The 115,755-nt window shown below is 32.0% G+C and overlaps 9 protein-coding genes and 2 pseudogenes across 12 annotated transcripts; 5 read left to right on the plus strand and 6 right to left on the minus strand.

Annotated features, from left to right (window-relative positions):
* Positions 1-15,473: 15,473 nt before the first annotated feature.
* Positions 15,474-21,396, plus strand: LOC25493920 (uncharacterized). Its single transcript, XM_013602575.3, has 6 exons — positions 15,474-15,770; positions 16,986-17,086; positions 17,756-17,853; positions 18,536-18,744; positions 19,552-19,605; positions 21,059-21,396. The coding sequence occupies exons 1-5, from the start codon at positions 15,503-15,505 to the stop codon at positions 19,560-19,562; spliced, it is 687 nt and encodes a 228-aa protein (XP_013458029.1). The 5' UTR covers positions 15,474-15,502; the 3' UTR covers positions 19,563-19,605; positions 21,059-21,396.
* A 9,205-nt stretch (positions 21,397-30,601) lies between these two features.
* On the plus strand, positions 30,602-34,499 carry LOC25493921 (rhamnogalacturonan I rhamnosyltransferase 1). Its single transcript, XM_013602576.3, has 8 exons — positions 30,602-31,425; positions 31,644-31,711; positions 32,063-32,151; positions 32,273-32,438; positions 32,558-32,847; positions 32,973-33,177; positions 33,262-33,419; positions 33,744-34,499. The coding sequence occupies exons 1-8, from the start codon at positions 31,092-31,094 to the stop codon at positions 33,988-33,990; spliced, it is 1,557 nt and encodes a 518-aa protein (XP_013458030.1). The 5' UTR covers positions 30,602-31,091; the 3' UTR covers positions 33,991-34,499.
* A 2,780-nt stretch (positions 34,500-37,279) lies between these two features.
* Positions 37,280-45,842, minus strand: LOC25493922 (transcription factor BIM1). 3 transcript variants are annotated; one of them, XM_024781864.2, is made up of 12 exons: positions 45,555-45,842; positions 44,830-45,261; positions 44,625-44,708; positions 42,312-42,707; positions 41,286-41,385; positions 41,038-41,165; positions 40,401-40,509; positions 39,819-39,888; positions 39,640-39,735; positions 38,821-39,269; positions 37,971-38,106; positions 37,280-37,843 (listed from the first exon to the last, which is right to left on the minus strand). In XM_024781864.2, the coding sequence occupies exons 2-12, from the start codon at positions 44,864-44,866 to the stop codon at positions 37,733-37,735; spliced, it is 1,716 nt and encodes a 571-aa protein (XP_024637632.1). In that variant the 5' UTR covers positions 44,867-45,261; positions 45,555-45,842; the 3' UTR covers positions 37,280-37,732. The 3 variants fall into 3 exon arrangements, with proteins under 3 accessions (XP_024637632.1, XP_024637630.1, XP_013458032.1); XM_024781862.2 differs by having other exon boundaries at positions 44,830-45,279; XM_013602578.3 differs by having other exon boundaries at positions 38,821-39,266; positions 44,830-45,279; positions 45,555-45,841.
* A 23,211-nt stretch (positions 45,843-69,053) lies between these two features.
* LOC25493923 (uncharacterized) lies at positions 69,054-72,419 on the minus strand. The gene is made up of 3 exons (XM_013602579.3): positions 71,955-72,419; positions 69,780-71,085; positions 69,054-69,521 (listed from the first exon to the last, which is right to left on the minus strand). The coding sequence occupies exons 1-3, from the start codon at positions 72,261-72,263 to the stop codon at positions 69,292-69,294; spliced, it is 1,845 nt and encodes a 614-aa protein (XP_013458033.1). The 5' UTR covers positions 72,264-72,419; the 3' UTR covers positions 69,054-69,291.
* A 5,401-nt stretch (positions 72,420-77,820) lies between these two features.
* On the plus strand, positions 77,821-79,417 carry LOC25493924 (uncharacterized). Its single transcript, XM_013602580.3, has one exon. The coding sequence runs from the start codon at positions 77,914-77,916 to the stop codon at positions 79,183-79,185; it is 1,272 nt and encodes a 423-aa protein (XP_013458034.1). The 5' UTR covers positions 77,821-77,913; the 3' UTR covers positions 79,186-79,417.
* A 2,544-nt stretch (positions 79,418-81,961) lies between these two features.
* Positions 81,962-84,083, plus strand: LOC120580014 (uncharacterized; annotated as a pseudogene).
* Positions 84,084-84,245: 162 nt separating this feature from the next.
* On the minus strand, positions 84,246-89,914 carry LOC11444390 (serine protease SPPA, chloroplastic-like; annotated as a pseudogene).
* A 3,683-nt stretch (positions 89,915-93,597) lies between these two features.
* On the plus strand, positions 93,598-96,225 carry LOC11441588 (protein MIS12 homolog). 2 transcript variants are annotated; one of them, XM_024781432.2, is made up of 7 exons: positions 93,601-93,830; positions 93,920-93,977; positions 94,105-94,230; positions 94,634-94,726; positions 94,838-94,967; positions 95,604-95,741; positions 95,832-96,225. In XM_024781432.2, the coding sequence occupies exons 1-7, from the start codon at positions 93,688-93,690 to the stop codon at positions 95,891-95,893; spliced, it is 750 nt and encodes a 249-aa protein (XP_024637200.1). In that variant the 5' UTR covers positions 93,601-93,687; the 3' UTR covers positions 95,894-96,225. The 2 variants fall into 2 exon arrangements, with proteins under 2 accessions (XP_024637201.1, XP_024637200.1); XM_024781433.2 differs by lacking the exon at positions 94,634-94,726 and having other exon boundaries at positions 93,598-93,830.
* A 610-nt stretch (positions 96,226-96,835) lies between these two features.
* On the minus strand, positions 96,836-99,622 carry LOC11441158 (protein STRICTOSIDINE SYNTHASE-LIKE 12). The gene is given in 7 exon segments (XM_039832810.1): positions 96,836-97,047; positions 97,050-97,348; positions 97,443-97,505; positions 97,507-97,561; positions 97,564-97,684; positions 98,938-99,074; positions 99,526-99,622. Coding segments are annotated over 7 exon segments (984 nt in total).
* A 2,298-nt stretch (positions 99,623-101,920) lies between these two features.
* LOC11437695 (serine protease SPPA, chloroplastic) lies at positions 101,921-109,991 on the minus strand. Its single transcript, XM_003609133.4, has 13 exons — positions 109,426-109,991; positions 109,144-109,330; positions 108,331-108,468; positions 107,835-108,005; positions 107,655-107,758; positions 106,261-106,328; positions 105,690-105,856; positions 104,892-104,961; positions 104,413-104,567; positions 103,745-103,850; positions 102,733-102,820; positions 102,495-102,638; positions 101,921-102,408 (listed from the first exon to the last, which is right to left on the minus strand). Exons 1-13 carry the CDS (start codon positions 109,771-109,773, stop codon positions 102,175-102,177), a joined length of 1,980 nt encoding a protein of 659 aa, XP_003609181.2. The 5' UTR covers positions 109,774-109,991; the 3' UTR covers positions 101,921-102,174.
* Positions 109,992-113,669: 3,678 nt separating this feature from the next.
* Positions 113,670-114,750, minus strand: LOC11439181 (protein SOB FIVE-LIKE 4). The gene is made up of 2 exons (XM_039833782.1): positions 114,438-114,750; positions 113,670-114,331 (listed from the first exon to the last, which is right to left on the minus strand). Exon 2 carries the CDS (start codon positions 114,328-114,330, stop codon positions 113,893-113,895), a length of 438 nt encoding a protein of 145 aa, XP_039689716.1. The 5' UTR covers position 114,331; positions 114,438-114,750; the 3' UTR covers positions 113,670-113,892.
* Positions 114,751-115,755: the final 1,005 nt, after the last annotated feature.

The following is a 115,755-nucleotide window of genomic DNA, read 5'->3' on the forward strand; positions in this document are numbered from 1 at the left end:
GTTCTTTTAATGATGTTTCTCCTGATATCCCAACGTATAAAAATGTAATATGATTTATAAGAAAACTTTCAAAAAAATTATTTTGATCACATGTATTTTTTAAAAAAATTGTAACTTTTATAATAATACAATAATGAATAGTTATCGGTGTTAATTTTCTTGAAGTATTTTACATATAGATAAGTATTATTATAAGTTTTTGTTAATGTATCCTAACCGTACCGTATCCTAAATTTAAAGAAATTCATGTATCCGCGTAGCCGTATCGTTTGATACTCGCACCCGTATCTGTATCGGGGCTTCATAGCTATGAAGTGGATATATTGAGCGAGCAATGAATTCAAACTAAATCAAAATTGAAAATAATTTGCCATTATAAAGTTGTTTTGAGCAATTTACACTTTGTGGTAATTGAGGCTAACAATTGGAGGAGTTCTACTATGGTCACAAGTATAGTTGTTCCTAATAATTGATATTTATATAAATAATGTCTACACTTTTCAATTTAAAAAGGTATTTTTTTCAAATGATAAAATTGTGAAAGTTCATCCACGATCTAAATCGGACAATATTTTAAAAACACAATAGCATGCGTTTGAGGTCAGGATATTGACCCGCCACATTTCTTAAAAGTCGAGGTTAAAAAATATCACAAAAACACTCATTAGCGAGATCTCCATAAGGTTTTTAAAAAGTATTTTAAAATACTCGTTAGCATTTGACTTAAAGTAATTACTCCTTTTAACATATCCACATTATGGCTAGGTTAACTCCACAATCAAATTTGACTTGAATGAAATTATCTTCCATAGAAGATGAAGATATAGATACGTGACATTGGTCAAATAATTCATCCAATACTATATGAATGGGTAATAAAGTAGTAATGCAAGAGTGAGAGTGAGTGTGAGACATAGACTCCAACAAAATCAAGCGAAAACGTAGGGAAGTGACGGTGATTTGTTGAGTGAACAGGTAATATGATGGGAACATGTTCACATGCACATGGGACGGTCCATTTAGGTCTACCGGTACTTGTCATTGTCCACATCTATTATGAAATTTTCAAGGCTTTTGCTAGGTAGCTTGTGACTGTGTTTGCTTATTTCATTCATTTCCAATCTATTCTATGCAAACAGTTAGTTACACACAAGTGAAAGCGTGAAAGCAAAAATTAAGGTAATATTGGAAGTTATTTTAAAGGGGTGTTTGTAGTAAATATGGATTTATATGCAAATATGTGATGCATGCTTTCAAAATCTTTGAGATTGGAAAAAAGATATGATATTTGATGGTTCTCTTTGGTAGCACCTCTTCTCCACCGTTTTAATGGGTGTCACTATCATGAACCACCAACTATAGGCTAAGGGCCAGTCGGTTGGAGTGAAGGCACAAGCTCCCCATTTGGGCCCACAGTGACCCCACTTTCCCATCCCAAATTCTTTGCTGATTTTCTTAGTCTTCGTACCGTACGCACCACGCAGTCTGCACCCGCATAGTGTCTATGACTGTACTCACTCTGTACCAACTCTCTTATTCTCTCTCAAATATCCAATAGTAGTAACAGTACCACTACCAGTATAGTATGAATGTATGATTACAGACGGGAAAAACCACAGAGATTGGGGATCACACACATGGCATACCGACACCACTAAACAAGATTAATTAGATGCATTAGATTGTGATTTTATAAGACATATATAAATAAATTTTACACTTAGAAAATATATGGTTCTCATTGGATGTAAGGTTAAAAATATTCTACACTACCAATGAATGATCATACTAACACTTTTTAAGAAAATATTTTATTAATTTAAGTGTTAAATATGCTTTTGATCCATATAAATTTATCAACTTTTCGTTTTAGTTTCTCTAATTTTTTTCTTTCGATTTTTAATCTTTCAAAAGTTTTACATCTTCATTTTTAGTCTCTCATTTCAAATAAACTCATATGTATAATTCATATTTTTTGATAAAATTTTGCAGATTTTTTTTTAATATAATAACATGAATTAAATATGAATTTTTTAAGTCAAGTTTTGTATATTTAAGTCAAGTTTTGTTGAAAAATTCTACTTTTTTTTTTTAGAGATTCTTAAAATATTCTACATAATTTCGTTAAAAAATACAAATGCTATACATGAATTGACTTAAAATTAGATACTAAAAATGGTGATTGAAAATTTTATAGAGATTAAAATGAAAAGTTAGTATATTTATAGGATAAAAACATATTTATCCCATTAATTTATAATATTTTTCTTTTATAAATCCCATTAATTTTTAACATTTGAAATTAGTTTGCTGATTTATTATAATTTCTCGATTACATGAGTAATGGGAAAAGAAGAAACATAAGCGAAACAATAGAAAAACTAGAAACAAGGTCGAAAAAAAATAGAAAAACTAGAAACTAAATCCTTAACAAAACACCCCTACAGCATCAACCAACCACCGTCGAAGATATACTTTGTGTATGTTTGGTATACGGTTATAAAAATTAATTTTAAATAATTTATGTTTAGATGTATTTATGTAAAAGTGAATTTAAATAAATACAAGGTTAAAATCAATTATAGAAGTTAAAAATTGCAAACTATAACTTCAAGTAGAATTAATTTACATGCAAAACCAACTCTCATTAAAATCATTCAAATATTATAAATCAATTATACGACCTTTAAAATCACTTTTGACCCACCAAAATTGAAACCAAACATATGCAAGGTAAATGTTAGAACACCGCTATCAATTTGATCTCAATCTAGCAAGCATTATCCTCCCAAAGAGTATGATGGATAGTAAAATTCAATCCTTCTTCATATAATTATGAATGATCTCTAATAGGTTAACATAATGGTGCAAATTAAGGAGCGTTTCCAGTAGTAATCAATTGCATTTCTTGAAATGAGTCTCAATAGCAAACCACGCTTGTTAGCCCTGCTTGCCCGCAAGGTTTAATAACCAACACCACATCTTGAATTTCTGTATAAAGCAATTGTGAACAAGAAAATTAATTTTGGGTTTCTGTAAATGTGAACAAAATCTCATACACAAATTCAGTTTCACTTCATGAAGTGTTAAAATGTTGTTTACCACCTAATTAATTTGTAAAATCAATTTTTCAAATCTTTATAGTTTACTTTATAAACCACTAAGATTTACCTAGGTTAACAATTAACATATTGTATTAAGTGTGGGAAAAATACTGCCTTTTACTAATTTAAAGGTCTACAATTGACTGCACGTTCTTTAAAAGAAAAAGGACTGGATGATAAGATTGAACATCTCAAGTTACATATATATTCATTTGGATTTTTAACGTCGGCCAATGTTTTTTTTCCTTTCTATAGGTTCTCTTTGTTAAAGAATAGCATTTGAGGTATATTTGAGACGTGTTGGGTATTGAATATGTATATGATTCAAACCTTAATTCTCCATGTTACAAGAGTCTATTAATTGTCTAATGTCAGACCCAATTTATGTTGGCCAAATTTGTTATTTTTTTTTATTCTAAATAATTTAGTGACGAAATCCACACAAAATAAATGTTGTGAAAGATTACACATTTAAATATGTACCTTACGTATTAGACGGCATTGTAGTTATACTTATGGGACAATATTACTTTTATGGGGAATGAATTTTATTAAGAAATGTCCAACGTCAAATGAAAAATCAAGTATATCAAATGAAAATTGTTTAAGCTAATAATATAATATAAATACACTTCTCTGAAAAAATAACTCTTCTACATGTACCAGATTGAAATTAAAATCTTATAGTCAAAATTCTACCCCAGCAAAACCGTACTCTTACAGGTCTTTCTTCAATGAATCATCTTCCACCTTGGCCACCATGGAAAATATATTTTTGGCTACACCATCATTTGATTTGAAATCTAATGTCTTTGTTGATGTTTTTAATGTTTACTACTTATGCTTCTTTGAATGTGTTTTTTTTATTTCGTTTCAAGTTTTGACATGTGTGTTTGCTGAAATGTTTATGGGATCGTTTTAGGTGGAGTTTCACATGAGAAAGGTGATTCCTTTCTCACTATGGGAAAGTTTATTTTTTACCATTTGATTAAAGAAGAGCATGGATTTTACCATAGTCTGCTTTCAAAGTTCAATCTTCCCGATACCCAGTTGCATGTATGAGTTCTCAAGTCAGTAAATTTTAGACAGAAAGCTTGAAAATAAATCAAAGGGTCCTAAAAAAATTGGAACTTGAGATAATTAGAGAAAGTTGGTGTGATTCAGATGTAAATAAGAAAGAAAACATAAAGGGTTTTGCATTGTTGTTGATTGATCTTTTAATTACATGAAGATTGATTTTGGATTGTACTTTGATTTTAACTTTATGGGTTTTTTTAAGAACAACTTGATGAAGATGGGTTGTAGTCTCTTGGTTAGTGAACAGCAAATTTGCATTCTTACGAGGTTGAAGATGATGAGGGGAAGATATATAGTGTGGGCAGACCATCGTAAAATCTATGCTCCTCTTTTAATCTAATGGTAAAAAAAACTTTCTATGGTGGGAAAGGATTAACCTTTCCCATGTGAAACTCCACCATCGTTACCTATAATATATTTTGAGAAAGAGATTTATGTTGGCTATCATGAAATTCGATTTACTCAGACTCACAAATGATTTGTCGATATGCGGTTGAGTTTGTTTTCTTGGAGACCATCTATTATCGACTTGAGCGAACATCTGCAAATATCTTTTTTCCAAAGTTGAATGAAATTAAAGATCAAGGATCTCGACTTATTACTAACCTTTGGCCACATGTGAAAAATTAGTTTGGTGGTTATAATTAGGATTTTGGTTTGTTAACGTCATATTGACCTCTAAATTTTCAATATGTTTTGTTTAATAGAAATATGAAATTTATATCAATACGAAGAAATGGATACAAAGTCATACGTCAAACCTAGCCAAAAAATATGATCGAACACCTTACAAGACAACAAAGAAAATAAAGAAAAGAGCAATGATATTTGTACATCTATTTAATGACAATTTTGTTTCTCTCTCTTTTGATTGGTCAAAAACAATGGAGAGAGAAAAAGAAAGAGAGAGAATAATAACATCATATGAGTATGAGAAAGAAAGTTGTCAAAAAATTATAACAAAATAGTTGTATAAATATCATTTCTCTAAAGAAAAAGATCCAAAGACAAAAATATACAAACATAGCCCAAAAAAACACCAAGAGGCGCCGGACACCTCTGTAAACATCTGTTACAAATCTACTCAGCTACAAAAGAGAGAGATGATGTGACCATCCAAAGAGAGACACAAACGCCAATCTTAAATTTTTTATATGTATTCTTATTACTAGTATTGATCTTAAAATATGGATGGGGAATGCACCAACCAACTCATGATATTTTGACTTTAAAAAAAAATGATATTTTGATTGTATGACACTTATATTTTAATATTTAAACGTATAGAACTTATTTATTCTAGTGTCTCTCACAAAATAATTTGGTTGACAGGCATAGATGCAGTGTAACCGTAAGGAACTTCTGAGTTGGGTTCAGGTCAAATAGCTATTTTTCTTTCCTTCTTGAAATGGTGTCAAATAGCTACTTTTGCAACTCAGATTCGGTAATTTTTGGAATTCAATTAGACTGGACCCTGCTTATCTTGTTCTTAATTTTTTTTATTACAACTCAAAACGCGTATGACCTTGTCATTGACAAAGGAAAAAAAAAGTTGAAAACTATAAATGCTAAAACCGGTCTAAGATGACTCGGTATGTGTTTGGTTTGGCGGCGATGAGAATTGATTTCGATAGAATTGAGTTTGAGAAATTGATTTTGGTAAAAAGTGAGTTTGGTATGAATTAATTTTTGTTTAGATACATTCACTTAAAAGTGATTCTATGAGTTTAAGGCTCTGTTTGGTAAAAATAGCGGATAACTGATAAGCTAGCTGATAGCTTATAGCTGATAGCTTTTAGCTGATAAGCTAACTGAAGTGTTTGGTAAAAATAGCGGTTCAACTAACTGATAAATGTAAAATGACATAAAGGGTATTCTTAATTCATAATAAAAATTATATCATTAATTTAAGTATTTGTAATTTTGTAAACTAATTTTTCTTTAAAAAAATACTTTAAATTTATTAATTAAATATATCCTATGTATTATAAATTAAATTAAATTTTATTCACTAAAATTTTATCTTATATTTATTATCATTTAAGTGCTTCCACTTTATAAAAAAAAAAAAATAACATTTACCTCAAAAACAAAAAAAAAAAAGGTAGCACTAATAGAGTAATACTAATAACAGAGAATAAAGAAAATAACACTTACCTCAAAAAAAAAAAGTAACACTAATAGAATAATAGTATTTTGTTTCGTAAAAAAAAAACGAAGGTATATATTTTTTCAAAAAACAAAAAAAAAAGGTCAGCTGATATATATACAAAAATTGGAATAAAGGGATAGTAGTCTTTATTACGTAGCTTATTATAAAAATTATAATAGATAAAAATACAATTTAAATGAAATAATAAGGGTAAAATTGAAAGAAAAAGTGAGAAGCTATAAGCTCAAACGCTACTTGGAATAGCTTCTGAAAAATAGCTTATAAGCTCATGGTGAAAAAGTGTTACCAAATAGAGCTTTTTTTGTCAAACGAGCTTATAAGCTATAAGCTAAAAGCTAAAAGCTCTTTTTTAGGGTTAACCAAACAGACCCAGTAGTTTGGATGATTTGAATCAAAATTGATTTTAGATGTGCAATGACCAAATTATTCTTTAAATTATACTAAAAACTAAATATCTCATTCATATTTTAGATAATTATTTGAACTCACATGCCAACCGCCGAACTCTGAAATATCAGGATCCCTTTTCCATGATAAACGAGTGTTAACACAAAAAAAAAAATTTAAATTTGGATAATCATTTAAATTTATTTTATGATATTAATTTCAATTTTATTTAGATCATACGAACTTTTAAAATAAAATACATATTTTTTGAACCAAATAAAATTCTATTATAAGCATGATTTTGCGAGTAAAACAAAAATTACTAGAAGCATGGTTGTATATAAGAAATAGGTGGCCATGATAACAGAGAAACAAAATAAGTGTGGTTGCGTATGGGAAAGAAATAATCATGGTTTACATATAAAAAAAAAAGCAAGGACATAATAGACAAACTGGAATATTATATAATATACTAGAGTGTAGAATTGTTTAATAAAAATATAGAATTGATTTGGTTCACCGCAAAAGCTTCAAATGTTAGAGTCTGGTAAACGTGTGGTTGCTATTCAGAAACAATTTACCTTTTTTTAAGTCAAACATAAATATTTTGATAAAATTGTGTTTGATTGTTGTAAACGTGAGTTTGGAAGCACCTACCGTGCAATCAAACAGACACTCATTGAACCTTTGTTTGGTGTGAGAGAAATAGAGGAGAGAAATAGAGAAGAGAGAAAGAGAAGAGAAGTTGGAGATTTATCTTGTTTGGCAAGAAGAGAAATTGAGAAAAGAGAAGAATAAATGGCGGGCCTCATAACTTTTTTGTTTCTCTTCAAAAGTGAGAAGAAAGAAGACAAAAAAGTTTATTATGTCATTGGTTTTTTAATTAATCATAAATTGTAATGTTATCTTATCAAGGATATTTTTGACTTTTTAAAAATAATAACATTTCTTTCTCTTCTTTTTCTTATATCAAACAATACATCAAATCTTTTACATTTCTCATTATTTTCTCTCTTCAAAAACTCTCTCTTATCTATTTCTCTCTTTCCAACTTCTCTTCCAAACCAAACATAATGTGAGAGTGATGGAATTTTGTTATGTTCCTATAACTGTAAGTTTTTAACTTTTTTAATTTAATTTCAATCCAAATCCAAGTAACAGCTTTGCTGCAATGCAAATGGTGTTTAAGATCTTGTAGATTCACACGGACGTCAGAAGTAATATACTTGTATTTGTATATTAAAAATTATTGGAAACCTTTCATTCAAACTTTAAAGTCAATAATGGTCTTGGCTCCGTCAACGAGAATAACGTAGACAAGAGTACAAGATTATTGTGTTACCCAAAATAATAAGACAGAGACTATAATAATAGACTTTGAAAAATAAAATTGTTTGCATATAATTGTCAATTATTGACATTAAGTTTCTTAACTGTTTACTATTTCTTATGTGTAGGCTTTGAAATTTGAATATTTTCGTGCAACGGACTGTAGTCCATTGATTTTAAATTTTACATCAAACTAATAATATAAATTAGACTTTAGTAGACAAAAATAAATCTCAATATATATCAAAGAGAATGAAATATGTGGTCCTAAATATATGAAGATGTTGGAATTTGAACCTCAGACACCACACTTATTCACCTTAAAAATATTAATTTTTATCAATCGTGTGTTACTTCATTCTTTTGTTAAAATTATATGTCAATGTTATATTATTGGTATGTTACTTCATCTTTTTTTTTAGTTTTGACAAAATGTTACTTCATTCTTTTGTAAAAATTATATGTTAATGTAAATAGCTCATTTTTAACCTCAACATGTAAAATGTTTTATTTAAATAATTTTGCTTTTATCGAATATTTGGCCTTTACCGTAAATGATACTCTTTAACTGTTTGTTGAAATGTCTCTTCCACCTGTTTATATAGATTGCAAAATTCTGGTGCATTTTGTGGTAGATATTTAACAAAGAGAGTTCAGTTCTAATTTGGATGAAAAGTGTAATATTAAAAAAATGTTGCTATAATCTTTCAAAACTCTTTTATTCCAATAGGGCGATTTGTTTTGTTGAAGAAATAGGGCGATTTGTTTTGAAGAAATAGGGAAAATAAAGCGATGCCGATTTACTTTGTTCATGAAAATAGGAGATTAGGTGTGAGCATTAGGGTTGTTCATGAAAATAGGAGATTAGGTGTGAGCATTAGAGTTAAAACAGTAAAATTATGCAATAGAATTTACGTTAAAATTAGGGCTTACGTGTTAATTTTAATATATAAGAAGATTGTCTTGAATTGATCAATATGACCAAATAATGCCCTACTGACCAGATCTAGGAAGAGTTTTGAGCAATCATTTAGCATACTTAAACTACTTGTATGGCTTTGTACATCCGATTATCTTGCAATTGTGCAATTTAGGTGTCATATGTTTTTATTGTTATGATGGAGATTCCTAGAGAAAGAGATAAGCAAGGAAGGAGAAAGAAATTGAGGTTTCAATAAGGATGACAGAAGTAGGTGATTAGGGTTGGGAATAGGTCAGGCCGGCCTACAGGGGCCTACAGTCTGACCTGGACTGTTTAGTAGATAGGCCTAGGCTTAGGCTTTTTAGAAAGCCTGTTTAGTTAAATAGGTCAAGCTTAGGCTTCAAAAAAAGACTGTTAAGCCTAATAGGCCGGCCTATTAATACTTATTTATTAAAAAAAATAAAATTATATTAAAATAATTGCATATATTAAAAATATAAACATTTTTTTCTTTATCTATTAGTCCCTTAATAGGCTTTGTTGTTATAGGATTTTATGTAGGCTTTAATCTAGTTGAAATTTACTTGTAGTGAATTAGGCTTTTAAGTAGGCTTTAAGACATGTTTAACCTATTTAGTAGGCCAAATGAACTTTTGATGACCTTAATGTGAAGTAGGCATGTAAGTAGACTTTCAGGCCAGTCCAGGCTTTTAAACAGGCCAGGCTCAGGCTTGTGATTTATTTCATAGGCCAGACTCAGGCCTATCAAAGCCTGGTCTGGCCTATTCCCACCCCTATTGGTGATGCAAGAGTTATAGAAGAAATTCAGAGGGATTTAACTAAGAAATTGCAAAAAAATTGGGCCGGAGCCATGACAACTGTCTGGGCTCGCCGGACCTTAGAACCGCCACTGAATCAAAGGTCGCGGCTGAAAAGATTTAGAGAACCAAAATTTGTTGAAATTTTTTAGAAAGACTAAACACAAAATTTGAGATATTTATAGAGATCAAAACCTTATTTAACTCAACGATTATAATATCCATGATATAGTTATAAACTCTAAAAGCTCAAAGTACTAAACTACCACTTTGGATTATAAAATTGCAACGGTCTCACAATTTAGGACCTCAAATCTACGAAATTACAAATTGCTTCCTCAAATTGTCCATCATGAGTCTAAATGCTTAAGACATCAAGTAACTTTGTAAGAGATGTTGATGAATCATATTAAGTTACATTGTTGTTTGTCCACGGTGATACCACGTATGAAGCATTTTAATAGTAAAAAGACTAAAAAAATGTGAAACCTAACGACAATATCTTTTTCGTCAATTTATTTTCTTCTCGAGAGTCATAAATCCATAATTTCCTTCCTTTAATTCTCTTCTATATGGCACAATCCAAGTTTTGTATGACGGAGTATCTTGAGTACCAAATATATTGTTCTAGATGGGAACCGGTGGAGCATTGGTAGGAGCCATAGCTTTCATGTATGCATGACATAGACGATTGGTTAGTTTTAGATTTGATTGACACCAATTTTAAGCGTTGGAATGAACCACTTATTCGCCCCACCTTCACCGAGGAAGCTGCTGCTAAATATCAAAAGGCATTAGGTACTTGTAGTAATCCTTCGTAACTTCCAGAATATAAATCTAATCCTCATAATTAACCTATCACTTAGAAATGGTGGTTGGGCCTAACACAACCTCACAAAACCGGTTTGTCGGCTTGTGAGGTGATGATTGCCGCCACTTATAAACATACTGTCAAGTCATCACCTATCCGATGTGGGACTCTTAACACTATCAACCTGAAAGAACAAAAAAAGAACAAAACACTTCAAAAATTTATATGGTTTGAAAGAATTAACAAATAAAGCAACTAAATAACTCGAGAGTTCCAAAACTTCATTTTTGACTTAAAACATGTTTGAAACATAATAAAATTAAGTTAAAAATTAATTAAGACGACTTTAAAAATATTGATTGATGAAGAACTAACGATCTCTATCATACTTAACTTCATGTATGTTGTCCACATCAGCCATACAACTCTCATTTTTATGTTGTTGTGTTATGCCCTATTATTTTAAGAGAAATTATTTTCTCACTCGTATGATTCTTGCATGAGTAGGAATACGGTGGGAAAAGTGGGAAAAAACTCTCTCTTTTAAACGATAAAGCCCAACGTTGTTTTTCAACTCAATGAGTAGGAATACAGTGTTTCTCTTTAGACTCCTCAATATCTCTAAGACCCCTTAAATACGTATCTAATAGTTATCTATCAAATATACGTTTTTTTTTGTCAAACACACATCTAATATATAACTACGGAATATGTATTTATAAAGCCTTAAAGATATTGGAGGTCTAAAAGAAATTTCATAGGATTGAGCCTTTTACAATTTTGGTAGCCCAAAGTTTAAAAGAGTTGGAAGCCCAAAATGACCATTTTTTTGGTAATTTGCACTTTTTTTAATTTATCATTTTCAATAAAAAATTTAAAATAAAAACACTTCAAGTCTTTTTTTTTTTTTTAGAGAAAAAACACTTCAAGTCTAAAAAGCTAACATGCACATTAAAAAGTAAAAACAAATTCATCGACCCATTAAAATCACATCAAGATAACAATTCCAATCCGGATATCCATCAAAATAACAATAAAACTAATATACTACAATTTCTTTGTCATTTGGTCGATCTTGATAGTTGTTTTTTCTTTTGTGAGATCTTGATAGTTGCGTTGAGTAGTAAAATATTCTTTTTAATAGATCATTAACGTCTATGGTATGCCGTATGCAAATTTCAAAAATGCTTTAAAAATAAATGATTAATTTAACATGAAAAAAGATTAAAAGAAATCTATATTTATAAAATTAAAATACTCTATCTGGTTTCACATATAACATTTTTCATTCAAAATACAAAAAGTGAAACAAATTTTAAGCAACAAGAAAAAGTAATAACTGGGTTCAACAGTTGTCAACCTATTTAGGGTTTGAGTCAAATGACATTTCTTTTGGATCAGACCCTCCTTGCACCAAAATGGTGTAACATAGTTTTCAGGCTGGACTGTATAATTTTAGCAGCTGGCATTGCAACAAAACAGAATTTGGCACCATTACTTAGCTGTTGTTAGTTCATTTGGGTTAAATCTTTAAAGTTACAAAACCTTTTCTTATATAAACTGTCGTGCAAGAACTTCTTATGAGAAAAATGTGAAGGGTTGAGATGAGAGCAACACTTGGACCATTGGAAACCTTTACCTTGTTTCTTTGCTTTTTCTATTGTTCAATAAACACGCAGCCAAATGTTCATTTCTTCTTTTACTTTCCATTCTTATTATCTCTTTTTTTAATAAAGTTCCAATTTATTACCTTAGGTTTTTATGATGGTCTATGTTAGGAGTGTTCTACATCAAAGTATATAAAAATGTTCGAAATGATATTTAAATCATGAAGTTTTTTTTATCTAATAGATTAATCTTTTATGTTGGACTTTCTTCATAGACTTCTGTTCTAATAAACTAATTTAATTTTTGATATCTCAATTCAATCTAAAATAATAATAATGCTCAAAATAATTTTGACATTCTCATAGGAGAACAAATTAATCTATCTTTAACGTGGAGAAAAAAATAATCTTGTACGAAAATGTCATCAACTAATTTAAATATCTTTTTTTATACTCAGAAATAATAATCTTGTACAAAAATGTCATATACTAATTTCAGTATTTTTTTCTCTCTAAATGATTCAATTTAAAAAATAAAGAGCAAGGACCAAATTAAATCTTAAGTTGTTTTGCTTAAGTTAAATTAAACCAGAGGTCCTTTAAGTTTGAGCTTTGTAACATACTAGGCTTTTAAGTTATTTTGGTTACACAGAAGTCCCTTACGTTTGAGGTTTGTAACAGATTGATCATTTAACTTATTTTGGTTACACATAAGACATTTAAGTTTATAAACATTTTCGATTTAGTTCTTCTGTCACATCATTGTTTTTGTAATATTTGGTTAAAAGAATGACTAAATTGAAAACGTTTGCAAACTTAAAAAACTTATGTGTGATCAAAATAACTTAAAAAACTAATTTATTACAAACCTAACTTAAAGAACTATGTGTGACCAAAATAACTTAAAAAATCAATTTATTACAAACCTCAAACTTAAATAACTCGCGGTAAAATTTAGCCTTTTCTCTCTGTATATGAGATGCTTGAATGATTGGACTCAACCACTTTCAAGCTGGCCTAGTTTTTTTGTTGGTGAACAGTTTTTTTTATACAAGTTTTATTTCTTTTTAGCCTTGAGATAAATGGATCATAAGAATAACAATGAGATATATTTGCTATTTTTGTTAACGGTCTTGTAAGATAAAAAATATTTATGTATGGATGTTAGGGTTGAAGAAATGCAACCTTTGTCTAATTTGTATTTTGGTCAAGAAAACATGTGTATAATTGAAATGTTTATTTTTTATGATGTCACAAACTTAAACTTTTTTTTTTGAAAACTCGGTATCCGATCCAAGAATCGACTAATTCGAGGGGACCAATCCCACCGTCCACTTGCGGGGGCCCTGTTTAAAGCCAGAGCAAGCTCTGTATGGACTTAGCCCACTGAAATTGGCATCAGAGGGAATCGAACCTGAGATCTCTGGAGGAGCAAATCCAAGATTCCAAGCCAACCACTAGGCCAACCCCAAATGAGTTTAGTTATGCTCTCGACTTAATTTTTATTTTTATCTTTACATTTTATTTGTTGATAAATATGTGAAATGATGATAGTCACTTAAGAACTCAATACAATAGAATTTTATCTTACTTTTTTAATAATTCTTTTTTTTTTTTTTTTTGTAAGGACATGTTGGCATTTCGTTTTTTTTTTTTAAATAAAAAAAACCACTTTTGCTCTTTTTAAAATATTAAATGTGTGTTTAGTTATGTTGCAGTCATAATTAATTTTGGTTGAACTAATTTTATTAAAAGTGAGTTTAATTTACGTAAAAATTAGAGCTCAACTACATTGCACGACAATCCTAAACATCTAAGCTATGTTGCACCCCAAGACCACCAATTATAATGTTAAAAGTAAGTTCAAACCATATTGATTATGTTCGGATATATTAAGGTACATGTGATCCTTACCAGTTTACATTGTTTGTATAGTGTACATCAAAATTGATTTTAATTGCATAATTGTCAAAAAGGGTTCTTATATTATATTTAAGATTAGATGTCATTTTTATTTTATATAATTATTAAATTTAGTTATTTTTTAATTAAGTTTGGTATGGAGGGAAGATCAGGTGTGACTATTCATATCATAAAATTAAGAAATACCTAGAAAAACTTAAAAGAAAAAGTATTAAGAGATTAATGAGTTAAATCAAAATATAACTTATGATAAAACATTATGGCGTATATGTTTGATTTATGTAAATATTTTAATTTTCGGTTTTAGTTTTCTTAATTTTTTCGACTTTAATCCTTCAAAAGTTTTTTATCACCACTATTAAACACAACAACATAAACATTTATATTTCCTTAAAAAAAAAAAAAAATTTAATTTATGTTTTATTAAAAATTCTAATTCTTTTTTGGAGAAATAATTATAATAATTTAAACGTTCATGTAAAAACTAACTAAAAGAATTGAAGTGTATATAAGACTTGACTTAAAAAACAGAGATCAAATATGTAAAAGAAATTATTACAATAATTTAAACATTCATGTAAAAACTAACTAAAAGAATCGGAGAGTACATAAAACTTGACTTAAAAGACAAAGATCAAATACGCAGACACAAAAGTTTTGAAAACTAAAAGTCAAAGAAAATTTAAAGATTAAACGGAAAGTTGAAATATTATTAAAAACACAAAAATATATTTAACCTTTATAAAATATATATACCTTCATAAAAAAGGAACGGTCCTTTAAGATTTCTGAACAATCTTTAAAGAAATGATTAATTATATTAATTTCAATGATAAAATTAGCACTATTTTCGTCCCTAATTATAGAATCCTTTGTAAAAAACACGAAAATTAAGAAAGTTGATTGTTGAGTTAATTTAGCGACAATTGTTATTGTTTTACATGTTTACCCTTTATGAAAGAGAATTAGTTAATATTTTTATGGCGTATTTGTTATATATTGCAGAAAAATATGCAACATATATAAGGATATAATGATAAAAAAATAATTAATGTACATTAATATTTTTTGAAAGGGGTTTTATAAAAAAGAAAAAAAGAAAAAACACAAAAGGGTCTATTATTTACTAAAATATCTTTATGAAAATTTGAACTTTTTTTTTGTTTGAGCTGGAAAATTTGAAGTTTTTTTTTTTTTTTTTTTTTTTTTTTCCGCCTTCGCACCAGTTTTCAATCGACCAGAGACATGACACTTGCTAGTTATCGAATCTGGTATTTTTCTGATACTTCTTTGAAAGGAGCTCATTGCCACCGGAGCCCAAACAACTTGGTTTATAACAACTCGTGGAAGCATGGAGTTATGGAAGAAAGGTCGAAGCTTTGCGGAAGAAACAGCGAAACGATCACAAGACCTTTCATTCGGTGCTCACAAATTCACTAAAATCATAGCAGAGAATGCCAAGGGGATCGTGGCACAAGCTTCCATCCATTTGGTTGAACCTTCATTCAACAACGATGTCGATATCAATCCCAATTTTGAGAGTTTCGGCATTACAGACGAATTGAGAGATTTCGTCAAAGGAATCACTGTCACTACCTTCCGAGATTTCCCTCTTCAAGGTTTTTTTGTTTTGTGTTTTTATAATTGGGGAGGATTAAGGTTTGATACAAGTGTCTAAACCATACAATGTTTTTCATTTTATTTTTCTTTAAAAAAATTGTGTCTTTGTCTTTAAGTTGCTCCTAGACAACACAACTTGAATTGGTTTTTTCTTTTTTTATCAAGTAGCCTAGTGCCATACTCACACATTAAGTTTGGAGCAGTATATGGGATTATCAACGTTAGTGCAGCTACCAATTGAGTAGCATTTGCATGGACACGAGACATTCCACAAACATTGACATGTTGACATTAATAATAGCATGAGAAAATTGAAAAATTGAATGTAATCATATATGTGGGTGTCGTCGGTCGTCTAACAAGTAACAACTAGCAATTTGAAATGTTGGTATTGTAGGTTTACTATGTGGTGTGGGTCCCATTTTCTATTTGGTGGGACACATTAGTAAAGAAATAAGACTCACATGATTCTTCTTTTTAGCGAGGAACGTGTTAGAAAGAGTGTGTTAAAAGACTGTGTAAAAGAGTAGTTCTTAGTTTTTCTTGAGGGAAATTGGACGATGGGGTGAACACACTTGTGTTTGTGTTTGGATTAGAGTTTGTAAAATTGCCTTTAGCTGAAACTGGTTGTCAATTATAGATGTGAAATTGATTTTGATTTTTGACACAATAAATGTCATTTGCATAGTATTAATAAAAATGGCTTACTATTAGATGTGTGATTACTGATATGAGTGTGTAGATATTGTTGAAGTAATAATGAAGCATCAAATGATGAGAGTATTTTTGTCTGTACACATTTAATGGAATAGTAGTTCTTTGTTTTGATGCAAAAGTTAGTTTACTTTTCGGTCAAGAAATCAATTTTACTTTGAAATTAACATGCTGGTGAAAATTCCTAAAAAGTTGGAAACTTCAACTTGATTTCCAATGCATTATATTTAACACAATCAAACAAACTTGGTTTTGAATGCATTACATTGTAAGTTGTAACTGATATACTCTAGAAGTTACAGCCAATGCATTACATTTTCTACCTTTGTTTAAGTCCAAAATTTCCATTATCCTACTTTCCATTTACTCAATCAAGCAAATGCTTGTACTTTAGTATAAATGCTATATTGCTATGAAGTTTGAAGTTTGTATTATCAGTTGTTGCTTCCCTTTATTATTTTATACCTGAAGCTTATATCAATTTTGGTTACCATTTGCAGATGATACAGAACTGTTTGATGTTCCCGCAGTTTCTAATATTAGGCAGGATTTAACTGAGTGGCAGGAAAAACATGCCAATCTTGTTCTTTCTACTGTCAAGGTTGCATCTATTTTTAATTTATTTAAGATTCCAAAGGATTTATTTACACACATAATCAAAACACAGTGCGTCTTGAGGATTAAATTTCCCCCACTATTAATACCTGTATTTGTGAATCAGAATAATCTATCCCTGTATCTGGGGGTATAATAGCATCATGGATTGATGACTTCGAGTCTGAATATTTGCAAATATCAACAACAATTTACAGTATGGGTGTTAGATTCAGATAGCGGATCATTTGTCTCTTGATTACTGTTGACCTTTGCAGTGTAGGAAGATTTTATGTGTGTCTGTGGAAAGAGAGCTTGGGAGGGATATAGAACATGGTTGTTAGAGCCAACGAGTGGCAACCCCGAATTGCTTCCGTGACATTCTCACGGTGATATTTGGATCCAGTCATATTGATTTGTGATATGTTTCTATGGTAGAATTATGAGATGTGCGATATTCTTTTATCCAAGTTTATTGTTGGGGCAAATCAAAGGGTCAAAAAGCACTGCCTATTTTTGGGTTAACCTAGCATGAAGAAAGTAAAATCTGACACCTTGGTGTATAATTTGTTTTATGTATACATGTTATTCTTCCTTCTGTGTTTTACTTATTTTTTTTGTCAATAGGTATTTTTGAAAACTAGCCTTTCACAATTCAGTTTATTTTTTGTTGCAGGAAATTTCAAAATTGAGGTATGAGTTGTGTCCACATGTCATGAAAGAGAGGAAGTTTTGGAGAATATATTTTATACTTGTGAATAATCATATCGCACCGTAAGTAGTTTATACTATTGCTTGAGTATTTTGGTTTTCGCATAAATTTTGTTATTTGACATTTGTCTGACCAAGATAAATCCAATACAAGGACTATTTGGTCTTTGAAGTCTGAGAAATCTATACAATCCTGAATCATATATGGGCTTTCTTGTTACTTATTGAATAATGCATTAAGACATATGTGTAATCTTGGCAAAGATCACAATGCAGGCATTTGACTATGATACTTCTAATTTAGAACTACAGAAACATGTATATTGTCCCCATGGTTCCCAATGGATGCAAAATTGTCTTTCTATTAATTTAGATATGAATACATCCGCAATACGCGATCGAAGTAACTTCCCCTATAGTAAAACGAACATGTAAATTTTGAAAATATACTTCAGATTGTCTAAAATGGCTCATATTGGCAGCTGAATGCTACTATCCACATATGTCGATTGAGTTGTTAAAGACGATGACTATTTTGTGCAATTTCATCCAAAAATTTAGTTGGATATACTTAAATTATTAATAACAATGATTTTAGCATTGTATTAGTTTACTTCTTTAAAATCTATATACTCATGAAAAAATATCATGTTAGTTATACTTGTACACATGCTACATGCACTGTGCTATAGTTATACTGTTTTGTGACTCATAGTAAACTGTTTATTCCTATGATTTCTGGCAGCTATGAGAATTGGTACATGCAAGATGCTAAACTAAAATCATCCGAGCAAGTTAAAGACCAAATAGTGATGAAACCATTAGAAGTTGAATTAACTTCGAATCAAGAAGTCAAGGAGGTGAATAAAGAGACCAAAACATCAAATTCATCACGTCAGCAAGACTTGGATGCATTTCTTCTAGGAGATACAGAAAACAGCGATGATGACCCAGGTACACCTTATTCAATTTGTCTTTTAAAATCTATTTCTTTATACTTGGTACATCTGCATCTTCATTTATAACTGACATAAAGAGTCTTTCAAATCCCAGAGTAATTAAAAAGTGGTTAATGATTACTGGGAAAGCCCCAAGTCCCACATAGAAAAGATACAACGCCTGATAAGAGTTTATAAAAAGAGGCACCTCTTACCATACAAGTTGGTTTTGTAAGGATGAGATAGGCCTGATATAAAAACCTAGTAATTTTATAATGGAATTACATATAGAGTCATGTCAAACAATTTATCTTTTGGATTATAAAAACCTAATAGTTATATAGTGGAATTACATATAGATTATAGAGTCATGCCAAACAATTTATCTTTTGGATTATAGTGATCTCCTGATTTAAGCTACATTGGAAGCTTTGAAGTTTAACAGAATGAGATTGAATGTAAGAAGGGGAAGGGATGAAATCAAATAGTTAAACTTACAAATTTTTGGACTAATAATGAGAGAGTAATTCGGAAGGTAAAAGGCTTTAACTGTTAAATGTTAAATTTCAATTATTTTTCTTAACAAATCTAAAGCTAAGCCGATTAGAGTACTAGATTGCCATTTTTTCATAGTCTTGGCTGCCATGTTTTTCAGAGTTGGAGATTTGGTTGGTATATTAACTGACTATTGGTATGCGTTTGGGGATATAATTTAGAATTTAGGAGTATAGTATATTATGTGCTCTGAGTGATTCATTTCTTCATGACTGAATTCAAGCTTTGATGTGTCGATATTTGCTTACAATGTCTATGGTCTTTCCAGATGACGATTGATGGTGGATTTGATGATGATTTAGACAAACTGGTAGAAAGTTCGGTAAGCGCGATATTCTCTGTACTATTTCTGGTCTTATTCTCCCTTTCTATATATATTTCTCACTTTAGTTTTATTCCTTTTTAGTACGTTTTTTACGTTCAACTGTTCAAGACAAGAAAATAAAAAATCTGTTCTTTATCTTAGATAATGCATATCTAGGTTTGAAAAGGAGTTGCAATTTAAAATACCCTTGGGTTGCATTTTAGTCAAGCACTTGATCTCCTATTATGTTTCAAACCTGATGCTGCAATGAAATTTGACTATTTTGTAAACTCCCGCTTTCAGTTTGTGGTTGTTGTAATATACTAATCTACTTGGTCGATTTCCGTTTCGTTGGATAACAAAGTGTTAGAAAGGTTTATCGTTCTATTTGAAATAAGCAATTGCATGCTTCTGTATAGTAGCCAAAACCCAAGGGTTTGTTGTAATTTGTAAGGATTAGGGTCGTTAGGAACTTGCCCGATTAAAAAAAAAAAAAAAAGGGGTCGTTAGGATTCGCCTGTGCTGGAATTTGGAAATGATGACATGTGCTTACGATTAGTAAAGTAGGGGATGGCTGTATTGACCTTAGTAGTAACAGACTATTGAACTAAATCAAATATCCATTTACTCCCATAATAGAACATTTATTTGATACAACTGGAACTTCATTGTGGTCTACTGGTCTGGGTGTTTTATTTAAAGGGAAATTGCATTGACCTCTCCCATAGTATCATTAAAAGACACTCACAAGTCACACCCCTTCCAGTTTTCAAGAAACACTCACCTGGCATGTACTCACAGAGCACAAAATAAGGTTAACCGCTTGAATCAAATTTGTTTAGCAACCCTTCCACATTCACAGTAGAGTTTGGTTTTCATCTAACTAATGAGTGCAGAGTTTTGGTGCTAAATTTGTACACATGTCAATACCAATCTGTAAGGCACCACTAAAACTTAGTTTATGTACTCACTCATATACAAAGGTCAAAAAGATTAATCCTAGAGACCATAGAGGGGAAAGTTTTGTTCTTATCTAACTAAAAACTCAGCTATCTCATTTCTAAAGCATCCCTTATTAGTTATTAGAAACTTTAATCTGGGCAACCCCTATTTCTGAGGATTAAAATGGAAACGAAGGATTCAACTGAACTGAAATAACAATGACTTTTGTCACAACAGTGCTGGAAAAATTAGTTCCATCTCAAAGATTTCATTTTTTCGTAGCAAACATAAACTTTCATTAATTGAAATTAGAGTTAACATACAACTAAGAGTTAACATATTAGGGAGGTATGTGTCGAAAATTATTGAGGGGCGTAGGTGTATGTTTAAAAACTAAGAGGGTGTGAGTGTTTTCCAAAGAGATCTCAAAGAAGTCTATATGTAATCCCTTTATTTAATCATTCTTTAAAATTGTCACATTTTTTTGTTTACTATTTATATTTATTTTGAGACTTGCTTGAATATGCAGGATGATGAGAAAGAAAAAGCATAGATGTTGCTTGAAATATTGGGTGATATCATTGAAGTGGTTGCAACATGCCTGAGCGGAGAATATTCATGATGATGAAATGAGGCTTAATTTAATATTGTGTGACACAAACGGTGGCTGAGCTGATCCATGATGGCTAAATTTATTGTTTTAGCCCTTACTTGCCCTTTATTTCACGTGTTAGTAGTTTCTCCATGCTGAGAGATGAAGATTAAGTTTGAGATAGATAGATAAATCTTCATTTATTTAGTGTATAATTGTAAAAAAAATCATTTTTCTTTTCTTTGTATATAAAATATGAGGTATGTTATTTGAACAACCATTTGCACAACAATTTATGGGACAACTGTTTGTTTTTTTGTCCTATTTTTCTTCTTCCACATGAGCCAAATTTTGAGTAAAAAATGATTTGTTGTGGATTGCTATTCTCAGGGAAAAATACTCGTTGATGCACGTTCCTATAGTAATTGAATAGTGCTAAAGACTAAACCTTAAAGTGTTACATGTTTCCAAACTTTGTGATGGGCAAGGCTCTATAAAAGGGAAACGTATTCACTCTGTTTCATGGTCATTGAACCTACTCTTCTCTCTATAGAAAATTATACGACCGAGTTTGAGTGAGTTAAGGTTTAGAATAGTGAAACAAATCGGTTGTAGCAGCAACAACAGTCACTTTTCTAACATAGCAATGGCTGGAAGTTAGTGTTATGTGATAAGCAAATTAAGAATACTAACCTCCGGCAATTGCTACGTGAAAAAAGAGCTTGTTGTTGTTGCTATAGACGATTTGTTTCACTATTCTAAACATTAACTCACTCAAACTCGATGATGTAGTTTTTTATAGAGAGAATAGTAGGTTCACTGACCATGAAATAGAGTGAATATGTTTCTCTTATACAGAGCCTTGCCCATTACAAAGTCTGGAAACATGTAACACTTTGAGGGGTGATCTTTAGCACTATTCAATTACTACTTAAACGTGCATCAGATTATGAGATAAATGGGAAAAGGAGTGGACAAACTCAGCAAATTTTTTCCCTAAGAATAGCAATCTACAACAACTCATTTTTGACTCAAAATTTGACTTACATGGAAGAGGAAAAAAACTAACAACAACCATATATTTACAAAAATAATAAATATGTATTGACATGAAAACCAAAACACGATAGAAAGTAAAAACATAATGTAAATATAAGAGAGAAAATTATTATTAAATGGTTGAACAAATATAATTTTACATACAATATATACTAAACTACCTAAAGATAAAAAATACAAAATTTGTATTTTTAAGGAGCATACAAAATTCAATTGGTATTTTCGGTCAATATTTAAGCTTATTCGAGTAGTTGAGACCGTGAGTTCAGGGGAAGTGAAGGACCAAAATGATGTAAAAAATAAAATAAAAGAATTACTTGGCAATAGTAATGTGCAATTCAGGCCTTAGTGCGATCCAAGTTGAAAGCATGGTTTTTAACCCACAATAAAATTAAATTCTCTACATTCCATCTAACTCTAAAGATAATATATAGAATGAAATTAAAATGTCTCCCACTTTCTCCCAAGCTATAACTGAGAAACTTGTCTTTATTAATTCTTACTTAATAGTAATCTGTTTATAGCTTAGTATATTTTGTCCATTATCATTATGCAAACTCAGAGTCTTGTTTGCCTCTATTTGGCGCATCCATCCATTGTAATCTTTCCGGTGTCACATTTTCTGATCAATTAGTGAAGTTTTAAATTATTGTGATTTTGTTTAAATTCATTATGTACACCCATATGGCATATGGTAGGCCTTGGTGGGAGGTTTTTAATTGGAAAATTGAAAATGTACATGCACTTTTCCTCCCTCCCGGGTCCCATTTAATCATTAGTAAGATAATTATTTAATGAAGATAAATCTTCATTGGATTCGAGTGTAAGTTGTTAGTCTCATATTGATCATAAAATAAATTAAATTTTATGGTGATTTATGTTTTTTTTGAAATAAGATGATTTATATTTTTTTATTACCTTCAAATTTTGGATGAGACATAGTATTTATTCTCTTGGTGGTCATGAATTATTGGCTCAGATTTCATCTTCGGAACAACCTCGTATAACAATGTTATTAACAAGTAGTTATATGTTAGGTTTGGTTTGTTTATTTTGGAGGCTTTGCAATAATTATACCATGTATTATAATTTTCTTTAGGTTTTTTTTAGATTATCTTTGAAGAATGGTGGGTAATTTACCCACCAATCAATGAAAATGAGCAATTTGTTGGTGGGGTCAAGATAGTTCATGGATACCACTTAAAAATGTACTTATGTGGCTAATGTGTATTGGTTGGGATAAATTACCTACCATTCTTCCATAGGTACCCTAGTTGTCACCTTTTCTTTATTATTTTATTTTCTTCATTAGTGGTTGCTTGTAGTGTTATGATAATTTACAATATTCTGATGGAACTTTCAGTTTTATTTTTGCTTTATTCTTTTTCCAAAATTTATTTGTGTTATATGTATATGGATGTAATGTAAGACTCTCCAGCTGGATTAATTACATAAGCTAGAATCATGTGACCAATAAGCACACACTTTCACTACATCCAAATAACTTATGCAGCTAACTTTTTTGGTAACTTTATCTCATATCTACTTCTTTTCCTTCAAAGGAGAAACGGGAAGCACGTTTGATTGTCTCTAGATAAGAATAAGATTAAATTGTTTGTTCCAAAAGTCAATTTCTATTAACCCAAACATATATGATTATATGCTACATTATCCTTCCCAAAATTCCATGCCCCTACTTTTTTCCATTTTAATTTCTTTTAGGAAAAGTCACATTCCAATTATATAATTAGTGCATTCATGAATTTCTCGATTTGTTATCTACCACAGGTGCTACTTTTCTTTCTTATTAAATTATATTCCATCTATAGTTAAAATCAGAATGTGACACTGGGAAGTGGGAACAAAAGCAACCTAACGTAACTTGAGTAAGAAGAAAACGAAACATATCAACGTTTAACGTTTTTGTTTACTCTTTTAAGCAATGTGTTCATTAATGTAGCTAGAAAAATTATTTGTAACGTGCAAAATCTAAGAACTAAATCCTCCCTTTCTTAAACAGATCAAAGAAAGGAATTGTGTATGAGATTGGTGAAAGATGTACTGATTTCAAATATTGTTTTAAGTGAGATACATATTGATATTGGCCTCATAAAAACAAGAGAGAGATACTTACTGAGGTGTTAGTTAAATAGGGGAGTTTATGGTTTAATGTTAGAATAAAGATATTAATTTAATTAGTATTTTTAAAGTTTTTTTTTTTTTTTTTTTTTTATAAGATTTGTCAATGGTGCATAGATGTTGAGGCTGACTTTGATTGGGAATTCAAGATTAAGGCATATCATCTTTAAAATTAAAGAGAGTTGGATCAGTGTTGAATGTAACAATGTCTGTAATTTATGGGTGATTGTTGTAGCTGATATGAATTCTCTTCATTTTTGCTCTCACGTTTTCTTGTGTGTTACCATTCCCACTCGTATACATTTCTCTCAATTTTAATATTAAAAATCAGAAGGAAAATAAATTCTAATATGGATCATATTCATAAATAATCCACCGTGAACTTCTATTTAAAAAGTTTAAAACTCGAACACGATGGACTTTGTCTTCTAGTAGTAGATGTTAATGATCATTTTTATTTTTACAATTGAAATAGTAACTTAAATGATAACAGTTTGATTAAAAAAATGTAAAATAAATGTTTAGTTCGTATTGAACTGACATCAATTACGTCGTTGTCTTAGGCGTGAATATAAAAAATATCATGAGTTTTCATTACTGAATAGTATCGTCAAACGTCGCTGAAATTTCTCATGATTTTAAGTATCGGTCCAAGGTGACCACTTATGAAGATGGTCCACTGAACTCAACTTATAAAACCATCTCATATACCCTTTTTATGCATTGGGTTAGATTTACTATTCTTTCCTATTAATTAAGAGAATTGTTCTTAACTGGACCAAGATCCAATATATTTGAAAAACGAAGCTCTATCCACAAACAACTCATTAATGGCTACATATACCATATAGTGTCCACTATCACATGAGAGCATAAAGCCTTGGTCGAATCACAATCTTTTAATGTCTATCATACAACCATTTGTGATTCACAGCAGGTATCTCCCAACATAATTGTTTTGGACTCAAATGTCGTTAACTTATATATAAAAGGTCCACAACCCGGTGAAAAGTATGTTTTCTCCCTATATCAATCTTTTACGCTCCTAAAACTTCATCAACTTGAGTGTTGGAGTCCTTACACATGCACAACTCCCTCAAGTGAAGAAGTTAATGTTGCACATTCGAAAACAACTCCAGTCTTCAAATCCACTCCGGATCAAGAATCAATTTTGGATACAATCATCTTCATCCGTACACTCTACATTTTCCTCTACACTCCCTATCTCTTTCGTAAATTTTTATCACTCTCTTACTTTCTCTCTCTCTCTCTCTCGATAAAATATTCTCTCTCCCTGTCTCTCTAACTTGCTTGAGAGGATTCATTTCATAGGCCTCCTTGTTTGTGTGAGTAATACATCGACCTATGTTTCGAGCGAAAAGTTCTCTCATATCATTTTCTTTTCCTAACCAAATAAAGCTCAATAGCAAATGAAATTTCCTTTTTGACAATAACCGTGCAAAGAGCAATTGATATAATATAGGCTATGTCAAATGTATTTAAAAGATATAAAGATTATGTCAACTAGATGTGAGAATATTACACGCTGAATGTCACTGCAAAATGGATTAACAAACTTAGGAGTGCAAGTCTTATCAAAATTAATAGAAAAAAGTTGAACTTTGGTTTCTTACGGGTGATTTGTTCATTTTAATTTGTGAAATCATAATTTTATGAGAATTGTTCTCTTCCATCTGTTTTTGCTCATTCTCATCCTACGTATTTTACGTTAACTCACGCTGAGAATACATGTGCGTGGGTTAACTCTCGCTCGACTATTATGACGGAAATTAGAAAAACAACAATTATCTAATTTTATAGCATGCTTCATGCATTGGTCAACTTCTCACCATTGATAGAAAAGCCCAATTAATTATGATTAGAATGGCAGACAAAATTCTCCTTCAAAGATTAAATGATCCCAAAAAAAAAAAAAGATACTAGGATGAGTATGGGTGGGGGAGGAGCCACCGTATCTTGTGGGACCCACCGTATCTTGTATCAAGGATTACGATTGTGCAACAGTCACCAATGATGGGTTTTGTGGATCGTCAAAGTGATCTAATACCAATTAAGATACTGACACGTGGCTTAATAAATCATCCTATGGCCTTAGTTAGTGGACTGTTCTCAAATCAGAAGTCAGCGGCGGAACCGACACTGACGGAGACTTAACGGCAGGAGATATATATACACGAGACAGTCTAGTTATCGTATCGTCAATTTATCGTGGCCTATTTCTCGCTAAGGTATTAGTTATGTTTTCTTCCTTTTTTTGGTGGAAGAGAATTAAATAGAGGAAATGAAGTGGAAGCAATGTTATACTCATAAAAAGTCCCAATCTGCTCAATGCTCATGCTGTCATGCATATGTTGTTTTCCCTTCACGCAGTATCTATCATTTATTTTTTGCGAGAGATGAAGTTTACAAGCACAGTAGCATTCAAGTTTCTGAGTTAATATATTTCTTCCTCGAAATAACATTAATATTTCTCTTGTATGATTGGCTAGTTCATCGTATATTACCAGTGATTTGTGGCACTTGTTAATATTCTTTATTACCTATGCCATCTTCAACAGAAGATCTATTTATTTAAGACTCGATAGTTATCTATAAGTAACCCTTATTGAGAAGAATAATGTTTAGTAACTACTAAGACCAAAGTCTACATTAAACATTCATTTAGTTCAAATATTCAGGCAAAATTATACTTTTAGTCTCTTAATTTAATTTCAGGTAACAGTTTGGTCCTTTATCTTTTTTCATTTTAATTTGGTCTTTTTTGTCCATTTTCATATGAATTTTTAAGTTTAAAATTCATGATTTTATTTTCTTATGATCTTTCAATCTTCAAATCTATGATCCTCGTCTATGTTTGCATAAGAATATTAGATTTGAAGTCTGAAAATGTATATAAAAATGAACAAAAGGACCAAATTGAAGTTAGAAGTTTAACACCATCAATAAGCGGAAGAGTGGTAGCTGGTTTATTCGAGAAAATTATGTTATTCATGTCCTTCCGAATAGTCCAAATACAAGCACGTCAAATCATAACCAAAATATAACGCTTCGTACGAGAAGTGCCGACAATGTGAACAAACTGTAATAGTTATTTGGTTAGTCTTAATTGATTGATCATATTTAATTTATTTTTTGGCGAAACTCTATATTAGAAATACATATTTTCGTTCAAAACTAAAGGACGAAGACGAAAAACAATATATATATATATATATATATATATATATATATATATATATGAGGTCTGCAAGAACACATCTATTAGTTTTTATGTGGGAGTGTTTTAACAAAGCTACACATTAGAGTGTATTTAACCACTTTTTATTAGTTATTCACTTGCTAAAATACTCCTTCTAAAAAATAAGTGGATGTATTCTAACAAATGCCTATATTATAAACCGTTATTTCACATAAAAACTATATTGCTTTATTTCTCAATTTACTTAGTGTAACTAATGAAACAATACTTTTCATTTAAAACAATTAAATTAAAGTAATTAATCATCTCTTGAAAAGCCACAGTGTTATACTTCGTTCAACATTTAAGTGTTTAAATAAAAAAGAAAAAAATTACTTGATAAATTAATAAAAATAAATATACTCTTTGTAAAAAAAAAAAGAAAAAGAATATTTACACTCTTATAATTAAATAAAACAATTTCAGAGCTTTTTGTGACATCGAAAACAATTTTTGAGCTTTTTTTGAAAGGAAAAACAATTTTAGAGCTACTAACCAAAATATTAGCTCACGTATATTTTTTTGGGTTAAAAAATATGACTCGATATATTGAACCCACCGTATCACGATATATTGTCGGCCCTGTGGGAACGATATGATAGATTGATAGGCATGGCTCATACGTATACGACGGACGCAAATCACCTACCGCTTCCAAATGGGTTGTATTAAAGCCATCAATCAACAAACGCCACTTGCCTGTCTATGTGAATCACACATGAGAAACTAATTTACTCCATTTCATTTTTTTTATATGATAATCTAAATAAAATGAGGTCAAACATCCTAATTAATATACTTATTTTTCTAAAATACACATGATTAATTTGATGTTAATTTTTTTAAATAAAGACATTTAAAAAAGAGTGGAGGGAGTAACAAATGTCTTTAGGATATTGTTTAAGCATTTAAAAGGGGTAGATTTACGTTGAGAATTGTGTAATTATGAATTTTATATGTATTAGACATCTATTTTAAAGACAATTTATTTTTTTTAAGTTTTTTAAACAATGTTTTAGAACAATTGTTAGCAAGACCGTAATAATAACAATAATAACAATAATAATAATAATAATAATAATAATGTTTTTCTTACTAATAATAATAAAGCTAATAAGTGCTTAAAAGCAAAGAATTCTCAAAAAGGTTAAATATGTTTTTGGTCCAAATAAATATACTAACTTTTAATTTTAGTCCCTCTGAAATTTTTCTTCGACTTTTAGTCTTCCAAAATATTTTCATCTTCTTTTCTGATCCTTCTTTTAAGTAAACTCATACTCTCTTTAGTCTTGAATGTAAGAAACAAAAAAAAAACACACATATTAAGAAAATGGATTAACTGCATTTAAATCATTATAAAAATACCGTGTTTTCAATTTTGCCCTTGTCTTGGAGTAGTACACATTCAAACATTAATAATATAAATATTTTATAAGAAAACACGACTTTTGAATTCCACAAATGAAAAATCTTTGGAATGGGTTAAACATGAGAGTGTGAAAATTTTTGGATAAAGTTAATGAGGATAAAATTGAAATAGTGACATTTAATATGATGATTTTTGTATATTTGTGCTTACATTTGAGACTATCTTTGTTTTGTTCTTACATTCGAGATCAGATGGAGTATGTAAAATTCATATTTTTGAATTAATTTTTGCAAAAAGGTTTATGATATTATAAAAATCTCTCCAAAATAAAATTAGATTTTTTTAACAAAACATGAATTATTATATTTTTGATGTTTAAAAATTGATATTTAATTCATCTTTTGTTAAAAAAATTCTCTCTTTTTTGAAGAGATTTTTAGAATATTCTACACATTTCTGCATAATTTTATCAAAAAATGCATGAGTTGACTTTAAAATAGAAACCAAAAGTTGTTATTGAAAATTTTATAGAGACCAAAAGTCGAAGAAAAATTTAAAGGGACAAAAACGAAAAATTAACATGTTTACAGAGACAAAAAAAAAAAAAATACTTAACCCTTCTTAAAAAGACCTTTTTCATGTTTTTTTTTTTTTTTTTCTTTCGACATTGGCACTTCTTGTATCACTCATTAGACCATCTATGATGAAAGAGTCTTAATCATTTAAGATTCAATACTTATTAGGTACTTCATCAGAGATAAAAATTTTGGGGTCCTAAAGGACACAAAGCCTCACTTAAGATCCTCATTTTTTAAGTGGGATCCACACTATTTTAATATTAGAAAACTAATACGTAATTGTATATAGTTATTGATAGTTGATTAGTGAGTCCCTTTAAAATTTTTGTATGAGATGCTGGGTTGAAGAAATTAAATGCTTAGTACTACTATTAAAAAAATTATAAATGAGTGATTTATACACGTAAGATTCGTTTAAATACCAAAAATATATATCTTTATTGTGGATGCTCTTATGGAATTCATGCCCTTTATTAGGGCTCACTCTTATCTTGGCCTTTAGGCTTCCTCTGTGTTGTTTGTTTCTCAAGTTTTATTTATGTTGTTCACTTGTTGAAGAACCTTTGAATATTCACCACTAGTTTGAGAACTTGTTAGTTTTCTTCATCATGGTTAATGAGGGTGGGTTATAAGTTTAACATTGAAAGAAAAAATGAATACAAGCAACATGAACTTTCAAACTTAATCCTATTAAATTGTAATTTTAGTCCACTGTATAATATTACATTTGATAAGAATAGTTTATATTTTGAGAACTTTAAAATAAAATGAATACTTTTAATTCTCAAAATAGTTTTTATAAAATGTAAATAATGATTAAAGTTGAATAATATTTTTTTGTGAGATTAAACTTTGATGATCATAATTTTATAAGGACTAAAAACATATTTAAAAATGATAATAATTATAAATTGATGAAGACAAAAAGTAAAACTTTATAGTTGGAATACACAACTCAAATTTTCAATATTGTTTAGTTAACATATCAATTTATTTATTTATTTGTATCATAAAGTGTACAAAAAGTATTTAGTATATATACATGTGGTTTTTATATACTATAGCACATAGGACCATATCATCATAAAATAATAGTATTACACTATAGAACGAGTTAAGGGGAAGCAATCCAAGTTAACCATAGTTAGGTTAGCAAGGTTGTAGGTATGTGTAGGAGCATGTGTCAACTGCGCGAATGTCTTTCTTAGCATTTTATTCTCTCTTTCCTCACCACCGGCTATAATATTATAATATTCATTCATTCTTCTTCCTTCTTCACTCTCCGGCCACCACATTCTCGCCGGAGCAACCTCAATTTTCTCTCACACTTCACCTTCATTTCCTCAAATTCAACAACATTTCCCTCCTCAATATAAAAATAATCACTTCTGCTAAATTTGGTTGATGCTTCTTGAACTGAATTTCATACTGTATTCCGTGTCTGCATTGGTGAAGATAACTTCGATCCGGCGTCGTTTCGTTGAACAACGGATCTTGAAGATTTCTTTAATTAAATCTACATTTATAGGGTTTATGGTATGAAAAAATTGAGGAAGTAAGATTAAGATGTGTAAACCAGAGAGTAACAGCAATAACTACAAGTGGCAAGATTTGGGTTGGATGGGTTTGAAAGCACAAAAAGAGAGACTAGCTTCGGGTTCGGGTTCGGGTTCGGGTTCGGGAAGAGGTAGAATGAAACTATGGATGATACGTGCAACTACAACGGTGATATTATGGACTTGTATAGTTCAATTAACAGCTATAGGTGATTTGTGGGGTCCTCGAGTTCTTAAAGGTTGGCCTTCGTGTTTTACTCATGTGGATTCTTCTGCTTCAAATTCTAGAGCGTTGGATAATAATAATGTTCAGTTTCTGCGTCCACCAATTCTTCCTCCCAAGAGTTAGTACCTTTTTTTTACTTTCCTAATTAAGTTATAATCTTATTCCTAATTTGTTTTATTGTTTTCTTATGATGCTTGCTACTTTTAGATTATTTCATGCACTTGTTTATATTAACTTGTGATTACTACTTTTTTTTGTTGTTACCTTGTTTAATTATGATATATGATTATTAATTTTTTTTGGTTTTGTTTTAATGTTACGTTGTTGTGATATCAGGAGTTTACAAAAACAATGGATACTTGATGGTTTCCTGCAATGGAGGATTGAATCAAATGAGAGCTGCGGTTAGTGGTTTGCACAATGTGTTTTTTTTTTAGTGATTGAATTCTGATTTTAGTCCTGAAATTTAGAGATTAGATAATTTGATATGAAATTAAAAAACCTCCTTGATCCTGTTGATAGGCTGGTCAATTTAGTCATTGAGATCATCTCAAAGTGGCTAATGTGATTGAGCATTTTCAATTCAGTGATCGTGTTAGAATTTTGTTTATGTCTGACCCTACAATTTTGAGGACTAAATAATGAATTGTTAGATGTCTAACTTGTGATTATGTTCCCCGTTTGTGTAATTGTGCAACCAAGTTATCCTGTATTGTTTCCGTCTATGTTTCTGATTATTTAATTCAACTGTGCAGATATGTGATATGGTTGCCATTGCCCGATATTTAAATGTCACGCTTATAGTCCCTGAACTTGATAAAACATCCTTTTGGGCTGATCCTAGGTGAGTTTCTCACTCCATTGCCGTTTGTTATATTGACAAATGAAAACCTTATCAATGTTATTTGAGTTGAAGGTGTTCTGCTCTCTTATCTCATTGACTATTTGATGTTTCTATGTTCCAGTGAATTCCAAGACATATTTGATGTGGATCATTTTATCACATCCTTGAGAGATGAGGTGCGGATATTGAAAGAGTTGCCTCCTAGACTTAAGCTGAAAGTGGAACGCGGTTTTCTTTACAGTATGCCACCCGTTAGTTGGTCCGACATATCTTACTATAAGAACCAGGTTAATTTTTAGTATCCACGAGCCAATGTGATCGTATCTTTCACACTATGTATCTTGATTACAATGTTGTCGTTTTCTCCTTTGCTAATTAAAAACAAATGGCATATTTATTCTTGTAGATTCTACCCTTGATACAAAAGCACAAAGTTGTCCATCTAAATAGAACGGATGCTCGGCTGGCTAATAATGGCCAACCTCCAGAAATTCAGAAGCTGCGATGCAGAGTTAATTTTGGTGCTCTGAGATTCACTTCTCAGATAGAGGAGTTGGGCAGAAAGGTGATCAAGCTTCTAAGGAAAAACGGTCCATTTTTGGTTCTTCATCTTAGGTATGAGATGGACATGTTAGCATTTTCTGGCTGTACTCAAGGTTGTAACAGTGATGAAGTGGAAGAGTTGACAAGAATGAGGTAATAATTAAACTTCATAATTCACCTATTCCGAAAGTCCAGTTATTATTTTTTCTATCACCGTGGATGCTGTAAAGAGACATGATATAAATCCTCCTCAAATTTCAATTTTTTGTGCTTGGCAGATATGCCTATCCTTGGTGGAAAGAGAAAATAATTAATTCTGACTTGAAAAGAAGAGATGGTTTATGTCCTCTAACACCCGAGGAGACTGCCCTTACACTAAGGGCTCTTGACATTGATCAAAACATTCAAATCTACATTGCAGCTGGTGAAATATATGGTGGAGAAAGAAGACGGGCAAGTCTTTCAAAGGAGTACCCAAAATTGGTAAACTTTATAGCTAAACTAAAAGCTGCATGGTAATTGTTTCATGTTCTTACAGTTTGCCTTTCCGCATTGTTGTTGAAACAGGTCAGGAAGGAAACACTGTTGGAGCCATCCGATCTTCAATTTTTCCAAAATCATTCATCTCAGATGGCAGCATTGGATTATCTTGTGTCTTTAGAGAGTGATATTTTTGTTCCCACATATGATGGAAATATGGCCAAAGTAGTTGCGGGCCACCGCAGGTACAGTTCAGCTAGTAAAATTCAAAATTTCCATTAAACCCTCTTCAGATAAACAAAATTCAAAATTTGAGTTTTACCGAAGTATCATTATCTTAATAAACCGGTTTTTTATGTATCTTTGGAAACATTCATGCTTGCAAAGCAAATGTACATGTTTCGTTGAAAAACTAAAAAGTGTTTTCTTCTTACCGGAACTATTTTGTATTCACATCTTCTGAGAGACCAACTTGCAGTTTTTGTTTTCAGATCTTACTGTTATAGTGTTATTATTAGTTGGTCTTACTCTTAGCCAAGTGAATTGACAACCTTCCATTGCTTATACAGATATCTTGGGTTCAAGAAGACGATTTTACTGGACAGAAAGCTCTTAGTTGATTTAATAGATCAGTACTATAACGGTGCACTGAACTGGGACCAATTTTCTTCAGCTGTGAAGGAATCACATGCTCATCGCATGGGTAACCCTAGTAAAAGGTTGGTAATTCCTGACAAGCCCAAAGAAGAGGATTATTTCTATTCCAACCCAGAGGAATGTTTAGAACCATCAAATGATATGCTGAGTAGCACGTGACAATGTGTTTGGAAAAATAATGGAATTTTACATGTACCATCTCCTGGTACACTTGGTTTTCTACCACAGATATATTGAATTAGCTCTCTATTCAGTTTTAACAAACACGAAGGCTTTTTTGTATCAAGAAAAGAGGCAGACATAGAGAAAAGAAGGTGGAGTGGGATAGCCTTTGCAAAAATTCTAATCAAGCAAAGCAGCCGGGGGATACTTTATATTTTTATCTATATAATAAACATATGCAATAATCCATCACATTCTTGTATAGTAGCCACCCTGACATTGCAGGGTGAGTGCAGTTTAAACATCATTGTACACGGAGGAATTCATATTCATATACAAATTTGGATTACTGGATCTGCAGTTTGTGGAAGCTTAAACCACTGGTATTATTTTTTCTTCTTCTTTATATATAAAGATATAGATTTTTTGTACCTATTTTTTTGGTACACTTCTGTCATTGTGATTTTTGAGATCATACGGTAAAAAAGCTGATTGTTCCTGTATTATTGCAATGCCTCCTAATTTTATTGTTTTGGGAATGATAGGTGGTATGATTTAGCAAAATAACTTCTTAAGTATTAGGGATTACTTTGCAAATTTTTAAAATATCCTCGATATAATTATCCTTAATTAATTTCAGCTATCAACTTTGTTATCATTTATCTAGTGGTTAAAAAATGTGGTTCATATCTCAACCATAAGAGGTGTCTATTTAATCCTAGGCAAAGCCTAATTGCGAAATGTAAACATTTTTATCAACCTACGGTAGTTCAAGAGCAATTATAGTTCAAAACCAAATAACGCAATCAGAAAGGAATTTGTCTCCTTATCAGTTATGACAAATACTATAGATAAGATATTTTTTTAGTTTATTTGTTTAATGTTAACAAATCATTTTATTGGTTCTCAATCATGTTACACCAACCAGACAATTCTTTGGAGTTGAATAGGTCACCTCTATGATTTAGAAATTTCAAATTGAATCATTAAGTCTAGTTATATTTTCATAAGTTATGTTCGTATGTTAATGTCTTGTAAGCTTATATCTAGGTTGGTGGTAAAGTAGGCTTCCATTCTTTAAGGCTTATGTTCCCAAACAGAGACAGGTAGTAAGTAACAAACGCATCCAAAAAAAGCAACCAGACAAATGTGGTCCGTCTGATTTTTGGCTTATTCTATTAATGATGAAATTATTTGAGTTAAGTGGTTGTTGGGTGAATAAGCTTTATAGTCTTGTTTGACGTTTTGCCTTGCCAAGATTGTGATTGTTTTGGACAACAATATATGAATGATGTTCTGGTTTGTATGTATGTATTATTATTATCCAACATGTCATGCATTCTATGAGATTTGGTATTATTTGTAGCTCATAGCATGAAGAAAATTTTCTCAAACTTTTGTTCCTTTGCCTATCTCCAGCAAATTTTAGTACTGCCAACTTTGAAGACTTTTTTTGTCGGTTTTATCATTTTCCTTCTTATCTACTAATGTACTAAAAAAACTAGCATGCATCCCAATACATGGAAACATGGACTATGTACATTTAATCGCATCTAAATGCTTACCATTTGTTAAATTTTAGCTCCTCTTGACAATACTTCCTGATTCCGTTACTGAAGTTGCATAAGCAAATTGAGGAAAAAAGAATTGTATAATCAAATTAATATTTGACAGCCACCACAATTAAGTCATTTTCGTTGTCTACGGTATGGGCATTATCGTGCAGAACTAGTGCGTTGTAATAAAGATGTTATTATATATCTACCTTTTGTATGAATCAGCAGAAGTAGTGGATCACCATATTCAATTCCTAATTTCTCAACATAAGAATGTGGCAGACAGAAGTTTTCATCAAACAGCATATTTTTGAAACTGTGAATCCTATCGGTGACTTGCCAAATAAGGATTTATATTTTCATTAAAAGACAAAGTTGAAGGTAACATACTTAGGAAGTCTCCTCTTGGAGTTTGAGTGCTTTGAAAAACTGTTTTGTCAAACCAAACACAGTTAGAATAGAGTGCAACTTCTTGCACAAATAATATATACTCGAGTTGGAAAATAAGAAATAATTATTATTGGGAAATTGAATGTGAAGTGCATCCCAAGGAAATTCTCACGAACTTTTCTAGCTTCTAATTTTTAAATACTACTAGTATATATTTTGAATGATCCAAGAAACCCCATCAGTGAGAAAGTTTCCACTAGTATATACTAATACTATTATTGTTTAGGAGTACTATTCAAACACCTAAACATTGAGTAGTGTCTCTAGTCACTGGTGGTCACTCACTAATGCTAACACTAATACAGGAACATCATAAGAAGCAAATATTTAATTTCCTTGAAGACACGTGGTTTATATAAATAATGGATGTTGCTTTCCGTCATGTCAGGATTGGCCACAATGTTCTTTCTCAATTAACACCGCTTCACACGAGCAATAATCAAGCAAAATACTAATTAATTAATCAACTAAGACAGTTGTTGTGGGTCAAATGCTTTAGCTTGAAGTGATTGATCATTGATCACAGATTAAAATCTTAATCTTAATGGATGGCAAGCCACAATCTTTGTTTTTAACAAGTCTTAGCTTTTACCTTATCTTAAATTTCACATTAATGAAGTGGAAAACTACGTGAAGTTCTTTAGTTTTTAGTGACGATCCCGTGACATTTTACCTCCTAGATTGGAATGTGTTTAAAAGAACTTACTTGGAAGAAGAATTCATTAAAATACCTTGAAAAAAAAATAACATTTTGCAAAAACGAATAATGTTATATAGGATAATATCAAAATTGTTGGGATAAGAGGAGAGCATGGAGATCATCAATCAGGCTAAAAACAAGCATATAATAGGGATTAAATATCACAATTTCACCAAAACTTTAAACCATTAGCTATATGTAACGGACCTTAAAATGGAGTAGAATCCTTAAACTGTTATTATTGAATTGATGAAGTAAAATAAGTTTCATAGCTAATGACCTAATGTATAAGCTTGAATGAGTACAATAAGAAGGAAGAATTAGCGAGAATCTAAAGAAGGAGAATATAGGTAGAAAAGAAGATGATTATGACATCACAATTTTTATGCCCTTTTTCCTTGGCTTCTCTTGGTTATAAGAATCCACGTTCACTTTCCTATATTGCTTCTTTCCTATATGATTCATTTTACTTATATGATGTTCAACATTCACTTTTTCATCAAATATGAGACTTTTACTTACACAAGACGAGACCAACAAAATGAGAGAATTGATAGAAGCAATCCAGGAAGAGGTTAAGTAAACAAATCATGAAAGATATCTCATAGGTACAATTTTTATTAGCTATCACAATGGAGGTGTGAGGCTATAAATAATGAGCTACGCAAGGGGTCTCTAATTCAAGCATAATACACAAGACCACCAAAATCAATGTTAAAAAAATATGCAGCAAATAAAAGACCAAGAGTTTACTAATTTACAGCAATGGAAGCTATGAATCAAAAACAGCTTGTATCAGTATGGGAGGCCTCTATAATTATATATATTTAGAAACTAAAATGATGCATATTATTTTGTTGGGGAGAGCCTAAGGATCCCAACAAACTAAGACACTACATGTACAGTCAATCTCATCCATGCTGGATAATAATCCAGCACAGGAAATAAATACCCCTTCCAAAAATTAATTTTAAAAAGTTACCCCAAATAATTGATAAAAATTATTAAGGAAAGAATGAATGTAACGGTTGAATTAACTTCTGCACATTTTCAGCTTCTTTAGTGCTTGATCAGACTTCTCAGAGCTAGCGACTCTAGAGCCAGAGCGCATTTTCCTTTGATTCTTAGAAGGATCTTCATCATCCTAGGGGAAAATGATCGACAGATTAGATAATAATACATGGTTTCAAAATGTGGAGTTTTGATGTAATGTTAGAAACTAGCAATGTTTATGAAAAGACTTTATAAGAGGGAAATTTGAGCCAATATACCTTGGAAACACACATTGGCATTGGTATGTTTGGTCTGAGGCTTGCTTGTTTACCAAGTTCAATTTGCACCGAAATGCTAGCCTGTGATAAATCCACTCCCGAACTCTGCAAGGCTTGTGTAAGTGTATCCAACAACCTGCCCAAGTATAGCACATTTACTTTGATATAGAAAAAATGAAAATACTAACAAAAACCAATTTGGCCATCCTAATTACAACATTTATCATTTACAAGTATTTCGAGAGAAGAAAATGGGCAGTTCTCTAAATGACAAAAGAAGAAATTTTGAATTTTAGTGAATTTAGAAGTTTTCCAACAACATGCTAGGTTGATCCATATATTGTGGAAATATTTATAGTAGTATCAATATTGTATAATGAATTGTTTGAATGGAACAAGGCAACACTACAAACAATCTTAGCAGAAGAAATGTAAACTATAACATAAAGAGGTAAGAATGAATAGAATTATTAAGAAGCAAATTGAAATTATGGACTTTCACAGTATTGCAGTTACAGCAACATGAATTGCACAAGTGCACATCTATTCAGAGAAAGGCAGTGAATTGAGTCCAAGTTTAGGCTGCATAACAGAATTCAATGAGTTTGCAGCAAACAATTTTTTAACCCTCATGGAAGGGTGAATATATAAATACACTAGTAGGTATGATATTGAATTATTAGGTGATTGTGGATGGAATATGTCTTCCACAATCACCTGCCACATCTCCAAATTCCATCTACAAATGCTCACTAGGGGATGAATCCATATCATGTCCAACACAACTTCAAAATAGTATAAAGGAAATAAACTGTACTAATCAAATGAATACTATAAGATAAACACTCACCCTTGTGAGTACACACTTGATATGCTAATGGCACCTCCTTCAATGGTGAGCTCTTTCTCTTTCAGCTTTTCACTGGTTGAAGTCATAGTCTGAGATTCTACTGAAGGTTGATAATTGGTGTTCTCTGCATCAGATGATAATCTACGTCTGAGCTGAGACACTGCTCCACCTGAACCTCCGATTTGGGTTGAAGTTAAGAAATTTGGTTGGGAAGAAATAGGACTTGGAAAAGCCTTGTTTGTTATTCCAGATGGATGATCTATTGTCTTCAAGGCAGTTGTTGTGCTCAAGCTAGATTCTACATTATGGATACCCCCATGAGTTGTTGGGGAGATGGTGATGTTTTTCTCGTCAACCTTTGAAGCAAACAACAATGTTGGAGATGGATTAGACCCACCATTTGCGCTGCGAGGTTGAAAACTTTCTGCTGGCCTGTCATTATTTCTCTGCTTTGAATTGAAAAATGTGAATCAGTTTTTGGATGTTTATTACTTCTAAATTTAAATCCATTAACAATAGGCTATGTGATACTAATTAATACACCCACTTAAACAAGACAAGCATCTTCTTTGCTGAGTCAATTCCAACAAGGACATCAAACTTGAATGATAGTCCCTCTGACCATGTTTATAAAGAAATAAAGGACCAGACAATCAAAACTAAGGAATAGTGTTTTTTATAATTAGGACAAATAATATTAACTCAAATGTTTCTCATAAAATGATCTGGAGGTACAGAAAATACTAGATCCATCAATGAAGCTATTATTTTGTTTTATAAAATCTTTCACAGCTTGAGATAGGAATGTGCTGTATTTACCCATGGCATCAGTTTTTCTGGTTCGTTATTCCAACCTTGGAATGAACCTTCATACTTATGAACCTTCTCTTGCAAAAAGTGAATGTACTCAATGACCTACAAATAATTCAGATTAAACATTAATGAGCAATAAAACATACATATGAAAAACAAAACTTTCACCAACCGTATGAATTTACCTCTAACAAAAAAGATGCTTTGTCCCTCTTTTGATCACTGTGAGGAATAAGCTCTCGTAGCATCTGAAACCTACATGTTTGATTCAAATGTTCTATCAGAAGATTATGAGCAATGTACTAGCTCTGATTCATGATTTATTTAATTTGGCCCACCCAAATAAAAATCAAGTAATGATGGAAGCAGACAATGCCCTGTAACTGCTGAGTACTTATACAATGCACTCACCAAAGCCAGACAATCCCAACCCCGGTAAAAGGGTGGCTGACAAGGCTAACAGATCATCATCAACCATAAATCTAATATAGTCCACTTAATTGGAATCATTGTTACTTTTCCTAAAAGCTATTTTTAGGGTACACCTTTTTTTCTTTCTAAAAAAGAATGCAACTATGACTAAAACAGTAACCATTAGGACCTACCAGTTACACTACTCCCAATATAGCACGGAATTCTTCTCTTAAACTATTTACGTGAGTACTGAGTAAGCATGCAGTTCATAATTAAGAAAAGGGAAGTTCTTGTAAGTGTCACTTGTAACATTCAGAAAAAATTCTATCAGCATATTAGTTGGTAAGACTTACCTGTCATTAATTTTGCTTCTTCTTCGCTGCTCTGTTGCAGAATGTTTTGATCTCGGTGTATTCGGCTTTTGATCAGTACTCTTGCCGTCCACTCTCACCCTTAGTTCTCCTGTAAATAATCCATTAATGTTAACCTCGTAAAAAAAATTCAAATGAGTGGCTTAGAAAGCAAATAAAACCCTTTGAGTGAATAACTCCGTGTGGCATTTGATATATCCTCCTTACTCCCTTTTTATATTTAAACATGACACAGTGGTTCTATGGCCTTTCTTTTCCTAAATTAAAGTACTGAGACACACTATTAAAACCATTTACAAAACACTAGTTAATCAGATCAATGAAAAGGGGGAACTACTAGTCTACAACATCAACATTCAATAATACTAAAAAATAAATTTGGTAACTATAATTAAAGAAAAATAAATGTAATTGTTCCTAATTCCCTCATCACTAATTTAGTGACGAAAGTTAAAATGAATTTCATATTATCATCGATTAATTGATTGTTTGCAAATTTAACTTGCTATCATCTTTGATTAACTGAGACAGCTCATAATATTCTAATTTATTGAAATAAAACTTAAAAGAGGGATGCGCATGCTACTGCCTTTCTCAACAAGGAGATATTAGAAATTACCTCTTTGAACATTCGAGGATTCTCTCTTGAGAAAAAACGTTCCTTCATTTTCGAGCTCCTCATCCTGGGCACAATCCTGCGCAGATTTCATCATTTCCATAAAACTCTGGTTCTTCTGTCCAGTTGTCCTGTTGCAACAAGTGCAAAATGTTCAGCATAAACATATATTAAATTAAAAAAACCATCTTAAAAGGCAACTATTCCGAGTAAAAAAGTTAAAATAAATTGTACAGATTAATATGACTTACTGAGATGAAGAGCGAGAGTTGAAGCTGCCATGATGATTGTTAGAAAACGATTGAGACGTTCGCTCCTTCAATGTCCACTGTCCTAACTTAGCAGCAGAATCTGACACATAATAAAGTGCTGCAAAATGTTACTACCGTCGCAAATACTATGCAATTGATATTTGATCATTGTTATTAGTAGTACAACATTTTTTTTCCTCAAAATCTAACTAGTTAACGTTGAAGTTGACTTGCTAGACAGGTAATCCGCCACGGTCTATCTAGTGTCATTCATGTGTATGAAGAACGTCGGAGAAAATAATTGGAACAAATGTTGTAATATTAATTTATATAGCGACGGAATTAAGCTGACTTTCATCCGTGGTGTGGACAAAAGGCATAATTTCACGTTACAAACAAAAACAACTAAAATTGGCAAGGAATATATTTTGAGAAAATAAGGTAAATAATTACAGGTATGATTGGATCATTTTTTAAAATAATGTGTCAAGTATTAATTATATCATAAAATCAATAAAGCCCTTTCAATCAGTTATTTTCATGAATGAATCCGGTATGAGAGGCAAAACCATTGGCGAAAGAAAAAAACTAACACTTTATATTATCACTTCAAAAACCATTCTAGTAATAAAAGCTACGGTTTCTTGGGGTATTATTAGCCAAAGACTTTTAGACAGAGTTGTAGTGTTTTATTTACTTGAAATCATAAGAAAATGCAGGAAATTGACGCCCCAAACATTTTCTATCTTTATTACTTTCATATTTTTATCTTAATTTTCAAATTAAAGTGTTAGTTAGTATCTTGGGGTTTGTTCATATATATGTAAAGAGTGTAGAAAATCTTGTCATATTATTCTGATTTGTGCTCAATTTATATGGGATGTTTAAAGCATAGTGTAGGCTGCTTTAATGGGTTGAATTATCCTTATTATTCTCCATTTAAATAATCCTTCTTGCTTGATTCAAAATAAAAATAAAAAATATATACTTCTTACTTAACATCTTCAAAAAATATTTCATGGTTACCTCCTATAATGGGTTTATCCCCAACATTATTCTCCTTTCCTGTCTTTCCCTTTCTAATCTCAGACTCTTCCCACAATGTGAAACCGCTTGAAGTATGTGAACTGCAATTGGAGTTGTCGTCATTTCTATCAGCACTAGTTGCTTGATGCACAGTGAAAAGTGATGATGCTTCTGGCTTTGGAACCCTTTGATTATTATTCACGCAGGAATTAATGTGGCTGATACTGTAAGTCCCAATTCCTCCAGGTAAGAGGTGCTCAACTGAAGCTGGTGTTGCTAAAGGGGGTTGCTTCTCAACCACCGATGAGATTTCATCTGTGGCTTCTTCCTTGGCACTGGATTTTGCTTCTACCTCCTCTAGTGGCCGCAAGAAATCATGGGTCTTGAGGAAACTTGCTGTTCATGCATGAAAGAAGGAAATAATGACATGCAGGTCAAGGGAAGTAAAACAATTTCCTTCATATAACCGAAATAATTTTGAAAATAAAAAACGCACAAATACTGCGAAAAGCTTGCTAACGATTCTGTGAAAAGCTGATACATATCGTTTTCATTTCTGTGCATGAAGCAAAAGACTCGTGAGCATATGCCAAGTAAGTGCATTAAATAGTGCGCAGGCAAGTAATATTAACTTTTTCCAGTTTTCAAAACTATTTTCTAGGATTCGCAAAATATGAAATAAAATACAATACAATTTTCAAGTGAATATGAAATAATTATTACATCACTTTTTTTTATTTTTGCAAATATTGCATCATCTTTTAAATAGTTTTATGAATCTAATTTGTTTTATAGCTTAATTTTGGTTAAAATGTGACAAAAAAATACAACAACAAATGTCAAATTTCTTAGTAAAATTAACTTTTTGTTACTGCAACATACACTTCTTACATACACGTAATATAAATCTTGTTTTTGAAGTAACACATCAGTGCTGAGTTCTGATTTACAAACATGTTTAAATTAAAGTTATCAAATTTTAAAAAATGAATCACTTTAATATTAAAATACAATCCTCAAATCCTGTTTGTTATAACTTCCATATATTATCATTTGTCAAAAAAAACATTTCATGAATTAGTAATTAATTTGAGGAATTTATTTTAAACTCTACTCTGTAATATTTATTTAATTATTTATAGAATATTAGCTATTATTAGTTAATAATGGAAAAATGAGGAGAATGAAAGGATACATTTTGTTAGTCAATTACTAAACATACTTGTAAATTTTCCTTGGAAATAAATTTTTCAAATAATTTTAAAAAAAAATGATCTTATATATTAAAACAATTGAAAGTTTGTTACAATGGTCCATATGAAAGAAAGTTTGTTACAATGGTCCATATGAAAGAATATAGTAATGCAATTATACTGGTTTTTTAGCCCAAAATTAAAACACCAATTATATTCGTTAAGGATCTCTCACAGTATAGGGTACAAAATATATATTGTTTTAACTTATAGATTTCCTAAAATGCAAAAAGAGTTAAACATGTGCATGTTTTGTTAGTTTAATAACACGAAGATTAAGTGCATTTAAATGGGATGATAACTATTTCTTTCAATTTAACCAAGGTTTGAATTCAAAATTTCTTTGTAAGGATAACTTTCTCATTTATTATGATCATATTCAACGAGATTAATCACTATTGTTGCATGAAGAGATACTCAATTTAAAAATAAAAAATAAAAATAAAAAACTAAGATTAGAGAAATAATAAAAATGCATGCCTTTCATTTTCATTCTCTTAATTAAGATCTTAACGCTGGTGAACTGAGATTAGTGTAATTTTGCAATCGAAAAGAACAGAAAAACTACACCACACGCACACGGGAATGCCAATCCTTATCGAGCCTGATGTGAAATGTCAAATCAACTACAAGTCCAATCAAATTGGGCCCCCACCCATCCTCATGCTGCACACTTTATCGGACGGTGTAAAATACATTGTGATTTACACTTTTCCGTTTGATGTTAAATCCTTCGGAATCCACCATAGGAAATTTTGTTAATTAAAAATAATAATAATATAATTAATACGCAGTCCATAAATAAGAAGCATGGCCCAGATCCTGTGATTAAATAGAGGTCACGTGCAGGAACAAGCATGATGTATAACTGCTTTTATTTACAGTTGAATTATTTGGCAGAAAATTGACCGTGATGAATTTATAATACGATATTTAGGTTTGCACCATGATCCCCACGTCACAGAAAAAAACATGGCAACAACATAGGAAAGAAAAATCTCACACACCGAATCATTTTGCATAATAATAACCAAAAATTAAAAAACAAATTATACAGTACCTTGAGCAGATGGCCTTGGATCTTGTTCGGCAGTTGAATTACTGTATAGCGACAGAAAATCATGCGTCGATTTCCTCCCTGCTCCTGTTTCCGCACAGAAAAGTTTCAGAAAACCTCATCCAAACAATATTAATTCAAATCAAGTTAATTATTATTAATTTCCTTTTTCAAAAAAACAATAATATAACAAGAAAATTATAACTACCTCCAGCTCCATAAGAACGTGTTTGAGGAAGCTCCATCAATACTTGAATCTCAATTTTCTTCTCTGGTACGTAATTCAACGTAATTTTGAAATTCGGTCAAATCTCATAGAACACAATTCTGCTACCGCTTTTGAAGACTGAATTATCTCTGAATTTTGAAGGCAAAACAGGGATGGAGAATTCGCTGCTTCGATCAGATCCGAATTTAATAGAAACCGTAATTCTCTTGTTAGGTTGAAGATCGGAGACACATTCGTTCAGTTTAGTTTACGAATTACTGTGAATTCAAGCACTGCGTCCTTAATCGCCAATCAAGAGCTTACGGTTCGAATTATCGTTGTAGATTATCTTCGAGTTGTTGCTTATGCAATGAAACTTTCGTAATTGACTTCCACGAAGGTCGTTCGATAATCACAATTTTACTCCAAAATCTACAATCACAGAGCTTCCTATTAAAAATTTCACAGAATCAGAAATCAGACATTACAAAGAAGAATCATAATTCAAGTTCAATTCTACTTCAAAATTCAACACGTTTTCAGTTCTGATTAGACTAAACACAATAAAACTCATGAGCATAATTCGGCTTGAAAAATCACTAAACTCTAGAAAATTCAGAAGTTAATACATCAAAAAACTGAAAAAAGTAAAGATCCAAACAACGAATTACTAGTGCGTGCGAATTTCCACTAAGAAACAAGAAATTGAAAAATAAGTGAATTACCGTAATGATAATTGAGTAACTGAAGTGATGAACCAGAAGAAATTGAGAATTGAGAAGCGACACTTGAAGCAGAGCACGATGTAGAAGAGATTCTTCGAGCGCTATCTTCTCTGTGTGCCGCGCTTTTTCTTATAATCACTTTTTCTCTATCGGTTCTTATGTTACTCTGAAAACGAGCACTGCAGCGAAAGATGAGGTCTCGGGTCGGACCCTTTAACTTTCTCTGTTGAGTTTGAGAATTGATATTGATATATAATTGAGATGAAAGATGTTTTTATATACTTTCTCTCTGCTCTCTGTGTTTTCGCCATCCAGTTTTATTTGCTTTCTATTCTTTTTTTTCTCCGTTAAGTTTTAAACTCCGTTTACATACGACGTTGCGGCGGGTAACGGAGTTAAGTCAATAATTAACGGTTTATTCTGTGTAAACGTCGCCGTTTCTTCAAACACACGGTAAGCAGAGTGAAAAACTTTTAATTTATCTTTGTTTTCTGCTAACACTTTTTCTAATACTTCGGCAATCCCTAAGCAGATGTAGTACTATATTTTTAATTTATATTTACGCAATCCGTGATCCCTTATTACGGAATTAATTAGGTCGTGTCAGTAAAAATATAATACTGTTATTTGTGTCCTGGATTTTCTTTAATCCATAAGATACATATGTAGTACTAGTGCAGTACTTCCACAGAAACATTTATCCTATATCAGGGTCAGGGTGAATGTTGAACCAATATATGATTTTTTTAACAAATATAAGAAGAATACGGTGTAATAATTGCATCGTAAATTTTTTATATCAAATGTTCAATCTTAAATTAAGAATCGAGATAGTTTTCAACTTTTATTGTTCGTTGATATAAATTGTATGATTTTGTGTTGCTTTTCCTACATGAAGATATTTGGATATAAGATGTAGTCAATATTTTATTTGAGTTTGAAATTTTTTTTTTTCAAATGAGGGTCTGTTTGAAGAAAAATAGGGGATAGTTGATAAACCATTTAATAATATGAATTTGTATCGAATAGTGGATAAGTTAACTCGATGAATTTAATATGTTTGATAAAGTTGACGATTTAACTAGTTAATAAATATAAAACGACACAACAACGTGACTTTTAATTAATATTTAACATTTCTCAATAAATGTATAACTTGGATAATGTTTCATAGTTGGTCAAGTCAAATGATTTTATAAAATGCTTACTAAAGAAAAGATGGAAGAATCGGTTGTTCATTCATAACTTGTTTAAAATAAAGTTGCTTATTCAGAGGTGTCGTTATTTGCATGACGGTTCCTTAAACACATACTTTCTATAAAAAGATTATTTATTTACGTGTGGTGTCATTAATTGGTCGAGCATTTCTAATGCTCTTTAGAATGTTGCTTCTTTGCATGCATATCAATTTAGAGGGTTTCATTCTAATAACAAGGAATCTCAAGCTTGTTTTCGACATACAAAGTCGACGTGTGCATGAGACTTTTAAAGAACGCAATAAACGTCTATTTGATCATAAAGAACCGATATCTCGTTAGATTTTAGATAAAGTGAAAGTTTAGATTTCGTGGTGGATTAAATCTAAGACTAAAAGTTTCAAGTATGTATGGTTTGAATCAATGGTAGTTTAATCCACTAAATTTTCTTTGTTTTGTTATTCACTGAAACAACATTTGGTGTGCTGTTTCTTTCCGTTGTTTTAGGTTTTATTTTTCTAGGTCTCGATTGTTCTTTCTTCTATTTGATACACATCTTGTGCTATAATAAGGAAAATACAAAACGGAAAAACATTAGACCAAAAAATACAAAAAGGAAAAACATTAGACCAAAATTTAATATCTCCTGCGCATGTATGTATAAATGTTCTCTTCCCAAGATGAGAATACTTTGGTTTCCATCGTTGCACTAAAAAGGGTATATGTCAAATTCGATTTTTATCTTACATACATGAAATTTTAAGGAAAGGCAAATAAAATAAAAAGAGTGTAACGTATTTGTCAAAAAAAAAGTGTGTGATATAGTAAATTTAGTTTAATTATTTTTGAAATAAAATGAAATTTCATTGTAGATGAATATTCATCGTATCAAATAAGAACATACCCCTATCTGTTGCAAAGAAAAAATGAATATAGTCATGCTATCTCATAATAAGTGATTCATTTATAAAACTGAATGTCTCTAGTTGATAGATCCTTTTCAATTTTTAATAGTATCATTCAATTATTAATATTATTTCCAACACTTCTAATGTGTGTGTGTTATATTACAGGTCTAAGAGATCACAAAATAGCAAACAAAAAGCAATATTATACAATGAAATAAAAACAACTGTAGGCAAAATCAACTCCCAACCCAACCATCTAAAAAAATTATACCGCACCCAAGAAGCAAAGTCATTAGTGAAAATCAAATGGCTATCAGGCTCTTCCAGATCCCCACAAAACATCAAGGAAATACAAATGAGATCCATTATTAACCTTTGTTTCCACATACAACGGCGAGTAGAAACTCTATCGTGTAGGATCTTCCAAGAGAAAACAATTTGCTTATAAGACGTTCGTCTATTTCAAACATTCGCTAAAAATAGTACTTCCCGAACGACCATCAACTGAGATGCTTATGAAAGCACCGAGTACATTGAGCTAATTGAGTACAAACTATTGGCATCATGCTTCCACAATCAAAGATCGAAAACATTTGAGGGGGATAAATCTAATAGAATTGCCATCAAATTGGTACCTAGCTTTTGCTCCAAAGCAAAAAGTCATCTCTTCCATCTAAAGTACCACACCAAGGAATCCCCATCCAGTTACTCTAAAGCCTAACCCTAAAACGTTTTTATTCTAAAACCAAGAAGAAACTTTGAAAGGGGATATTTCAGGTTACCGATCTCACCCAAGGATTGCTTCTGAAGAAAGTATCTCACCTATTGCAGACCACCCTAATTACCCATTTTGAGAACTAATATGAGGTAGATGATGCTCACCTACTGTGACACTTTTCCACCAAACGGATGATGCTCTTATCCCCACCCCGACGACCCTCCAGAATAAATCCTCCAACACCGCTGACATAAAAAGGTCATATTAAACAGACTTAATTCCCGCACTCCAAGGCCTCATGTACACTTAGTCTTGCAAACCTTAAAGCAATGAACTCGTGAAAACTTGGTAGGCCTCCTATAGACGGCCTCAAATTAAAATTCTCTGGAGACACACGATCTGTTTCCATTATCCACACCTTAAACGCATCTTGACAAAAATAAAGGCAAAATATAGGGATAAAATTAACGACAAAATTAATTAAAGTTTACCCCACCCAAACTAACAAATTAGTTGCTCCACGATCTATAAACAAGCTTGATCCGGGCGATCCTAAAGTCACCTCTTCGCTCATATCATCCCCCTAGAAGGCCCATATACATGAAAGGAAAAGACAAAGCGTAAAATTCAAGTACCACTCTTCCCAAGGCTTTAAATCTAAAGGGGCCTTAAAATTTGGAAGAAAAAATAGAACTTGTACCTGGGGCCAAAATTCGTCACTAAATATCTTTTTATCGTAGGTAAAAGTCTTATGTTGTCAATTATGCATTTTTCACAGATAAATTCCTATATGTCTGTAGGTAAAATCCATGTTTAAAACATTGCTCTTATATTTAACTACAACTTAGGCTTTGTTTGCGAGTTTGGAAGAGAAGGGAGGGGAATGCTTGGGAAAAAAGGAGTGAGCAAGTGGAAGAAATAGAGGAAAATGGGAGGTAAGGGTTTTAGAGGGTTAACTTTTCTTCATAATACAAAACTCTCCTCATTTGGGGAAACTTAAAAATTGTATTGAAGGAGGGTTTTGGAGAGTTTATATGAATTCTTCAAATTTAATTTATGTTGTTATTAAATTTTTAAAATTAAATATATAGTAATCTTATGCATTAATTTATCATTCTCTAAAAAATTCTCTTTAAATTTTTCGAAAGATTTCTCCATTATTTTCCTTCACATTTTCCATCATCCAAAAACTTCTCTTCCATTGTCAGTCACCATAAGTGATGTTATTTTTTTTTCTTTCAATTTTGTTTGAAACGAAAAATTATCAAAATTTTAACATGATCTCCGAATTATATTGGATGTCCCAGACTCTACCATCCCCAATAAGGTTACATCCAAATTAACATCTGTGACACAACTATTAACAAAATAACATGTATACCGGAGATTAGACACCACCAAACCCGATATCCCCAGCTTGAACCTTGTGATCCCAACTTTATCTCTGTTTTAAACAAAAATATTATCTCAAACATTTTTATACATGAATAATTTAGCCTTCTATTTTGTACCTAAAAATTAGACTTTTGTTATAATTATACTAAAAAAAATTAGCTTTCTATTATATTACTCAAAATCAATAAAAGATTAATTTCTTGTAAAAAAAAGATTAATTTGTACCCTAAAAAAATAATGAACTTGTCTCAGGTATAAAATTACAAGGAACTTTATGGATTATTATTTTTTGCGAGAGACTAAATTGAATAACGGAGAATCAAATTGGGTATGACCGTTTAAAAAAAAGATAGAGGTATTTACTTATTTTAAACAGTAAACAAATAATTATTTGTATTTTAAAGACATATGTCAATTAAATACCATGAATCATATTTTTTAGGTAACTTATATAAAATTAAAATACACACTAGCAATACATTTTATAAACATGTCATTTTTTATTATATTTTTAATTGAAATTATATTTTCTTACTATAAGACATTCGCAATAACTACTTTGATGCCAAAAAATATTGTACTACTAGTAGTAGTAACTGATAAATGCAAGAAGACAGTCTTTTTCTTTCAAAAAAAATGCAAGAAGCCAATCACGTGGGGAGAAAACGTGACCAGAACAAGCGTTGACATGGGAACGGAACAGTGAGCAGTTGATGTCCTTAAAATGAAATTAAGGAGATAAAAATATGGATACGATGATTAGTGCACAGATCCCAAGCAATATTATCCAACTAAATTGCATTTAAATTTATTAAGCTAAACTCTACTACCATGAGTAAAAACATTTTTCTTGTTTTATTTTTTATTCACAAGATATAGAAAATGAAGAATGAAGCCAGAGAGGAAAAGCAGTATGTGTTGGTAATGAAGGAAGAAATGTCACGTGATGTACCATCTCTCATCAGGTTTCTCAATATTCTGAAGCATGGAAATTGATCTTTTTAGCTGTGCCGTCAAATACGGGATTCTTTTTTTAAAGGGTCTCTTAGATTAAACAATGTTATTGATCAAAAAATAATTAAACAATGTTGTTGATCATCAACAATAATTAAACAATGTTATGTATGTTTTTGTTCTTTACTTTCTCTACATGCTTTGCCCTATGCCTCCATGTGCAAGGTCCTCAAGATTCTCTCACACTCATTCATACCCACCACATACATGCACAATACATGTACTTCCACTAATTGCGGTTTTTATATACGCAATTAAAATGTAACGACACATATGGTTGCTTGCTTCAAAACATGTACTTGTATTCCCCATTCTTTAATTAGGGTTTCCATAAATGATAGTATATTATTTCAGTATGGCTATATCATTTTTGCTATTTATTTAATTTTTTGTCACCTTTCATATTAATCCACGCATTTCATTTTCTTAGTTTAATTTATCATGCATATAATTGAAAGAAACGGCTCTTTAAATATAATAATCTCAATATTATTTATAAATTTGTCACATTCCTAAGTTGATTATGTAGTGGCATGTGAATTTAAAACCTATGTGTCGGACTTTCTTCTCTTTCCGCCGGCCAGTAAGCTTCTCCTTACCTTCTTTTGTTTTGTTAAATCGTGTTTTATAATTATTTCTTTCACTTTGAATTAAATAAACAAATATCAATTGATCAATAGATTAATGAAACGATTCTTTAGCTATCCGGTAATCATGGCGAGCATTTACGTTGTGATGCAAAGATACAATAGGACAGCGAGGAGTGACGACGATATCTTTATCTTTCTACTTTTCCTTTTGGATAATTAAGTTTTTGTTTAAGGAGGATAAATGTTAAAGTTGCAATGGGTTATAGTAATGTATTTGGTTATATATGCTTTTTAGTTTATAGTTTACATCTTACTCCTCCGTCTTAGAATATAGGACATTATTTGTTACAATGATTCCATATATATACTATGAGTATGCTGATGTTTCAGTTCACCACTATAGAAATGAGATAGCTATTATTAGAAAATACATTTTTTTTTTTAGGGAAGAAAATACAAAGCTAAAGATTGGACTTTTCAACTATGTCACACTCTCAGAGACGGTAATATGTATGCTGACATCTTAGCCAAACTTGGTACAAGTCTACAAGTAATTTATTGATTGTGCTTAACCCTCGAATTGAGCTTCGTTTATTGCTTACGACGGACAGTATGAGTGTTGCTTATCATTGCAATCAGTATTTTTTTTTTGTTTTTTAGTTTTTACTTTGACTTTTTCTCATGTAACAAAAAAAATTATAAGTTGATATAACAAAAAAAAAAAATCAAATTATAAATTATTTAATAATATTAAAAAACATTAGTTTTATTTTTTCTATTATACTCTTTATTATTTATTATTTATTTTTTAATTCATGTAAAATAGTCAAAATGGCTTGTAATTTGAAAGTATAATTTAAATGTTCACGAGGCTAAAAAATCTTGATCGATAACCTCGTTTCTAACAAAATTATAGGTTATTTTTACTAATTCAATTATCATCTTAATTGAAAAAAATCAAAAGCGAAAAAACTTGTGTATGATCAGAGGTTCAATTTATAGATATTGCATGAACAAATCTATATAAAAAAGGAAAAGCTATATTATGTCTTATGATCTAAAAAATAAATTAATCATTGATAAACGACGATAAATAATATATACAATATATATTGATTATTTATGGTAAAAAATAGTATAATAATAACCTTACATCTAGAAAGTTTATTATATAACTACCACATATCCAATTCCATAGCAGGGATTTTTTTTGGTCAAATATAGAAAAGTTGATGATTTATCTGTTTTTGATGCCAGAATTATCAGATAATATAATATATTTTGGATTGAATAAATTAGTTCGAAAGAAAAGAGATGTACCGTATTGTTAGAAAATGATCAGCGATCACTTTCGTCAGTTTAATGACTGTGGATACAGATGGACAGGGATGGGGCCACGTGAGCTAAACCTCAAGTCACGTGTGTAGAAAAACGAAAGGACTGTGTGCAGCATTACGTAACCAATATACTGTCCTTAATATTTCTGTATAAAAAAAGTAGTTTGTTCTTAATTACATCACATTTCACTGGACCATACCACCACACCTTAGGATTAGGAAGAACAAGTCACGGGTCACCCACTTTTTCTCTTCCATAACCAATTTATCTAGTCAATTATTTTTGAGGAAGTAGTAATACCGGTACGCTGTAATACTCTATTTATATTTCCTTTTCTTGTTGACTAATTAAAAATTATATTCATAGCAATAACTTTGAAAAATATAGCAACAACTTTGGGATGAGAACTTCCCTCAAAAAAACTTTGGGAACCAAGGATTTTGAAAAGATGGATTGGAATTCTCTCCGATGAATATTTGACACGAGACATGTTTTACTCTTCTATTTTTAAGTTTTATCTTTCTCATTGTTGGTAACTCTACTTATCTAATTTTTGAAGACAAACTCTACTTATCTAATTAGGCTAATCATCAACATCATTTGACAAAAAAGTTGTTTTTAAATAATGTTTACACCTAATAATATTTTAAGTTAGCCGAATACAACAAATAACTAAATTAGGTTTAGCCGGATTTTAGATAGTCTAATGAAAGATTCTCGAATACAAAAATGCAAAGATTTCTCAAATCCATCGAGGTTCATTGAGGTCATGAAAGTGTCATAATCAATTACGGGATACATGGAACTTGACTGACAATTCATCATTTTGTTCATATTTCATGTTTACAGCGTTACTAACTGACTGAAACAACTATTTTTACAAATGCGTAATTTGAAGCAATAATGTAAAACATGAATAAGGAAAACGGAAATATCGTGACATAGAGGGGAAGAACGACTCAAATGTGGAGCATGCACAAACAATTAATTTTTATAGTCAAATCACATAAGTCTATTTTTGCAAATTTTATGATTATATTTTATTTTAAGTAGAACGACCATATTGGTCCAATTGATCAACTTTTAATACACATCATAAATAACAAACGGTTTCAAGTCTAGAGAAAACGTTTTCTTCAACAAAAAAAAAAGTCTAGAGAAAACGTTAGAAATTATTTGGCTAACAAAGAGGTTCCTATCAGATAGTTTAAAATATTATTCATTGATCTATGGACTACTACGACTACAAATGACACTTTTAATGGCGAAAATGATTACTTTTAAGACCAGATAAGCAAAGTTCATCTTTTAATCGAAGATAAGAGAAGATTCTGAACTCTGGTACATAAAGACAGCTTGTCAGATACATGCACAACAGTTGCAACACTTTGCTTCGTGAACTTTGCCTATTTATAAGAAGCGAAAAATATATTGTAATAATCCCAAAAAATTAAAATGTACTCTCTCTGGTTATAAATATTTCCTCCGATCCTTATTACTCCCTTCGATTCTATTTATAAAAAATATTTGATTTTTTTGATTCTTTACATAAATGATGTATTTGGTTTATATTATAGACCAAATACATTAATTACTCAATGAATCTAAAAAATCAATTTTTTCTTATAAATAGGACCGAAGGGAATATAATAGAGACCTCATACATCATTTATTGAATGACCATAAAAAATCAACTTTTACTTATAATAGAGACCGGATGGAATATAAGCAACATTGATTTTTTAGATTCATTCAATTAAAAATATATATGGTCCATATCATTAATTGAATGAACTTAAAAAGTTAATTCTGTTTAAATTTAAAAGTAACTTGCAAACGAATCATTATTATTTTTTTTTTTTTAAATGACCAAACGAATAAACCTCTCTTTTAAGAAACAAGAAATCTAAAACCTACGGGTTTAGAGGATTAATCATAGAGTAGTTTTTTTTTTTTTTTTAGTGATTTTGATTTTGATTTTTTTTTTCTGCAGTATTCATTGTCCTTGTTCCCTATCTCTAGAAGTGTTACTCTCTTCTAAGGACTTAATAACTAAAGGTAAAATAAAAAATAAAAGGCTTAATTGTACTTTTCACTCCTATCTTTTACCAATTGTGCGATTTTGTACCCAATGTTATTAAACAAGCGATTTTGCATCCCATCTTTTTCCCTCGTTCTGATTTGAATGCCTCTATATGTTTTAGTGATGATGTGTCTGATTTTGATGACATGTCTTCATTTAATGTTTGCCACGTGTGTAAATGTAATTTTAAAAAAACTAAAAATTAATTTTGGAAATTAAAAGAAAGGGAAAAGAAATTTGGTGACCAAAAAAAAAAGGAAAAAGATAGGTAGACACCCTTTTTTGATACACCTTTATGTACACCCCATATGCCAGGGGTATTTTAATCATTTCACATCACATTATCACCCCTTTTTATCTCTTCTTTCAATGTTTTTGCCACATGTCACAAATGTGTGTGGGTGTAAAAAGGTGTATGTCACCTAAAGTGGTTCATGTATAAGAGCTCAAAAAAAAAAAGGGAAAAAAATTGGCAGCTCTGCCATGAACGGAACCGGTAATCGAAGTCCACCACTGACTTCCACCGTCCAAGACAATTCTCCACCGCCGGAGAACCTCTGTCACGTCAGCCGTATGATCAACAGCAACCATAAAACCTATAAAATGCAGATCTATGATAATAAGAAGAGAGCCAAAATTACTGTCACCACCGCCATCTAATCCGTCACGACAACACTGTCGTTTTCCCTCAACCACAACACAACTGTCACCATCCCTCTCACACAACCCTCTTTCTCCAACACTTCGTCACCATGTGTCCATGTCCAGATCTCTGTCCAAATGCATGATTTAGGAACTGGTGTTGATGAACTAGGAATTAACTGAAATGGTTCTCAACCATACGATGAAGATGAAGGGAAAAAAGGATGAAGATGAAACAAGTGTTGATGAAGTGGTGTTGTTGAAAAGGTTATGAGGTTGATGTTTAATTGGTTTTTGTTTTAATTTTATTTTTTTAATTGGTTTTTGTTTGTATTTTATTACTTTTAATTTTAATTTTATTTTAACAAGATCTGCATTTTCTTTTAATTTCCAAAATCAATTTTTTATTTTTTAAAAATTACATTTACACACGTGGCAAACATTAAATGAAGACATGTCATCAAAATCAGACACATCATCACTAAAACATATGGGGGGCTCCAAATCAGAAAGGGGAAAAAGATGGGGTGCAAAATCGCTCTTTTAAAAACATGGGGTGTAAAATCGCACAATTGACAAAAGATAGGGGTGAAAAGTGCGATTAAGCCTAAAATAAAATGTTTTATCAGCGAATATTTCATCTCATCACATGAAAGGAAAATGTCAAAATAGACAATAATTTATTACAAATGAATGTCTATCTATTTTTTAAAGAGCCTTGCACTGAAACTCACACAAACTATATGCAGAAAAATGAAAAATTATTGGTTAAACTGGTACCCTAACATAACAAAGTCTCGCACACTTTTATGATATAAGTTGCACTTATGACATAAATGTCTATTTATTCACTCATGAATGTAATCTTTATATCAAAATTTTCCCTGTTCTGTCAAACAAGAATAGAGAATTTCACCCTTTTTCTCCATTTCTCTTTCCCTTTTCTTTTCCACTCTTGTGAAATTTGTACCCGTTTTACAATGAATATCCATTTGACTATTTAATATAGTTTAAAAGAAAATTATAGATAAAAAAGAGGTAATAGAATAATAGTTATTTTCTTTATTGAATGTGTAACGAGTAGGTATAAGAGTCTTATAATATATCAAAATAGTCCACGATCGTGCATTATAGTCAAAATAGTTTTTTACGTTAAAATATCTAGTTAATATTGTTATATTAGTCCCTTAATATTTATGTATTGTCATATCCGTTTTTATAGATACTTACTATCAGAAAATGAATTTAGTGCAAGACTTATTAGCTCAAAGTGTCTCTCAACTGAAGTTCTTTTCGCTCCCTATTTGTCGAAGGCGCAAAAGAAGAAAATAGTTAAGATGACATATCAAATTTGATCTAAGGGTCCACTTTCCTAACTACCATTTTCCCTAAGATTTTTGTTGTTTCTTTCCTTTTTCTGCTTTTCTTTTTTAGGGTTTTGGCTTAGTCCCTATCTTGTATATGTATTTTTCTTTTTTTTAATAATATATGAAGTAGGCGGTATAGGATGGGTGCAAACCTAGTTGGGAGATAAATAGATGATTTATTATAGGATTGAGAGTAGTTTTTTCCTATTGTTTTTCATCTTTTGATTTCGCGTCCAAATAAAACATAAGCGACAAAAAAATTAACAAGATTCTTTCCAAAAAAAAATTACTAATTAACAAGATAATATTGTAGTACAAATATTTTTTTCTTTGCTGAACTGCACAATATTAGTATAAATTATACTATTTGGAAAACATATATTTTATATTTATGTCATGTGACTGCTGGCTAAGGAAGCTGACATTCCTCTGCTAGGGAATCGGTTTAGGGATTAGTTAACAAATCCATTTTAATTTGGGTGTCGTGTAATAATCACTACTGAATTCGTACTACTCTATTCTTTTTTTTAATAGTCTCTGCACAAGTCTTCATCTGATCCTAATCCTAATAGAGACATTCTTGCTAATAATATAATCTAATTGCTAAAGTCATACGCATGAGGCATGACACAAAAAAATTGCAAGATGAAGCAGAACAATTTTGAATTTTGGCTTTTGCTGGCTTTTCTTTTTTATAATCACAAACGATAGGTATATATTTTTTCTTCTTTTGACAGAAGTACATACTATTATTATTAACAAAAAACAGGTATTTTAATCCGCGGACAATGACGATGAATGAGTTATGACTTAAGCCAGTGGCGATACAATGCATATAATATAAGAGTAGATTATGCTAATCGGTTTGCATGCTTTTTAATTTAGTGGACAGATGTCAGTTTATCCATTTAATCCGCGTTCTATCACGTGATTAATGCTTGCCCACTTTCTTACATCACGTGGCCAACTCATATAGCATACCTTCTGGTCCCACCATATTTTAGTATTCCATAATAAGAGCAACCACAATGGTAGTTTCCTAACGATGACTCCTTAAATTGATCAATGTGACACATCATTTATTTATAATTTTTAATAAAAGTACTTATTAAGAACTCAATCACTCCAATGGCAATACACTAATAAGGACTCCAATGAAAGGTACTTAAATATGTTCTACTATCTTTACATTAAACAAAAATAATTTACTTATTACTGCTTTTTAAAAGTGGGACCAAGTAGTACACATTTTATTACTTTTTTAAACGTGGAACCCGTTAGTTACCCAGGAGAGAGAGGGTCTTTATATAGTTGTCTGTTCTTTAACGGTGACTTATTTTTTCTTCCTCCAATGGAGGGTCCTTAACTGGGAGTGGTCCTTGTTAAGTAAGGACCCCCCATTGAAAATGCACTAAGACCATCTCCATTGAGAGGGTCTTTACTATTTAAGACCCGATACCTATTAGATAACCCAGTGAAAAGAATATTTTTTTAGAGTCTTATAAGACACGGGGTCTTACTTAAGACCCCCTACTTTTAAGCGGGATCCGCACCCTTTTAATATTAAAAATTTGAAATATAATGATATAAGTTATTGATAATTGATTATGAAGGTGAGAAAAATACAAGAAGGGGAGGTTGAATAGTGTTGACTTTTTCTTCTTTTTCTTCTGAACTGATGTTCAGGATTCGATGCAGCGGATAAAAACAGATAGAGAGACAGAGAAGAAAGACACAAAGCAATTATACAGGTTCCTTCCAAAAATCGGAAGTCAGTCTTGTCCCCCTTGCACTTCCAAGGAGAGTTCACTATGTAATATCTGATTACAATTGCTCACTGCTAAACCTAGCAAGAGACTTCAAATGCTCAAGCACAACTGCAAGAGACTTCCTATGCTCCTGAACACAATCAAGAGACTTCTAATGCTCAAGCACAACTACAAGAGACTTCTTAATTCAAACAGAATTACTAGAAAAATGTTTGAGGCTGAACACTTGATATACAATCAGTGGTGTTCACAATACAAATCAGATACAAACTCTTAAGACTCTAGAATTTCTAAGATATGAACTTTGATAAGAAATTCTAAGTGAACTTTTGAATGCAGAACAATTTCAGAGCTTTGGCACTTTGTAAATTGTTGTTGAGTCCTTTTTCATGCATTACCATTCTCTGAGTCTTCACTCCTTTATATAGAGGTCTGAAAGAGACGTTGTGAATTGTCATCATATCAAAATAGAGTCATTTGAAGCTTTGTTCAATCACCAATGATCTTTTGCCTGATATGGTTATTGTTCTATGAAGGATCAATTTCAAATCCATTCCCATTGTGAAGGAACATCGTTGCAGGCAGAGTTGTTTTTCTTGTTTTGTAGCAGAGACCAAAACAGAGTAGTGGAGATAGTGGTTGTACACTTCGTACAATTGTACTTTGTCAACGCTCTTTGAAGAACAAGCATCCAATGCCTTCAAATCCTTTCAAAATAGTTGTTGCTTTACTCTTCCAGTCTTCTGCAATGCTTAGACGAGATTAAATCCATTGAACAACCTTTGAAGCTTTAAGTCTTGCATCTCCTGATGAACTAGAGCTTCTGGTGATCTTTAGCTTCTGATGAGATGCTTATGATAAACTTGCTTCTGATGACGTCATCACTTCAAGAGCACTTTTGTCTTCAGGAGCGCTTCTTTTCAGATGCTTCAAGCTTCCTTTTTGTTGATTCGTTTGCTCTCTTTTGTTCTTCCAAAACCTTTTTAAGATGTCAAATTTTTGTCTATGGTCATGTACACTTGAACAAATATTAGCATATCCAATTGACAATTTTTGAATACCTTGTTATGATCAAAACTCTCAAAGGGTAATGTTAAACACATTTTATTGCGACAGATTAGTGGGTCCCATTTAAGAACTTTGTGTGAGATCTGGGTTGGAGTGATTGAGTGCTTATTAATATTACTATTAAAAAATTATAAATGAGTGATGTGTACACGTGAGACCCATTTTAGACCTCAAAAATTGATGTCTCCTTTGTAGATGCTCTAATTCTTATTAACATGATGGATTTGTCATGTGTATTAGATTAGAAGTCTCATATTGTTTATGAAAATCAACATTGAACACTTTATAAGTGTGTGAATTTATAAATTTATTGTTTTAAAACTTTGGGTTAAGAAATATTGTTCAACTCACTTGGTTGCATAGAGCCTAATATTGTTGTTCATCTTTAGGGTCTTGTCGTGTTTCAACAATGGTATCAAAGTCGATTTTCTAAAAAGGGTTCGATCAAACACTTTGTATGAAGTCTTTCTGACATGGTGTTTAGGCGGCGTGCTCCATTGAGGGAAGCCACAACAATGGTGCAAGCAAGTGTGCGCATATACAAGAGCTTCCGCTTGAGGGATGCCCATGATGAATTAATAGCTCACACTTGAAGTATAGATTATTGTGTAGCAAGTGTTGGTTAAAAGTCTCATATTGTTTAGAAAAATGGAGGTTGATTATTTTATAAGTGAGCAGACTTATAAGCTCGTTGCCTTAAGATTCTGGGTTGAAGTGTGGTGTCTAACTCACTTTATGGTTGCACAGCGTCCAATGTGCTCCTTGACTCCCCTCATGTCCTAAAAATTCCAGTTACTTCTCAATTAAACAAAAATACCATTAGGATTAGGTATTTTGTTTACAATATAGTAGGAGAGAAAATAATAAAGATTATGTAGTAAAAGAATTAGATGGTTTCTATTTAGGATATAAATGTCTGTTTATAGCTTTTCTTTACCTCATTTTTGTATTGGGGGAGACAAATATGTTTTAGGTTATCTTTTTTTTTTTTTTTTACATTATGTTTTATCATCTGTTTACTTTTTATTCCCTACATTGTATCTTGAATCATTCATCCTCTACATTGCATATATTACATAAATTTGCACACTCTTGTTTGACAAGACTTAACATCCTTAAAAAATATGAAATGTTCTATCTAGGTTTAAGATCCTAAGAAGAACATAAATTCAACAAGCTTAACATCTTATGGAGTTCTGAATTCTCAAAAGTCTTTAGTCTTCGCATGTGTCTGCAACTTACTCTTATTTATAAATGCGAACATCCGTGAAAAATAAGAAATGTTTGCATTGGGCTTAACATCCTAAGTAGAATATGAATCCAATATACTCGAGTTATTCGTTCTTGAGTCTCATTCTACATCTCCATACTTTCATTATGTTTTGTTCATTCTAACATTACATTCAGAGGGAGATTATGTCTCTAACTTAATGTATGAGTCACCCTTGTACTTTTCATATATAAATTGGTTGCATACTGAGAAGGAGTATGTAAAGTTGTTTGTCATCGTTAAAAATGGAGAGATTGTAAGAACAAGTTGATTCAGAAATAATATCATACAATTGATGTTTTAATTATAACAAAACAAAGAAACGATTTGATCAAACCAAGTCCGGAACTTTGTAATAAACTCAACGAGCTTGTGGCACCCGTTGCTGCTCATGAGACGTCATCCTTCTCAACGACCCTTGGACTGACTATGCTCATTAGAAGGATGACCCTTATATTTGACGTCATTCTTCTCAATGACCGTTATATCTGACGTCATTAGAAGGATGCCGTCATCTGGGTATGCATATCTGATGTCATTAGAAGCATATTTGACGCAAGTTTTTTTTATATAGTATGCTTATATTTGGGTGATTTGTAAAATATTCAAAACCCAATCGCATAGTTAGTCCAAGGGTTGAGCAATTAAAGTTAATGTTTTAAGTGTCAGAATCTTGCATATGAGATTACCATAAAAGAATCCAATTTAATTATATATATATATATATATATATATATATATATATATATATATATATATATATATATATATGCTAGTTTGATTGTTAGACTAAGTAGGGTTGTGAAAATCAAATTGATAATAAAATGAATGTGAAAATTAATTGAACGAGCTTCTCTCTTCCTTCTCTTCTTATATTCCGGTAGTAAATGGAACCAAACAGTACTGTATCAAAAAAAAATATGGAACCATGCAAAACGCCAAGCTACTGTTTCACTTCAACAGAAGCATAGTTACGTAGAGCACGTGAGCAGCAGGTAGTCATGTGCAATCATCCCCAACAGCTGGTCTATCCCTGCGTGCGGTGGGGACCACTTTTCCGTCAAGTGGCGACTTTTGGCTTCAACCTTCATTTCACGTCTTCGTTCGTTGGTAACCACTGTTAAGGATCGTTATTTGCTTTGTTATTATGTTAGTACCACTTTTGCCCTTCACTTAAATATCCCACTTTACCCTTATTATTCTAAACTTTGAATGCTGACATACTATTAGTATTATTATTTCTTTCGATTCATTATAATTATAAGCTAGTTGGTAGATTATAATTGAATAATCATTTTTTTTTTGAATGAATGATCATTTTCTTTTAATGAATGATCATTTTATTTTTGTTAGTGCTTTTTTTTGGACAATATTTTTGGTCAGTGCTTGGTTCTTTTCTGTACTGGTTTTTGTTTTGCTACCCTCATGCCAGACAATTGAGTTTTTCTTCTTCTTCTTCTTTAGTTTACGGATTGCTATTTGAGTTTTTGTGAGGTTGTTTTATTTTTATTTTGTTTGTTGTGAATTCTCAACCTAGCTGACATTATTTAGTGAGAAAAAGTTTGATTATTGTTGGTCGCTGACTTTATTTAGTGAAAAGAAGTTTGATTATTGTTGATGTGAATTCTCCAACCCTAACTTAAAAGCTAATTTTTTTCATCTCTATTAGTTATAATAATATTTTGGAGGTGAAATCAATTTTACTTCCTGCGATCAAACATATGTATTTGATGACTTTTAAATTTGTGGTAAATGTAGTGAAATTATGTACAATGATTCCTTTTGAGTTTAATGTAGTTGATAAAGAAATTGTAATATACAAGGATTAGAGTTTGAATGGTTAATTCTCCACTTACTCGTTTTAAGAATTTAAGTCAATAAACTATTCGAGGAAAAAAAATATTCATATATTATGCATTGTCCATACCAACTGAGCTAAGTTCATGTGGACCTTGCATATATTGCTACCGTCATTTCATCAAGTTTCATTGTAATTCTAAACACATATTAAATGTCAATGTAAATTATTTTATGTTGACAATGTATGGTGGTTAAACTCAAACAAAATTATAAATCGCCATTTGCTCTATACCATTTTGTTACTATCTATATGAGTATGGATTTAGGATAAACCATCGTTTTGATTTCTGAATATATGAACGATGTCATTGTATAGTCTCTGAAAGTATTAAAAATTAAAATATATCCCAAACGTCTCTTTAGTTTTCTATTTTGGTCTTCAAATGTTTATTTTATTAGTCATTTAAAATGTAAATTTTAATGAACCAACATGATTTACCTCTAGATGCATTAATTATTGTCAACGGTAAAAATTATATCATATAAGCATTTGTTCTAAAACTCGTTTACAAACGAGTAGAGTAATAAATTGTGTTCTATTCCACTTCAAATATGTTTACTACCACAATTTTGGCTTTTAATAGCACAATTTTAATAGCCCTTCTGGATAAATGCTATTAAAAATGCAACCCATAGACGTGTTATAGCACTTTTCAGAAAGCGCTAAGAAAAACTTGTTAAAAATTGGACTAGATAGCGCTCTTCTGCAAACACTGTTATTTTGGTGCACACTAATAGCGCTTTTCAAAAAACACTATAGTTAGATCGCTTGTCACGAGTCCTCTCAATGTTTTGGTTTTTTTTTTTTTTTTGTGGTTGTGGCTGCTTTTCATATATATATGTATTGTGCACGAACTTTCCATTTTTATGCAAGTGTAGATTATTAGATGTCATTTAGGATTGATTAATATTTATGACATTTGTAATTAAGTTTCTGATCAACAAATTACTAGTGTTTATTTCTATCAATGGATTAATGGATTACTAGTTTTTCTAATCAGTATCTTGTTGTATTGTCTCATCAGCATTTTATTATATTGCTTTTGGCTGTAGATTTTATTAGCGCTTTATGTAAAACGCTAATAAACATCCGTAAAAATAGCAAAAAAAATAAGGCTATATTAACACTTTTCTTAAAGTGCTATTGAAACGTTGCTATGTAATAGCTCTTTTCGTAAAACGCTAAGAAACATCAGTTAAAAATAGCACAAAAATGATGCTTTGTTAGCGCTTTTTGAAAGGGCTATTGAAACCTTGCTATTTAATAGCACTTAGAAAGCGCTATTATAGGATTCTTGCCTTTAATAGTTGGGCTTTCTTAGCGCTTCATAAGCGCTATTAAACGCTAAAATGAGTGCTATTAAAGGTGGTATTTTGTAGTAGTGGTTATACTACGTTCTGAGATATTTTCCACTTTAAGTTGTTGAGTTTGTCGATTGCAATTTTTTTTAGGCTTATTTACACTTTTGGTCCTTGTATTTTGACCAACTCACGTAATTGGTCCTACCTCTTTTAAATCGAACAAAATCGTCCCTAAACTATATGTTTTTTGCAGTTTTAGTCCTATCTCCCTATTTCCTACTTCAAAAACGCACAGAAATGATAGTTTTTGTCCAACCACCTATGCTCAACCATGAAATAAACAAGGAATAAATCATGTAGGTACAAAGAATCTACTTTGTTCAGCACACAAACCAAGAAAAACCCTAATTTCTAAGACATGTTTCAGGTATGTAACATGTCTCGGAAATTAGGTTAGTATGCTGAATAAAGTAGATTCTTTGTACCCACATGTTTTATTCTTTGTTTATTTCATGGCTGAGCATATGTGGTTGGACTAAAACTGTCATTTCTGTGCGTTTCTGGAGTTGGAAATAGGGAGATAGGACTAAAACTGCAAAAAAAAACATATAGTTTAAGGACGATTTTGTTCGATTTAAAAAAGATAGGACCATTTCGTGAGTTGGTCAAAATAGTAGGACCAAAAGTGTAATTAAACCTTTTTTTTATATATAAAAAGTGGCTTCTCATTAGGACTATCTTTATTCTCAATTCTCAAGCAACGTGGACTTTAAGTTGTATCGGAATAGTTGTTTTCAGGTGAGGCTAAGGGAGAGTTCGAGAATATGCTCTCCATAGTCGCTAATGTTATGTCACATCTCAAATACGTCACATCATATTCTGAGATATTATCCACTTTGAATGATTGAGTGAACGCTCTCAATTTGTCATTTATAAAAAGAAAATCTCTTGGTTAAAGAATAAATGTTGTATGTAAATTCATTGGCTTTGATTTCCAAACAACATGAAATTTATTTCAAGAACAAGTCGTTGCATTAATATTTTTTATTTATTAGAATTTAAATATGAGACTTTTATCTCATCTAATTTTTTACCCCAACATTTAGTTTAAATTACATGAATTGTCCAACTGATCAATACTTAAAACTTTAGAAGTGTGATTAAGTCGTGGTGTATCAATGTCCGACACCTTTTCAAACTCCCTCTATTTTAAAATGAGTGTCACTTTAATAAAAAAATGTTTTGAAATGAATGTCACTTTCAGTTTCTAATACAATAATAACTTTTTATTTTCAATTGTACCATTCAATTAATATTATATACATTACTTCCAAAGTATTATTTTTTTCTTTAATGAAAAACAAATCAATTGTTGATTAGGATAATTTGGTAAAATAATTTTTCTCTTTCTTTTAATAATGCATTTCTTAATTTGTGTAAAAACTTTAAACGACATTCATTTTAAAACGAATGGAGTATTTGTAAAAATATGTATATTCAACATATTGAAAATCAAAATATTTGACTTTTAGTAGATAATTGCTTTATTCAAAATGTTCAAAAATGTACGCAAGTCTAGATACTCGTTAGCAATACCATACTTTAATTTATAAAAAAATACTAACAGGTGTCCTTAGGGCACTTGATGCAAATACTTTTTTTTTTGAACAAACTAAAATGGAATATATTAAATTACCAAAAGTGATTCATCTCGCAAAGATGTGCAAAAGAGAACACCCAACATAAACAAGGTTTTGTACGGTCTTAATTCAAAAAGTAAAACGAATAACAGAAGAAAAAAGACAAAAAGCTACACCAGCACACCCATGCATAATAAAGGATGTTGTCCCCAGTCATTATAACTGAAGGCGAAGCTGGACATATTTGCCTTTAGCCAATGAAAAGACATAATCTTGACCCTTTCTTCTAAACGATTTGAAGTCAATAACTTTTGCTGGAAATTTTTGTTATTTCTTTCCTTCCATATAACCCAGACACAAGCATGTCAGATTACTGTTAGAAAAGAATGAGTACACCTCGACAAACCTACCAACTGACCAAAATGTTGAAGGTGATCACCAACTGTAGCTGGAGCAATAAAAGAAATGTCTACCCATTAATAAACATAGTGCCACACTGAACCGAAAACGTCACATTGAAGAATGAGATGAGCCGCAGTCTCAGAAAATCCGCATCCCCCAATGCAAGAAAATCCACATTGATGAAAATACTAACAAGCGTCTTTATATTATCTTTAAATTTATATATTAAACACATTAAAACATGAAAAAACACTTTATTCTACATGATAGTTATCATTTGTTTCTATTTTTAAATGCTTAACAAGTGTGTTAGGCACTTAATTTATTTATGGGATAAAATAAGACGAGAAGAAGTAAAGAATATGTAATGTTATAATGGACATGAATTGAGAAAATTGGGATTATGCAGAAGCAATATTAACCAAACATAAAGTGAGAGCACGTGGTGGAGTGGAAGAAGAGGGACTTTCACTTTGTAGATACTTGATGGGATGGCGGTGCCCTTTCTCTCTCTAAACTCTAATGGTGTCGTTTTCTTTCTCGTGACGGTGTCACGTGGGGGTGGGTAAGGGACCTACAAATGCACCCATTAAAAAGCAAAAAAAAAAAAAAAAAAAAAAAGAAAAGAAAAGAAAAAAGGTGAGGCAAAAACTTAGTGGGGGCATGTGCTCTTCCTTCTCAACTGACCTGTCGTTTATGGGTCATTCAAATCTGAAAGCGATCCAAGCACACACATTAAAGAGAGAGAGAGTGGTTGTTACTTGTTCTTTCTATCATCACATGACGTGGTTCACTCACGTGCCACTCTCTCGTGTTATTTTTTTATCCTCGTTTTTTTTGTCGTTTTTTGTTTGTAGGCTCATAGGTACAACGTAGACCCACCTATGGTAGGACAAGTGTCTCCATCGACCATGGCACATATTAGAATATACTACAACACAATGTAGAGTAGCACTACCCTACCCATGCTTCAACTTTAACCTATCTCAATTTCCTATTCAAACAACCCAAATAAAAAACTTCACTCAAATATACACATCTAGAAGAAAAAAAATTGTGCAATTCAAAAGCATATTTTATATTTCAAATTCGAAAGTATTGTTTGCTGTAAATATTGGGTTTGAGCTCTTACAGTTTTGTCTTTTAAAGTGTTTAGGTGGATAGAAGAGTATGAGAGTTAGGGAGGTAACATGGATGAATTCAATGTCAAGGTTGATGTTTTGATTTTCTGAGTTTTAGTTGCATTAAAAGTTCATATTTAATCTGTCTCTTGTTGAAAAATTCTAATTTTTTGTGCGAGATATTGCTTTTATGTCCTAAACATCTATGCAAAATATCGTGAAAAATCTCAACCTCTAGGTCATTTATCCTGATGCGCACTTGAAAAATAATTGCGATTTTGCGCGTTTCAGTCAAAAAATCAAAATAAACCGAGACCTCTGTAAAAATACAAATAGAGGATCTCCAATGTTTCGAAGCATTCAGAATAAACCTCAACTTATTTTAATTTTTCCACCAAAACGTGCAAAATTGCAATTGATGCTCGGCCAAGAACTACACTTAAGTGCAGCTGAGCCAACTGTAGTTGTAGCTGGCTCAGCGGTAGATAACAGAGCCCGCTTATCGTTAACCGTAGCTGGAGGTAAAATAGTATTTTCCATGTGTTTTTAAGCAAAACTTGATGTGGGAAAAACAATTTTCCTGAATTAATGGTGTAGTTTTAGAATTCTTTAAGGCCCAAGTCAAACTACGTGTTTCAGTATGGGCCTGAAGCCGATGGCATCACCTGTAACGATAATAAAAAAGAAAATTTCTTCACTCCACAATTCTAAGTTACGCCCCCTATTGGTCTTGAATCATGTATCAAAATTTCAAAATATTACTTTCTCCTTCTCCCAACCTTCCTCTTCTATTTCCTTTCATTTTCATTTGAAATTTAAATTCACGTACGATGCTCGGACATCGCAATAATAAACACCAGAAAACATGAAAAATATCACTTAGAATTTGAACATTGGTGAAAGAGACGAGTGGAAAAGATTGTTTTGAAAGATGAAATATGATTATAGAGGTACTTTGGAGTATTGTGTTAATTAAATGGTTTTAAAGGTGTAACTCTTTTTAAGAAGTCAAACTAGTATACCGAAATTGGCACCGGAAATAATCGAACCTAAAACAATGAGATGTGTAACTAGCATAATTTCTCTCTTCTTAGTTGGGTATTGACTTGAGCATTTTTTTTAAGGAAGTATTGACTTGAGCATTTACGACTACCATATTCCTCTGGTGAGTACAATATTTCCTATCTTGAAATTATGGGGGAGATACAAATTGATACTAGGATTTGCAAACTGATTGCAAATATTTTAAAAAGAATGCTTCAATATCCATCATGAAAATCTACTATTCATTTAAAGGATAAGATATCACGCCACAAATTTTAACAAAGACACTTAAACACATTCAAACTAAAACAGATGAAACGCATCAAAATATCATAATATTAATCACCATCACTTACATCACAGGACTTCTTTGTGAGGCTAGGCTACATAAGAGCTACATGTACTCTTACAGTTCCGACCAGCAGTTTGGCAATTGGAAAATGAGCCATAGCAGCACAACAAAGAGCTTAGTGCAAACGTGTGTGTGGAGCAATGAATGCAAAAAAGGAATAATGCATCGGAAAATAAATAAACCAAAGAGTAAAGGCAACTCATGGCAGAAGTTTTAGGCTGCACATGAGGTAACATTATAACCACTGTTGGTGCATTTCTTTGGCAGGAAATTAGTTATTCAGGTTTAATAGGATTTCAAGTTATAAAGATTTCAAAATATGTGACTAAATCAAACTGAGTTTAATTAAAAATAAATAAATTATGTAATCGCAAAAAATACCCAGATTACGCCTAAAATGAGCAGTGGTATGAGCAGTGGTTAGATACTACAAACTTATCTACTTTTAAATATTAAGACATTTTCAGTACATTTTTTCAATTCCTCTACCATTCCGGTCGAAAAGTAAACTGATTGAATTGCCACGCCTACCTCCATCATTAAATTACAGTGCGGTTGCCTGAGGCCCTAAGCTAAGGGGCAACCTGAATTTATTTACATAGTTGCTTGAAAACAATAATCACTGAAATGGAAAAACAGAATGTGAAAAAAATGTAGATCAAGAACAGCCCACTTTTTCCAACATTGACTTGACAACATCGTTCACGAAGACATGAAAGCATTGCCGGCAACAATTGGGCATTAAATTAGACTTCTGAAACTGAATATGGTCAGTATGGCTGCATACTGAGTTCGAGGAGTATATATTAGACTTTTGCTGCTCGGAATGGCAAGCAGCCAAGATGGTATGGGTGGCTTGCCTTGCAACTACCTTGAAGGTTTCGACACCTGCGTGACAAACAACTGCATGTAAAATACTTTCATTCAATTAAAAGGCTATTATATGCATGCTAATGAATGGACATATGAGTATTCAGCGATAACATGGATAAGCTAAATGTTCGATGCACATACCAAATGAGTTTATCTAGTGACCACAAATAGATTGCAAAATTGTGTGTTAAACATTTATCTATAAATATTATAGCCAACAATGATCATGTAAATATGCAGGGGAAAATAAATTTCACAATGAATTAGTATTACCTAATTGTTTGTTGATAGCTAGGCAATTCAAATTTAGTTTAACAAGAGACTGGATCTCTGTTTTTGCATCTTCGGTATTTTTTGTGATTCCATTCCCGAAGCTTTTAGCCAAGCTCTTTTCTTTATTGAAAATATCCACATCTTTATTAGAGGCGAACACGCTGCCAGATTTTCTACTTGAGGGTGCCAAACCTACTGAAGTTACCAAGTAAGCAGACTGCCTTTGTTCCTTCGCGGCATTTCTTTCATTGTGACAGGGAGCTCTGTGTGTACTAGTATGGACCTTACTGGGCAATGGAAGTTCCCTGTATCCTTCTAAACGAGTATTATGGTTTCTCAAATGTTGTATCTTCTCCTCACACAAGACCCTACTTTGCCTTTTCTCTCCCAACATCGGAGACCGATGGTTTTCCAATTTTTTTTTGAGACAAGAGTGGTCACACTTCTCCTGCATTTTGGCGTACATAAAGTCTAATGTTCTGGGTTGTTTTTTCGATTCTGGGCAGCTACGAGGTGAAAATGATTTTTCTCTAGCACCACTGCATGAGGGACCATCATCTACTTCCTGTTGAATTCTGCTTGTTCTTTTAGGAGTCTGTTGCATCGTCTTTGCCTTACGCATCATTTTCCAAGCTTTGTCAACATCATCTTTCAAGCCACCATTACTCAACATGTTGCTGGATTGAGCACCTTGGACCATGGATTGTTGACGGCTTGCGGAAGCCATTGAATGTGAATCATCTAATTTGCCACATGATAAAGAACTAGAATTTTCTGTTTGACTACTTGTACCGCCAGATTGAAATGTTTTGCTATGGAACCTTAATTTACCACTTCTTAAAGAATTCCAATTTTCACGAAGCAGTTGAACATTACGCAGGGCACGCTGGACTTCCGACACAGGTTTCTTACCTTCGGATCTGCTCACCCTATCAAGTAAAGGAATATCAGAAGACAAAGAATTGTTTTGTCGTGCAGGAGATGCCATTGGTCTTCTAACCACTTGGCTGCCTGTTCCTCTCAAAATATTTAAGATGGTTACATCAGGCGCCGCTTTTAGCTCAACATTTTGTTGGTCCAGCATATAACTAGCATTAGTCTCCAAGGAAACAGCACAATCATGACAAAACCAATCACCTTCAGGAACGGTGTAGCCCAATCCAACACAAAACGTATGTGAAACAGTATCACAAAGATCACATATTAGTATAAGGTTTTCATCTTTCGCACCATCGCAAATACAACACTTGCGTTCAGCATTAGAATCAACAGGACCACTAGTCATATTTCCATGAGGATGGTAAACCTAGAAAATATAAAAATAAAAATAAAATCATTAGCCTGTTGGTTACTTATAACATTACTGCACTTACATAAATATTATTAGCTCAGCCGTTCTTTGAATTCATTGATCACCAGCAGTAAATAATATATATACAACAAAATTATGAAAGGATGTAATTTGAATGTTTACCAAGTCTAAAATCTAAACAGTCGTGGACCTTCTCTAGAGCAGGGATGTGCCATGTCTCCCCTCAAAATTTTATTCCTTTTAGTAGATATATATTGTATCAAGAGTGTTTTACTATATATTTTTACAAGTTTCCCCAAATATTGTATCTAGTGGCGCAGTGGCAAGAGTCTGTTTAGCGAGTAGATGGTTCAGCGATCGATCCCGATAGTTGTCATTTTTTGTTTCCATTTAGTGCATTATTAATTTATTATTGAAATCTTGTGATTAGAAGGTTCTAACCGCACACTTGATGTTAAAAGAAGCAATTACCACTAGGCCAAGATCCGACTTCGCTCTTTGCATTAAATATTAGTGATACTTATTATAAATATATGGCATCCTCTAAAATTTCAGTCAAGATCAACATGTTTTACACTATCATTAGTTATGTGGATTTACACTTACAACATCATTTAATGAGTTTAGGAATTCACTACCCGGGCTCAGGACCAACTAATCCGGGGACCAATGGCAGTCTACTAACGGGCCCAATTGAAGGCAAACCTCTTTATGGACTTGTCTAACACATGAATTGTTGACACCTATGGGATTCGAACCCTGAGACATAAAAAAGAGCACACTCCTACGTCTGAATGAAGTCTAGCTAACCTAGGGTTCATGCAATTTTGAATGTGTTATACAGTTACGGAGAAAAGAATGACCTGATCGCGAATAGGAATCTTAACATCCCGAGAGGAAGAAAAGACATCATGCATAGGGAGTCTACGAACGTTTGAGAATCTCTGGCGACATAGTGGGCATCGAGATTCATGTTTGGCCCATTCCATGATGCAAACGAAGCAAAAATAATGGCTGCAGCAATCAATTTGTGCAGGGACTGAAATTCCGCGTTCGATGTAGCAAATTCCGCAGCAAACATCTTGGTTATTGTTATTGTCATTGTCGTCTTCTTCTTCAATTTTCACTTCGGCTTTGAGGCGTTTGTTTGATGTAGGCAACGAGGTCGACATGTTTGTGAAATCTCTTAATTCTGCTCTGAAGACGAATTCGGAACCAGACGGTGGTCGGGAATTTGCGATAAAGACGAGGAACAGTGTTAGGAATATAAGACGAGCTTAAGTACACGATATGATATGGTATGATAAACTAGGCCCAGTTCTATGAAAATTGCTTTTTACCCCTATGAACATTCTTAAAAAACACATGAAAAATATGTTTTTGAGTAGTTAACCATCGTTCCAACTTTTTGGCTGTAAATAACTACCGTTTCATAAAAATAAAGGAATATTATTCTCCCTCTTACATTCTTAAGTAATTTTTTCGACGAACTTTGGTTGTACAAATAACACATCTTTTCTTATAGAGGAATGATGTGTGAACAATAAATTTGTACGATAGACAATTTATTTGTTGTTTTTAATATTTTCTGATTGATTTTGATTTGTGTGCTCCTCACATTGTTTTATGGTGTTGTATTGTACAATCGACAATTTATTTGTTGTTTTTTAATATTTTTTATTGATTTTGATTTGCTGCTCCTCACATTATTTTTAGAGTAAATTACACTTCCCTCCGCTCTAAGATGTTTGAATTACACTTCCCTCCCCTCTTATGTTAAAATATACAATCCCCTCCCCTCTTATTCAAAACATATTAGAAAACTTTACACCCTCTCCCCCTAAGAGAAGCTGGAATTACATTCCCCTCCCCTCTTATGTTAAAATCTACACTTTACTCTCTCAATTTTTTTTTTATTTCTAATAATTTAGCAAAAATAATAATAATCTAACACACTTCGGGAAAAAATTGTATCACGGGTCTATTTTAATATAATAAAAATTTGAATACATATGTTTTGCTATTTTTTATTCACAATTTCATTAACATGTAGTTTTAAACCCTATTATAAAATATGAAACAACCCAAAATAAAATTAAAATATGTAAAAAATTACTAAAGACAATAAAATAGGGTTATTTGAAAGTTAATTTTATACTCTAAATTATAAAATCAATAGCAAAATATTTAAATTTAATTATCATTGACATTTAAATTATAAAAAAATAAACTATTTTTCTTAAAAGGTGGTTCGAAATTAAAATATATCATAAAAATATTTATTTATTAAGGGAGAGGATTGTAATTCAAGCATCTTATAATGGAGGTGAATATAAATTTTACTTTACACGAGAGGGGAGTGTATATTTTAACATAAGAGAGGAGAGGATTGTAATTCAAGCATCTTTAAGGTGAGGGGAATGTAATTTACTCTTATTTTTATGGTGTTGTATTAGTTGTACATATTTCAGTTTTTTTTTTTTTTTGGTCAAGCAGCCTAGGGGCTAAAGAAATTCACCTTAAAGATGAATAAGTGGGGTGTCCGGGGTTCGAACCCCGATCCCTGCACATATTATGCATTATCCCTTATCAAATGAGATAAGTTCATGGAGATATTTTAGTTTTTTTTTTTTTTTTTTTTATCTTGTATCCATGTTAGTAAAACCCTTATTTTATTTTCTTAAAGGGAGCGTTCTTGTATTTTTATCTTTTTTTTTTTTTTTTCTATTTACTATCTGAACATTTTGTTGTTAACAATTATAATCTAATATTTTTATTGTCAATTACTCAAAATAAATTAGAAAAACAAAATAAACGAGAAAGTCGATCTATATATAAATACTCTATCTAGTCACATTCATAAGAAAAAACATCTTTTTAGATTTATTGAATAACTAATGTATCTGATCGCATTTACAAATCACATACATTAGTTATCCAATGAATCTATAAAGTTATTTTTCTTATATGGTTTAAATATGGTTTTAGTTCTTGCACTTTCATCAGATTTTGGCATTGGCTCCTACATTTTTTTTTTTTTTGGAATTGGTCCCTGCACTTTGTAAAAATATTGGTATTGGTCCCTCTGTTAACTTTCTGTTAAAAAAAAACACAAAACTATTGGTATTGGTCCCTGCACTTTGTAAAAATATTGATATTAGTGCCACGTGGCGTGAAATGATTGGGCCACGTGGCACTCCGTTGGTTTTGTGTTTTTTTTTTAACAGAAAGTTAACAGAGGGACCAATACCAATATTTTTACAAAGTGTAGGGACCAATACCAAACAAAAAAAATGCAGGGACCAATGCCAAAATCTGATGAAAGTGCTGGGACCAATGACACATTTAAACCATCTTATAAATATGACCGAAAAAGTATATATTAAAGACCATTTTGATCGTTACACATCCAAAAAGTAATTTCAACATGGAATATTTAAACAACATATTTTATACAAATTTTTGATTTTGATGGAATTTAAACATAAATCACTCTGCGTTCGACTCATTTTTAAAAAATTAGTTCAATCAAAATGAATTATTTTCACCGCAAAGTCAAACACATTTATACCTTTGTTTCCGTTTAAGGTTGTTTACAATGAACCAATAAAACTATTAAATTTTGCTAGTTTTTCATAAACAATTTCATCTTAATTATTAATTACACTTACTCACTCCTCCTCGCTCTCTATTAAATAAGTTAAGTTAATATCCCCGTGAGCTTAGCTCAGTTGGTAGGGATATTGCATATTTTATGCAGGGGCTGGAGTTCGAACCCTGGACACTCCACTTCTCCACAATTTAATTGTGTGAGTTCTAGCCACTAGGCTACTTGACAAAAATAAATAAAAATAAGCTAAGTTAATTTTGATAACACAACATGTATACTACTTTGAAATTTAAAAGCAACAAAGTGGTTCTTGTAAGTAGAGCTGTCAAAACGAGTCGGGTCGTACGGGCTTGTTCGTTTAACCCGATTAATTATAGGGCTTGGGCCTTAAATATTGAACCCGAATTTTAATAGGTTTTTTAGCCCGACCCTAAAAAATTCGGTACCCGTTAGGGCTAGCCTGAATGGGCCACGGGGTAGCCCGTTAGCCCGCATGACAAAAAAAATTCTATAAATTCTATATATTTTTCAAATAATTCTTTACTTAATCGATTATCAAAGTAAAAAATAAAAGTTAAAATTCAATGAATTAACATATATAAATGTAATATAAAATTATATTCACTCGTTTCGTTATTTATAATTTTAATGATCGAATATATAAATATTATAACCATAACGTATCTAATTTATTTAAAATTGTTTTCCTCGCCGTTTTTATGCATCATTGTGGATTGAAATGATGTTGGAAGAACTGAATGCATTTGAAGTTGATAGAACTGCTTGTCGATAACAAGTCGAAAATTGATTTGGCAAATCACCAATCATGAAGAGATAACCTGCAATACTCTTCTTAACATCATGATCACCTCCTCAATCAGAATCTGAATTAGGCATTCCTTTGATTAGGCATTAGCACACCAAAATCAATTATGCCTCTGATGTATCTTAGAATTGTATTAGCATCTTTTAGGTGACAAGTTTTAGAATGCTCCATGAATCTACTTAAAAAATTCAGCATTAGTTTACGACTAGTGTACGAAAATGTTTACAATTTATTTTTATGCTAGACATTATTTATAAAAAAATTTGCAGGAGTATTTTATAGTACTTTTTTATATATAAAAAAAATAATTTTTAATAAAGGCTGACCCGTTAGCCCGTGTACGACCGGGTTTGGGTAGTATATTTCAAGTCCGTTTTCCAACCTTTTTTTTAATGGAAAAAAATTAGTATTAAACAACTTGAGTAATAAATTAACATAAATTTCAATACACAATTACTATTAATGGAAATCTTAACATGTGCCCTAATGACATTAGTTAACATTTTCCAAAAAAAAAAAAAAAAAGTAGGAGCAACAATGGTATTTGGAATGAATGGGTAAACCAATGGGTCTTGCATTTCAATCCACGTATTTTCACTTATCCATGCTGTTTATATTTTATCGCAGAATCGGGAGTTGTAATATTTAAACAAAGGGTCGACACTTGTTAAAAGATTTAAAAATGGTAATTGATACTACCACCGTTCCTAATTATAAGACCCTTTTGAAAAAATAACGGAAATTAAGATAGTGGATATTTGTATTAAATATATTTGTAATTACTATTGTTTTTACAATTTTATCCTTTAAGAAAGAGGGTTGGCTTATGTTTTCAACATTCTATTTATTGCTGATTGAAGAAAAAGATGTATAATAAATAGGGGCATGTATGTAAAGAAAAAGAAAATACTTTTTGATGTTTCAATATTTTATTTTTTTTACAAGCTCGATGTTTCAATATGTTGAATATACAAATCCCAAATAAAATTTTCTCTTATAACTTATAAAATGTGACAAATAATGTGACTTTGCAGGTTGATAAAGTTGACAGGTGGCTTTGGATTTTGGAAACATCTCATGTTTTTTCCGTCCGTAGTGCATATAATTTGCTCACTGTTAAACCTCATGCTGTTTCTTCAGTGGTTCCGTCTTCTATTTGGTATAAAGATGTCCCTCTGAAGGTCAGTTTGTTTGCTTGACGCCTGTTTCGTGATAGACTGCCAACAAAGGATAATTTACTTAGACGTGGGGTTATTCCTATTGATTCTCGGATGTGTGTGGCCGATTGTGGCTTTGAGGAGAACGCTTCTCACTTGTTTTTACATTGTCATTTTTTTGGTTCAGCTTTGGGGGTTTTTGGTGTTTTTATTTTCTCTTTTTAGTGTAATTCTTGAGATTTAATCCCTTATATATATAATATATATTTTGCCATTCAAAAAAAAAAAAAATAAGTTGAATTAAAGTAAGATAATAATAATAATAATAAGGCCATTGACATCAAATAAAGTATTAGTAGGATCCCTAAAAAAAAAGCAGTAGTAGGAGTGGTTTTTAGATGTAATAAATAAGAGTGATAGATAACATAATAATAAAAGTTATTACAAGAAAAATATAACAAAATAATAATTAAAAAAACAAAAAAATGATAATAAAAATTGTTACAAGAATAAAATAACCTAATAATAATAATGAGATTGTTACAAAGATAATATAAATCTAATAATAATAAAAGTTGTTATAAAGTTAATATTGAAATTTAAAATTAATTTAAGGATAATTATTGCAATGCAATAAAATTTTAAAGAAAACTGCTCCCCTATGCCCTTTTAAAAATTGAACCAAACACTTCAAATTACAATTCTCCCTTTCCCTCCCCTCCGGAACTCTCAAACCAAACGGAAACAAATTTGCCTTTTTTAAGTTTTTTGTAGCTAAGATATGGAACAAAATCTTTAGAAAAAAAAGGTCCACAACGTATGTAAATCGATAGAGAAATGATATTTGAACATCAATTTTATGACAATTTTTGTTACAACTTTTTCTTTCATACTCACATCATTTTTTACTTTATCTCTTTATTACTTTGATTTTCGTGCAATACCTATTTTTTCTTTGCAAATTTTGGTTATCCTCATAAGTTGGCAATTAAAGATTGTTCAAATAACACTCCTCAAATTGATATCTAACGCACAACGTGTGTGTAAGAGAGCAAGAGACGCCGTTCTTCCTCGTATTTCGGAAGCGTCAAGCTACGGTCATTGAATTCTACAAAAACAATCAGGGGGCATATCCGTCATTCCACATCCCCACGCGTTATTGTCCAGAATCAGATCCTTCATCCCAAACCACACTTTCAAACCACACTTAATTCATTCATTCATTCTCAATGGCCGATGTAACCTATCTCCGTCGTCACCACCACCACGAACCCGACGATGACCAAACCCTAATCCCTTTACCTTATTGGCCTTCCACTTCCGATCTCGACTTCGATTTCGATCTCTACTCTTCCGATCCCGAATTCCCATCCAATCACAACCACCGCTTTTCTCGCGAGAATTTCGTCATGGATCTTTTCCAACAACGCGTTGAACAATCTCAAATTACTAATCACACCGATCCAATTAATCAATCGTTAAATGACTCCGTTTTCGACAGTTTAAGTTTCGATTTAGGGTTCAATCATTCCGACCTTCATCTCGATCTTAACATCGCCGCTGAAGAAGACGAGGATGATTTTCCTGATATAACGGTTTCTAGATCTGATCCAATTAGCGGTTTACGTATTGTTGAGATTGATTCGGATTCTGAATGCGAAGAAGTTGATGGAAATGGAAACGGAGACAACGTGTTTTGCGGAATCTGTATGCATTCTGATGCTGACGAAGATGATTTTAACAATGTAATTGAGGAAGAAGAAATTGGGAGTTTTCCTCTTCGTTGGGATTCGCTTCATTTGGAGGATGATCCTCAAATTTACGAAGATTTTGAGTGGGAAGAAGTTGATGGTGGTGGCTTTGATGATAGGGAAATTCTTGGTTTGATGTTCGCTGCTGATGATGACGATAACAATAACAATAGGTCTGTTAATGGTAGTCGTGCTCGCGGTACTTCGTTTATTGAACAAGAAGAAGAACACGTGGATGAAGATGGAGAAGAGGTTACTATGTTGAGGGTTGATGGAGAAGAGGTTAATATGATGAGGGTTGGTGGAGGAACTGAGAATCTTGATTGGCAAGTTTTGTTGAATTCCGCGAGTCCTGAAACTTATCATGTGATTTCAGAGCCTGATTTTGGGGATAATGATGATTACATTTACACTGCAGAGTATGAGATGATGTTTGGTCAATTCGCGGATAATGTGAATTCGTTTACCAATAAGCCACCGGCTTCTGCAGCGTTTGTTGAGAATCTTCCGTCGGTGGTTGTGACTAAAGAGGATGTGGATAACAACAATGCGTTGTGTGCGGTTTGTAAAGATGAATTTGCTGTTGTAGAAGAGGTGAAGTTGTTGCCGTGTTCTCATCGATATCATGGTGATTGCATAATGCCTTGGTTGGGGATTAGGAATACTTGTCCTGTTTGTCGCTGTGAGTTTCCTACTGATGATGCTGATTATGAACGTAGGAAAGCTCCAATGTTGGCCCGGAGCGCTTGATGTGTATGTCATTGTTGTTAGGGTTGGATACTTGGATATGGTTTCACAATTTGTTGCTGCTAGGTTGTTAAGAGTTTAGGTTTTTTGGTCCTGAAAAATTGCATGCGTTTGTTAATTTTGGATTTTTCATATGGAGATTTGTAGTATAAGTATGTTCATCTGCAAATTGTATTATGGGATACATCATAAAAAGGAATCAATTTTCTAAGGAATATATACATTTGTTCTGCTATCTGAATGTTCATATTTGTTATCTTCATCTTTCTTCTTCGATAATATAGTAGAACACTGAAGTGTGATCACCTTCGACAACCTGAATGATAGGACCGTGTGGAGGTTTTTTTTTTAATTCTTTGACCTTGATTCAGCACTTTTGAATAGACCGATTGACTAACTTGGCCTATTAGCTTGTTTTCAGCTCACTTCTTGTGTTCTGCTTTGTTGTTTAATAGTGGCTATTGTTGCCTTATCTTTTCATCCTGTATTCACTAGTCTTGGTGGCTTTTTTTGCTTCTGAGGAAACCATTCTCACCTGAATCATTTTTTTTGTTCTTTCAATTGGTGTGTTTTTTAGGACTTGTCGTCGACTCATTGCAGTGTTTGGGTTTGATGACAACGGGAGTTCAGCTTTATGGCTTAGGGAGTACCATACCTGCTTTCTTGCATAATACTATGATTAAGCATTTTACTTATGCTTTTAGCAATAGAATTCTAGTTAAGTATACACTCAAATGTTCAGGGACGTTTCGCAGGAGTGGATTAATGAGGAATACAAAGATTACAGTTTTGTTTGAGTTCCTTTAAGTCTGATATTTGTTTAGGAAATTTATTATTTTGGTTGATATGAACACCTAGAGATTCCTTCCTTTCTTAGAGGCCTACCTATCCAGCAGCGGATGTGAGGTGTGTTTCTGCATAATTAAGTTACATGCATAAGATTCATAATCATGAGTTTTAATACCAAGAGTGTCCATTATCACTTTAGAAACAATGCTATTTTTTTCATGGAAGTTGATTGAATAAAAATGACTATAGACGCATGAGAGAGGAGACATTCTTGATCTTTTCTAGTGCACAATGATGTGGCGTTGGATTATAATGCAATAATGGATCTATTTGAAGTCGAGATCTCTTGACTATGTGCTTTTGTTTTTCCTATCTGCCGTGAACCCGGTCCCAAATGATAATTATTTGAGTTAATAATTTGTCCTTTTGCAATCTATCATGGTTACTTACCCTTGGTCCAAACATATGGCTTGGCATTCTCTTTTTTTTTCTACCAAGTTTTGCAAACTACTTTTTAAGAAGCTGTGCATTTTACAGTTTCAAGCAGTTTTTTGTATGCTTCTCGCATACTTTTTTTTATAGTACATTGGGTTTATTTCATTAAATTGAGTAATTTAAAACCTGAAACATTGAGTTTTTACTCATTAAATTGAGTAAATTGAGTGTCACTAGCACACCTGAAACATGCAGCTCTACAAGTTTCTGTCGTGTTGTGCTAGACTAGTAACTGCTGCTACGAATTGGCCAAAAGATCCATCACGTGATGCTGGAAATTGGGCCTGTTTGAAACTGCACTTGAGAGTGGAAGCCAAGTACTGGCGAGTTGCCATTGGATTAGGTCACGAGAATCCTTATCATAGGAATATTAGACTTTTGATTAGCATAACTACTGCAAAACATGGAAAATGGAGAAGGCCATTCTTTGACCCATATATGTATCCATCTCAAGGTTTACATGATTTCCATTTTACTACTCCCAGCTTCACCTTTCTAACGACAGCGACAGTCCCATTCAAATTCCAGACCATAATGCTCAACTTAAAGACAAAGTTTCCTCTCTTCAAGCGGTACTATCTACTTTGTTGGTTACTACCGGAAATGTTGGTATACCTCACCACATCCCTAGTGGCTTCCCAGCCAACCTTTCAACTCGTCTAGTTACAAACTTACAACTTCCCGAGCATAGCGATTTTGAATAGAAGGACGTGACATGTGTTGTAGAGGTACATCAAAATTTCATGATCTGTGTTCTAAGAACACTTATTATGTCACATTGTCACTCGTATCTTTATTTTGGTGATGCTTTCTGGGTGCAGTATAAACAATAGATTGTGGAATCTTATACAGACCTTTAATTGCAGACCTACGAAATTGCTTATATTTTGCAATTAAATTCGTCCAGCAAATAAGTGTTTCTTCCTATGTAGTAACAATCTCTTCCAATAGTCAATAAATTCCAACCTTAATTTTGCACCAATTAAATTTGCTTATCGTTCAAACACAGTCAAGAAAATTAGAAAAACAAAGGAGTGACACAGAACAGATCAAAAGAGGCAAAATAAAAATTGCAGAAAAAACCAGAAAAATAATTTATTTATTGACAAAAAGAAAAAGTTCAATAAATAAGTACTTTTTTTAAGTCTAATTTGCGGGGATAGTAGTAGTGGGTATTGGAAACTTAATTATGCAGTAAACCCAGAAACAGTCTTTGTTTTGTAGTCCTTAAAAGTGCCTTTTCTTTTCACATAAACATGCACAAATCAAATAGAATTACATAGATTGATGACTGGGTATTTTAGTTAGGAATCTGTACAATCCAATGGAAAAGAAAAGAGCATTGGAGGAATCACATAAATGAGAGAGCAGCAACTGAAGCACAATGCACTCTAAATATGAAGTCTGAAAGCAAAGTTATAATTCAAAGTCTTCATTCTTGATTCTTAAATGTTTAAGGCAGGTAAAGTGGTGATTATGTTACTGTTTTTTCTTATTTTTTAAAATGTATAATTTGATGTGGCAAACTGAAATTTGTGATTGAATGTTAGTGTAAATAATTTTTCATTGATAGTGTATATTCCTTAATCTCTTATCTAAAACCTTGATCCTTTGTATAATTTTTTCTTAAGAAAGTGTACTTTCTTTCAGGGTGAAACAAATGGGAATGACATTGATCCTAGTTCTACTTCCGATCTGGAATTAGATGCTCAGTTAGAATCATCGAGGAAAAAACTATCTGAGTAATAAGAGTGTAGAATGTAGATTATTAAAAGTCTTCATTTTGTAGATATACCTATTTTGTTTCTCATTTGATTTATCTTGGTAATAAATGTGTTGTCAGGTGGGGAAAGAGTCTGAAATGCTGAATCAAGAAATTCATGCATAAGAGAGGCAGTCTTCTCACAATGCTCAGTATATCAATGAGGCAGTACAATTATTTGAGCAAAACTCTTACACTGAGTTGTTTCAGGGTAATTTAAGAGCTTCTTATCATCCTTTTGTTCATGTTTTAACGTTTTGCAGATAAAGATCATGTGCTACTCAGAACTAGTATTGATACTGTATTTATGATTTCTATTTAATCAATCCCGGGATTCTCCCTTTTGGTATCTGTTTGTATGCATTAGCTATATTAACACATGCATATTGCTTTTCTCATGCAGTTTTATGATACAAAAGAACATTGAATTATTTGGATACGGTTTTGTGTTTTCCAATTACAGTCAATAATATTTTAGCAAATAATGAACATGCAGGGTAGTCCGTTTTTTGATTGTGTTTTATACTTCTTTTAATGCCTTTCATGTCTGCATGTAAAGATTAAGATAAGATTTGTTTGAAAGGGGGGCAACATTTAGGGGGAACCAATAAAGGTACCGTAGGTCAGGATGTTAATCCTGTGAACCTTAGTAAAAGAGACATGAAACAAATAATGTCAACAATTTCTTGGAGCTCTGCACTATTGCAAGTAGGAAAGAATGAATTTGTTTTTCTGATTGAAATTATTAACAAATTATTAGCTAATATTATATGTTGAACTTTAAGTCAGTAGATTTTTACATTTATGATTGTGTTCCTGTAGAGATCATGATAACTGCCTCAGAACTTCGAATGAAGATGGGAAAGCTTAACACCAACATGATTGAAGAGACAGGAAAAGTGAAAGCAAAAAGGATTGACAACAATAAAATGGACATTTCTGCTATATATGCTGCCAAAGGTAACCAAAATATCATTCATTGTTCTGCAACATGAATTAATTTTCACAGGCTGAACTCTATAGTTCTGATTTGAACATTTCTGGATGCAGGCCTATCTAATACGAAATTCGAAGATCTTCAAGAATTTGTAACTCTTATGAAGAGCACGTGAGCTTGTATATATTTTTCATCAACCCAGTTGGACTAGTCTTATCACTCATGCTTGTTGTACCTGTAATTGTTTATTGGTAGTCTATTACTTGGAATTTTCCTCTCGTACTGAAATTAATGGATTTAAATTATTCGGAGATACCTGAAGAATCTCGTTGTCTTTCTCAATTTGGTTGTCCAAAGACAGAAGCTAGAAGTTGCCGTATAGCCTGGACCTTAAGATGTATTGGTCCATCTTGGACTCATTAATTTTAACCACTGATTGAGTAGATACACAGATGTCAGAAGGTTGAGGGAAAAAGGTATTACTTTCAAATATACCTTAAGATGTACATTTGCATCAAAAGGTATGTGGGTAAATGTCAGAAGGTTGAGGGAAAAAATGGACATATGTGGAGGGAAAAGAACCGGGTTGTAGTTGGATTGAAGTGAATAATGAAATCCACAAGTTTATGGCCAATGATACAGCTCGTCGCGACTCCGCTTCTATATCTTTAGTTTTAGACAATTTGCTTCTACATATCAAAGGGTTTGGTTATGTGGCAAACACTGACGCCCTTTTGCTTGATGATTGAGATGAATCATCCTGTGGTAATATTACAATTAGCCAAGCTTTTAAATTGCCAAAGTAAAAGTATCTTCATTTTGAGCCTCAAGTTCTGTCATTTTACCATAAATCTAATCAGTTTATGATAGAACAAGAGTTTGAGACACTCAGGTAGATATAGTTCTTCAAGTTATAATATTTTTCTTAATCTTCATATCCATAAAAATCTGTAGTTAGAAAGGAAAAAACATGAAACCATGAAAAACCATGTGTTACACATATATGCTTTTGGTTATATGACTGCTTCCTAAGAGACACATCATTCTGAGCCTCATCTCCATCAGCCAAACCGAAAACTTAACAGGAGAACAGTATCCAAGTCTCATTATTAAAGGCAACGTTCATGGCACAACAAATAATATATAAAGAATATAGCAGCTTCAGTAGGAGAACCACAGATGGAGACTAACTTTATGAATAATTTTTTTTAAGACGTCGTATAATTTCATCTGTTAGGGAACGACTTTACAGGTTGGGGGGTCCATGTCATAAGCTATACACAGTAAGGGAGGTAATTGACCACAACAGCAACCTGGCATAGCTCAAGCACGATCATTATAGGAATCATGAAATCAGCAAATAAATCAACAGACATCAAAATAGTCTTCTGAAATCAACCTGATTATCTTGAGGTATATTGGCCTTCAATTTGGCTATAGCAATAGCACGTGATAGCCCACCAATAGCATCAACCAGACCATGAGATACTGCATCCTTACCGGTCCAAACCCTCTCCTGTGCAGCCTCTTCCATCTTGTCTACCTAGTGACAGGACAGTAGCGGTAAGTAACTATTGGATATACAAGGAGGAAGAACATAAAGCATGGAAAATAGATTTTTCTTAAATAAATTTAAAACATACAGTCATAGCTCGGGAAAGGGCAGCTTTGTCTCGAAATTGTTTATAAGCATTCTGTGTTCTCTTGGCAAATAGCTTTGCTTCATGTGGCCTGTACCAGAGAGATATAGAAAGTGATTATATGTTCCTTCCTAATCAAATTTAAATTGATGCAAAAAAAAGGTACCAACCCACGAATCAAACAGAAGTAGAAAATTAAGGCCAGCACAAACAGGCTATATGAAATATGGATAAATGCCCCCCACCAGCAAAAGCAAATTATATTCCTATACCGCAAGCCCCGGGCCTGCTTAATGTAATGTCTAATAAAATCTACATGAATAAATGAACAAAATCTATCAGGCACCTAAAAGAACGATGATCAGCTGCAAAGATCTCGGCATATTGACCCCTTGATATAAGTTCTTTGTTGAAGCCAATCTCCTCATCAAGTTTCTCATAGATAAATTTTCCTACATAAGTAACTTATGTCATCAAGCTAGTAGATTACAAAACTCAAGAAGAATATACTGAAGTGGAACCATGATTAATCATGATGGTACCATGTCTTTCCTCATTATTTACGAGCTCAATTTTTTTTGAAGAAATTTATGAGCTCAATTGATTTCTTTCCTTTCAACTACAATATCTATTGATTGCATATGGTTACCATTCAAATGATATTTCAAACTACTATAGTATTTTAATCAAAATAAGTTCAAACGTAATTGATATAAAACTCAGTCAAAATGGTAAAATAGCTATAAGAGCACAGCAAGAAGTGAGGAGCCTCTAAGGATATTTTACACAACTATCTCAGGCAAGCGAGTAAAAAAAACGGATTTTAGCCGAGTGCCTGGCCATAATAAGTCTTTTCCTAAATTAAGCGAATATGGCGGAAGGCCAAAAATCCAAACACACCATTGCGGCCTATGGCGCCACCATGTCGGGCGTTCCTTCACAAATTTCCTATGACAGCTGTCCAAAAATCTGACATGCCAGTCCTCCATGGGGGTGCCATGAACACCATTCAACAATACTGACATTTATGATCTAGCACAAGGATGACCTCGTCTGTTTCAATTATACCAGCATGTGTATGTTGGCTAATAATTCACAATAAATCTGTTCTTAGTTTCAGTTAAATTATAATCCATGCACAGCCTTCTTCTCCCATCGCCATATAGTATCCTCCACTAGCTGCCACATCAGACATTGAAGCAATGATTGGTTTTTTGGCTGCAAGAAGCCTGATTTCTCTCCACATTCTGCAGACCATGATATCAAAACTTTATCAACCAAGCATGAAAACTTTCAAAAAAAATACTAGTATCAATTAGCACCACTATTCATTGACACAGATCAGAGAAGTACTTCAAATTTAATTAGACCATAAAGGAAATATTAACTTAACTTTGAAATCTAAAAGTAGCATCTTAAAAACGTTATTAGGAAAAATGAATATAGTTCAGGTTATCATGAACTTTATGGCCATGGTATAAATCATTTATTTTTTTTTAATTTTTTTGGCTCAAGTGGTATATATCATTTCTATATGAATACAACCAACCATTTCTTGCATGTCTTATTAAAAGTGACTTCATTTTGAACAGAGAGGAATATACTACTTACAAATCAGAAGCAAGAGCATCACCTCCTGGACTATCAATTCGGATAACAGCAGCCTTGAATTTGTTCGATGCTGAGAAGAAAAAACAGCTCAGTGTGACCGAGAATCAAACAACGACGCACATATGACGAGCTAAATATATGTAAATAACACAGTAAAAAAATTTAAAGTTCAGCGTATAGCGTAAACCTGAAAATCAATGTTATCCTTGTGTTATGGTAGGTCAGGAAAATAGATTAGGAGTATGTACGTTGCTGGTTAATACGTTAGTTACATAAACAAACATAATTAATCTCTCTGATTTCCACTAGCAGATGGGTTTCTCCCTGTCAAATTTATACCTTACTCCCTCCGTTTCAAAATATAAGCAAAATTCACTTTTTAGGTTCATTCATTTAATGATGTATGTGGTCCATATTATGAACCACATACATCATTAAATGAATGAATCTAAAAAGTGAATTTTGCTTATATTTTGAAACGGAGGGAGTACTTCTGAAGGAAGCCATACTTCAGAAGTCCCAGTTTTAGTTGTAGAGACATAAAAAAAGGTGTCATCCCTAAGCTATTTCTTGCAGTTTCTTTTGCAAGATCCTCTTCCTTTTATATTTTTCATAATCATGAAGGATTCTAAAGTCCCGTGCTCAGTTGAAACTTGAAAATACTAAGAATAAGTGCAATACTTTCGCCTCGAGTCTGTTATAGCAAATAATATAACTCTAAACAAAGATAACTATGTGGCTGCATTAATTAATTAAAAATGCCATAATCAATGTAATTAGCATCACAACACTTCACTTATTACGTGCTTTGAAATTTAAAGAAGAAAAATTTATAAGATCAAAAGTGTACCTTTGACCCTATGGATGTTATTTATAAACTCCTCTGCAATGATACCTTTGCCACCAACACGACTGATGGTCCCCGAGGCTCGGATGACAGCTATCTGTTCTTTACCACTTGATATTCCAACAGTCTCTTTTCTAACTCCAGAGTATTTTCTGTATTTGAGGAAAGGAACAATCTGCTTAATGAGCTATTTGGCATATTTTAATCTATAACAGATGCATCTAATATAAGCTTGATAGAAAACAGGAAGCCATAGCAATTCTTACTCATATCGGAGAATTAGAGCAGTGCTTTATACAAGTACAGGTCATGAGAAATAAGGTTATTTCTCTACTATTAAGTCTCAAAAATAAAATGTGCATACCAATACAGATTATTTTTTTAAAAAAAAAAAATCCAATTGCACGGATAACCATTTCCATGTATATTTATAGTTCTTGTTATTAGTGAGAAGAATTATAGTTATGTTCTTTGATTATAGAAATTATCGCAGTCATCATACAACATTATAGATTTCTGAACAAGAAAATAAACAAACACAACAGAATTTTATCAAGATAAGGATTTGTTGATTTTTTTCAAGTCAACCTTTATCTTGCTGAAGAAATGGCATAATAAAATATAAAGGCCCCTACTCTATAAAAAGGGAAATTTACCTGAAATAAACCACAGGTGGATATTTGTTTGATTTCACCTGAAGTCTCTTCTTCAACCTAGGTATAACCTGCAAAACATTTTATGTTTCTAATTCTTTTTAGTCTTTTTTTTTTCAACTGCTACGGTGAAACATGCAGGTAATCAGTCGCATAATACCAAAGTAGTGCATGTACCTCATCATCATAGAGTATGCTTGTTATGAAACCCTTTTTTCCAGTCTGTCTACTTGATAGACACCTTCATTTATGAAGTTCTCAACATCTTCTCTTTTCTTTCCTGTATATAATTTGCGGAAGCCCAAAGGTGAATTCATTTGTTTAAGATACAATTAGGACATTAAATGCAAATGTACCTCTAGAAGAAGAGACTTTATCCAGCCAATTTGAATAGATATTATCCAGTAATGCAGTCAGCATCTCACGATGATCTTCAGACATGGTTTTACGGGTTAGTCTATCTCCTCCACTTTTATATTTGCCAATTCTTTCAACTTGTGGTTCAATTCCAAGATAGTCATAAACACCTGAAAGAACTAACACGAGTGTAATGCTTAAGTATAAACATCAACAAATTTAAATTTAAAAAAGGTTTAACAACAAATTTCCCTATATTAAAAACCATTCAGCAGTATGATTACATTTGAGCAACCGACACTGCAAGTTTTGTCCTGTCAAAAAAAAAAAAAACCACTGCAAGTTTTATAAATGTTGTACGGAGTCATGCCACCATTACTAAACAGTCTGTTGTAATTCCCTTTCTTCATTTTATCTTTAGTAAACCACTTTCTCTATTTATATGTGAACTTGACTCATTTTTATGAGAATGTAAAATTTAGTAATCTCATTTTTGTGTCCTCAGTTCTAGAGAGAAAGGTTTGTTAAATCCCGAGGTTCCTGCACGCGTATAAATCCTTGAGGATAGGTGTTCGTAGCGGCATTGACAACAACGTCAAACTATGTTTAAAGAGATGCAAGGAAAGGAAAGGAAAGGAAAGGCCGAATGAGCATACCTCTAACAAATGTCCCTTGAACGGTGAATCCAAACAAATGAACGTAAGCACTCGGAGGGGCATATATTTCTTCACATGCACAAGCAATGTAATATTATTTTTCTCGAATTAAAGGGAGATAAGCCACAACACATTTCCCTACATACGTCACCAACTATCAAGGTCTTTTATAAGCAACAAAGGTTAATATAATTGAATAGTTAACATAGATAGATATTGCAACACAAAATTCTACAAATGTAGAGTTGTAAATTGTAATGGCACCTGATTTTCTGAAATTCAAGATTTGTCTTCGAATTTCATCAGCTTTAGCCCAACCACAATTTAAATTATCAATTTGAAGATATACGGCAGAAATACGAGGATCATAAGCTGCTTTCAACAAATTATCTCAAATTTGGGGCAGAAGCTGATCGGCTATCTATATAGACAGAAAAATGAAATGAAAAATTAAGCAAAGCAATAGTATGAGTGGGAAGCTATGTTCGCACCGACACCTCTGGTCAAAGGCATGTCTGGTATCCAACAGCTCAGACACAGACACAGACACACTAATGTGATTACATTCAATTACTTCATTTTCTTAGAGAAGTGTGAACGTGTCACATAATCACATTCAATTCATTTTCTCAAATTATTACATATGTGTATCAGTGTCATGTCTGTTGTCTACGTCCGTGCTCCGTTAGGGAGAAGGGAAAACCTGTCCGCGCAAAATGATCTTCAAGACACTGCCGTGTGGAACACGCTCCGAAGAGTCAACTGTTAACAAGTTGAGTTTGACGAGAAGCTTGTTGAAGCCGGTAACGGGCTTAAAATCAAAGTCACCAGTGGGAAAATCATTGTCATTGGCACTAACAGAGTCTTGTTTAAGAGTAGAATTTGAAGATGATGAGTAACAAGAATAGTGAAATTTGAAGGGTTTGGGTTTGGGTTTGAGAATGCGCTGAGTGAGAAAGCGTTGGAGTTGAAAGCGAGTAGTCATGAAGGATGATGGTGGTGATGATGTTTAGCGGTGATTTGACATTTCCGGCACTCACAACTGCAAAATGTGGGAGGGAAAAGAAGAAAGAGTGTGCAAAAAGTAAACTTTGGAATGAAAGAGGAGTGAAAATGCCAAGGAAAGTAACAAAGAAACTTAACTCTCAAGTCTGACTCGCATTAATAGTATTTTTCATAATGGAAGCACATGTTAGTGATTACACAAATACACTAACAATTATGATTAGAAATTGAATTATGCTCTTCACCCAGCACTTTTCGCTCGCGTGCTGCAGCCGTTTCAAAAATATCTCTGCGCTAGTTAACTCACGCGGCATGAGTTAACTCATGAAAGTTATAAACTCAGCGTGAGTCGCTGAGTTAACTCACGCTAGGGAAAATGTGAATTTTCTTATTCATTTGACAGCTAGTATTGCTTTGTAATTGCTATATATGCTATACCATGCAGCAAGCAACCTTGTTCTATCCATCAGTTCATATTAGAGAATTTTATCTAGTATAAACACATGTGATTATACCATGCAGCAAGCAACTCTCGGCTGAACAAGTGAAAATTTTCTTAAGTGTTTTAGACAATAGTGGTCACCACCTAATCATAGGCTAATATAGCTATCTTAACATGTGTTGTTTGTCCAAAACTCCATCTCATCCATCTTCTTTTTCATTGAATGCAACCTGGCCAACTTCTGATTTTGGATTGAAATGCATCTTGGCTATGCAGCAATAAAAACATGACTGTCCTTTTGGAATTATGAACTAGCGTGAGTTAACTCACGCAGCGTTACTTAACTAACGCATAGTTTTACACTTGCATTAGTTAACTAGCGCAAGAGTAAATTTAGAACGGTTGCAGGGCGCGAGCAAAATGTGCAGGGTGGATAGCAGAATTCTTAGAAATTGTGTCAATTTATTTATAAAAAATTGAATTTGTTTTCAATAAATATTTACTATTTATAGAGTCAATAACATGTGATCTCTTTCATCTCTTACAAACATCCAAAATCATGAAATGTGAACAAACTTAATGGAATGTTAAAGATTAAGCTAAAAAAGTTCCATTAATATTTCATTGTATAAGTGAGTTTTTAATCAATTTTTTGTATTTTGTATTTTTCTATGTACATGCGATGATGTGAATCGTACATGTACATATGCGTCTTTTAAAAATTAACATAGATGTCAACTGATTCAATGTAGCACCTTCATGCGATAGCCTGGGAGAGGGATAATTGTTGGTACAGTTGGAGTTTGACATACAACCATGAACCAACCAACATATCTATACTAATTTCAAAAAATGACTTAATTATTGTTATTATTTTTTTTGAGAGAAGACTTAATTATTGTTATAACATGTCTCACTATCGAACACGTCTCTTATCATAAGTGTGTGTGCTACAGAAAGCAATAATATAAGCATGAGCGAGAATAAAAAACCTGATTGCACAAAGTTATTTTCAAAATGCTATCATGTTTAACACACTCCGTTGAGTATGACTCATATATAGACACATAAGAAGGGCAAGGGGCAAAGGAGTTAAACTAGCGTAGTTAAGCTCCCTTCACACCCGCCCTTACGTTTGGCCCAAACATTTGTTAGGCCTAACTATTTGTTGTGGCGAAGACTAGGTGGTACGGGGAACGATATCCCCCGCGGTACAATTCGAGGGTATTGTTGGACTATAGATCGTAGTATTATATATGCCTTGTAACATGTAAGTGCACTCTTTTCTATGTCTGGGAATGTTTGGTTAAGTTTTGAGTGATGTCTCGTAGATTAGTTATATCTTAGGATCATTATATATATTTTAAATCTTCACCAAAATGATTTTATTTGCATAAAAAACTGTTTTCGAATAAAATTTTGTTTTGAATGATTTGAATCATGGCTCATCGTTTTTGTGATTAGAATCATAATGACTCAAATCATTCTTCGTTATTCTTTTTGCAACAAATCATCATTCTACATGCTTTGAGATTCAAATCATGAATGGATTTCTGAAAATCCATATATTCTGTTTGCAACAATTTGAATCACAAATCTGATGATTTGAATAATTCTTTATCAGGAAAATCAATCTTTAAACGAACCCAATAATTATTTTTAACATATAATTCAACTCACTAAATGAGCGATTCAAATGACAAAGGGGTTTAAGCTATTTTCTAGCTTTCTCTTGTTCTAAAACCTTCTAACTATAAATATAAACCTCTTTCCCACTTTTTCATTAATGAAGTGTTCATTCACTTTTCGCTCGTCTCTCTCTCAAAAATCTTACTAAAAAACTTTCATCATGATTCGTTGTGAGGATGATTCGAAGTTAGTTATGCAATTAGGTTTGTGTATGGTTTGTTTCTTTTAAGGAATTTAAGGGTGCTCAAAGCTCTAAAGGATACAAGAGACATTCCTTTCTCCTTCAAAGGGTTGGGGAAATTTTCTTGAGGTTCAATACCGAGGGAATTTGATAGAGCACCTAGCAATGAAATGATCTTGTTGAAGATTACTCAAGGATTGGAAAGCAGCAGAAGATTTGAAGGTCTTGAGGTTCAACAAATTATATTAGAGATGACTATCTTGTAATAGGTTTCGTATCTCTAATAGTATATCTTGTTGAATTTCTTTGATTAATTTGGTGTTGCCCCATCTTTTTGGTTGCTTTATTTCATATCAATATTATTAATTGGAGTGCCGGAGATGATTATTGTTTTTTTTTTACATGTTATCAAGTCATAATGATCATTTGCCCTTCTAATTTTGTCTAAGAAAACAAACATTTAACCCTTAAATTTAGGATTAAGTATATTTTTGGTCATTATAAAATTTTTAATTTTTCTTTTTAGTCAATCTAAATTTTTTCATCATGTTTTAGTCCCCTAAATATTTTTTGTCACCACTTCAAAATTTTAATTTTTTTTTCCAGTTATGTTTAGTATATTATAGAAATCGCTTTTACAAAATTTTCATTTTTGAACAAATGATTAATTAAATATGAACTATTAAATTATTAGTGGTTAAAAATTCATATTTTGGGATAAAAAATCATTCAAAAATGTGAACGTGAACTTATATATTCATGAACCAAAAGCCATGACGGAATTCGTAAAAAAAAAAAAAACCACGACGGAAAACATTTAATGATCAAAATTGCTAAATTATTTTTAAAAGATTAAAAACAAAATTTAAGATATTTATAAACAAAAATAAAACTTATTTACCAGTTAAATTTATAATTAAACATTCTTAAAAGAAAATTATAATAACTAAACACCAAAATTTTGTTAAAAAAATCACCAAAATTCATCATTTTTGAGTAAAAATATCCATGTTCATATAATAGGATTATATAAATTAGAGTAATCCTAACAACCATTTCTCTAACATTTACTTTTTATCTTTTATTGGATAAAATTTATGTGGTTTACCACCATATTACCATAATCCATTTTTAAAGATAGAATACATGAGTTTTATCCAATTAGAGAGTTTAATTCAAGCTGGCAAAGGCATTGCATAATTTATGCAGAGGCTGAGGTTCGAACCTGAACACTCCACTTCTCCACGTTTAATTGTGCGAGCTCTAACCACTACAGTACTACACCGAAGAGATAAATAGTAGTTAATAAAAGTTTGGGTGTTTGTAGAAGTTACCGTTTAACCCCCCATACGAAGATAAAGTTTGGTTAGGGTGGTAGTAACAGAAGAAGTGAAGAAAGAGGCACATACATTAGGTTGTTTTGAAATTTGGGGAATCGAATATGGCGGGAATGGAAGGAAGCATGAGCAGCGAGAGCGATGCGATTTTCGAATCGGTGATGAATTTGAATCCACAACTCTTCTTCAACGAAGTTCTCAACACTGTTGATGATTTCGTCCTCGATACTTTCGATTTCTACTTCCAGTAACCCCTTTCGCTTCTTCTTCTTCTTTCAAATTTTAATTGTTGTTATACCAAATTGATTAAATTTAAATTAAATCTCGTTGTTTCAGGGAAGCATCCACCAAGCTCAATGCTGAAGCTACTCAAAGATCCCAACATCTCACACAGGTTTCATTTCTCTCCTTCCTTCATTCTAAGAAATTTCTTAATTCAATTTAATTAAGTTTAATTAGAGTAATTAACGAACACTATGATTAAAATTGATTATTTATTTATTTGTTTGTTTTTGTGAAAGGGTGTTGATTGCATTCGACAAAAGGTTCAATCTGTTTTGGATCAAAAGCTCACTGTTTGGGAAAAATACTGTCTTTATCACTGTTTTTCTCTTCCCCAAGGCTTTCAATTACCAAACACTCTCAATGTATGTTCTGCTCCAACTTGTTGTTATTCACTAATTATGGTCAATGTGGCCTCAATCACAGTCCATTGCAGTCACAGAGACATCAAAATTCTCTGATATTGCGGCGCACATTGTGGTTACGTACCTTTATTTAAAGAGATTAAAGGAAATGCACTGTCAGTGTAAAGTTATTTTACACTGACAACCAATCACAATTTTCCAAGATATCAAACAATACAATTATGTTACTCTTTTTTCAATTTCTTTATTTTAAAAATGTATAATATGATGTGGCAAATTGAAAACTTGCGATTGAATGTTTGTGTAAAATAAGTTTTCATCAATAGTGTATATTCCTTATTCTCTTTTCTAAAACCTTCTTCCTTTGTATAATTTTTTCTTAAGAAAGTGTACTTTCTTTCAGGGTGAAACAAGTGGGAATGACATTAATCCTGGTTCTACTTCTGATCCAGAATTAGATGCTCAATTAGAATCATTGAGGAAAAAACTAGCTGAGGTAACAAGAGTGTAGAATGTAGATTGTTAAAAGTCTTCATTTTGTAGATAGCGAAGTTGTTACTTATTTTGTTTCTCATTTGATTTATCTTGGTAATAAATGTGTTGTCAGGTGGGGAAAGAGTCTGAAATGCTGAATCAAGAAATTCATGCATTAGAGAGTCAGTCTTCTCACAATGCTCGGTATATCAACGAGGCAGTACAATTATTTGAGCAAAACTCTTACACTGAGTTGTTTCAGGGTAATTTAAGAGCTTCTTATCATCCTTTTGCTCATGTTTTAACGTTTTGCAGATAAGACCCTGTGCTACTCAGAACTAGTATTGATACTGTTTTTATGATTTCTATTTAATCAATCCCGGGATTCTCCATTTTGGTACCTGTTTGTATGCATTAACTATATTAACACATGTATATTGCTTTTCTCATGCAGTTTTATGATACAAAAGAACATTGAATTATTTGGATACGGTTTTGTTTTGTTTTCCAATTACACAGTCAGTAATATTAGAAACTATTGTCTCAGAATATTTTAGCAAATAATGAACATCCAGGATAGTCCATTTTTGATTGTGTTTTATACTTCTTTTAATGCTTTCATGTCTACATGTAAAGATTAAGATAAGATTTGTTTGAAAGGGGGGCAGCATTTTGGGGGCACCAATAAAGGTACCATAGGTCAGGATGTTAATATTGTGAACCTTAGTAAAAGAGAAATGAAACAAATAATGTCAAAAATTTCCTGGAGCTCTGCACTATTGCAAGCAGGAAAGAATGAATTTGTTTTTTCTGATTGAAATTATTAACAAATTATTAGCTAATATTATATGTTGAACTTTAAGTCAGTAGATTTTTACAATTATGATTGTGTTCCTTAGAGATCATGACTACCGCCTCAGAACTTCGAATGAAGATGGGAAAGCTTAACACCAACATGATTGAAGAGACAGGAAAAGTGAAAGCAAAAAGGATTGACAACAATAAAATGGACATTTCTGCTATATATGCTTCCAAAGGTAACCAAAATATCATTCATTCTTCTGCAACATGAATTAATTTTCACAGGCTGAACTCCATAGTTCTGATTTGAACTTTTCTGGATGCAGGCCTATCTAATACGAAATTCGAAGATCTTCAAGAATATGTAACTCTTATGAAGAGCACGTGAGCTTGTATATAATTTTCATCAAGCCAGTTGGACTGGTCTTATCACTCATGCTTGCTGTACCTGTAATTGTTTATTGGTAGTTTATTAGTTGGAATTTTCCTCTCTTGTACTGAAATTAATGGATTTAAATTATTCGGAGATACCTGAAGAATCTCGTAGTCTTTCTCAATTTGGTTGTGCAAAGGCAGAAGCTAGAAGTTTGTAAGTGATAGGTACCAAAGTGAAGTGCCTGACAAGTTATAGGGAGATACTTGTGTTTCTTTAATTATTAATTTGAATTAATTGTTAGCTGAGTTTACTAGGTTGTAGTAAAGCCCTATATTGTGATAAAACTATTTTTGCATTGCTAACATTTTGACGAGATTTCTTTTTACTGCACACAAAAGGTGAATATGTAAAGGGAAAGTAGAAGGGAAATATAAGCACATGTTAAGGTATAAATGTTTACTTGTTTTTTTATTGTTTATTGATTCGTTGATGTTCAAAAATAATTTTACTGGTGTTTTTGTGAGTCATACAGGGTTATGGTATTTCAAATGTACAGTACTTGGTTGTTCCTTTAGAAGGTAAAGGTTCACTTGGTCCAACATCTTATGTCATTTGAAGTTTATGTTACTTATTTGCGGCCTTTTAAAGTCTCTGGCATTTACTTAATGTAGAACTTATGACAACTGAAGTGTTTTATGATCTTTGGTGGTTAAACATTCTGTTATAATTAAATTCTTGAGGATTTTGTCGTCTATTTTCCAAAATATTGTGCTGCTTGTCTATGCATTACAAACACTACTATTAAGGTTATAGACTAAGGTTATAGACTCATGATCTTCCACTTTTTCATTAACTTATGTTGTGAGTGTATGTATGTAAATGTTGATCAGAAGAATATAGAGATTTTTGGGTGCCTTAGCAAGAGTGTATAGTATGATCAATAATTTTCTTTATTTAGTCCCCATGTATTTTTTTTTCTTCATAGCAATACAAATGTAGCAAATGAGTGAAAAACTTTAGGGGGAACCACCATAGTGTTCCATTGTACTCTTGAACCTCACTAGTTGGTTGAGTACCATGCTCAGCAGGAAGAGATACAATCTGTAAAATTAAACGATTCTCAGTCACTCTGACTCCTGTAGGCAAAGTCGTACGTCTTGGAGCCGTCCTAAAAAACTATTCACTGAAATCCAAAATTGGCCTCTTGAGTTCCTCTTAATGTTATTTGGTCTTCCAGCAAGTAGCATGAATAATTCTGATGAATTTGCTCTTGGTCCTTTCAGCCACACTTTCCAAACTTTGAAGGTTAGAAATTCGCTAACAAGTGCGAATGAGCCATCTCTACTTATTGCCACACCAGTTGGCACTGCAAGATTGCTTAGCAACACTGTTGTTTGGTTGGTGCTAGGATCATATCTCAACTGGCTTCCTGAATGATCTCCACTGTCTACCAGTGTGCGGAAATCCCTACAAAAAATCAAGTGATGTGAACATTTGTAACTGTAATGCTGAATTGGCATTTAGGTGCAAAAGACATTTTAAGTAGACAAACTATGCTTACTTGAGCTGGAATTTAGCGCTAGCTATGGTAAAATAAACGATTCCAGTGTTTGGGTCTACATCCAAACACAGTAGAATTGACTTGTGCAGGTCCAACTAATTGGGTTGCTTTACCTCCATAAGTAGTCCATAATAAGCATCGGCTATATACAAATCGCCTGTCTGATTATTGAAACTCCATCCTAATGGCCTCCCACATGTCGGTTGGAGTGCTGAGAAGTCATCAAGGCCATCACAGATTGTCTTGTTCCCGATAAAAAATATATATTATGGATTGTCCTAACAACTGAGTTAAGTTCATGAAGACTTTATGATTCATCTCTTCTAAGCCTAACTAATTCCCTATATTTAAAAAAAAAATTGATGATAACGGAGGAGTTTGCTACCCAATTGGAGGAATTTGTTTCAAAATTTACTATTTAAAAAAAAAAAAAAATTATACGTTTTTAGAAAAATTATTTTTTTGCCTTTATCACTTCCAAACCAATATAATTCCGTATGTTTTAAAAAATTTATTAACATGACGGGGGTGGGTATAAGTCCGGGAAGAGTTTGCTTCCAAATTTACTATTTTTTATTTTTTTTTTAAATAATTTTGTTTTTTTGGTAGTGTAAAAATGATTTTGTTTATGGTTTATCACTTCCAAACCAAACCTAAAACTAATTTCATATATTTTGCTAATAAAAAAACAGATCAGTTGTCCCGTAAGTGTAGCTCAGTTGGTAGCTACAGAGAAATTTTGTACAGGAGCCGGGGTTTGAATCCCGAATTCTCTATTTCTCCACACATATGTGTGAATTTAGCCTAATAGCTACTTGACAAAAACAAAAAAAAAAAAAACCGGATTTTTTTTTTCTTTTCCCCTTCTTATTCGATTCTCTTTGTTTTAGTTTAATTGTTTTTGTTATCACTTCCAAACCAAGCCTAAATCTAAGCTGCTGTTACTATATATATTTTTTTTTTAAAAAGTTAAAATGAAATTTATTTAAAACACATATAATCCTAGCAAGCACAAGGAATACTAGGCTATGAGACTTAAAAAACAACATACAAAGAAAAAGTGTTCCGTATATATGCGGAACACCCAAACAAACACTCACATATCAAATACAAACTTCTACAAAAAACCAAAAATACTCACCACTGAGGCCCTCGAAACCAATAAAAACTAGACACCAAACCCATAAGTCATCTCCAAAAACCAAAGTCTAAACGCATGCGCAATAGCAGAAACAAATCTTGTACGAAACCGTTGCAAAACGTCTCCAAAATAACCACCAAACCTACCAAAAACCCACGTAACCGCACCTTAAACAAGTCATACCGTCTAACATCCATGTATCTGAAAACCCCTCAACAACAAACTCATAGAAGAAAACCCATAAAAAGCATAACCACCACAAGCACCACCACCACCACCAAAACTACCATTAACCACCACAAAAACCACCATTAATCCTCACCAAAAACAAGCACCAAACACCACGAGCATCACCATAAAAAACCAACACCAGCCACCACGAGCATCACCACCAAAAACCACCACGAACACCACCACAAAAGACCCAATATTAACACCACCATGAAAACCACCAGGAAGGGTGACAAACCAACCAAAAAGCAACATACGAGCTCCTCAACATCATCACCACAAACAAAACTCACTGAATATATATATATATATATATATATATATATATATATATATATATTTAATCACCAAAATTTATTCACGTCGAGTTATACCACAACTGTACCACTCGCGGATAAAACGATAAAGGACAAACAAATCAACGCCGTACAAAGGCGGAACACCGAATACAAACTAAAATACTCCAGGAACCGTAAAAAACCAAACCGAACAGTCCACCTCCCAACTAGTGCTAAAGCTAAAATATAGAAAGGGGTAAAAATATAGCAGGAACCAAAATAGCATTGGCAGTACACTAGAACCCAACAAAGCATACTATTGCTTCAAACACTAGCTCCCAAACTAAAGAACAGGCGCTGACATTACATAGTAGTACACCAGAAAAAATAAACCAAAGCCAACTAAAATCAATTAACACCAACGGCCACTAACAGAAGAAAAACATCAAATACTCAGATGGTTTATTATTAATAGCATTGACCCTTTTCAAACTCTTCTTCTTCGTAACTTTCTTTGCATTCGTCCCCATTTTGGTATGAAAACCCTAAAATTGGATTAACAGAAAACCACCCGTATATTAAAATCAATGTCAATGCCCAACAAATTTAATAATGTGTCATCATAGTTTAATAGGCTACATTTTTTGTTGACAAAATTTAATAGGCTACATGGCCATCTATTAGTATTACTTTATTACTATACTAAAATCATGTGAAACGTCTAGAAGTCCTAGCTCAACTGACAAATGCCAAAATTGCAAGGCCGGACGTTGTGACCCGGGTTCGAACCCGGGACCTCACAGTTGTGTGTGAGTTTATTTTCAGTGGATTACCACTTCATCTAAGACCAAAAAAAAAAAAAATCATGTGAAACCACTTGAGTTGATTTGATGGTATTGATTTGAGATTTCGTGTTTCTTTTTGAGGATTCAAGTTCGATTCTTTCCGGTGTCAATTTGGATGAACATTTAGCTTCTTAAAAAAAAAACTATATTAAAATCATGTCTAATATTGACCAAAAAAGAATATGTCTAATATTGACCAAAAAAGAATCATGTCAAATAAATTTACTAATGTGTTTCGGTTAATTTCTTAATGATCCTAATTTAAGGCTACATGGTCATTTCTATAGATAACTTCAAAATTGATAACAAAGTTCTAAACAAGAAAACCGATATGGTAGAAAAAGGAGGAAAAAAAACCGGTGGTAGTAAAAATAATGAACAATTTTTTTTTTTTGTTTAAAAATTTGGAACACTTTTCTTTTGAAGGAAAAAAAATTGGAACACTTGAATATTATTAAAAAAAAAAATCGGTAGCAAGCTCCTTTGAAAAAAAAAAACAGTATTTTTTTTCTAGTTTAAAACAGTTATAATATTAAAATGAGCAATTGTATATTATAAAAAAATTCACAAGGAGCACAAAACTACATTAATGTTGATATTTAGAAAATAGTCATTATTTTTCAAATTTTATCATATCAACAAATAAAAATTTACTTTTTGATATATAACCAAATAAAATCTATAACAAACGCAGTGCAAATATTTAACAGATTTTTGCATATACAAGAGAAAAATATTTAATAGAAATATTTAACGGAATGTAAATAAATTCTCAATATCATTCTTTCAAAAAAAAAAAAATCTCAATATCATGAAATTGTTTCCATGTCACAAATGATGCTTTATTTTATTTATTTAAATTTTATGCATGTGTGTAATTGAATCAATTACAAAATTTTTATCATATTCAAACATAAAAATTTGTTTATGCCATATATAAGCACGTAAATCCAAAACGAACACGGTGCAAATATTTAACGGCTTTTACATATAAAATAAATGAATATTCAATAGAAACATACGTTAACTTTGGTATTTTAAAAATGCTCATGAGTTTTTTTTTTTTTTTTTTTTTTAAATTATCATATCATAACTTTCTAATAAATAAACTTAAAAATTTGTTTAAAAAGATATAAACACATAATATCCGCAACGGAAGCGGTGCAAATATTTAAATGTTTTTTATCTATATAGAATAAATATAAAAACGTTATTAATTTTAATAATTCTTGTTTAATATCTTTAAACATTTCAAAATATTAATAATATAAAAAAAAACATTTTTTTTTAAAGAATAATAAAAAACATTTCAAAAATAAACAATTATTTAACGGATTTTTCTATATAAAATAAACAATTATTTAACAAAACACTATTAATGTTAATAATTTTTATTTAATATCTGTTAAAACATTTTAAAATATTAATAATATAATTGTTAATAATTTTTATTTAATACCTTTTTTTGACAAATTTTTTATTTAATATCTTTAAACATTTCAAAATATTAATAATATAATTGTTTTTTCATATATTTAATGGGATTTGCTAGAACACACCCATAGTTTTTATGTGGGAGTGTTTTAACAAGCTACACCTTAAGGTGCATTTCACTACTTTTTAGTTATAATTTGCTAAAACACACATTCAAAAAAATAAGTGGGTGTATCCTAGCAAATGCCTATAGGAGTTGCTAACATACACCCACTTATTTTTTAAAATGTGTGTTTTAGCAACATTCACCTTAAGGTGTATTTAACAATTTTTTAGTTATATCTTTGCTAAAACACACCTTAATAAAAACTAGTATCTGTATCATTTCATAACTGAAATTCACATGAAATTCACACTACATAGATGACTAGGAGGAGAGTTCAATGGCAACATGCCCTGGGACGCAATAGTCGAACAGACTCAATCTCACATCACTTACCCCTCCTCTCTGCACCCAATCATTAGGACATTAGATTTGCTTAGCCAATGTGAATCCAAACAAGAGCTAAGTATCTCGTAAAAAACTATATTTGTGTAGAGGAGCGTTTCTGATTTGCATTCAGAATACAAATTTTTCAACATTGGTTCCAACTACGTAATAGATAGAGAAATTAGATTTCTCAGTGGGTTTCATGTAGATCTGCTATTATACAATGCAAAACATAAAGAGAAGAAAATCACTCTCTTTATTCCATGTACATCTTCTATTATTATACAACAATGAAGAAACTCTCACCCTCTCTCTATGTAGCAGAACTGAGGTAATCTTTCATCAATGCCAAAATGGGGTTAGCAGATGGATTTCCTTCCAATTTCTGAAACATGATTCCATCCATTCGCGCTTGAACTCCATCAGAAAATGTCAAGTCCTCTAGTAGTTCCTTAAGTCTTTCGTCCGCTCCAACCAGAGAATTACCAAGACCACTTAAAATCTCGGGTAGAGAAGGACTAGGTCTAGAGAGCTCCACAACAGTAACCTGACATAGAATGATGAGGTATATTAGCTTTCAATTATCAAATAAACAAACAGTATCAAGATAAAAGGTGTTGTTGTCAAATCAACCTGTCTGTCTTGAGGTATATTAGCTTTCAATTTTGCTATAGCAATAGCACGAGATAGCCCACCAATAGCATCAACCAAACCATGGGATGCTGCATCCTTACCGGTCCAAACCCTCCCTTGTGCAACCTCTTCCATCTTGTCTACCTAGCGACGGGATAGTAGCTGTAACTATTGGACATAGAAGGGGGAAGAACAGAAAACAGAAAATAGCTTTTTCTTGTATGAATTTAAAACATACAGTCATTGATCTGGAAAAAGCCGCCTTATCACGAAATTGTTTATAAAAATTCTGTGCAGACTTGGCAAATAGCTCTGCTTCATGTGGCCTGCACTTGAGAGAAAGAGAGAGAGATTATATATGTCTGCCTTGGAAATCAAAAATATAAACCGATGCAAAAAAAATGGTACCAACCCGAACCCATGAATAAACGTAGAAAATTAAATCATAAATCAGAGAAAAAGGAAACACTAATGACAAGTAGGCTATATAAAACATGAAAAAGATTGGTAGACACCCCTTCCACCCAATCCACACCACTTCTCTCTCTTGATTTTTCCTGTCTTCTCCTTATTGTGTCTTGGAGAGTGGGAGTGTGGGACCCACCCGAGGTGTATATGAGGTGTCCAAATATAACAACCCATAAAACATGGATAAAAATATATTCCTATACTGTAAGCCCTAGGCCTACTTAAGGTGATGACTAATAGTGCCTTATACTGATGGCTGGGGGTTAGTGGGCAGGCTGCAAGCCAAAGATCAAAATAAAATCTACACTTTTCAATTAGATGTAAAGCTGAAGCAGAATAATTATACATTCCACCAATCTACATCCCCAAAGTCTTTGATCTGTTTCTACTACAACTTTTAGGGATATCTTGAGGATCTTTTCGAAGGGATTCTGAAAAAGGGCACCTACAATTGCTACTACTACTAACTGAACTCACGTGGAATCCACACTGGATTTTATCCACTATCATCACACTCAATAACTCGATTGAGGAATTTTTCTTAAAACCTGAATTCAAAGAACAAGGAATATATTGAACCCAGATTGGGTGTAAATGATTTCAACCAGATTCATATATTGGAGATAAAATAGAACCACACTATCAACTCATTAGAACTAGACTGGAGCTTGGAGAATACTAATACATAAACTATTAAGTCTTCTCGTCTCACAAAAAGTGTCGTACAGTTGGATATCAGATGGCAGTGTACATTAAAATTCTCTTCTAACAAATTCTACTACCTAAAGGAACGTTGTTCAGCTGCAAGGAGCTCGGCATATTTACCCCTTGATATAATTTCTTTGTTGAAACCAATCTTCTCATAAAGTTTCCCAAGGCTAAATTTTCCTACAAAAGTAAGTTATGTCATCAACTTAATAGATTATAAAACCCAAGGAGAATATACAATAGAATATACTAAGGAAATGGAATCCTGACTGTTCATGACTTTACCATGTGATCATTATTTCAGAACTCAATTGTTTTTTTTTTTTTCAGCTACAACTTCCATTGGTTGCAACTTGCATATGATTACCATTCAAATGGTATTTCAAACTGCTATATTTTTTAAAATCAAAATAAGTTCAAAATATTTTTGACATAAAACTCAGTGAAATTGGTAATCTAGCTACAAGACCACAACAAGAAGCAAAGAACATCTAGGGATACCTTATACACACAACTATAGCTGTCAAGGGGGTAAAAAAAATACTGATAATAGCCGAGTGCCCGGCCACACTCTAAAGTCTCCTAAATTAAGCAAATACCATATAGGATCTAACACTTGGATGATCTCATCTATTTCAATTACATCAGCATGTGTATGTTGGTTAATGGTTCATAACAAATATTTTATTAGCATCCCACTCATAGGACACCTCCTTTCTTCTACCGAAAGACCCAGGTTCACCTGTGACCACTCCAATTGAACCAGTTAAGGTTAGACTTTCTGCAACAATAGCTCCTGCTCCCATTGCCATGTAGTATCCTCCACTTGCTGCCACATCAGACATTGAAGCAATGACTGGTTTTTTGGCAGCCAGAAGCCTGATTTCTCTCCACATTCTGTAGACCATGATATCAAAACTTTATCAGCAAAACATGCAAACTTTCCCAAATAGTTAGCAATTAGTATCACAATTCAATGACAAAGATCACAGATGTACTGCATATTTAATTAGACCATAAAGGCTATGTTAACTTAACCCATCTGAAATCTACAAGTAGCATCTCAAAAAATTTATTAAGAAAACCAATGTAGTTCAGGTTCTCATTAAGTTGTATTGCCATGGCATAGATCATTGCTTTATGAATCAAACAAACCATTTCTTGCACGTCTTATTAAAAAGTGAGTGCAATTTGAACAGAAAGGAATCTACCAGAACTTACAAATCAGAAGCAAGAGCATCACCTCCTGGACTGTCAATTCGGATAATAGCAGCCTTGAATTTATTTGACTCTGAAAAGAAAAAAGACGACTCAGTGTGCCCAGGACACAAACGATGGAGCAGATATGATGAGCTAAAAAATGCACATTTAAATGTAATTTTTTGTCCCTGCAAATATGGCATTTTTTGCTTAATACCTATAAAATAAACATTTAGTTCCTGCAATATACAACTTTTTGCTTATGGTCCTTGTTTTGTTTTAGTCCCTACAAAATTTATTTACACTGGAATTGGTCGCATTGCTTATGTCCTGGAACTTACAGATGAAGATCTATTCAAGTCATAAATGTTTATATATTTTCTCTGATTTCGACTAGCAGAGGGGTCTGGGTCAAATTTATACCTCACAATTGGTAAGGATGCTATACTTCAAAAGTCCCTGTTTTAGTTCTAAAAACTTAAGAAAAAAAAAAAAAAAAAAAAAAAAAAAAAAAAAAAAAAGGTGTCATCCTGATGCTTGTCTTGCAGTTTCTTTTGTACAATCTACTTCCTTTTATATTTGTCAAAATCAAAGGAAGGATTCTAAAGGCCGGTGCTCAGTAGGAAATACTTAAATTAAGTGCAATACTTTCGCCTCCCAAGCCCAGTCTGTTATAGAAAATAATATAACTCTACACAAAGATAACTATGATACTGCATTAATGAAAACTCACATTATCAATATAAGTAGCATCATACATTTCACTTATTATCTGCTTTGAAATTTAAGGAACTAAAATTTATACGATGGAAAGTGTACCTCTGACCCTACGGATCTTCTCAATGAACTTCTCTCCAATAACACCTTTGCTAGGGGCACTAAATGGACCCTCAGTACGACGGATGGTCCCTGAGGCTCGGATGACAGCTATCAGATCTTTACCACCTGATATTCCAACAGTCCATTTTCTAACTCCAGAGTATTTTCTGTATTTGAGCGAAGGAACTATCAATTTATGCTTAATGAGTTATTTGGCATATTTTAATATATAAAAACTGGATCTAATATAAGTCTGTTAAGAAACAGGAAGCCATGGCAATCCATATTAGGTAGTTCCTCGTTAGAACAATTCTTATTTAAAACAGGTACAAGCCATGAGAACTAAGGTTCTGTTATTCATGAGATGAATTATAGTTATGTTATTTGATTTTGGACATTATCGCAGTCATTAAACACTATTGTAGATTTCTAAACTAGAAAATGAAACAAAGACATGAATTTTATCCAACTAAGGATATATATATATATATATATATATATACATTTTTTAAGCCAGCCTTTATCTATGCTGAAGAAATGACGTAACCTACTCAAAGAAAGGTAAGTTTACCTGAAATCAACCACAGGCAGTTTTTTTACTGTTTTCACCTGAAGTCTCTCCTTCAACTTAGTGATAACCTGCAAAACATTTTATGTTTCTCATTCCTTTTAGTTTTAATCCCCATTTTAGTGTATCCTCTAAACAATTCAATAGCCAGTATTAATTATATATACATGAGTGGGAATTTTTAGAAAATATATATAAAATAACTTCCAAATTTAATATTGTAATTCAGAAAAATTTAGAGTATCTTAGATGATCTCTTGGAAGCGATTTCAAATTTTCCTTATACGTAATGATATTTCTATATTTAATTAAGATTTAGATTCTCGTACAAGTATAAATAGGGTTTAGAATTTTATCTTCTATAACTCATCCAACACATCTTCCCCTTCAACCAGTGTTGTTCAAGTAGTGGATCATTGTAACGCAACCTTTCGCCACCTTCCACATTGTTTTGATCGTTTGCATCTTTATTCTGGTCCCAGACAATTCTCATTTTGGGTGTTGTGAGTTTTCTTAAGAGTTTGAAACTTCCAAATGTTATTCTTGATGAGTTTGAAGAACTTTTTGTTCTAGTTATGTTACTTGCAAGGAAGTTTCTGCCAATAACCGTTCCAACAAAATCTATTACTTCGTCATGCAACATTCTAATTGGCTTTCATGGATGACAATCGTTCCAGAATTCTTGTTGAACATTCTAATTGTAACTAGTTTAAACCTTAGTAAGCTTTAGTTTGAGGGAGGGTTAAATTTAAAAAGAATCTCACAAATAACTATAGTATTGTAGAACATTTTGTAGTATCTTAGGTGGTTTTTAGAATTGGTTTCCACATTTTCTTTATATTCATGATTGTGTGATCTGTTTCTTATTTAATTAAGACATAAATCTGGTACAAGTCTAATTGGGGATTAATATTTTGTTTCATCTAATACATCCAATACATTCTCATCAAGTAAATATTGAATTAAAGCATTTTCTTCTAGTCTATTATTTTCCTTCTTCTAGCCCAAAAAATCTAAAACCCTATAATTTCATCAGGCTCCACGTACATGAGGTGTCAACTCAGTGGTAAGAGCTTGACTTTGTTACCTCAAGAAACAGAGTTCAAATCTCATATGGAACAGTTGTAAAATGGCCAATAATACCATGATTAATAATAATAATTTCCCCTTACCTAATTTTCTTTTTTTATTTATTCTTTTAAAAAAAAAGGCACGAGTAGGTCGTCCAAAATCTTTGTTTTTGAATGTATCCATTTAAATTTGCATTCCTCACTAGCCACAAGATGAGATTATGTCTTACTCTCTCAATATGATTACGTTAATCAAGCTGACAAGTGACAACAGCAACCTTACACATGCTAATAAGCACTCACATAATACCAAAGTAGTGCATGTACCTCATCATCATAGAGTATGCTTGTTATGAAACCCTCTTCTTTCAGTCTGTCTACTTGATAGACACCTTCATTTATGAAGTTCTCAATATCTGTTCTTTCTTTACCTGTATAGAATTTGCAGAAACCCATAAGTTCATTTATTTATTTAAGGTACAAATAGGACTTAAAATGTAAATGCACCTCTAGCGGAAGATACTTTATCCAGCCAATTTGAATAGATATTATCCAGTAATGCAGTCAGCATCTCACGGTGATCTTCAGACATGGTTTTACGGGTTAGTTGATCTCCTGCACTTTTATATTTGCCAAATTTTTCAACGTTTGGTTCAATTCCAAGGTTGTCAAAAACACCTGAAAGAATTAACATGAGTCTTAGGCCTAAGTATAAACATCAACAAATTTAAAAGGGTATAACAACAAACTTCCCTATATGCATCTACAAGATGAATGGAAGAAAAACTTAAACCTTTTAACGACAAATTTCCCTACATTAAAAATCATTTTTCCAAGAGAAAATGTAAAATAAAAATAAAAATGAGCTAATACATCAAGCATTATGATCGCATCTGAACAACTAACATTGGGAAGGTTTAATAAATTTAGTAGGGAGGCATGTCACCATACTAAAAGTCAAACTTTGTTGAAAAAGATGCAATGAAAAGCAGAATTGGCATACCTTTGACAAATGCCGCTTGAACACTGAATCCAAACAAAGAAAAATAAGCACTTGGAGGGGCATATATTTCTTCACATGCGCAAGCAATGTAATATTCTTTTTCTCGACATGAAGGGACATAAGCCACAACAAATTTTCCTACAAGCATCATCAACTATCAAGGTCTTTCATAAGTAACAAAGATCAGTAATTTGTGTCAGAAGCATTTAAAGATTAAATTTAAATATCACCATATGTACTCAAATGTATGCAAACCTAACAGAAAATCACGTACATCAATGCTCTATGAAAAGAGAAAATTATGCACTTAGGCAACAGAATCATGCTGCTACTTAATGTCGCTGATAATTAACATAGATAAAGATCAATCTCTTGAACCGATGCAAAAGGAAACAAACAAAATAAGTGCAAAGCATTATACCTTCTTAGATTTTGTTTGGTAAAAAGTAGCAGATAGGCTAGCAGATTGAATTTGAAGTGTTTAGTAAAACTAGGAATTGAACTTAAGATAATACAAGTTTTCTGAAATTGAGAGAAAAATATGATACGCTATAAGCTATCAGTTCAACTAGCATTTCAAAAAACACAATAAGGTCGTGAAAAGCTATAAACTAGTGAGAAAGGATCGTTACCAAACAACTCTACTTTGATCATACGAGTTTATATGCTATAAGCTACAAGTTTGACTTTGTCAAAGAGAGGCTTATACTTCACAAATTTCCATTAAACACTAGTATTAGTATTTTTTTTTTTCTTTCATAGATATATTAACAAGAAATTGGGTAAATGCAGAGTTGTGAATATGACACCTACCTGATTTTCTGAAATTTAAGATCTGTCTTCGAATTTCATCGAGTTTAGCCCAACCGCAATTTAAATTGTCAATTTGAAGATACACACCAGAAATACGAGGATCATAAGCTGCTTTCAACAAATTATCGCAAATTTGGGGAAGAGATAACCCCTTCTTCGAGAATCTATTATTCAGTTGATCAGATATCTACAGCAACATGCAAAATCCAAAAAAAAAAAAAAAAATGAAAAACTAAGAAAATATGAGAATTGAGAAGTGAGGGGGAGAGTAGGAAGGAAAACCTGGCCTCGCAAAATGATTTTCAAGACGCTGCCGTGTTGAACACGCTCCCATGGCAATGCTATTAGCATTTTGAGCTTGACTAAAAATTTGTTGAAGCCGGTGACCGGCTTAAAATCAAAGTCACCGGTGGGATAATCGTCATCGGCACCACCGCGGACAAAGGTGGAACAAGAAGATGAGGAGGAGGAGGAGTAAGAAGAAGAGTGGAAATGGAAGGGTTTAGGAATGGGATGAGAGAGAAAGGAGCGGTGGAGTTGAGATTGAAAGGTATGATTAGTAAGTGGAGGTGAGATAGTGTGGTAGATGATGTAACGGAAGCGGTGGATTGCGGAGCGTGTGAGTGACATATTTCCGTCGCAACTGAAAACTGGGAGGGAAAAGAGGAAAGGGGTATTTCAATTGAGTTCGATATACGCACGCTGGTACTACATGGTTTTTGCTCCGGAACTAACTATTAACAATTGGTTTATTTTTCCGCTTCTTCTTCTTCTTCTCTGTTTAGTGTTTTTTTCTTTCTTTGTTAAGCCTCCCTCTCCCATGTAAGCACTTGATTTATTCATAAATTCAATTTAATTCTTGGTTAATATTAAACAAGAGGTTTGATCGATGTAATAAATGGAGCAAAAGTATCTTGCATTACAGTATATTGAAAAACAAAATTCATCTTTTTAGTTGGGTTTGTGTGAACGAATAGTTTTGTTAATATTATTTTTTAATGGAAAAACGTTTAGGTGAATTGAAATATGCCACAAAGTTTAACGAGCATTAAGAAATGTCTTAGCGAGTAAAAAGAATATTACACTAGTAGCAAAGAGTTGACAAAATGACAAGGGTGTTACGTCTTTAAAAAGAGCGGTGCTAGTCACACTCAAAAAAAACTAGTTTCACTTAAATTTATTTAAAATTTTACAATAATATCAAAATTGTCCTCTTCATGTAAATTTTTAAAAATCCATCTTTTATGATCATTCTGAACCCTTACCCCCTTTCATCCACAAATCACCATAGATGTGCAACCAATATCTGAATCAACATCTTTGTTATTGATCTCTACTATATTCATAAAGGTTAGTGAATTTCATGAATTTCATTTTCGATGAGTTTCTATTTGTTTATTGTTTGTTTTGGTATGAGATATGCCTGTCAATTTGATTTTAAGTGAGAGGTTAGTGTAAATTAAGTTTACGTGTATGTATATAAAAGGGGTTAGTGTAGTTTACGTATGTAGGTTAATGTAAATTCAAGTTTACGTATGTTCAATTTAGGTTAGTGTAAATTCAGTTTACTTACGTTCAATCTAGGTTAATGTAAATTAAGTTTACTTATGTTCAATTTAGGTTAATGTAAATTTAGTTTACGTATGTATATAAGAGGTTAGTGTAAATTCAGTTTACTTACGTTCAATCTGGGTTAATGTAAATTCAGTTTACTTACGTTCAATATAGGTTAATGTAAATTCAGTTTACTTATGTTCAATCTAGGTTAATGTAAATTCAGTTTACTTACGTTCAATCTAGGTTAATGTAAATTAAGTTTGTAAATTCAGTTTACTTACGTTCAATCTAGGTTAATGTAAATTAAGTTTACTTATGTTCAATTTAGGTTAATGTAAATTTAGTTTACGTATGTTTATAAGAGGTTAGTGTAAATTCAGTTTACTTATGTTCAATCTAGGTTAATGTAAATTTAGTTTACGTATGTATATAAGAGGTTAGTGTAAATTTAGTTTACTTACGTTCAATCTAGGTTAATGTAAATTTAGTTTACTTACGTTCAATATAGGTTAATGTAAATTAAGTTTACTTACGTTCAATCTAGGTTAATGTAAATTAAGTTTACTTACTAGGTTAATGTAAATTAAGTTTGTAAATTCAGTTTACTTACGTTCAATCTAGGTTAATGTAAATTAAGTTTACTTATGTTCAATTTAGGTTAATGTAAATTTAGTTTACGTATGTATATAAGAGGTTAGTGTAAATTCAGTTTACTTACGTTCAATCTAGGTTAATGTAAATTCACTTTACTTACATTCAATATAGGTTAATGTAAATTAAGTTTATTTATGTTCAATTTAGGTTAATGTAAATTTAGTTTACTTACGTTCAATATAGGTTAATGTAAATTAAGTTTACTTACGTTCAATCTAGGTTAATGTAAATTCAGTTTACTTACTAGGTTAATGTAAATTAAGTTTGTAAATTCAGTTTACTTACGTTCAATCTAGGTTAATGTAAATTAAGTTTACTTATGTTCAATTTAGGTTAATGTAAATTTAGTTTACGTATGTATATAAGAGGTTAGTGTAAATTCAGTTTACTTACGTTCAATCTAGGTTAATGTAAATTAAGTTTACTTATGTTCAATTTAGGTTAATGTAAATTTAGTTTACGTATGTATATAAGAGGTTAGTGTAAATTCAGTTTACTTACATTTAATCTAGGTTAATTCTAATTCAGTTTACTTACGTTCAATATAGGTTAATGTAAATTAAGTTTACTTACGTTCAATCTAGGTTAATGTAAATTAAGTTTACTTATGTTCAATCTAATTAAGTTAATGTAAATTAAGTTTACTTACGTTCAATCTAGGTTAATGTAAATTAAGTTTTTAAATTCAGTTTACTTACGTTCAATCTAGATTAATGTAAATTAAGTTTACTTATGTTCAATTTAGGTTAATGTAAATTAAGTTTACATATCTTCAATTTACGTTAATGTAAATTTAGTTAATTTGAAATTTTTATTTTAGTTAAAGAGTATATTAGTCATTCTGAGATGTAACTTGTTTTTTTTGGGGTGTGACTAGCACCAATCTTTTAAAAATTGTCAAGAAACAATTCTTAATATGTTTAATTAATTAGTTTTTCTAATAATAGAGATCGGAGAGGAGTAAAATAAATCGATTTTGTTAAAAAAAGAATTATATTCATCAAGGGGTGATATCTCATGCATTTGTGAATACTCTTGCTGTGATTTTATTTTTTTGGAAATGCTTAATGGCACGGCCGTCTTTGTCCATTGGGATTTGCACAACTTTGTATTTCACTTAATGCTATTTCATATATTTTAATTTATTTTAATTAAAATTTAATTTTAAAAAAGGGAGTGAAGCCACCTATTGTGTCGTGTGGTTCGTCGGCAGCAGATTGTCGTGCACTCTAGCACTGCTTTTTTTTTTTTTTTTTTTTCCGTATAAAATCTAGCTATGCTTTATTTTACAAAACTAGCCCGATTTATCCATGCATAAGCATGAGTCTTAAAAAATCACAAAACTCATAAAAATCTATAGAATATATAAAAACGATTGAGCTAAAGAAATTTAACAAGGGTAGCACATGTTACTTGGAATCGAGATTGAAAATAGTGGTTGCAATAACAATTACAACCGCATTACGATCTTTGATGTTATAGAGATGTAGTTAGACGTGGTTGTCGCGGCTTCAATTGTTTTCACGTTGCCATTTCAACAATTAAAAGAAAAAACCTTTATTGTCGGCTTGTATCATTACAATGTGCCTTTAACTAAAATTATGATACCTTAAAATATTCTTTTTGGATCATTGTTTCATAGAACTGTTTTATTTTGAAACATAATGTTGTCATCAAAATTCGACAACTTAAATGGTGAATACAATAAAAAATGCGATTAACTATGTTCTTCAACCAAGATATCACGATTTATTAATCATCAATTGACCACAATTAATCACGATTATGAATTTTATGAGCCACTACTTTCATTCAAATTTTTAATAGCGCACGTGTGATTTTTAGGTATTCAAGTATGTACATAATATTCATTAACTACAACTTAAGTTCAAATATTCACCTAAAAATAACGTTGAAATCAGCCATATATTTAAATTGTATTAACTATTTAAGTTGTTGTCAAATTGTCTCAAAATATCATTTATCTTCATATAAGCAAATAAGTAAAGATTATGTGGTGTTGTACAAATTTAGTTGAAAAAAAAAGGTAGGAAACGGATGTGTGAAATTTTGTTGCTTAAATTAGAAGAAAAGAATTTCTACCAAAAAAATGGTATGTAGACGGAAGAGATCAAAACCTAATAAAAAATCTACCTTAAAAAATACAGACCGAAACAATCCTAAAATGCCCTCTCGTACCAATGAAGTTGCTCAAACACAAATTAGTGTATATCATACCAAGATATTTAAAATGCATCCATTACTCTTTAATCGTGGCATGCAGCAAATACTATATGGCCATGACATTTTCTTGATTCAAATTTCAACAACATCATAACAACAAATCCAAAAACACAAAACAGTACAACACTGGAATTAAAGCTATTATTTAGTTAAAATGAAGCTAAAAACATACTAATAAACTATCTGTTAATCAGAAAATACATATCACCGGAATCTAGCGCAGGTGGTTGATGCGTAGTGCGTTAGCATTGTAAATCTCAAGATGCTAAGTTCAATTCATGCGAAAAATCAAGCCTATTTCCTTTTTCTCACCTTGCCACCACCTTGAACTGAAGGCTTGCCTTTACCATTACCATCCTCAAACTTCTTCTCTTTGTTTTCCACTTTCTTTCCGTTCCTTTGCTTTTCCAAAGTTTTATTTGCTTTCTTCTCTAAGCAATACTTGTTTTCATCATCATATTGATTCTCTTCAACTTCAACTTCAACCACCACTTGCTTGAAACCATAGTCTTTCCCATGTTGATGAATTGGCCCAGAAGAAGCATCAGAAACCATAGAATCATCACTTTCATCATCTTCTGGATCAGCTTGATGAGTAGTTCCTTCATCATCCATGATGTTATCAATATCTCCATCATTATCATCTTCTATGTGGGACCCAATATACATGGTCCATCCCGATTCACTGCTTTCACATTCCTCTTCACTTCCAAAGATTTTGGATGGTTTCATCCTAAAGGCAACAACAAGGAGAATGGTTAACAAAAGAAGATAGAAAGAAGAAACAGTATATCTCTCTTAAATAGGAAAACAACAACAAATGTTTGTTTTGTTCCGACCGACGCTGCTACTGCTTTTTCGAGGTATTGTCTGTTTCGAGTCTTATGTGAACCCTCTTGTCAACTTCGGTATGTTGAGTAGAGTTAATATTTACAAAATATTCTCGGTATGTGAATCCTCTTTTTACGATTGTTTTCAAGAGAATTCAAACTTAGTCTTTACAAAGTCAAACTCTTAACACCGGCTCGACACTTTCTTGATCAGTTCACATAACAAATAAAATTTTCAAATAAGTCACTTAAAAAAAAAGTGTATATTCATAATAATAACTTAAGGATAAGTCTCACTCACCATACCATATCATGCCACAACACCTGGAAATCTAAATACCAATTAAATTCTCTGACTTACCAAGCAGCAGCCAGCTATAGAAGCAGTCAATGAAAGTGAAATACTAGAAAAAAACATAAATACAAAGAGTGTTGCTTGAATTTGAAAGGACAAAAAGGGGTGATTCATTTTTAAAGAGAAAGAAGAGCAATCATCATTAATGATTTCTCTGCACCTGTTATTAATGAGAAAGACAGATATATTTAAATGCATATTGGTAGATTGCAACAGGGCTATACAGTAAACAAAAACTAAAGAGAATATATATAAGACCTATAGTTTAAGAGGACTTATTCATTACCTTATTTAGGTCTCAAACCCCTTTAACTCTTTTGTCTCGTCGAAAGAAACAAGATGACTTTTTTCACTTCTATGAAAAACTGCAAAATCCAACGGGAGAGTGGAGTTACTAAATTTAACTGCAAAGATCACTTATTGGTTGTTGTTGGATTGGAGTAACCAAGTTACTGTGATATCATACCTCAATTTCTTTTTCCTATATAGAATTACACGACAAATAAGTTTCCACGTTTTTGTTTTTGTTTTTGTTTTTCCATTTGTACTCAAGGACGGTCAGCCCTAAATTTGGACATTTCTTTCAACTACTAAAATTTAAATCTTTGTTCGCCACATTGTGAGTGACTCATCTATAACACTTTTTATAATCGATTTTTTTTTTTTGTGATCATATGTATGGTGGAAATTATTTTTTACATATGATTAGTTTCACAATGAATAACCAGAATATAACGTTGTTATTGAAGTTGTATCCCTGTCTTATATTATCAAAGTTCTCTGTTTGTTTATGTATACCTCGACACAAGCCAATTTAGCATTTGTGTGTATGTCTATTGGGAGTGTTTCGTTTGGATAAAGACACTAAATCCTCTCTATCTATCAATCTATGTATATTTAACTCATTTCATTAATAATATCAGTCACAATATAATACAAGATGACATTTTCAATCAAGATTGATAGACACTT

Source organism: Medicago truncatula, chromosome 4, assembly GCF_003473485.1.
Source record: "Medicago truncatula cultivar Jemalong A17 chromosome 4, MtrunA17r5.0-ANR, whole genome shotgun sequence".
Taxonomy (NCBI): domain Eukaryota; kingdom Viridiplantae; phylum Streptophyta; class Magnoliopsida; order Fabales; family Fabaceae; genus Medicago; species Medicago truncatula.

Excerpts from the sequence above, each read along its gene's own strand:
- LOC25493920 (XM_013602575.3), top strand. The coding sequence starts at position 15,503 with ATGGAGTTATGGAAGAAAGGTCGAAGCTTTGCGGAAGAAACAGCGAAA. Across the intron at positions 15,771-16,985 it reads CCGAGATTTCCCTCTTCAAG|ATGATACAGAACTGTTTGAT; the intron begins GTTTTTTTGTTT and ends TACCATTTGCAG. Across the intron at positions 17,854-18,535 it reads GTGAATAATCATATCGCACC|CTATGAGAATTGGTACATGC; the intron begins GTAAGTAGTTTA and ends GATTTCTGGCAG.
- LOC11441588 (XM_024781432.2), top strand. The coding sequence starts at position 93,688 with ATGGCGGGAATGGAAGGAAGCATGAGCAGCGAGAGCGATGCGATTTTC. Across the intron at positions 93,978-94,104 it reads GATCCCAACATCTCACACAG|GGTGTTGATTGCATTCGACA; the intron begins GTTTCATTTCTC and ends TTTTTGTGAAAG. Across the intron at positions 94,727-94,837 it reads TGAGGAAAAAACTAGCTGAG|GTGGGGAAAGAGTCTGAAAT; the intron begins GTAACAAGAGTG and ends ATGTGTTGTCAG.
- LOC11437695 (XM_003609133.4), bottom strand. The coding sequence starts at position 109,773 with ATGTCACTCACACGCTCCGCAATCCACCGCTTCCGTTACATCATCTAC. Across the intron at positions 107,759-107,834 it reads TAAAGTATCTTCCGCTAGAG|GTAAAGAAAGAACAGATATT; the intron begins GTGCATTTACAT and ends AATTCTATACAG. Across the intron at positions 106,329-107,654 it reads GCATACTCTATGATGATGAG|GTTATCACTAAGTTGAAGGA; the intron begins GTACATGCACTA and ends AATGTTTTGCAG.
- LOC25493923 (XM_013602579.3), bottom strand. The coding sequence starts at position 72,263 with ATGTCGACCTCGTTGCCTACATCAAACAAACGCCTCAAAGCCGAAGTG. Across the intron at positions 71,086-71,954 it reads AGATTCCTATTCGCGATCAG|GTTTACCATCCTCATGGAAA; the intron begins GTCATTCTTTTC and ends TATATTTTCTAG. Across the intron at positions 69,522-69,779 it reads AGCTATCAACAAACAATTAG|GTGTCGAAACCTTCAAGGTA; the intron begins GTAATACTAATT and ends TTTGTCACGCAG.
- LOC25493922 (XM_024781864.2), bottom strand. The coding sequence starts at position 44,866 with ATGGAGCTTCCTCAAACACGTTCTTATGGAGCTGGAG. Across the intron at positions 41,166-41,285 it reads AACTCTCGCTCTTCATCTCA|GACAACTGGACAGAAGAACC; the intron begins GTAAGTCATATT and ends TTGTTGCAACAG. Across the intron at positions 39,736-39,818 it reads AAGCATCTTTTTTGTTAGAG|GTCATTGAGTACATTCACTT; the intron begins GTAAATTCATAC and ends AATTATTTGTAG.
- LOC25493921 (XM_013602576.3), top strand. The coding sequence starts at position 31,092 with ATGTGTAAACCAGAGAGTAACAGCAATAACTACAAGTGGCAAGATTTG. Across the intron at positions 32,439-32,557 it reads TATCTTACTATAAGAACCAG|ATTCTACCCTTGATACAAAA; the intron begins GTTAATTTTTAG and ends TTATTCTTGTAG. Across the intron at positions 33,420-33,743 it reads GTAGTTGCGGGCCACCGCAG|ATATCTTGGGTTCAAGAAGA; the intron begins GTACAGTTCAGC and ends TTGCTTATACAG.
- LOC25493924 (XM_013602580.3), top strand. The coding sequence starts at position 77,914 with ATGGCCGATGTAACCTATCTCCGTCGTCACCACCACCACGAACCCGAC.
- LOC11439181 (XM_039833782.1), bottom strand. The coding sequence starts at position 114,330 with ATGAAACCATCCAAAATCTTTGGAAGTGAAGAGGAATGTGAAAGCAGT.